Source organism: Varanus komodoensis, unplaced genomic scaffold, assembly GCF_004798865.1.
Source record: "Varanus komodoensis strain SLA01 unplaced genomic scaffold, ASM479886v1 scaffold3, whole genome shotgun sequence".
Lineage (NCBI taxonomy): Eukaryota > Metazoa > Chordata > Lepidosauria > Squamata > Varanidae > Varanus > Varanus komodoensis.
This window is the reverse complement of record NW_025335761.1, coordinates 3,875,210-4,019,388: the sequence shown is the minus strand read 5'-3', so window position 1 is coordinate 4,019,388 and position 144,179 is coordinate 3,875,210. Positions and strand designations below refer to the sequence as shown.

At 39.7% G+C, this 144,179-nt stretch overlaps 2 protein-coding genes across 2 annotated transcripts in view; one reads left to right on the top strand and one right to left on the bottom strand.

The window, feature by feature from the left end:
* SLC1A2 (solute carrier family 1 member 2) overlaps positions 1–40,498 on the top strand; it is a 99,925-nt gene extending 59,427 nt beyond the window's left edge. Inside the window, exons 2-11 of the mRNA XM_044436940.1 lie at positions 8,065–8,204; positions 11,885–12,037; positions 13,690–13,940; positions 23,025–23,187; positions 24,373–24,499; positions 27,708–27,941; positions 32,531–32,725; positions 33,852–33,986; positions 36,908–37,139; positions 40,368–40,498. Of these exons, the coding sequence (XP_044292875.1) occupies positions 8,065–8,204; positions 11,885–12,037; positions 13,690–13,940; positions 23,025–23,187; positions 24,373–24,499; positions 27,708–27,941; positions 32,531–32,725; positions 33,852–33,986; positions 36,908–37,139; positions 40,368–40,442 (1,705 nt within the window). The 3' untranslated portion in view covers positions 40,443–40,498. The remainder of the gene's footprint in view (positions 1–8,064; positions 8,205–11,884; positions 12,038–13,689; positions 13,941–23,024; positions 23,188–24,372; positions 24,500–27,707; positions 27,942–32,530; positions 32,726–33,851; positions 33,987–36,907; positions 37,140–40,367) is intronic.
* A 14,180-nt stretch (positions 40,499–54,678) lies between these two features.
* CD44 (CD44 molecule (Indian blood group)) lies at positions 54,679–141,507 on the bottom strand. The gene is made up of 23 exons (XM_044435671.1): positions 141,271–141,507; positions 99,407–99,572; positions 93,092–93,228; positions 91,809–91,892; positions 88,706–88,873; positions 87,532–87,612; positions 83,649–83,747; positions 83,181–83,309; positions 79,184–79,318; positions 78,491–78,493; positions 76,748–76,921; positions 74,893–75,123; positions 73,901–74,203; positions 72,075–72,254; positions 71,189–71,374; positions 70,282–70,461; positions 68,060–68,245; positions 67,118–67,273; positions 65,729–65,887; positions 62,947–63,117; positions 60,519–60,623; positions 58,889–58,967; positions 54,679–55,610 (listed from the first exon to the last, which is right to left on the bottom strand). The coding sequence occupies exons 1-23, from the start codon at positions 141,335–141,337 to the stop codon at positions 55,394–55,396; spliced, it is 3,396 nt and encodes a 1,131-aa protein (XP_044291606.1). The 5' UTR covers positions 141,338–141,507; the 3' UTR covers positions 54,679–55,393.
* Between the last annotated feature and the right edge of the window lie 2,672 nt (positions 141,508–144,179).

Below are 144,179 nucleotides of genomic sequence, written 5' to 3'. Positions count from 1 at the left end.
CAGATTTACTTGAAAGCCTACAGTGATGATAAATCACTTCTTAGCTGCACTAGAACCCTTGAAACAGGACTGAGCCAAGCTTCAGGAAATCCTGGAGAAGTCCAGGTGTTGCCTTAAGCAACTCTCTGCATTCAGTAGTGTAATGATAAGTTTTGAAGTGCAGGTGCTCCTCCTGACAGTCCCCACAGCTGTGTCCCCAAGAAAAGCCCAATAATTCAAACAGCTATGTCAGTCCTTATCAACAAGCAGACCGGAAACAAGTCTTTTGGCGAGTGGATGGGTCTTGATTTGATGTTCCGGGAGGCCCCTTCTGACTTGCTCTGTTTCTGTGTTTCTAATTGTATGGTCCAATATTCAGGATTTTTTTTTCCTGATATCTAACCAGAATCTGGCTTTCTGTAACTCAAGCCCATTATTCCATGACCTGCACTCTGGGATGATCAAGGAGAGATCCCATTCTTCCTCTTTGTGACACCTTCAAGTATTTGAAAAGTGCCATCATATCTCGTCTAATTCTTCTCTTCTTGAAGCTGCCCTGCTCCATTCTTTCAATCTCTCCACATAGGTCTTTGTTTCCAGTCCCTGGATCAGCCTTGTTGCCCTCCTCTGAACCCCTCCAGCCTTTGATAAACACAGAGGGGGGGAATATGTATACACCGAAGGAGCCTTAGAGAGAGGCGGCACAATACATTTAGTTACCACTATGGGTTGACAGGATAAGCAAGCAAGAAGTAAGTTGTTAAACTATGGAAGTAGCTAGAAAAAATTCTCCTCACTGGATACAAAAGACTGAGTCAATTTTCAGGCTATCCCAGGGGGCTGTGAGGGAGGAGCTTGCAGTTCTAGCAGATGGCATGCACTCATCAAATCAGGTTATTCTGTGATCATACATACTGCTCCAAGAAACAGCTGTCAAAAAGGATAAAGCTGCACATGCAAAGCTTTAGGACCTAAAATAATTTGTCGCAAGATATTCTTAGTATGCTACACTTGATTTCCATAATCCTTTAAACATTGCACAAAAGGGTAGCACATCTTCAAATGATGAAGTGAGTTCCTCCTCTTCGATTTCTCTCTCTCTCTCTCTCTCTCTCTCTGTGTGTGTGTGTGTGTGTGTACATGTGTGCTTTCATACACTCATCCAAATGGCTCCTAATGAGATTACTTCTTGTAGATAACAGGTTGTGCCTAATGAGTCTGGAAGAGAGCTGCTACCATGGAAAAAAAATCACTATGTTAATGTCCTTTCCTTTCTTTTCAGGGAGAGAATTAAATATGTAGGCAGGAAAAAATGTTGAGAAAAGAAGTGTTGAGACATGGAGATACAGGATCAGAACACAATCCCTGAGCTGGAGGCTACCATCCTGTATACACCCTTACCAAAGAATAAACACCACTAAATTTAAGGAGACTTACTTCAGATTAAATTTGTATAGAATTGCATTGTTAGAATGCTCCACTGAAAGCCCAGGTTGGGCAAAATGGTTGAATCCAAGACACTGAGGCAAAAGCTTCTGTGTGCTCACTTGGCCAGTGCACATTCATCATAACCTAGAACTGGGGCAAACACAGGGTTAATTCTGTCTGAAAGAGATTTCCTCATCTCCACAAGTCCTCTAATACAGGTTCACTGGAGACCTCTCAGCCTTCCTCGGTTCATTTTGCTCTAGACCAGCCTTCCCCAACCTGGTGGCCTTCAGAGGCTTTTGGACTGCAAATCCCAGAATTCCCATCCAGCAGGGCCATTGACTGTGAATTCTGGATATTGTAGTTTAAATATGTCTGGAAGATACAAGGTTGGGGAAGGCTGCTCTAGATGTTCAGAAGCCCTCATATGAGGAAACAAGAAGACAGTGCCAGGCTGATAGACTGGTCCATAAGTCCTCTTGCTCTTTGTTGTTGTTATGTACCATCAAGACATCTTTGTTTTATGGTGTCCCTATGGATGAAAGCTCTCCAAAATGCACTATCCATTACATTCCTGGTTAGCTGTTATAAGTTCAAGGCTGTGGCTTCCTTTATGGAGTCAGGTCATCCCTTATTTTGTCTTCCCTTTCTTCTTCTGCCTTCGACTTTCCCTAGCATGATTGCCTTCTCCAGTGAATCTTGTCTTCTCATGAGGTGTCCAAAGTATGACAGACTCAATTTTCCTCTGGCTTGGGTTGATTTAGGACCACTAGTTTGTCTTTCTGTCAGTCCAGGGTATTTGCAAAGTGCTCTTTCAGCACCATTTCTCAAACACATCAGTTTTCTTCCTGTCAGCTTTCTTCACTGTCCTGATCTTTTCTGTGCCTCAAGTGGCTATGCTTTCTGTTATTTTCTTTGCCTTGTTTTCCCCCTTCCCAAGTCTGCAATCTGCCATTTCCATGTTTAGGCTTGGCATACTTTACTTGACTACAGAACAAACTATTATTAATGTGTTGTTGTTGTTGTTGTTACCATTGCTACATTTATAATCCACATTTTTTCCTCTTGAGAGGAATCCAAAGGGACTTACATGTTCCTCCTCTGCATTTATCCACACAAGAACCCTGTGAAGTAGATTAGGCTGAAAGTCAGTGACTGGCCCAAAGTCACAGTGGGTATCATGGCTGAGCAAAAGGTAGAACCTGAATCCCCTGAGCCTCAGTCCAGCATGCTGTACACCATGTACAGAGACAAAACAATGTATCCCATTATTATCCTCAAGTGCCATTTACAGTTTTGCCTTAATTTTTTCTTCATGGTAATAGGCATATGGTGGAGGCTGGGCCCTCTGCAATTCTCTTTCCCCTTTGTTTTGGCTTTGCCCTGCACACTTCTAAAAAAAATGAGCCTAGGCCAGAAGACCTCTATAATGCATGCTAAGAAAATTGTATGTAACACTCATGGTGTATCAGAAAGATGCATCCTGAGAATGCTCGTGTGTATCATATTATGGTAACTGTTACGGACAATGCTTGGAGGCAATCATTGCACTGTTATGAGCAAGCCAGAGCTTGGAATCTTGTCCCAGCATGGTTTAGACTTCCCCCTTTTGCCTGATGTTCTGCTCAAATTCATTCTGTTTGTTTATCTGGAACAGGAAGTCTTTTTTCCATTGAAATGGCAAAAATACTGCAAAAATGCAACGTTGTATTCTTGAAATGATTGCACGGATGCTCAAAACTGTCAGCAAGAATCAGTACAATTATGCTTCAGAGTAACCCAGCTTGGAAATTATATCAGCACAAATATGTTCAGATTCACATCAGCCATAAAATATTATTCCACCAGCCAGAGACCAGTGGTGTTGTAAGTGACTTAAGAGCTGAATTTGGATCACAGCCTATAACAATGTGTTTCTCTGATACACATAACAAGAAGTAATGTATATTATAGGGATTCAATTCAATAAAGGGCTTTAGTAATGGCAAAGAGGGTTTTAGAAAAATCCTTTAAAGCAGAACAAGGCTTCTCATCTGTTGTTTTGTTTATTTCAGTGAGCCTGGGCATTTTTTAAAATCTTTGAAACAGACATATGGCTTAAAGTGGGCCAGCATGCATAATCCCTGGTCTGATAATTAACCGACACTTAGCCACAGCAGTGACAGTCTAGATTTCCCTTGGTTCACAAATATTCAGGAAAGGAGGATTTTGTTTTTCCTCCTTGCACCCTGATGAATATGAAACAGAGCAATAAATTATTACATTATTTTTTTTCTATTTATAAGTTGCCCTAAAGCTGAAAGTGGGATCTGTAACTTTACCTCCTGTAACACTTGTTATAAGGTGCGAGCTGTGGTCCATCAATGCAGCCCCATTCTAGATTAAAATGTAAACTCTTAGTTTGATCCTGAATAAACATGTGGTAGCTGCAACCAAGAGTGCTTTGCACGGCTCCATTGTTGTGCTAGTTGTGGACCATTCTGACTGCAACAACATATGTTTCCTTATTAACTCATTTATATTTTTATGCCACCCTTCAATACATGCAATTCTAGGGCAGAGACTAGTATAAATACAAAACCTATTTTCTATCTCTTTGTCACCAATTTAGCATAGTGCACTTGTACAGCACCAGCCAATGCCAGGAACTGATGTAGACACTAACAGTGTCTTCAAACAGCCTGGTAGTTCAAGGGCCTTTTATCTCTCCATAGACTCTTTGCCAATAATGCTACCTTAGAATAAAAATTCTGTTTTACCTAATACCCATGTTTGTGTGTGTGCTTGTGCACAGCCGTATAAAGTTCACTCATTTGACCTATACATACTTCACCAGACATATATCATCTGCAATATGGAAACTTTCTTTGAAACTTTCTGAGAAAGGAATAGATCAAACAAATCAGCCAGTAATTATATTGGCTTCAGTGAAGTTAATAGAGAGCAGTTGGATGGGGTTCTGAGTGAGCAATGAAGAATCTCCGGGCAACATCTATAAGAAACACAGACAAAAATGTAAAGAACAGTGGAAACCTATATAATGTTCATGTAATGAAAAGCAGATGTGCTAGAAGAACCTTGAGCAGTCACTTCTTCATAAATCACAAAGATTACGAGATACTACCAAGAATGCACCAAGGCTGGCTAATCCTGTAAGGAACATTTTTCTGCATTTCACATAAGTGGAACTCTCAACACCATCAAAAACCATTATTAGCGAGGTGCCCAGAGGGTTCTACTCATGTTCAAGCAAGCCTGAATTGAAGACCTTGGCAGTCTAACATGTCTGTTACCACTACTCACTTTAAATAATGGGCAGACAACTTGTGGCCTCAAGATATCTTGGACTACAACTCCTATCAGCCATAGGCAGCATAGTCAATGGTATGGAGCTGCGGGAGTTGTAATTCAAAATATTCCAAGATCCAAGAGTTGCACACCTCTGCTTCAACCTACATGCAGTCAGGCAAAACCTGAACAGGGAAATAGACAGCCGTTGATCGAGTGTCACATGGGGCACTGGCACCATTTGGCATCCACGAGATAAGACTTGCTAGAAAACGGGTCATAACAAAGAACATTCTTTCATTTAAAAGGGTTTCTGGAATGTAGTGACCCTGAGAAACTTTCCCAAACAATCTTCATTTTAATTATGTTCTATTGCCCAATAGCTGAAGCTGTCTGTCTTTAATTATGAGCACTTCAGTGCTGTTAGCCTATTCTATTTTTTGAAAATTACTGTGTGTGTTCACTCAGAAAAGGTCTTTTTAGTCCTTAGGGCCATATCACTGCAGCTGAAATGCCCAGAAAAACAGCTACTGTCTTTCTGTTTGAGATACTCTGCAGATCACAGCCTTAATAAAGATTCTTCATAGGAGATTGGAAATCAAATAGCTGAAGCTGGAATGCAGTTTCAAATGAGACAAGGACATTGAGATTGAGGTTCTCAAAGTGGAAAAATGCTTTTTTTTTTTTTTTAAAGTAGGCTTTCTTACTTAAAGAGTTGTGTGTGTGTGTATGTTGGAGGGAAGCAGTGCAGAGGTCTGCTAATTATGCAACAGTACATACACCATGCAGATGGTGCTGATAAAAATATTTCAAATGTAAGTTCCCTATTTGCATTGCACATTATTGGAGAGCAGCAGCTGTTACTGCTTACATCTGGGTAATGTTAAGGCTCTACTGTGATTTGACTTGCTAATTCCATCATGATAAACTTTTTAAGCAAAGGGGCTGGACCCTCCCTGATGAAGTATCTTGAGTGTCTGCCAGTCCTGTTGCTGCTGTCGGAATTTAGGGAAAACCATTGTGTGAAGCAACCATCATTTCAAGGCAGAAGTGCCTCCACAGCTTCTTCCTGTTCAGATCATGGTGATGCTTAGGCATAGATAGCACATAGCACTCGCTCACAAGCTGCTAGGGTGAGAAGCCCAGCACCATGCATGGTTCTGAAACTATATTCCTTGTTCTGTGTTCAGGGCTAGCACCAGGTTTGGTGGGGCCCTAGGCAACACGCTCCATGAGCTCTTCAGTGCCGATGAAGCTCTTCGCTGGCATGGTGGTTCTGTCCTGGGTATTGCAACACCACTGTGGAACTCCCCACCAGTTGTGGGTCTTTTTTCTTCTTCATTTATTTAGCATTAAATTCTATATGTCACCTTTTCTGCTAAAAGCCACCAAGGCAGTGTGTGAAAGTTTAAAATGACAAAAGCTTGCAACAATAAAAATGGGAAGATTAAAGTGTGAAATGCACATTTTGAAAGGCTAAATCAAAAAGATGTATCTTTGCATTCGTTCAAAGAGCCAAATGTGTGAAGGCTCTTCACACTGATGGTTCTTCAGAACTCTCATTGCTTAGTTTGGTAGAAACAGGGGAAAGCCCTTTCGCATGTACTGACCAACCAGCCTTCTGGGGTTAATGGTGCCTTTGGAAGGACCTTATAAGCACTCGTGCAGTTCCATTAGCAGAATGGTTGGCCAATCCCACTGGTCTCCAGGTGCACTGGCAAAGTCTAGTAAGCCACCTCTCAGCAGTGGTAGCAGAATAGTTAGCAAAGACAACTCCTTCCTCTGCAAAAAAAATCATAAGTAAACTATGGAACTCTGTTTTACAACAGAGAGCACTGAAAGAGGATTGGACAAATTCATTAAGGAGATCAATGGCTGCTGATCCTGATTTGCTGCCTCTGGATCAGATGCAGTACGCTAATGTATACCAGTTGCTGGGGATGTTGGCCAGGAGACGCTGCTGCTCGCCTGTCCTGCTGGTGGGTTTCCCACAGAAGACAACCGCATGAAAAGAATGCTGGACCAGATGGACCCTTGGTTTGCTCCAACATGGTTTCTTCGTATGCACCTACCTTAAAGACCTTGAATGGGCCCTTGCATGGCAGCTGACTAAGTCTGCCCTACCAGGGAGCAGTGCTGCTCTTTTCCTTCACCTGAGGCAGGCAGGCAGGCAGGCGTTAGCAGCAGCAACAAAACCACCAAACAGGAAAAGGAAGCAGGCAAGGGAACCACCATTCCACTAACTTGAATAGAGATGGGCGAAAGGGCCCCCTGTCAAAAAGCAGCTGGGGTGGGGAGAAGAGAACAAGCAGAATCCAGGGAGGAGGCAAGAAAAGTGGGTAGTGAAAATGCTCTCCGCGTCTTGTGACTGGCCATAGCACTCCTGCCATGGAAATTTGCAGTGGTGCCTGGGATGGTTTTTCCAAAGGCTGGATGTGTTTGCAGGCCCCAAAGCTGACCTGCTGCTGAACTACAGGATGAAAGTATGCAATTGAGGCATGCTCAGCAATAATCCTGAGCTGTAAATAACCCGTGAAACTAATGCTAATACCGTCATGTGAAGTGGCATGTTTGGGCTTGCAACCTCAAAGAGGCTCATTAAAAAGTTTTCAGTCTCATTAGAGTGCCTACTTTGGCCTCATTAATGAAGTTAATGTTTTGAGATAGCAGCTGTGATGAGGCAGATGGCACTCACATTTTAAAAGGGAAAGAAAAACAGCTGCATACCTGAGAGAGTCAAGGGAGTGGTTAAGGTGTTACTGCTAATGGGGCTGGCTTCGCATCAGTTGTGCAGGAAACGCTCCGCTTCACAGCACTGGCTAAATGGAACCCATTAAGAAAGTGGGGAAACTGGCAGAGAAGCATGGCCATGCATTGAGCTTGGCAATTTTCTGATTCCTTTTGGCTTTCTGGACAGCGGCTATCTTTTTCTCTTTCTTATCTGTGTCCATGTCCCCTAATGCATTCCTTCCCGAATTACACAGATCAGATCTGTGTATTCCCCCCTCGCTTTTTCCAACTCATTTCAATTAGGGTAGATGTAATCATATGGATTACATATGATTACATCAACCAAATTTTGCCTTTTTTAATTTCAGTCTTGTCAGGGGACTCATAAAACAGAGAACCAAGCTGCTTTATGCACCATTTTTATTACTATTGCTACTATTACTGTTTTCATTCCTTCTAGGAAGGAATCCTGCCCATCATTTCATATTTTGTCCGTAATATGAAGATCTCTGGTTTTTCACTGTTGTGGTAAATCAAATGGTAAATGGTAAATCAATTGCTTCCTTGTTTTTGTGATAAAACAAGTGTGTCTTACGCTGTCCCCCTTTACACTGCCTTTCTTCTCTTTTCTTTTGTTAGTGCTAACAACATGCCAAAACAGGTGGAAGTACGGATGCACGAAAGCCACCTCAATCCAGTGGAGCCCCGACCGAAGCACCTATTTGTGCGGATTTGCCTTTCGCTCAGAAAAAATCTGCTTCTCTCACTTACTGTATTTGGTAAGTAAAATTGGCAAATGGTCTATTGGCTCAGTTCTTGGATGTGACCCTATCACAGCTGGTACATGTGCTCCTACATCTGAGATCGCCAATGATCTTTGCTCTTGCAGTTCTATCACGTTTCCCTGCCCAGTCGGCTCAGCCTTTTCTTCCTTGCTGCCTAACACACTTGCAACTGCTTCTCAAAACACCATCCATCTTACTCACTTGAAATCCTCCTCGTCCTCTTCTGGGAAACCTCCAGAGCATAGTCTGGAGGCGAAGTGTGTGTATCTGAGACAGTCACACATTGCTTCCTCTGCTTCCTTCTGCCTTCATTCCCCTTTCCTTCCCCTGTCCGGAGAGGCACCCAGCACTGAGCAAGGGCCCTGGGCAAGGTATTGCTACAGCCAGCCTCTCACAACCAGTGTGACAGCAGCAGCTCCGGCTTCTCCATGTCCTGCCATGTGGTGGCACTACCTAAGGAAAGCACCAAGTCAGCAGCTGGCCAGTGCTGCAGATCTGTGTGCATGCTACTCTAAAATATCATTTTTGATTGATTGATTTTTCAGCACAATAGCTGAAAATCTCTGGGCTGCTTACAACAACACATAAAATACGATATAGAATACAAGCAACACTAAATATACAAAAAAATGTTACCATACAGAAATTACTGACTTTGATGAGCACTGCACTGAACCGATCAGGCACTGCCTTTAGAGGTATGTGGCCAATGAAAGCACCAGAATGGAGCAAGAAAACTGTCTCCTGCTCTTGACTGGTTGTCACCACAGCACCTCCCTTTAGGGGCACAGCCATTGGAGGATCGGAGCAGTGGAAATCACACACTTGCTGCTACAGTGCTGCCTGCTGCCTGTCTGGGGGCCATTTGGGGCCCTTGCTGGATTATGGGGCCTGAGACCCGGCCTGATGCTGCAGGTCAAAAGGCACCTCCCCAACATGGTGTCCTCCAGATATGTTCAACTACTATTCCCATCACTCTCAACTTGCATTCCATGGTCTGGACTTTCCTATATGCTCAGACATTTGACAGCATCGGATGGGTTGTTTTAGGGTTTTATTTTTATCAGGTCTGGGTAGCTTGACTGTCAGTTGGTTTTAACTGATTTTAAATTCTTTAAAATGTTTGGTTGTTTTATATTGTGATTTATTAAATTGCAGCTTGCCCAAAGAACTGCAGTTTTTGGGCATTAAAGAAATATAACAAATGAATGCTGCTTGGTATCCACATATTTCATCATTAGCTCTTGGCTAAACTTGAAGTAGTTCATTTCACCAGCTCTGAAGAAATAAGATAAAATCCTGAGTCTCTTGTCAGGAAAAAAGGGAAAAGGGAGTAAGAGGCACACAGCCATAGTCTTTCCTTACTAGCTACTGATCCTTTTTAGCTCTCTGCCTCGCAGCGGATGGGGGACGATGCCAGTGATACAGTGATCTAGTTTTCTCAGTTGCCTTCTGGGGATAGCAGTTTCCAAATATGGAGCAATTTGACATTTGAGTGTGGTTGACTGGCTTCCTGCCCAGGCTTACTTGGTTTTGTGTGTGTGTGTGTTTTATGTTACAGTACTGAGAGCCTAGGAGCCAAATGCATGGCCTTCACAGAGCCTGTCTTTATTCACTTGAACGTGAATGGGCAGCTGCACTCTTAGCCAAAGAAGCTATGCGGATTTTCTTATCTCAGTATATTCCTGTCCCAAAATATTTTGAAACTGTGCATTGATTTTGACATGGGCTTCTGGATCAGTTTGATAAATCTGGCTTGACTGAGAGGCTTTCCCAGGAGGACCTTATGGCAATTATTTTCGGTTCCATGAACACAGCACTCACTCTATCAATCTATTGGCGCTACCTCCGTCTCCAATATCCTGGCAACAGGACCAGCTCAGTATCTAAAGTCATCATGGGCAAAGATTCAACCTACATCTGCATTTCACTTTTCTTTCTCCCAGTGAGTGTGGGGTCATTCCACATCTGACTCCAGACACGGATTTGCACACATGGTTGACAGGAGCCAGTTCTAACTCTCCAAGGTGTGTCTCCTGCCTCTTAAACATGTTTCACAATATGAATTTGTTTCTTTCATACTCTACATGTCTTGGCTGTACGGCTGATATTATGTAGATAAACAAGGCAGATTGAATCATAGTCATTTTACTTATTAAATAGTTAGGCTCGGAGAAACCAATTGTTCATGCTGCGATTGACTCTCCTTGGCAAGGAATGCTTATTTTATTGATTTAACATCTCCACCTCAAACTTAATCCTCTACATGCAAAGTGCTTACAAAATACAACAATAAATGCAAGCAATTCCTTAATACCAATGCTTAATAAAACAAGTTATAACACTCAACAATAGGGCACACTGGGAGCAGAACGTCATCAAAAGAGACTCTGAAATGCTTCTTCAAATGGAAAAAAGGCTGTACACTTATCAAATAATCACTGGTGGATCTCGTTTACAAGTTTGGTTCACAAGCCCAAAGCCATTGCTCAAAGTGCTTAACCAAGTGAGTTTCTTCCTTTTTTTCATTCACACTAAGCTCCCCACACCTGGCAGCTCTCAAGGCAGCTATACTTACAGCAGAATCAGTTCTGAGCTTGGTTCAGTGTCCTTACTTTCTGTTAGCTAGCCTTTCTTTACTCTTTAGCAGGTCTTCCATCCCACACATGGCCTCTGTCCGCTGCCTCTTCTTCCCCAACTCCAGCATCCTATTTCTTTTGGTTTCCTTCAGTCCTCTCAGCTGTCACCCATCTAGAGTGCCAATTACACATGGTTGAAGAAGAAACATATTGCACACACACAAATATATATATATACACATTTAGAGATTATTTAAGTGGCAATACAATACATCTCAGCATAGACTGACCAGGCTGCCAATATGTCCGCTACCCAGGTGGATGTGCAAATTCAAACACTCTGCTCTCCCTACTTATGGGATTTTAATCCTGGACCTAAGAGCTCTTCAAATAGAGGACATCTTGAATTAGAGGACTGTCCTCTGATAGTGTTTCAAGTGGAGGACTGTCACACATAGAGTAGGACACATGGCCACCTCAATACCCCCAGTACCCAGTCTTTTGTGATGGAAGAGCAGAGGGAGCAAATTGGCATGGACAATGTTGTTTGGAGGAGCCCACATACTTCCAGTGCCATACAACCTACACAGCATCAGCCTCCCTCATTGACAGGAGAGTGGCTGCTCGGGTAGTGCTGCCTGGGGGACTTCTTTCAACCAAAAGTGCGTGCATGCATGCTAGCCTTCCTCCACAGGAAAGGTTGGTGAGTGCATGGCTGAGTGCTGCTGCCTGAGGTTGCTCAAAGCATTTCTGGATCAGTGTAACCAAATCCTTTTGCAATGCTTTCAAGGAAAGTTGCCACTGCTGCATGGAGGCATCCCAAAGGCTCTCTGCAGCAGCATGCAACCTTTCTTGCCCAGCTTTCTGACAGGGCTAAGGAGTTTCCCAGCTTGGCCCTACAAAGTTGGTGGCTCATGAAGCTCACCAGAAGCTGGCATCACACCTGGCATGGCGCATAAATTTGTCCGTGTTGACTGATGTCATGGCTTAGGTTATGACTAGATGAATGATAGATGAATGATGAAGGCTCTCTTACTCAGATTCCTTTCCTTTTGTGCAATTCATCTTATTTTAGCTGTTGTTGTTGTTATTCAGGTGTCATTATGGGTGCATTATGTGGGGCTCTCCTTCGCATGGCAACACCTATTAATCCTGATGTCATCATGTTGATAGCCTTCCCAGGAGATATCCTGATGCGAATGCTCAAAATGTTGATTCTTCCTTTAATTATTTCAAGCTTAATCACAGGTGAGATATGTCAAACAATTAGAAAGTTAATCTTTGGTGAGAGATTAACTCCTATAGTAATGTGGGCAGCTCTTCAGATTTAACAAGAGTGTTTTTGGGTTGGTCTGTTTGTTTCTATTGTATGTAGCAGAAATTATGCTTGTTCACCTGTTCTATATGCTGAGCTTTTTTTTAAAAAAGAGTCAGTGTTTTAGATATTGCTCTTTTTCTTTGGTCCCCTTTGTCAATGAAGCTGAAACTCTAGTGAATCTAGGCATAATAGAAATCAGTCTTTCAGATGCCTCTCAAAGACCCCTAGGCTTTTTGTTTGCAAGGAAATAATTTATACATAACTTCTTGAATTACACCGTGAATGACCCTTGTGGTACAAAGGTCAGATATCATAAAACTGCCTCCATACCACTGAGGTTATGGAAAGCATAAAGATAGCCACAGGTTCATTAGTAATTTGAAAAATTGCTATTTTTCTTTGTTGCATTTGAATGCAGTAGGATCATGAATATGTTAGATCCAAATAAAAGTACACAAAGATGCTGATTCCTTCCTCCCCGGACTGTCCTCCATCAGGTCCCTCCAAGGTTGATGAATCTTGCTAAATAGGATGAAATATGATTGGGAGCTCAGTCAGAGGCAACATTTGCAAGTGGGAGCACTGATTTCTGGAGCTGCCTCCACATGATGTTGGCTGTCTCCCCATCTCCTCAGCATTGAGCTGAATGCCCAACAGAACCTTTTGTGGAGAACTCTGTGATGAAAGAGCTCTGTGATGGGAAGCTCTGTTATCCAACCCAATAAGCTGAACCACTTAGATCTTCAATTTTCTCCACCTGGCTTGGAATTAATACAGTTGATTTGTGAACATGGGTATGTTTGGGCTCAACTGGTCTTGTCAATGCCTAATGACCACAGACCATATTCATGCATCCATGAACCATATTCCTCTCCCATTGGGCTTGAAAGACAGTGGTTATCTGGACCATCAGTTCATACAACTTTTGTTAATTTCCACCATAGTTTCTCCAATATGGTGTTATGCATTGCCTGCCCTTCTACTGAATGGTCTTATATGTCTGATCAACTGCAAAATTGCAAATTGGTACCATGCTTTAACATTTGAAAAAAATATTGCACTAAACAGTATTCAAAGTTTGTCTGAATTACAAAGTTAATGCTATTATTCTATGTACTATTTTATTTGAGAGTAATTCCCACTTAATGCAGTGAGACAACTGACTCAAGACTGTGCTAGCTCCATGGAAAGAACAATTACTCTTAATTTAGTGTATATAAATTGAACTATTTTATAGATAGAGAAATTCTTAGGATGTCTCAACATGGCATTAAAAGTCTGAGAGATTAAGGGGACCTCACACAGGAACACGTATGTCCCTAAAATACCTCCCTTTCCCTCCCCTCCCCCTATAATATTTTCTAAGGGATACTCAAGGTCATATACAGAAAAAATGAAATTGAAATCATTATCAAATTAATTCTAAGAAATTCTGTATTAATATTTAAAATACCATACATGCAGCAACAAAGGAGAATTGTATTTTTAAATATTAAGCACAATAACCATTCCTGGAGGAATCTGCAGGGTCATTATACTGAGAAAGCCAATCTGTATTAATTTCAGTGCAATTTTTACACAGGTCTGTCTGGCTTGGATGCTAAGGCTAGTGGTCGACTCGGTACAAGAGCCATGGTCTACTATATGTCCACAACGATCATTGCTGCAATATTGGGAGTTATTCTGGTCTTAGCCATTCATCCAGGGAATCCAAAGCTCAAGAAACAGCTGGGGGAAGGAAAGAAGAATGATGAAGTTTCCAGTCTTGATGCTTTCTTGGATCTTATCCGAAACTTGTTCCCTGAAAACCTTGTCCAAGCATGCTTTCAGCAGGTGAATCACAGCTCTTTGTCTTGCACTAATACCTGTGTATGAAAACCTTGGATGGTATGCAACTGTGTAATTTTGCTAGTGCAAATGACATTGTGCTAGCAAAACCAGGTTCTGAACTGTGCAGAAGGTGAGACTCCAACTAAAGTTCTATTTGTGGAAGCACAGTTGTACAAGGAGCTGCCAACTGCCTGTCCCACTGCTTGTGCAAATGATATGCACAAACTTTTTCACAAAAGAAAGATTTGGTGGAGCTCTGCCATGCTTCTGTGAGGTTTCTCATTTGGTCAAATATCCTTGTCATCTTTGCCTTCATGACTGGTAAAATAACATCCCATTTCCTCAGCGCTTTTGCCCGTCTCCTTGAAATTTTGTTTGTTTGCCCAGATCCTTGAAATAAACCTTTCAGGGCTTTTTGTACAGCTCTATTAGTTATGATTAAAGTACAGGATACAAACAAAATACACAGTTGCATTTATATTATTTGCACAGCTGTTAAACAAATGGTTCTCTTCAATGAACATGCAAATATTGGCACCAAAACTGAAGCTCATGAGGAAAGAAAATCTATCCATAAGCTATGCATATTTAAATAAAAAAGCCTACAACTCCCATCTTTCTCTATGTTGGCTGGGGCATCCTAGCAGTTGTAGGCCTTTTTCTGTCTACACAAACATAGGATTACACCTTAGAGTGCTTAACTTTAACTGGATCGTGCACTATTTTTTATTCCACAGGAACATATATTTTTCTCATCTATTCTTGCTATTCAGAGCTTGGGATCCATTCTAATTATTTTGTTCCAATATAGTTGTAAAACCTAAAATGTTAGGTTCTATTTTTCCTTCAGTACAGTGCTTGAAAGGCATGTGGAAAATGTAACGGTGTTCACTGCTGTACCGAGCAAATCAACTGGATGCCTAAAAGGAAGTGCCAAAACTAGTCAAAGCAATTGGCAGCAGATGAGTGGCCAGATCCACCTAGCTGGGACCAAGGCATGTCATTGGGTGAGAAATGGGGCGGGAAGAACAGTGTTCTGCTGTTGCCCATTCTGTCCTTAGGCAGTGGATAAACACTGAAGGCTGTAGCCTATTTCATCAGGAGTATATATTAGTGCGACTTTTCAAAGGATGTATGGATTTCTTCATATTGTTCATGCTATCTGCTCTCCTCTTCAGGGGAAGCATGCGAGCAGTTTCTACCCCCTGAAGCCAAGTTATTTGGCAGTTGTACTTGGCCTACTTTTTCAAAATGAACAACTGCACAAGATCTATTGCCAAACCTTAAATATTCTAGAATGGCACTACTTAAAGCACTCAAAACTGTATGCTATCTGAGGTCATCGCTCCAGGCTGTACCGCATGAGTGGGGAGTAGAAGGAGGGCAAGACCACATAGTTATTCTGTAAACCACCACAGAACTAAGCTAGCTGTATTTTTCTTCACTCACCTTGTAGCTATAAACGTCCCTCATACTTGATCCTAACCACGCTTACCAAGAAGTAAGGCTAACAGATTTCATGGAACTTACTTCCAAGTAAGCAGGCCTAGAACCAATAAAATCCAACTGGTTTCAAAAGGGCATGTTTGTTCACAATATCATTAAAAAGAATCACATACGGAAACAGCATGTTTCCTAAATAAGAACACTGTGTTAAACTCTGTTAAAATTAAACTTGCCTTTTCCTCGCAGTAAATTGTCTTTTATAAGGAGTGTCAGAATATTTTTTAAATTCTTATCTTTTATATTGTATTTTATCTGGTACACTTGTTATACCTCTGGATTGGTCTGATTGCAGTTGCTATGGAGTTTTTGTTGTTTTTGTTGTTATTCTGTTTGATGTACTATTTTTGTTTGATTCTATACATGATTGATTATTATACATTGTTATTTATTATTTTATTTGTTGTATATTTTAATGTTGTGAACCATCCAGGGAGCCTTCTGGCTGATGGATGGTATAATAAATAAATAAATAATAGGTTGAATGGGAAAGTAAACTACAAATGAGAACATTATCACTCCTTTTGGAATTCTCCAAAATTAGTTATGAAATTAAATTGGTTACAAAATTAAAGGGTTTGTTTGTTCAGAGTAACATCAGAAGAGTCACATGAATAGACAGTATGCTCCGAAAAGCAGAACACGCTGTGTGTGTTAAACATGAAATTGGTCTTTTCTTTCCAGGTCATAGGATGTGGTAATCAGCCCCTTGCAGGCAGAAGGAGGAAAACTGGGATATAGAATTGGACAGGAAAAGCAAGCTGCTAATGTCTATTAGCACTATCACTCCTTTGTATAATCTCCTAGTGGTTATAATGGGAATATGTTCTAGCAAAGAGCTTATTTCAGTCATTTCACCGTTTTCAGGTTCTTCACCATTGATGTTTAACTTACCCCCACATTTGAGCATTTAATCCAGGAGTGCCGCTTATCTAGAGAGGGCAGAGACTCCCCCTCCTGAACTGCAGATAGCTATGATCAGAGTTTATGAGTGAGATGTTTCAGTTTCCTTGTAGAGGTGGGCCTAACCAGATCCAGAACTGCAGAGAGGTAATCTGGAGCAAAACAGTCACACAGTGGAATTACTGATTACAAGGGGATTTTCCTGCCTTAATACACTTCACCCAGGGACTGATAATGCCAGCACAGTCTGCTTGTCCGCCACACACTATCACTATCCCATGTGAAGTTGGAGATTTGGGCTGCACTTGGAAGAGTGAGTGGGACATTGTGCCTCTCTCAGGATGAAAAAAGGCAATATGTGTGAGGCAGTCATCTGTGGCTACGGTCATGCCCACTGGAGAACCATTCTGCACTCCTAGATTAAGCATATCTTTATCGATTTCAGTTTATTTAAGGTATACTCACCTGCTGCAAGCAAGACAGGTAGAGGGACCGGGTCTGCTTCTTCAGTCTGGATCTGAACTGGAAAAAGAAGGCAGTGTCAGAATATATAGCTGAAATGTCAAAGCCAGTGAGCTTCAAAATAATCCAAGTGGCTAATAAGGACCAGACCACCTTTGGTTCTGGGGTAAACACTATTGAACGGGCAGGGTCAGAGAGGGTCGGAGATGTAACTGAATCAGTCCTGTCAGCTGAAGTCAGATCAAGGGAGAAGTGGTGTCCAGCATTCCCACAATCTGGTCCAATTGGAATTAGCTCTATTTGGCCAGAAAGGGAGGAGGAAGATTCAGTTGGATCATGTTTGTGTACTAATATTAATATAATATGAACCAGTATATTGGGGACCCTCAAGTCTGTGGGGCCCTGGCAGAGATGATGTCAAAGGTAGGCACATGCCCACTGATGAGGTGCCCCAGGAGCCTCTTTTTCACCACTGCAGCCTGCACCATTGTTTACCTGCTCCTTGTTCTGGCCAGGTAACAATGGTGGAGAGAAGGAAGATCAGGAAAGGTTGCGGATGACTTGCTCCATGGCTGTTTGCCTGTCAGGCAAACAAGTGGTAAACAAGTGATGAGAAAGAAGAGCAACAACCAGTGATAATGGTGGTGAGAAGGTAGCTTGGGAGTATCTTGCCCAATGGCCTTAAAAACCCTGGATCTCATGCTGGATCCTGGGACAATTTGGTCCTTTTGCCCCCCAGTCCATTCCTCAGCATCCCTGGCCAAACCTGAGATATGGTGGATATGGGCTTTTAAGCACTTTCTGATGGGTTAATATTCCATGCAGAAGCAGACAAAAAGAATCAATACAGGACACCCGTAATTAAGCAGAATGCCAGTGCAATTTAAAAAAAAACCCAAAACACTAAGGAAATATAGTGTGATGTTCTCATGCTTGGTGGAAATTGGCAGCTAAGAAGCACATGGATCTAATGCAATTTGCATAAATTAGTTGATTTGTACAAAACAATACTTCAAAATTGTTTTGCGCAAGGACCACAGGATTTCTGGGTGCCAATTTTATGTGAATTTCCTTATATGGCTGTTTCTTAAAAAGTGCAAATCACGACCTGTCCTAGAGGCAGAAGTCTATGAGCTGGCTCTACACACATAGGAACAAGACAGTGTCAATGCAGGACTGGCAAACCAGAATCCAGAGGGCTGAATCATGAAAATCCATCTGATTTTCTTCCCACTACTGGATTTCTCACAGATCCCTGATACAGATGCAATAGGAATCTGGTTCTAGTGCCACAGAGGGAAGCCCAGGTGCAAAAAAGCTACACACTTAGTAGCTGGAATGTATCTGACCTGGAGAATGGCATGAAATGTCTGAAAAACAGATGAAAAGCTCAGTGCAAATATTACCATGTCTCAGCACACACAGAAAGATTTCTTCAAAAAAGAACTTGAAGAAGGGAGAAGACTTAGGAAGAAGGATAGAAGAATAAATAATGCTAAATGGAGTTAGGGTCTAGCTAGCAAGTCCAGAACATGTTCCATGCAAAGGTCCTCTGTTTTTCTGGAAGAAACTGAGCACAAGAAGAGCTTGAATGTGGTGATTGCAGCTTAGCCAAACCTGAATCAGATTTCTCTGGTGATTATTCTTGTACATTCTGTTTGTCTAGAGGAACAATAGGACTTAAACAATAGGACTGTAGCAAAAACATTGTCAGCTCCAGCTCTTTAGAGTTCTTAAGCAAAAAAACCCTCAGTCCCCCCCTCACTCAGGTAGACTAGAAATGAGAGAAGGTGGACAAATAGATCACATAGCCTACAAATTCTGACTCTGACCAGGCAGCATGGAATGAAGTCTTTCATAGTCTTGCCCCAGATTGCACAATAAAGCCAAAATTGTGACTCTCACAAGATTTCCACTGACATGTGGCAGAGAGAATGGTATTTGCATTTTTTGCAGAGTCTAGAAGATCCAAATCTTTAAAGAAAAGATAAGCAAGTATGTTTTTGTAATACTTGTATGTATTCAAATTATATCCCCAAATATATGCTAAATTTCAAGATACCTAAGATACTTCGTATTTAAGATACTTTATATCTTCAGTCATTTTAGCTTTCATGCAGTGAGGGTAGAGTGGCACGTCCAAGCTACTTTTCACTGTTTGTCTGGTGTGTCCCTGGTACTTGACACCACTGCTCACTTTAGAGGATGACACTCTTCCGTGCAGAGTCTGTGTTTGTAGGATCGCTATGCAGCTCAGAACCCTGATAATGCATGACAGTTCATATGCAGAGCTTAAATTTGTGCAGCAGCCTAGCCTCTGAGAGGTTTACTCTTCAATGTGTGGAAAGTATCAAGACAGGACATGTAAGGGAGATGGCAAGACTAGTCAACTTCTCTCAGCTCTCCTTTCATGTGACTATCATTCTATTAAGATTAGGACAACAGAACAGGAGTAAAAGGGTGCTCAAGAGTTGAACAGTAAGGTTAAACTTGCTGCTGTGTTTAATTCTAATTATACATCCCCTCCTTAATTTAAAAGCAAGGGAAATAATGAAGTCTCTAATGAGCTAGTGGGAATCTAAAACCTTAGTCTGGCCTGAAAGTGCTTGAATCTGAATGATTTAGCAGCTCCAATATAATGACATCTTAATTTGCAAACAAATGAATTGGCACACTTTTCAATGAAACTGAGCTGCTTTCAGAATGTCTTTGCTTGACTTAGTGCTTTGCTCCAGCTCATGTGATTCTAACAGGTACAAAACAATCAGAAATTTACTAGAGGCAGATTCTTGCATAAATATGCATTAATAGAAAATTTATTTTTGCATTGGGATCAAGCAAGTCAAGTATGAATTCTAATACTTAAACATATTCATATTACACTCCTAAATATATGCTAAAATTCAAGATATTTAAAGTATTTCTTAAATGGGAGTGTAATTGTATGAAGGTTAGAATAGTCGAATGGAACTAAAAGGATGCTTGAAATTTGCTGCCTATGCTTTCTGTAAAATGGAGGTGGGGGACTGTGGAGCCCTCCAGATTGGGCTGTGACTCCCATTAGCCTTAGACCATATAGTTAATTAGGAGGGATGAATGAGTTTGCAATCCAACAACATATGGAAGACCATATGTTCCACATCCCTTATCTAAGCAAACACTGGAATATCAGTGTGCAAAATGGGTAGGAAAAGTGTGGTCTATAGAACTGAATAGAAATAGAAATGTCGGTAGATGACCAAGTGTGCAAGTTATTGTGGTCTTTTATGGGTGTTCCTTACTAATCAGTATCTCCACATAAACTTCAGTGCAAAGCATTCTCCCATTCTTCCATACAATGCACTACATAGCACTGTAAAGTAGCTGTGTCAATGGTCAAACTAATCATCACATTAAATACCTCTTTGCACATCATGAGCTTCAAGTTCATTGTTTGTTTAGAAAGCCCTGGGAGAGAAGTTCAATCATTACGGGGATCGCAGCAGCTGGGAAAAGTTTCTGTTTACATGCTTACAAACATCCATGTTTAATTCAAGTCACAACTAAAGTCAGCTCCTGTGTGGCTTTGGTTATCAAACTCAAATGACTGACAAAGATGCAGTATACTGACATAAATGACTGAAATTTTAAGATATTTGGCATAACTGACTGAGTAATTCTGACTCTTAAGGCTGAGGCCATATTCAAAGCAATTTATGGTGGCCCCAAAGTGATGGGAAACCTTGCCTTGTGTTGACTTCTGGACATTCCAGTGAATTTCGGATTAGTTGTGACTGCAGTGGCACATGTGCTGTGTTGGTTCCTGGCAGTATAGCAAAAGTGAAGTTCAACTTGGGGTAGATATACAGAACTGTCTTGGTATATACTAAAATGTCCAGAAGTCAACATGATCTAGGTTTTTCCCACAGCCACCATGTATAAACTTGATTATGAGAACAAACCCTGCCAAACCTCCATAGTTTTTCTTTTTGTCAGGAAAAGCTTCCTCAACAAATCCACAGTTATATTCAACTCTCTGAAGTTCTCAGGGTCTTCATAATGTTTAAAAGATGACAAAATTCTCAAGATAATAATCAGTTTCAGAGAAAAATATGTAAGAAAGTTGGCTTCAGAACTTCTGGTTGGGATTTCAGTCATTGAATGATTGCTTTTGCTTGTGCATTTTAAAGTCATACATTTTACAGAGTGATGAACTTGTGGCCTTCCAGCTGTTCTACTGCAATTCCAGAATTCCTGATTAGGGCTGATGGAAATTATAATCCAGCAACAGGTAGAGGTCCCAGGTGTCCTGTCCATTTTATGGGAACAACACTGAATGTTAACTCAGATATATTAGATAGTATAACTTGCATTGCTTTTTCCATAATTCACAATCAAGTAATAGAAACATGGAAACATAGAAACTGAGTGGGTCAGAAGGGGTCTCCCAGGCCATCTAGTCTGACCCCCGGTACCAGCTGGCTCCACTCATGACATGCCTACCATGTGCATGTCTATCCCATCCTTGAATACCCTCACCGATGGGGCTTCAACCATCCTTAAGACTGCAAGCTCAGCAGAAAGGACAAATAAGTATACCCAATAACTAATTTTGGAATGAGCTCACACTTTCATTTTGATCAAGCTGATTTTGGTGAGAGCCATTACATCCTGGAATAGATACTTTAGAAAGTATCCACTGCAGACTTTAATTAGTTTGCATTTTTACTGCATATCAACTGTACATTGACTTAAAGCACATTTTAGGACTAGTGTTTAAAAAATTCCCTAGATATAGACATACTGCTTTGGTTCTGTTATTGGCTAGAATTTCCATGCCATTATTGCAATTTATTACAATCTGAATATTTATTGGTTTTGAACAGGAAGATTAGACAAACTTGGAAAAGTATCATTGGCAAACTTTATTTTTGAATCTGATCACATGCAGAAGGTCTTCTACCAAGTAAAAAAACTGCATTTACTGATTGATGAAGAAAGCTATTGGTTGGGGATATGCCATGCTTTGCTGTGACAATAATTAAGAACAGCTTTTTCAACATATTACACACACTTCTTTGTTAAGTAAGGGTGTTCTAGTTATGACTGTTCATCAGTTGCCTAATTTCTACCTATGCAGGTAGTTCGTAAAACTGAAGGACATGCTTTTTTAGGAAAGAGTGGAGAACACACAGAAGAAGAGCGCCCTGACTTAGGGAATAAGTTTGATGCTGAAGCAGGCGGAGCTTTCCTCTTTTTATGAGTGACAAAGGATATGAGTTTTATATATTATATATCTCAAAGGATATGAGTGACAAAGGATATGAGTCTTTTACAAAGGCTATTAGTTTATTTCCATTGATAGGAATAGCCTAGCTTCAGTGGCCCCTGGTACTTTCCCATTTGGAATGATCCAGGACATTCATTTGCTAAACAATATTTCTGAAACAGTGCTGGGCATTATGACTATATTATTCCAGTGGTATTTCATCTTCCCTGACTCCCAGTCGATTTCTGGGCCCAAATCAAGGCACTCTTTTTGACATTTAAAGCCTTTCTTGGTTTGGGAAATCAGTGCTTGAATAGTTTCCTCTTCCCATATGTACCTTCTTGTACTCTGAATGAATGATCTGAGTTTCTTCTTAGGTACAGCAAGTGGCTAGGAGGAAAAGAACACCTCCCCCGCAGCCCAGTTAATTAATGTGTTTTCAGCACAAAGCAACTAACTTTTCATTTTCTGAGGCTTCTTAGATTATAGTAGTTCCTGTATTGACCTCATTCAAATGATTGCTGCATGTTATTGCAATCTGCTTTCCCCCCACTTGGTAGTCACTCAAAGTAGTTTTTGTTGTGAGGTGATCTATAAATATCAAGCCTAAGCACATAAATAGTCGTGGAGGCGATTGTTCCTGCATTTTGATTTGCCTCCACCAAATTTGGGAAGAACTGTTTGTTCCTTCTTGATGTCTCCTCAGGTGTGATTTTTAGCAGGGATTGCTTCACTTCTGATGTTAGTGTTTGATGAGTGCCCCATCTTGACACAAAGTACGTAGCTATGTACATACGTGCTAGTTCATATGATCTCTCCTGTAGAGAAAATAGTTCATTCTGCTTTGTGAGAACAAATACCCAGAATACATTTAGAAAAATGGACCAAGAGTTAGCATTTCACCTCATTAATATCCCGTTGCATCTACAAATTTCCCATTGCATTTGCATTCTGTCTTTTTATGCTTGCAGATTCAAACAGTCACCAAGAAAGTACTTGTACCTCAAGAGATTGAAGAACCTGTCAATGTTACAGACTCCATCTTTGCCATGATGAATGAAACAGATGTGACTCCAGAACCCCAAATTATCATTAAGAAGGGCCTTGAGTTTAAAGATGGAATGAATGTCCTGGGTATTATTTTTATTTTATTCTATGTATTTAGGAGACACCTGTCAAATAAATCCCTAGGTATCATACAAACATTGGCACTATCCATCAGTGAAAACTGATGTCAGTTATGGACTCTTCCATTTTTGCTTGCTCCTTTGTTTTTTGCAAGAGTAGGGATGGGCCAAGGCAAAGTGAAGCAGAATGGAACCCTTAAAATAAAAGAGAAGACAAAACTTCCCCTGGACTCCTTCCTGTTTTCCTGAACTAAAGCTACAATCCTATGCTCAAATATCCAAGAATAACCCCCATTGCACTCACTGAAACTCAAGAGGCATATATAGGATTATTCACTTAACTTCAACCTGTCATGAGTATTGGTCATAAAAAAACCCCCCTCCAGTATGGGAATATTTTAAAGACATTTTCAGATTTAAAAGAAAAGGTAGCGTGTAAAATATATACAGTGAGACAAAAATCCACAAATTCTTCTTGTAGACATGAAACACTGTATATAGTGTCCTATTTATCTGTAAATGAATATGACTTAGTTGTCAGATGTGCGCTGCTGTCCAGGATATAGAAAAATTTAAATGGAAACTTGAGTTTAATCATTTATTTAAATTGACCTTGTTCTTGATAATTTAAATTGCCTCAGTATAAATCAGTCTGCCCTGACCTGTCTCCATTTATGATATTTTATATGATATATGATTTTATCTATATTACGTTTTCAAGAGATACACAACACTTGTATGTGTTGGAATTTACCTAGGGTTACCTTCAGAGAAGATGATAGCAAGGGAATGGGTAGGATTCAAAGCAATAGTCATACAAGAGAACTTCACCACCTCCTAAGCACCACTGTGTCCCTATGGAAGCCTCTCTTAGTGGTCAGAAGAAAATCAGTATATGACAGGTGAGCAGTGGAGATTGCCGTGCAAAGGGCAAATCAGAGGAAGTCTTGTTTGTGCGATCTACGTCAGCCTGATTTGTCCCAATTCCTTCTTGCAACTCAGCCCTTCTGCCAACATCCCAGAACTTTCTTAAGGAGGCATAGGAATGCAGTGGGGTAGAATTTCACTTGGGTGAGCATGGCATTAGATGCAGGCCAATGCCATTTCCATCACTGAGCTGATTTCATAAGGCCACAGGAATATTAAATATTAAAGTCTCCATACGTTTAATATTCTAACATTCTTCCAACAGGTCTCATTGGGTTCTTCATTGCTTTTGGTATTGCCATGGGCAAGATGGGAGAACAAGCCAAGATGATGGTGGATTTCTTCAATATCTTAAATGAGATTGTAATGAAGTTAGTAACCATGATCATGTGGTAAGTTTAAGTCATCATCTACTTAGATACAGTAAACCCTAACTTATCCTGAGTTAAACTGTAAAGTCTTAGGGGGGAAATGGAAAAATTCAGGGTAGCTATCTTTTCCAATAATCTGTGAAGTAGAAAAAAAAAAATCCACCCCGTTATTTTATCTTCCATTCCCTCCCCATTTTTTGTATTCCTCACTTCAGGCTTTCATGTCTCTAATCCCTGCCATTATTGTGTATCATACAGTTTCTTCAATATTTCTTTATATTGCTTTGAAACTATTATAACTATAGCATGCATTTGTTTTCTATATGCACATTTTGTACTTACTCCAAAGAGCTCAGAGTGCCATATGTCCGGATTATCCCATTTTATCTCACAACAACTAGGCAGACAGGGAGCAAGGCTGGGGCTGGCCCAGGGTCACCCAGAGGACTGAATGAGTCCTGCCAGCCCAGTTTCACAAGGTATCTACTACAGCACCACACTCCCCGGATCATTCAGAAAACATGCTGCTCCAGTCTTTCTGTGTATGTAACTTACTGTTTGATGCTCTCAGATATTTGCAACAGAGCACATTTACACTGGCTCCAAAAGAACTAGATCTTTGCATAGTGGCTGTCTTTGCACATTGCTGGGATTCATCCCAGGTCTCTAATTCTGGTGTTTCAGCAACCAATGGCATAGTTAGATGGTTCTTGTCCATGGTTCCTATATAAACAGCCTTATACCAAGACATGCCAATGATCCTCCAGCTCAGTGCTTTCCAAAGTTTCAGGCAGGATTCATTCCTAGTCCCATCGGAGAAGCCAAAAATCCATCCTGGCACCTTCTGCTAGCAATTTGTATGGCTTCCCACAGTCAATCTGACCTGTGTACAGAGCAACACCTGTAAACCATGGGAATAAGGTCTCCCCCGCCCTCGATTTATATCCTGCCTTTTTCCTACAAAGGGCTCAAGGCAGCTTACATCATTCTCCATCTTATCCCCACAACAACAACCCTGTGAGGTAGGTTGGGCTGAGAGTCTGTGCATGGCCCAAAGTCACCCAGTTGCTCCATGGCTGAGTGGGGACTTGAACTCGGATCACATGAGTCCCCGTCCCATGCTCTTAACCAATATGCCACACTGGCTCTCTTTTTGTTCATATCCAAGGTTCTTTTTGTTCATATCCAAAGGTTCATTCTGACCAGTTATTTATGACTAATCTCCAAGGAAAAGGGAACCATTCCCTCTAGCAGCTTCAGAGGTTAATGAAACTCTTACAAGCCCCACAAGTACATAAAAAGGACCTGGGCATCTGGTGTTGATGCTTTGTAACCCTTTTTGTTAGAATGAACTCCAGTGAATATTTCAGGAAGGAGACTGAATGGCACCTGCAGAAGCTATGTAAAACAGTGAATGTGAGAAGCTCCTAGAGGCCTGATTGATTGCCACTACAGAATGATTCTTAGATGGTTCATGCAAAGGTCAGATGAAAAGCAGGCATTCTTTCTCTGCTTCAGTTTTCTTTCAGAAATCAATATGCACGTAAAATGAAGGGTGGGAGGATTTTACACAGGAAAATGAGGTCAATGTTAAAAACAGGGCATTAATGGAAGCTTCCCCACTGTCCCTGGCTCCATTAGTTGCTACTGGATGCTTTTAGCACTTGGTCCTCAGTAGAAGCAGGGCAACTGGATTGCCCTCTGGAAGGCAGTCAAGGCACTTTCACTGTGAAGCTTAGGATGCCATTCTGAACTGCATGAGAGGATGGTTCATAGGAAACAAACAAAAATCTTCCTCCTCAAATATTGTTGGCATGTGTTTGCCGCTGAGGTTCAATTCACATCTTTATAATGGCTGAGGAATGGCACAGGAAATGACAATGTAAGTAACTTACAGACATCCAGGAAGCTGGTCCATACGGTGTGGGAGCGATCACCATACAGATAGGAATTATAGTGAAGAGACAAGACTAAGTCCCAGAGCTCTTTGTCAGTCCCTGCAAATGATCAGCGCTCTGATAACAGTGTACCGCTTCTATCTTGCAGCCAGGGACTTGGAAATACTGATGTGTGAGGGTCTGCAACGGGGGTACTGAGCTGAATGCATTGTTCAGTTTTCTTTTGCTGGCATAACTGCTATCCTGAGGGAAGCTGAATTATTTGTGTCTTGGAGACCCTGGACAGAATGAAGGGATTATCTCCCTATCCAAGAAATGGCCAGTGCTATCATAGTGGTTTTCCAATCAGATTCTGAGCCTGTTAGCAGATAGAGATGGTATTCAAGGTCATTAGATTATCATGGCAAAAATGGCATAGGCTTCTGAACAGCCACACAATGGTGATTTCTGATGAATCAGGATAAGCACCTGGCAACTTGGCAGGTGAGGCTCTGTGAACCTGAATATGTTCTCTCCTTTTTCTTTCTTTCCTTCTTTCTTTCAAGTAGCCTAATTTTCAATATGCTGCTGCCACTGCCAAAGAAAGTAACGCAGGAGCCCTAGGAAGGAAAAAATTATAGGCTTAATAATTTTTGTGAAGATATTTGCAAAGCTTAATAATGTGTCAAGAATTCTACCCTGTTTTGCCAATTAATCCTTATAAACATTACATGTGGTTAACTACTGCAAAGCACGTTAAGAGAGATATTCTGTCTTTTTTCTGGAGAGTCAAGCGATTTCCATGAATCAGAATCTGAATTGTAGGGTCACTGCCATTTGTGTCTAGAATCACTTTTTCATAAACAGTGGCAAAATCCCAGGAAAAATACTTATAGCAGCCAGAGGCAAGGAGGAAAACAATGCCTGTCAGGTTCAATAAGATTATTGGAGTGGAAGGATACAACTGGCAGAATCAGGAAGTAGAAAGTATGAATGTGGGCAAAGTTCCATTTTATTTCTGTTTATATTGTAAAAAAAAGTTACATAGGCTTCATATGTTTTAAACAAAAACATATAAACATTGAGATGATAGGAAAGTGGGCTGTGTAAGGACAAGGCAACACCTTGAAAATTAAATAATTTTTAATCATGAAAACAGGCTTGGCTAACTTTTTAGTGAATTGATATACATCTACCATCTTCCTTACATCTCTTCTGGAATTTAGGGGTAAAGGTTAAGGCCATTGACTCTCTGCATGGTGCTATTTTTGAGCCAGAAACAAACACTCTCCTGTATTTGTTGTTGCAGTTGTTGTTGCTGCTGCTGCTGCTAATGTTGTGTATTCTTCTAGGTATTCACCCCTGGGCATAGCCTGTCTCATCTGTGGAAAAATCATTGCCATCAAGGACTTGGAAGTGGTTGCTAGGCAACTAGGGATGTACATGGTAACTGTGATCGTGGGCCTTCTCATCCATGGTGGGATCTTCTTGCCTTTGTTGTACTTTGTCATAACAAGGAAAAATCCCTTCTCATTCTTTGCTGGCATATTTCAAGCATGGATTACTGCTTTAGGCACTGCTTCAAGGTATTTGATATAAAATGCAAATATTGACTCAAGATTTGCCAAATGCCATTTCTTGGCATCATATTCCCCCACCCCAATTGTTGCTGCTGAAGGAGGGCTTTGTTTTTCTTTTAAGTAAAATGATGTATGTATGTAGGAGGATGAAACTTTGGCCACTTTGTATTTAAAAGTAAAATCACACTTCCAAAAGTTCTTAGCTGATCATCTCCTGAAGGGAAGATTCACTTTTTAAGGTTGAATAGTTCAGCTCAGCATTACAATTTACAAAGATAACAATGCATTGTCAATACTGTGGACTGGATCTAGAGAAATGCCAGTGGATGATGATGGGTATTTTGCCACAAAGTCTCTCTATTTAGCTGAAGCCATCTGCTGAGTGAGCGGGCTGTGGCATGGCATACCAAGGGTGGCCTTCTGTGAGTAGGAGCTCCTCTGTTCAAGGAGCTTGAGGAACTTCTGAAGAGTCACTAAAAATTTGAAGACCAAAACAAAACAAAACAGCCCGTCCCCCCCCAAAAAAACCCCTGGAAAAAGGGAGACTTTTTTTTTTCATTGTTCCACAAGGATTTTAGGACAACATTTTATTTTATCTGATTTCTGCCCAGTTCTTTTTTTTTTTTTTTTTTTTTTTTTTGTCTTCAGATCTCTATTGGTCACCTGACTAAATCTGGTGTAGCTAGTTTCTGTGTAGCTCCTTCAATATTTCTGGTTTTCCTCAGACCAAGAAGTCTAAGGAGTCTTTCCCATCTAGCAATGCTTGCTGCTTTGACTACAGACAAATTCTTCTGAATCCTTCCAATATGGGAGTGAGCAGAACCTGTCTTCCTTCTCAGGTGTTAAACAGAGAGCTTCAGCTATTGAGTGGTACACAAATTAAAATAATAGTAGTAATAATCCCTGCTGTTGTCAGCTGCTCCTTTCCGAAGTATCTCTATCAAACGTTTTCTCATTCAGTTTGCATGAAAACCAGAAGTAGTCAGGAGCATGCCTTTTACTAAGGCCCAGACTTGGAGTACAGAAGCTGACACTTTACAAGGGCAACTATATTACCATGGGTGGGAGGGGCAGGAATAAGGAAATACCATAGATCAAGTTTAAAGATATTAATGGAAACTTTTCTCTTTTTATACTTCCCTAGAGTCAATATATATATTTCTCTATAGTTTTTATTAGTATAGTTTTTATTAGTATAAGTGCACATAACTCTGATTCAGATTGGAGGCTGCTGTACTCCAGGAGAAGAAAATTTAAACTTCCCCCATCATTTTCTCACAAATCCCACACCTTTTTTTAAAAAAAGAAGGGAACATCTCTGTTGCTGTCAAGTGAGATTTTGTAGAGAAAAAGGCCAGAAAAATAAAGTGAATTGGTGCATTTCTGTTGACAGATGCTTTGGTTCATTGTGATTAAAAATAATGATAGGATAATACCAAAGTCAACAAGTTTTGTAGGACTCTTTATCAGGCTGGAGGTAGTTTTCAACAGAAAAGAGCAACAAGTGTGTAGTGGGAAGACAGGATCTATCTTTTGGTGCATGCCAAAAGCCTTAGTATGTTCCATGGCATAATTACAGAAATGAAGAATTAAAGGAAGAATTGAAATAGGAACATCTGTTTCATGACTCAAGTGATTGTATGTAAGGAATAGGAACATAGGTTGTGTATGGAAACATGCCTGTGTTACACTAGGCTCATGAAAATGAGGCGTTGGTCCCGTCTTTTACCCTTCATTAAATCCTTAACAATGTTCATTCATCACAGTATTAAAATTACAGCTCCTGTTCCTACAGTTTGATATCTATCTCTGCCTATTTTCTGCTCTGGCTTGCATGATTAAGGGTGGTTACAATACATACAGACCACAATGCATCTGATGACAGTATTTCATCCAGGCAGTGAAAGAACTGGGGATAGCTCTGTCCCGCTTCACTGCTTGAAAACAAAACAAAACTGCCAACAAAACCTGATACTGACATATTTCCAAGGCCCTCCCTAAACCTCACAATTTCATTCTGTTATACACACACACACACACACTCTCACACACATATATTGGTCAAACATAACCAGCAGTGTAAAGAGAAAATACAGGTAACAAAGTGCCAAGAAGAAATATCTTTCCATTTTATTAGAGAACCAGTTTCTGGGTTTATACATTTACTACTTTAGATATTAGGTGAACTCTTTATACATTACTTCTCATGTTTCACTTCAACTTTTAAAAATATCTGGGTAGCAGGATAAAACCTGGCTATCAAGGGTAGGTGGTGGTACTCACCCTTGTAAAAGGATCAACATAATCTATGGATATGATTTATTCACATTTGATTACTTTTAATTTTGATTTATTTCTGTTGGAGATGTTAACCTGTATTGCTTCTCTAGAATCAAGCAGACTTAAAAACACTTAATGACAGTTTTATATAAAAAGGGTACCTTTAAGACATATTTGCATATATCCTTAATTCTGTAGTACATGCTTAAAGGAAAAGACTTTATTAGAGATCAGCAAGCTGAATCAAAGCAATCAGCCTCCAGAATACATCAGGAATAATTCAGGAACATCTCAAGACAAAATAAGAAGACAACGTAGAACAGGAAGACAAGAGGTAGAACCTTAGTTAAGTGGTTAAGAACATGGAATGGCACCACCTAGAGACCGGAGTTATTGCTTATCTATTCATTACAACCCCTCTCTATAAATTAAGCAAACAACCATATTTCAGGATATTATGTAATATTAGAAACAAAAGTATTTTTGAGCTTCTTTATTCAAGTGATGACTTTTATCACTTATGCCCAAAACTGGGTAATCAATATTTATTTATTTATTTAGAAAATTTCTATGCCGCCCCATTCGCCGAAGCCTCGAGGCAGCTCACAAATATATCAATTAAAATATTAAACAATAAAAATATAAAACAAGTTAACAATATAAAATAAGTCACCCTGGCCAAAGAATAAAATAAATAAATAGTATTAACAGTTAAAATGACGTTTGAATAAAAAGGTCTTTGCCTGGCGCCGAAAAACAAATAATTCTCTGCTGTGGATCTGTTGCCATTTTCTAGTGGCCTCGTTTCAGAGTCCTTATAATATTCTTCTTCATAACTGGACCTTTGAAACTTTATGGGTGCCTTCTATAAGATTCCCTCCATCTCTTCTTCCGCAGTATCCTCTTGGGAGTATTACTGACCTTTAGTAATTGGCTTCTGCAGCAAATTCCTCTTTTCTTTCAGTTGTAGTACTTGTATAAGTGGCCATATCATATTAGCGATCTGTGAGTTCAAAGAGCAGCACAGGTATCCAACATAAATATACTCCACAGGAACTTTACAAGATCAGAGACAGAAAAGACAAAGACAGAACAAGACAAGACACAGAACCATAGCTAAACACAAAGGATATGGAATGGCAACACTTGGCTGGATATGCTGCTTCTGTAATCACTACAATAAACATTGTGATTTCAGCTCTAGAAATGTGGTACTCTATAGACTTGTTCTGTAGCTCTCAAGGAAAATCTCCTGACAGTCATTACTGAAAAATGCAGACAAAGTTATGGCTGGTTTTGGACAGAATGATAACCCCCACCCAAAGTTTGTGTATGGGTTGAGTGTGGATTGTCATTTAGCCATAGGTTGCTATTGAACCATGGATCATCAAGCCATGTTAACCATGAGCAATCCATTAAAAGAACCCATGGCTTGCTGTTGGGTGATGAACTGAGTGGTGTTTGCCATGGTTTTTGCCTGAGTTGTGTCCAGACAACATGATGAAGCTTATTTCAGAACCAGGCTATGGTTCAACAACAACTGACATTTAACCCTGATTGTGGACTTTCATGTTTTTTAACCTAGTCTTCAACTGAATGGGACGTTGACATTCTTCTTCAAGAAAAACAGCAATAGTAGCTTCTTCTGTGTCTTAATGTACACAACATACCTGTTTGTGTCTCCAGAGTTCTATGAAGGTTGTTAAAGAATTTCTGTACCTTCTACTATAGAAATACCTCACATAGATCTATACCAGAAATGACAGTAAAAACATTATTTGAAATAATGGCAAAACAACTGGTGGTTTTCATCAAAACTGTAGTCTGATTGCCCTTCAACTCGCGTAATTAGAACTCTTGTAGCCATGCAGAGGGTAGAAGTAAGGATCTTATGGATGTTTATTCTCTTATTCTAAGGATCATGGTCATGTGGTGAGGGAGAAATGGAAGAATTAAATATCCCTGTACACTACTGTCAAAATAAAAATTGCACACTGTGTCTAAATTTTTTTTAACAGATGAGGTTTCTATTTATGCATTCATCATCATGTTTAGTTTGCCTCTTATTCTGTATATACTTACAGGGACGTGGATAGGAGTTGTCCAAACAGAACAATGTGTATATCTAGGTTTCTAAGCATCCACCATTTCAAAGCAAAGGATGGACAAAATCAACTGTGATCTGGGAGATACCTGTACAATGACTGTGTAAAGTAGCGGTTTGTCATACAGTGTCAAGAAAGCTATCTGATTGTGCCACAAAGTCAAAATTTATAACATCTGTGATCTCTCTTTATTTTTTCTTTACTCTGCAGTGCTGGTACGTTACCTGTTACCTTTCGCTGCCTTGAAGAAAACTTGGGCATTGATAAGCGTGTTACAAGATTTGTCTTGCCTGTTGGAGCCACTATTAATATGGATGGAACTGCCCTTTATGAAGCAGTGGCTGCTATCTTCATAGCTCAGATGAATGGAATTTCATTGGATGGTGGGCAGATAGTCACTGTCAGGTGGGTCTCTTGTCCTGCCTTGGAGGTGGTCCAAAACTGGATATTCTAGAGCATGAGTGTTCCCAAGCAGGCTGTGTATGGAATCACTTGTAAACCTTCATTGCACAGCTTGACATCTCCATTATGACAAGGAGTGAAAGTCTGGGTTAACCGAACTTTCTCAGCTCCATGTTGCAATGTCCTATTTGTGTGTAAATGGTTATCCAAGTTACACATGGAAATAAGTGTAAGGAAGTGATTCTTGTACTGGAATTTGCAACATGTGCCCTTTATTCTTATCCACAATCCAGTTTTATAGATCATATTAATATGCTGAATGGGGGATGCTCATCACTCTTGATAGTAAACACAGGAAAACAAAGATCCGTTTCAGTTTGCATGGATTAATGAATTGCATTTCATTTTAAACCCAAAATCTTAAATTAGAGTGTCTGTGGAGAGGGTGGAGTAAGTGTTTTAGCAATTTTTAACTCAAAAGAAAATGGTGTTAATATAAGCTTACTGAACATACTTTACACTTATCCAGAAGGATCTATAATATGAACTGGTTCTATAATACATAGAAGCTATGCTGAATAAGTGGAGAAAACTCTATAATATTTCAAGCAGGTCACAGCCAGAGCATAGATCTGTACAATTTTAGTATTTCTTTAGGTATGAGAAAATTCTAATTTAATTGTAATATATATTCTAATAAAAATTCTATATTTATTTATTTATTTATAAAATTTGTATGCCGTCCAATTACTAACGTCTCTGGTCGGCTAACAGCATAAATAAATTGACGACCCACTCTGCCTGCAATTAATAAGATACAATAATACAATTCAATATTAAAACTTATTAAAATATTGATTAAATAAAAAGGTCTTAACCTAGCGCCGAAAAACATAATGATGGCGCCAGGCGGACCTCTCTGGGGAACGCATTTCATAGAGGGGGCGCCACTGCAGAGAAGGCCCTCCTCCGGGTACTCTGTCTCCTAATATCTTTCACAGAGGGTTCCTGGAGGAGGGCTTCTGTTGCCAATCTCAGGGGGCGGGAGGGCAAATAGGGAAAAAGGCATACATATACAGCATATAAAGCATTTAAATGCATATAAAGCAGATGTGTTTTAATTGTACAGCCTGACAGCTACCCTTGCCAGTGTTGGAGCTGCAAGTATTCCCAGTGCAGGACTGGTGACCATGCTTCTTATCCTCACCGCAGTAGGTCTTCCCACGCAAGACATCAGCTTACTTGTTGCTGTAGACTGGCTCCTGTAAGTAATATCAAAGAAATCTTTCTCATAGTCATGATCGAACAATATACTTAGTACTGGATTAACCACCCAGTCGGGTGGCACTCCCTCATTAGAAGCAGTATACACTAGCAACTGAATTTCAGGAAAGTCTACCTTTGCCCAGGCTGTACATGGCTGCCAGGATTGCATTGCCTGTGTTGCTTGCTATGGTTATGGTCATATATGTGCATGCAAAAGCCCATGTGAAGACATCCATTAGATTCCTAGGTGTGTTCAGGGTTTTCCCCGTGAAGCAGAATTCAGTGCACATCTGCACATGTAGAAGAGCACATGTCATGCTTTCCTCTCTAGTTTGTTGCCAATTCCGCTTTAGCTATATTTCATTCATTCATTCATTCAGTACAAAAGCCACCTATTAGCATCAAGCTCTCTGAAGTCCTGTATAATGACAGGACTTCCTATAGCCACCTATGATAACATTCAGTGGTTCTGAAGTTAGGACTGTTTTGGTTTGTTTATGTATTTCTGTGATTTATACCAAGCAACAAATCCCTAGGGTACATCATGTATTGAGAGAATAAAATACAGGGCAAATAAAAAAATACATCCAGCAGAACAAAATCACTTTAAAAACAACTGTGGTACACTCTGGAAAGCCTGCTGAAATAAAAGGTCTTCACTCAGCATCACAAAGTCCCCAAAGGTGATACTAGGCAAGCATCTCTGAGGAAAGAGATTCCCTCTGCATGATGCTACAACAGAAAAAGCCCTCTCTTCAGTCCTCACCTACCTGGAGAAGGTGAGAGGATTCAGAATTTCTTAGATGTTTCAGAGAGCTTTTAAGGCCCCCGCCAACTCTACCTCTATTCTATTCCATTCCATTCTGATCCATTCCATTCTGTGTGTGTTTGACTGTTTGTTGTTTCAAGAAAAAGCCTTCTTTAAGCATGTCACTTGACAGCAAAGTCCTGCTTCCTGGATGGACAGATTCCAGAGTTGTAGCTCTCTGGAAAAGGCAAGCCAATGGCTGGGCAGGCAGCTCTAAGGATTATATCTCTTAAGTGATCAGATCTTAATGTGAGGTTAAGTAATGTTGTGGTAAAACTGTCCCCCGAAGCAATTCCTGTGGAGAATTACATGGATGACATTGGCTTCTGTAGAAAAGGTCAGCTAGAGAAAGAGAATCTCAAGGCAACAGAAAAAGATGAAAGCTCAAACCTAACCTTAGAAGACCTGGTGAGATGCAGCAGAGAAACCAAAATTTTGCCATGAAAACCTATGAATGCCTTCTTGAAGGACCTAAGAAGGGTTTTAAGCTAATTCACACAACCTTTCTTTTTAATATTTTTATTATTTTATTGCATATATAGCCCACCTTTTTTCCTCTTGAAAGGATCCTAAGGCAGCTTATACAGTTCTCTGCTCTGTCATTATCCTCACAACCTACTCTTTGACTTGTGTTGGGCTAAGAGTCTGTGACTGGGCCAAAGTCATCCAGTGAGCATTCAGGTCTAGAGTCCTGGAATCTGGCTGTCCTGCATCTCAGTTGAACACTACACCATGCTGGCATTTCTTGAGGTTCATCAAAATTAGCTATGATCTATTATTTAAAGAGAACAATAACCTACATAGCCTATTTAAGGTACCATATTTTTCTTTTTGCTTGTAAGGGCCATTTCATAATGAATCCTACATGGAAATCCTCTGAAGTAAGAACTGTTAGAAGTAGTAATTCATCTATGGTCAATGGCTATTGCTAAACTTGTTATAATTCAAGCAGTCTAAATTCTAATATTTCTCACATTTCTGGGTCAATTGAGTCTGACCCTTGAATATAAGAATGCCTTCACCATGCATCCAGAATGAACACTCACTGCTACTCATGTGAAGAATGTGAGGAAACCACCAAATAAAAGTGGTTTCTACAGATAAAAACACATGACAAATGCACACAACCAGCTACCATCTGCTAATTAAAATGAACGGATGAAGACAACCTGGTTGGAATTACTGCTATACCCATTCCCCAGTGGGTGATCATATGACTTGCGTCAGTCACATTATACTAAAATTACTGGGGGAGGGGGAGAAAAAAAACCTTAGAGAAATATCTTTTACTAGGCAACTGAGAAACATCCAACCATATGATACAGAGGCCATAAATCTAAGATTAAAAAAAGAGAGTGATTCATAAGCATGGTTTATAATGGGCCAAATATCTCCTGTTTGAATACACAGCATAGATTTTGATTCAAACTGGCTGTTGACTGAGGTAGTCCATCTCTGTAAGTGTATAAAGCAGAGTAGCTTCATTTCATCTTATGTTTTCTGTTGACAAAGACTTAAGACTTTCACAAGGAACTCTTTTTAAGAAATTTCAATACTCTTCTCTTCTCCAAACTGAACAGAAAGTGAAAGTTTAAAGAACAGCACTATTTGTCCACAGCTGGAATTAATCCAGTATCATTAGCAGTAGCCAAGAACTGTAACTTTCAAAAGGGGAAATTGACAAGCTTAGCAAATGTCACAGAAAGGTCTCCAACAGAGAGATGCTATGGCCTGAGAAACAAGGAAATGAAAAGATCAGTCTTGTGTGAATTCAGCTTCTGGAACATTTTCTAAAATGGAGAACTACTCTTGCAAATTTAGCAGAATGTTTATTTTTTCCCCCCACTTTGATAGTGTTGATGACCCCGAATAATCTAGGGAGACATTGCAGTTTTAGAACTCAGACTGTGTAATTTACACAGGTAATTACATTGCCTAATTATATCCTTAATTACATAAATTACCCAATTACACAAACAATACAAATAGAAAGCTCTGTGCTAGTAAGTTCTATTTTAATTTCCCATTGATCCTCTTCTCCGATCATGGAGCCATACATTGTCATATTTCAGGCATCCATCCTTCTTTCATCTATCACCCTCTCTTTACAGAGACCGAATGAGAACATCTGTCAATGTTGTGGGAGACTCCTTTGGTGCTGGCATTGTATATCACCTCTCCAAGGCAGAGTTGGACAACATTGACGCCCATCATAAAGGACACGAAGATATTGAAATGACCAAGACTCAGTCCATTTATGATGACCTGAAAAACCACAGAGAAAACAACTCAAACCAGTGTGTTTATACAGCTCACAACTCTGTCATAATAGATGAGTGCAAGGTACCTTTTACATTTATGGATATAGAGACTTGCATCTAGCCAGTCACACTTCATCTCCCTTTGTTTTTTAACCCGCATGTAATTTTTTAATTTATTGATCACTAATAACAAGTTCTCAGCACCTATGGGCAGACTTGAAGTATGTTAATGAGTTGAAAGGTGTGGGTTCATATTTTATCTGTTCTGCATTTTAGCAATATTGTCTAAACTACAAATGCATGCAATGTTTACAAATAACATTGTGTTCCACAGTGTATTATGGAAGGCAGCATGATTAAGTAGCTGCATGCCATCATATTCCATTTTCCAGTTTCCCATGGTCAAAAAAGAATGTAAATCAGAACCACAGCCATGCAGGAGAGCAGGTTTTGTGGCAATGAAGGTATTTATAATTGCCTTCCAGCTGCCACCACTCTCAGTGTCAACCAGAAGCTGTTTTTGCTTCCAAATTTGCTCAGTTAGCTATGAGAGTCAAGACAGATATTTATGCAATAGTCAAAATATATCATTAGTTTTTGTGAAACATTAAGTGCAGCTCACACTGGAAGTCCCTTGTACAACTGCCCCTGGCATTGGCATGAGCAGGAGCTGGACAAAATCTATCAATTACAATGAGATGGTACAGGAGTAGTATTTCCAAGTAATACAGTTAGAATTCAGCTGTAGGACACTGAGTAAAAAAACGGGCCAATCCTATTTATATGCCATTAGAGGGGGCAAAAGTGCACAAGGAGGGAAATATCTGCTTGGGTATGCCCCACACCCAGCTATGGGCTCAAGTAAAGTATAAGTCCAATATTTTTTTCAGAGTAATGCTTTCCATGAGACACTGTACAGACACATGTGTTGTATTTCCTCAGTTTTTGGGAACTTTTGCACCTACCAGCATGTCTATGCTTTGTTTTCATTGTCATTTGGGGTCACTATACTATGCCAGTGTTGTGGTTTCCATCTACTCTAATATGTACATAATTTAGATGAAGAAAAATCAGTAACCATAAATGTCTTGACCAGGAGAAAAATGAGCTTCGGAGAGTTCCACGGGCTGAAAGGAAAACTATGCGGGATACTTTTGGTCTCAAGTTTGCTTGCTCAGTAATGACTGTGCTCAGATACCATGACTGAGATTGTGCACTGTATCCTCCACTTGCCTGCTTTGAGAAGTCCAGGCATTTTTTTTCCATTTTTTGATTATCCACAACTTGTCGTATCATCTGACATACTATTTTTAATTTAAACTGTAGTTTGTTTGCAACAAGCCAACTTAAAATCATGGGTTAGCAAAGCAGCTTGAGATTAATCAGAGTTTGGATGAATCACTGAGCTGTGGTCAATCAAAAGGAGAACACTTTTGATCTTTTCTTCATGATTATGCTGGAGGAAAGGAGAGGAGACAAGAAAAGAGGGTAGACTTGGGAATAGTGCACAAATCTGTGGATTGCCTAGGCTTCTTCACATAACAATAGACCACAGTTTATCTTGATGTCTGAAATCTGGGTCTAGCTAGAAATTGAACCAAGTAAATGCTTCCTTAGGCAGATCTACAGCTGCAACCTCAAGAGCTGTTTCTAAAAGATTGACAGTCTTGGTGTTGCATAATGAATCAGCTGGATGGTAGTCAAATTCTCTTACCAGCGGAGAGAACAGGAGAGAACAACTAACTCAAAAATCAAATAGTTAAACCTGTGACTGAAAACAATGAAAGATTTTATTCATGTGCCAGTTTCAACCTTTACTGGGATACTATAACTAGGATCTCAATTTAAACAAGCATTTCTTTGAGGCAGACATATATCAAACTTTTTTCACATAGCATGGTTAGATCATGAAGCTGTTGGAGAATTCCCTGATTCAAAATAATACCCTCAAACCAAATCACCTGTAAGTGTCAATGATTTGAATGGAAGAGTTAAACACATACTTAAAGCTTTACCACTGAAGTAATGCAAGCAAGTACATTTGACCAAATCATTGCCATCGAATTTAAAAAATAGGAAGCCGTACTGAATGTAAATGTAAAAGTTCACTGCAGGGGAGACAATTGCTACAACTCTGGTCAGTATTTTGTGATTGTTTCTTTGCTTGAGTTACTAATTAAATTACATGTAATCCCTACATTTTTATATTCTAAATGGCTGCCTAAGGTAATAGCTGTGCACAACTAATGTATGTTTCCAAGCAAGCTATGTTGACCATTGTTGCATGGATTTTTTTCTATATTTTTTATCATATTTTACATCTTTTATGAGCTAACCTACCATTTCAGCTCCAAATATGTGATCTATTCTTTGTAATGCATGTCTTTCCCTTTTACTTATCTAAGAAAAAGGCTGACTTTGTTTCCTACATGGATGCATTCCGTCATGTTTTCATGTCACAATGCTTCCATGCATCAAGTTTGTCCATCTTGTGGGATATCAATCCTGGCTTTAAGTTTTCATGTGATGCTCAGGACAGTAACGTGAAAGGTAAGCTAGGCAATAATGGGATTCCATTTAGAATTAGATGAGAGTTCCCTTACTATGTAAAGGTCCAGTTCATTTCTGTCCAGTCAAACAAGTACGTTAGCCATTTTGGCTCATCCAGCTATGCATAAAATATCTCTACTGGAAAAGGATTGTGAATTGCTGGATGTCTTTGTCTTTTAAATGACTGCTGAGATGTTGCTTACTAGCCAGTATTTCCCATGGAATGAAAGACCATATTTGGTCTCCCATGATAGTTATCAATTTTACATTGAAGTTTGAGCCATTAACCAAGATTCTGATATGTCTTTTGCAATTTTTTAGGTGAAGTGCAATTGTTTGACTTGATTGTAACTGCACCTTTATCGTACAGAAACAGACTCAGTAGTGAAATATATTTCCCAACTTCTTTTTTCTGAAGAATCAATTCTGCCATTTATTATTTGGCTTCTCCTGCAGTATGTGTGCATATGCATGTGTGTGTGTTTGCATCTATATCTTTATAGGCACATGGCCTATAGGTCTAATATCTATTCTCTTCACGTTCTGCTTTGTGGACAGTGTACAATTATAATTTTGAGTGCTTCCTACAGACTGAAAAAAATATGAAAGGGCAGAATTGATTCATTTCAAATAGAAATGTGTGTCGCACATGGATTTAATATACACTTTGTAAATATTCCAAACTGTTATTTAAACTCCTGACTTTTATTGTAAAAGTGCCTTCATCTTTAAGTTAGGTGTTAATGATAATTACTTACAGGTAACTTTGGCAACCAATGGCAAATCTGCAGACTTCAATGCTGTTGAAGAAGAACCTTGGAAACATGACAAATAAGGGAGAAGCAATCCAGGTCCATCTTTAATAAAGCCCGGAAGTTGTCTTCTGGTAAAACCCAATATCAAGATTGAAGATTTTCCATAGTATTCATTTAGCCTAAAAACTATCTGCTGTCTTAATGCTGTTAAATGAAGCTTAGAAATGGTCTCAGTAGTGTTCCATTATTGTATTGGCCAAATAATTCATAACCATCTCTCATGCCTGTGTTACCATTTGAATGGATGTAGCTGGAAGATATCCTATTGGTTTAAGAGACGTATTTTGCTGGGCTTTCTCTTTTCATTCAAGACGTAGAGAATGTAGGTGCTGCTAAAGGGAAAGACCAGAAAGCCACAATATAGTTGGCTTGCTCCAGGGACTCAGGTTGAGTGAAAACCATGCAGTATTTGCATTGCCTCTTCTCCTGCTGAACGTGTCAATCAGCACCTTGGTGCATATTGAATACACATAGCACTGTAGACTGTAATATATTATCACTGAAAATGTTTCACATGCTCTTAGTTAATGCTTAGCATATGGCACTCTCGGTTCCCTGTACTTCAAGCCATCTTGAAAAGTATGGTCCTACATCCCAATTCTGAAAGGATTGACTTGAAACCCACAGCCCAGATCTGCACATGCACATGTGCACTCACACACAGGGAATTTCATTTTCATCACAGCAAGTTTCATTTCCACTCTAGCTTTGCAAACCATGAACTCTTTTTAAACTTGAAAGCATGGGAAAAGTGACCTGTTTACGATGGTGTGTGAATTCTGCATTTGCTTAACCTTCTGGGCAGCACTGCGTTGTTGGTTTGAATGAATTGTGCCCATGGCTCTGTCCCTTTGATGTCAATGGAATGTACTTCAATAGGTGAATCTGAGATTATGGAGCCACACAGGTATATTGCAACGTTCAGAGCTAATAGCTCTTCCCAGGAAGTATGCTGTTTATACAAGTGAAGGTCCTAATCTGCTAGACCAATTCAAAATGTTGATGGAAACAGAAACTGGGTATGCATTTGTCTGAATCCAGCCCCACGAAGTCACCATAGAAATGCATTTCATTGATAGTATTAGTGATATTCCAAGGTACAATCCTCAACTTTCAACATATTTGGAAAGGATTAAATGCTATTCTTTAGGGATGAGATGTCTGTCTGCAAGTATCTATTTGGCATTCCCTTGTCTAAAAAGAAATGGTTATGTTTAGCAAGATCAATATGGTTGAACTTTTAGGGACTATTTATTTACTAGTTAAAGGCACAGTTTGTTGAAATAACAGAAATCTGCAGATTGGTGCAAGAAAGATTTAATTTTTTCCAGAATTATACAAGGTATTTATCCTGCATCAAGCAGGTATAAAGTTATCTTGCAAGGCCTCAATCAAGGCATATTTTCCCCTTTTATTTCCTCAGAGTCTATGCAGATAATATGATGGACCAGGAGATTTGGTAGTCACTCTGATATCCTCATCCAGCTTTCCCATTTCCTTGAGCTCCAAAGGCTGTATTTTTAAACTCAGCAGGAGGATTGGGATGGATGCTCAATATCTCACTCCCAGACACCTCTGGCAGACCATTTCATCATAATGGCAGATTTCCTCTCTCCACTATTTTCACCCCATGGAGAAACAACTCCATCACTGGGCATCCTGCCTCTGGGGTTTCTTCCTGATATTAAAGGCTTATATTTCTGGACCTGAGAACTCTCTGTGACTTCTCAGAGTTCAACAAGTTGACCCTTTCCTGCTGCCACCAATGTGGTTAGAATAGTTTCAAATTGCTTAGTAGCTTGGGCATGAAATGGGTACTAAGGCAAGAGACAAGCTGAACAATTCAACACGTAATTTATTACACATGTTCTGTACATAAGAGATTACTAATATTTACTTTTATGTTTTCAAAAGGCTGCTTAATGTCTTTAGGGCTCAAGTGGCATTGTTGCTGTTACCAACCTTTACGGACTTCTTTACCTTAGGCCAAATTCCCTAAATTTCTCCCCTTATAACCAGATCCAGCTTCAGGCTACCAACTTTTCTGGCAACCAGGTTCCTCTTGTTGTATTACTGGATGTTGGCCAGTGCACCAGGGTTTTAGCATCTGCATGTATAACTTTTTTTCTGGCAAGACCTTAGGGCAGCCTTTTGATTTGGGATGTATGGCCATTATAAAGTCCATTTGGTATCTGCTTTGACAGGCTTTCATTCCATTATCTGCTCATTGGCAGAACTAGATTTTGTGTTCATATGTATTTTTGTAAATTTGTGGTGCAAATTAACATGCCCTAAAACGCATACATTCCCAAGAATGCATATCCTTATAGGAGAAATGCACAGTTTTGGTCAGTGTTTTGCATATTTTTCTATGACTAAATTTGCACAAAATTACATAAAATGAAAAAAATGGTCCACATTTCTGTGGGAATCTGTGCAATTTTGGGAAAGCTGGCCCACTGTGTAATCTGTGAGTCAGAGTTTTAGAAATTCATACTCAAAATCTGCATCCATTGCAGGTTTATCTGCCATCCCAGCTCTTGCCATACCACATTCATCTGCTCCCTTCACCTGATCTTCTCCAGACACCTAAGGTTATCACACAGAGAAAGAACAGCAATTCCATTTCCTCAGGTTCCTCTCAGTCCTTCTCAAACACCCCATGTCAGTCAGCAGACCCCCACTGTCCACACACTAACCCTGACTCATCATTTCCTAACCATTTTATTTCCACCTAGCAAGAATCTCCAACCATTCAGAATTATCTCACCTGATTCAGACTCCATCTAACATGTTGATAGCAAAATGGTTATCCCTCCCAGCCCATGCTTTAAAATGTTGCTGAGCCTTTGTCAAGCACAAAACCTCAGATGCATTATTGCCTCTGTGTACCTTTGGTAAACAAGTGTACACAGAACTGTTGCATGTTTGCTTAATACTTCTCACGGATTGTCAACATATTATGTCAGTATTGAATTATCCATATTTCCTTTGCATCTGCTCACATTAACGTACAATGCATGAGATATAATGGTGAAGACCGATATGTGCACCACTTCCTTTCCCCATTATTTCATGACTAGATATCATTGAAGGTGCAATCCTATGCATTCTTAGACAGAAAAAAGTCCTAATCTCCAAAGTGACTGGTTGAAGCATGCTAGGATTTGTAGGACTTTTTTTTTTCCTGTCTAACCGCACATAGTATTGTATCCCAGAATGAACAACAAGAGTCTTGTGCACTGTAGATGCTAACAAGTTTATTTTGACATAAGCTTTCATGGACTGTGCTCAATAATCTCAATTCAACATTTGCCTTTAAGGTGCCACAAGACTTTTTGTTGCTTTTTTTCCAACAAGACTACCCTTCTGGAAATAAAATGAACAATTAGAACAAGGAACAGTGCTATGCTATGCTTACCAGGTCACATTTCTATGCTGATGAATTCAGAAACACAAAAATGCTCTGGTTTGTTTTAAGTAATTTGTCAAAGTGGGAAGGAAGTGCTCGAACCGAAATAAGGAGAAATCTCATGTATTAAGCACAGTGTTAGAGTCTTTGAATTAATACAGACAGAAAGGAGGCCCTTTGGGGAACAGTTTTGTGTGTTTCGTAACTCAGGGAATTTCGGCCTTATGATATTCCTTTTCCTAAAATATAAAAACAGGGAAAGGAGAAAAACAAATATGCTGGAGGCATGCACATGTTTGCTAGATAAATCCTGCTACTATTTAATTCTGTCGTGCAAGCTGGCCAAGTATTCAAAAATACTTCCATTTCACTGTGAAAATGGGACAGTCCTTAGCTACCATCTCATAGCTTGTTTATCTATGAAAATTTTGGTTGCTGAACTACAATAATTAAATACCATTACAATGACCATTACAAAGCAGTGACAGCGCATACTAATGTACCTTTCCCAGTTGATTGGATAGTGCTTTTCACATGCAAATACTACTCTATATTATAATTATGAATTGCATACTATATTTTTCCCTAGTAGCCTGAAACATCTCATCTCCCCATTTATCTGTTATTGTGGCACAGCATATAGCAAGGAGTACACAAAACCAGCAGTAATTTTTTTCTGCAATCTAATTTTCCATGTACAATTATTTACTTCCTGCCTGTGCTGCCCAGACATGTGACAGCTATCTCGAGACACAGTAACAGCAAACAATTTGGAGCTTCATTTGTTGGACATTATATTGAAGTCCATGAATTTGTAAGCACCAGTTCGAGCTTTTTCCAGCTAGATGATGTGCTTGTTCGAGTGCTTTTCTAAATTATGTACTTTAGCTTTGCTGCAAGCGTGCCTGCCATGCCAAGAATGAGTTGCTAGATTGAATGTTCGGTTATCATTCAACACATTTCAACAAACTGAAATAGGTTTCTATACCTATTTCTACGATGGTGTAAATTCATGACCTGCAACAGTAGGGGGTTGGACCCAATGGCCTTCATGGCCCCTTCCAACTCCACTATTCTGTGATACATACTCTTTGCCTGCAGTGGTGAGGATCCTGGGATGGCATGCCAGGGAAGACTGGATGTGTGGGTTCTCTCAAGGGGTAGAGAAAGGGAGGGAGAACTGCTTCATAAACCACCTCGGCAAGGCTCCGAGGTAATGGCTGTGCAGGTCCACAGCAATTCAGAGAGGATAAAAAAGAGGCATGCTGGAATATGCTGGATCCCAACCACAAACATGGTTCCCAAATGAGGGAAATTACAGTAGCTGAACAGCTTGCGTAGGTCATGCCCCTCCCATTGTTATCAATGGGAAGCAAACTGATAAAGGGAGGTGATAATCCCACAATGAAAATAACAGGAAAATAGTGCTCTTGACACATCTACTATCTTATTATCAGAGTCTCATTTTCCCACCCCATTGGCTTGCTCTGTTGCCAACCCATTTCGTCCCAGCTTGGTCTTTACTTTTATAACGGTGTCCCACATGCTAATATGTTAATTGCAATGCAACAAAGCAAAAAAAAAAAAAGTAGATTTTATGTATGAGCCCTTATGTATGCAGGATTCCTGTTCTTTTAAGTAGAGACCAATAAGAGGAGCCCAATTAATTCAAAGCCGATCCATTGCCCAGACAGGGAGTATGTTTGGAATTGTTCCCTTTAAATCAGTGAAACCCACAAGTTACATCTTTAAGATCAGGGTTTAGAATAACCATATATTATTCAATGCAGTTAAATGTTGATTCAAGCAGCTTTATTTCATGCTGTGAATCTTGGACGTTACTGTGTTTTGTATATAACTTAGGAAACTTCACAGGATCTTTTGTATTTTTAAATTGTTTTCTAAGCTTTGAAAGCTTATTTGCAAACTTGATTACAAGTTGATTTTACTCCCAATCAGTGTTGTAGATTCCAACATTCCATTTTTAACTTGTTCCAGACTTCTTCAAACTTCCTTACAAGTACCGCAACAAAAACCTGCCTTCCTTCTTTACTAGCGTGAACTGTAATTTATGGACTGCATGAGATGTATTTCTATTTCTAAATATATCTTCAGAACTGATGTGGCCATTTATTCATACTCTGTGTATTAGTACCTTTTTTCCAGCAGCCATGAAAAACAGTGTAGTCTGAAGTTTAGTATTTCATATCTGTAATTTACAGACATACAGATATTTTCTTATAATATTTACAGACATACAGATATTTTCTTATACAGCCATACAAGACAGAGAGAAAGCTACAATCCTTACAGAAAATCCATATTAAAGGAAAAGAGGAAGATTTTCTTATAGCGTATAATAGAGGAATAAAAATTGTCTATGTTCTGTCTAATTAACAGTCTTTAAATTTATTTATTTATAATCGCTAAGCAAAGCACAAATAGGAATAAAATGTCTTTAAATGCTGCAGTTCATTGTGGAACACTATGTTGATAAAGCAATCTTAAGACTGATCAGGTGAACAAATGACTGATCGATTATTTTTGATACTTACAGTGCAATCCTATCCATGTTTGCTCAGATGTAAGTTCCATTCAACAGTGCTTACTCTCTAGTAAGTGTGTGTTAGGAATGCAGCCTTAACTTGTTTTTTTTTTTTACCAGAAGAATCAAGAAGAGTCTCTACCCCTCCAAATACAAAAACTTTGATTCAGATTAGTTTATTCACCTATACATTTTATTCTCTAATTTACTTATGATTGCCATTGCTTTCACTGGTATTAACTTCAAAGTCTGTGTACTTTAGAATTGCAACTTTTGAAGACAGTATTGATCTAGCTGTAGTCAGGAGCAATCAAGCATACCAAGTGATATCTCAGAATTTGCATCAAGCAGAGCATCCCGATAGCATAATAGAACTGGCTCAGAATAACATGTGAGTGGTAACGAACATCTGCAGTTGCTAATGTGCACAGACCTTTCTTGCTGGATAGAGGTGGAAGTTTCCTGAGGCCATACTTGCAGTTCCTTTTCAGTTCACTTCAAACTGAATTTTGGTTGGTCATTAAATTCTAGAAAGACTAGAGTAATGCTAATAAAGTCACTTAATAAATAATTCCCAAAGAAACACATGCAACAGCTAGTGAGAAAGCTGTCATATCTCCTTCCAATAAGACATGTCCAGAAAAGTTGATTGAGGGATGTGTCAAGCTAGTGAATAACTTCTAATGTATATAAGCAATTATTTATTAAATAATTGCACCCTTTCTAGTTTTTGCTGCATCCCCTTCTTATTGTCAAGAAATAAACGGCAAACAATTGAATTTTGAAAGTTAAATGAATGAAGATTATACAATTTCAGACAGTGTAAGGAACTGCATAATTTGGTCTCACATCTTTGCCTTTGTACAAAAGGACCAAACTATAAACTGATGGGACCATGTCAATTAACTAGCACACATAGAAATACCTCCTAATTTTTAAAACATTTATAAGAAAACAAGCAGTATATTTTTCACCAGGATGAGTGGTATGCGTTTTTATTGGATGAATTTTATTAGCAGTTAATTACAAAATAACTTTAGTCTTAGAGTCTTGCTATTACCCAAGCACATTGAATGAGCAAATAATGATTTAAAATACAATATAACCCTGTGGTGTACCAATTGCATAGCACACAATAGAGGATATGTACTGAAATCAAGAAATAATCTATGAAACAGGTATATTTAACTTGTGAAATCTGTTGTATATGCCTTGTATTAGGTGAGTGGACTGTATAGTAGATATAGGAAGTGTGTTCATATAGTCTTTCTTTATAATCCTCTTATATTTTAAAGCAGGGTTTTCAAATATTGTCATAATTAGAGCTGAACATGGTATAGCAGTAAGAAGAAATACTAATAATAGCTGTCAAAGCATGATGCTCTTATAAATCCCAGTTTTGATGCGTTGTTTTCTGCATGAAGAACAGTGCCTCTCCGCACTTTGTCTTGATAATGTAGCTTGATGTAATTTCAGTGAAATTGTGTATACAGTATTAATAGTTGCTATCTGATTTTAGTTTAATTTAATGTCAACTGAGTTGGGGTAGAAGACATATAATGTGTTTGAAAATACATTTTGTTGGGGTGGCTGGGCTTGGCTGTTCTGTTGGTATTTCCACTCCCAGACATTTAACTACACTATCTTCATAAAATAACGTTTTTATATGTTGATAATATAAACAACATGTTGATGCATGTCATTTTGAATAATTGTCAGACTCTCATTCTGCAGCCAAGTCAATGTAAATATGTTAGTCTTTGTTTTTATATATCTAACCAGCAGCATGTGTGTGAGTGTGAGTGTGTGTGTGTATGCGTAAATCCCTGGCACTTAGTGAATGTGACTGGCTGTCTGAACTTGCTGCACTGTGAATGCACTATTGCTGCTACATTAATGAATTAATGTAGGCACACTATTATTATGGGTTTATAATATTAATGCATCTTCTTCTGTATTCTTGATATGTATGGAATTAGTAAGTCGCTGCATTAGTTAGCACATTGGTCATAAGTAAAAACCAACCTTGCTGTACTCTTTGCTTCGGATGCTGTGTTTCTCTACTGCAATTGCAATTTGGGTTCTTATTTTCCTACTTGGACACAATGACCCAAGTCATTTTCCTGCTTATAAAGCAAAAGGCAATCCCTTTTTGCATGCCAGATGCAAAAGCTGTCTGAATGAGCAGCTGAGTGTTTCTTCAACAGTGGCAAGGGAGAATAGCATCCTCCATGATAGCAGGGTCTCTCAGAGGGCACACTGGAGACCATGTGGCTCACTGTTCTCTCTTCTAAAACCTTGCTGCCGCCTTCCAGATTCTGCTGTCTGATTCCCTCACTCCATCTCATAGAAGGGCCAGCCCTGGAAATGCAATCCACAGTCATTTCAAGATTCCTCTGATGTTCATTTACTCTCACCTGCTCACTGACAGCAGTAACAAATTCATGTTAGTTGTAGAAAAAGATGAACCATTGAGTTTTTCATGTGTACTTTATACCTGCTGTTTAATTTTTTCAATTTTTCATGCACAGCTATTAATATTTCATAAATATTGTGAATATGAATGTCTTTGATAATATATACAAGAAGCTCTCTTTTAGGTTACTAGCTGAAAAAAGAACTAAAGTAATAGTGTTCATCTGATTCTGGAGACAGCAGAAAAGAACAAAAATGTTCTAAAATTAGATTTTGCATGAACTAACTTGGCTAAGCATATGAGATTACTTCATTTTATACTAGATATTAAACCCTGTCTAGTGATGGGTCTAATACAGTGTAATTTAGTCCCCTGCAGGTTCCACTCTGGTGTCCTTTCACAAAATCCATGGATACATTATTCCAGAGTGAAACTACTTAACTTCTGTCTCAAAGAGATAGGCTGCAACTATTTCTTATTCAGATTTGGCTTTTCTATTGTGAATTGCCTGTAGCCGCTGCCAAAATGCTAGAAAACCTCAAGTGCATGGATCTCCCAGAATTAATAAAGAAACATGAGAGGCACATGATTCCGATATCTGCCCCTTTCCATATCCAGCTAAAGGAAATTGCTACCCCATGTCTTTGGGATCCTGAGGCTGTATTGTTGTATGGTCACCCTTCAACATTTGGCTAATCTAAGGATTGTGATTTCTGCCAAGATGAATCCATTAAAAGTATGTTGAAAAAAATCCATAAAACTGTGTCTTTGATGTTGATGGAAAATGTTCATCCAGGAGCTGAAATGATGCTTTGTACAGTACCTGTACCACACATTTTGTGCAATGACTAATGAATGCAGATACTAAAACTTTCTATTAACTCTCGCTACTTTTTGTGTATGGTAAAAACAGTCTTCTTTACTGAGCTTATTTTTCATAGTTCTAATACTCTTTCTCAATACCTTTAGTAACTATTTGCTTTTAATACTTTCTTACTGTGTGAACCGATTTCTGTAACTTATGTATAAAACAAAACTGGACATTCTTTATATACTGGAAATAATAAGCAAAGACAATATTTCACTAAGTGTTGTACTTTCTATTTATATATCATCAATAAATGTGGATTCATAATTTTCATGGTTACAATTACTGTATACATCTATTACAAGTACACTCTGAGGAGCATATATGAAGTAAATGTGCAAAGAAGTTTATTGTTCGATAATATTGTGGCATTTCTGACTTCACATATGTAACCTTTATACATATCTGGTTACCTACAAGATCTCAGCTAGTTTACTGTGTAATGATACATAATTAACTAAACCAACAATGACTGTTGTTCCATGTGCATGAAATTTGTAAATATTTCATTTTTTCATATCCATTCTAACTTGTAATAAACTTGTGCAATCTGTCCTTTTATGACTCTGAAACCATGCAACTACTCTACAAAGGTGTTGTTTGAAACTTCTTGGCCAAGCTACATGTTTTTTTCTTCAATTTGGAAAATGTGCTTCCAATTGTGTCAATGTGGCTAGCTTTCTGGGCTGATCCTGGGCTGATAGCATCAGAATCTTTGTCATTAGAACACCTGAAAAAATGGCAGCTGAAAGCATTGCACTTTTGCTGTTAGGTATCAGTTGATACCCTATTTAGCAGAAGCCTTGCAGAGTGGAGGCAGATGGTGGCGCACAAAAGTCCTGGTGAAGTTCTCTGGACCATTTCTAAATGAAGCACTGTTTCTTCAGGTGGTTTTTTTCATACTTGCAGATGATAAAGAAGGTTGCTGGGAGGTAAAGAACGCCCTTGCACACTGCTGCCTTATTGGGTCCATGTTTTAATTTTACATTTTGAGCCCAGTCAGCAAATACTCCAGAATAAAAATTGCTTTGCATTTGCAGTAATAATTAAAAGCTCATTTACAAATTTCAGAAAGTGTGTGCAGCGGTGTCCTGTGCAAGGAGTAGAATATACCCACAGGACAGCAGTCATTCTGGACAGGTTAGTCAGAAAATTCCTTCTCTGACAGTGATGTGAAGATGTTTGCTGACACCACAGTGTCATTGATTCCATATACTGGAAAACAGCAGCAGTGGGTCACCTGCTTGGGTAAAAATATACACAAGAGAGTAGCTGTTTTCCAACATGAAGGAGTCAAGAAGAAATTGTCCTGCGGTGAAAAAAGAAATGGCATCTCTGAGTGAAAGCATAAAAAGGACAGTTTGCAGTGGAAGTGGTGGATGAAACCTGCAATCCAATTTGAGTTTACCGTCTGCAAAGGAGAAAATTACATTTTTGAGCTGCTATAGATGGTATGGGTGGAGCAGAATACATGGCATCTATTTATAGTGTGGCTCAAATGGAAAAATGTGGCAGCTGACAATGATCTAAGTGTTTCCTAGACTCAGCCAGTAAGGGACAAGAGTGTGAAACCCTATGAAACTATAATGTTTATGCTCACACTCCAAATATAACCATCTCTGAGGAATTAAGAATATTAAGTGGCTTTACACATCAGGTCATGTTCCTGAGCTGTGGAATGACCCAAGTGCTATAAGCAACTTTTCATGCATGGAGGAGTTAGTCTAGGAAAGCACTTGCTTTTCAAAAAACTTTACGAGACTACATGACCCTTAAGATGTGTATGGCATAAAAGACAAAGGCCACTTCTTCACTTTTAAAGCACTGTTCCTGAATGACCTGCTGAAAATCTGATATATTTGTGACTTAGCAATGATTCTTTTAAGATTAGTGAAAGTATAGCTTCATTCTTTTACTGTTCAATAGAAATTAGAAAGCAAATGGCAAAAGTAAGAGTTCTCTTTTGGGTTTCTATTACCTTTTTTGGGTAAACTATTCATTTTTTCATTTAAATTGGTTTAATAATCTTCATCATGTCAAATGGGAATCCGTGGTAACAAATTACAGTCTTTACACATCATAGTTCTCAGGATTCTTCTGAGAAAGCATAGCTGTTAAGCTGGAAAAGTGCTGATGTAAGTTGGTAGTGTAGGCAGGTAATTATTTTTGTTTCAATATAGGAATATATCTATCCCTACTTATTGGCAAGACCTGCAACAAGTCTTTCTTAACCTAAGGCTACCTGGACTTATTCACACATGCAATTTTAATTCACTTACCATCCATGCTGACTTTATTCATCCATGATAAAATGACAAGGCAGGAATGGCAGTACCTAATGGCCATGCTAAACTTGGATACCCGTTTAGTTTGTTATCCCGATACTCAAGTTTGCATTACTCAGAATCTGGGAATCAATTCGCACAACACAGTTTGTTTACAATTTAAGTGCATATACATATCCTGTTAATGCAAACTAATCAGGTGAAGAACCCATCATCTGCTGAGGGTCAAACCATAAATAACATTCAATGCCTGTAAATTCTTCTCTTTCCCATTCACTTACATACACACTCCATTTATAGTTTTTTGTAAGGAGCTAGGTCCTAATCTAGCTCTAGTCACATGCAATAGCCAGTGGATTGCATGACTATCCATATTCTTTTAAGCACCAAAGCCACATTCTGTGTAGCACAGTGAAATAGATGTGGATGTGTATCCTGAGATGCAGAGCTGAATGCACCCAAGTCTGCCTGCATGAGCTGGGTTGGTGTCCTTGCTGGGTTGGCATAATAAGATGTACGATACAAGATGTCAATAGTATGTATTTTGGAGTTCTTGCTAATAATGTTGGTCAAAAAATTTTAGTTGTATACTAAATAATATAAGCTCATAAGCAAATTGGACATACAAAAGAACAAGGAAATCTGACAATCTACTTGTAACTACTTCAGATCATTCAATATCCAAATATTCACCTTCACATTCTCCAGGAATTTGGATGTTTCTTTTCTTTCTTTTTTCTCTTTTTAGTTCTTTCTTTAGAATTATATTTCACATAGCATTAGTTTTATGTATATTAATAGGTCACTTATAGAATACAGAGCCAGTATGGAGAGTTGTTTGCTGGATTAAGAATGGCAGCCATTTCTACTGATTATGATTAGTATTGCTTCTACTGCCACTTTCTTGCCCAGGATAAAAAATATGTACACCATTCAAGAAAACTTAGATGAAATGTCCGATAGATGAAACAATCTACCCATTGGAGGGTAATAGTAACTCAATGTTGACTTTACCAACATTTGCCAAATAGTATGGAATTTATTTGTTTGTAAGTATTGTTATCTTAAGATTTAATGAAGGAAGCCCCTCATGCACATTTTCTGGAAAAGAAGATAGGTCACATCCAATATTGTGTGACTATGCCTCCCATATTCTACAGAAGTTCCTTCAACTCATTGGAATCCATTTGGAGTAACAGATTTTTAGAGGTGGCTACAGAAGAGAGGAGACATCCATCTTGTAGCCAGACACTGCTCAGTGTCCTACATATTTCCAGTGTAAAATTGCAACTATAATATGCACAAAATTACAACTAAAATTTTAATATGCATGGAAGTAGATTTTGGCTTTTGCTACTAGGGAATTAAGCAAGCAAAGGGGTGCTGCACATAGAAACATAGAAACAGAGCGAGTCAGAAGGGGTCTCCTGGGCCATCTAGTCTGACCCCCCGGCTCCATCCAGCTCCGCTCATGACATGCCCACCATGTGCACATCCAGCCTATCTTTGAACACCCTCACCGATGGGGCCTCAACGACCTCTCATGGAAGCCCATTCCACACCCTCGGGGTCCTAACTGTCAGGAAGTGCTTTCTGGCATCCAAATTGAACCTTGGCTCCCTGAGCTTTGCTCCATTGGAGCGCAACCTACCTTCCTCTGCAGGCGAGAACAGGTCTCTGCCCATCTCCATGTGACATCCCCTCACATACCTGTATGTCGCCAACAAATCCCCTCTGAGTCTCCTCCAGGCTGAAGAGACCCAGTTCCCTCAGTCTCGCCTCATACCTGCAAACTGTCCACCAACCTTGTGGCCCTCCGCTGCACTGACTCTAACCTGACTATATCCTTTCTGTAATGAGGGGACCAAAACTGAGCACAATACTCCAGTTGCGGGCGCACCAGAGTCGTACAGAGTGGTAGTAATACCTCTCTCAATCTAGAAGCCACACTTCTGGCTATGCAACCAAGGGTGGCGTGCGCCCTCTTGACCACTGCATCACACTGCTGACTCATGTTCAGCCTGCAGTCAACCAGTACCCCGAGGTCCCTTTCACAAGTGCTGCTCTCCAGCCACTTGCCCCTTAACTTGTACTTATGACACCTGTTCCTATGCCCCAAGTGCAAGGCCTTGCACTTATCCACATTGAACGCCATCCTGTTGTCTCCTGCCCACTTCCATAGTCTGTCCAGATCCTTTTGGATCTGGAGTACCTGCTCCTCAGTTGTGGCCACTGCTCCAGTTTTAGTATCGTCTGCAAATTTGATCAGCAGACTGTACACCCCTTCTTCCATGTCATTTATGAAAAGATTAAACAGGATTGGCCCCAGGACAGAGCCCTGGGGGACTCCACTTGTCACTGACCACCATCCCGATGATTCCCCACTAATGGTTACCCACATAAGTGGTTCCTGAGGATCTCTGAATTCAGCTGAATCTCTTGCTCTTGACATTAGACTATGAGGAATCACACAATTCCAAACAGGAAGTAGCTGCTTGAAGTGAGAATGAAATGTGGACACGTGGAGTTGGGAAGGCCTTGGTTTCAGGCCCCCATACTGGAAAGGGGTACACTCAGGATCCCATGAGCAGTGCTATCCCTCTCTATGAATGGCAGGATCCCTGAACAGGAATCCCTGAACTAAGTTAACACTATACAAAATAGTCCAACTAGAAACCATGCAGTGAAAGCAGATAAATCAGAAACACAAAAAGATAACATCACAGATTATTTAGATTATAGAGAATAAAATTTATTTGCTATAAAATCAGTTTTATTCTTCCTTGTTTTTCCACCCTATTAAAAAAAAGTTTGCTGAACATCTGCTGAATGTTTGGATAAATCGGTCTTTCTGCATGTAATCACTGTAGCACACAATTCCAGAACATCAAGAAATGACAGTCCTTAGGGGCTAAGAGAATAGAAATTCTGCCCTGAAGTTTGCTGTCTGATTAATGTCAACTGTCTAGGTAGCCTGCCCTTCTGAAGCTTTCCTGACATGCTTGGTACTTTAAGAAGCAATCTTATGCATGTTCAGAGACAGAAAAAGGTCTACACTCCCACCATGTCCCAGCCATACATAGGATTGAGCTCTTAATGTCTTAGTGGCTATAGGTTCTGATGACTCCACTAAGAGGGAAAGTTGTGCAAGTGGGGGAAATAAGTCATAGCTGGTATTCCACCTTACCAGATAATACACTGGATTTGGGAGACACGTGATACTGCTAACATGGTACTCACCAACTTGAACTGGGCAAAATTATGCAATGTCAGACAAAGTAAAATGACAGTTTATCTTGTACCTGACCATTAAAACAGAGAAAGAAGAAAATGTATGCTTAATTCAAAGACTTCAGTAGCTCATTGCATTTGTGAATTCTAGTCCCAGTTCCATGCGGGGGTTTTTTTCTCTGAACTCTGATCCAACTGGACTGGCATAGATGTCTTACATGCCACTCTTTAAGGCCACATCTTGTTGGTTCTGTGTCTCATCAATTGCCAGGAATTCATCATGTGGCCCTGTGTGGTCCCCTTGCTTCTCGTTGTGTACCAAGTGAACCATTTCATGAGATTTACTGGCTTCTCCGTTCAATCCACCCATGTTTTTCTCCTCTATGCCTCCTTTGCCATTGTTGATCACAAGCTTCTTCTTCTGCCCGCACCTAATGGAAGAGGATGGCATGGGAAATCAAAGTGCACAATAGCTGTTTGAAAAACAATGAACTAAATCCCAAGGCTTTTGTCTGGGACAGCAAACTTTTTTCAAAATGTGAACTGATTATTTGTTAGTGGGTAAATGTATTTGTTGAGCCTAAATTTTTATTTAGCACAAAAAGAAATCATAGTATTCTGATGTGTTAGCTTAATTGGGAATGAAAAAGAAAAGACTGAAGTAGTCTTTCCTTTTAATGACTGCCTTCCAATCATGTAATTTGGAACCCGCCTAGGGTGCCATGTGGCTAATAGGGCAGGCAGGAAATCAAATAAATAAATAAATTTAATGAAGGAACGGGAAGTAACACTCATTCCTACTGCGGAGTCAGCACCTCTGTGCACGGAACACATATATGGCTCATATGTATTGTTGCGAGATTTCTGTTACTGCAACTAATCACAACTTCCATAAATGCCCTTCAAGTGTGAAATATGTGCAACATGAGACTTATTTCTTGCTGGTTTTTAGAAAACAATATTTCTCTAGAGATATTTTCTTAGCAGATGCATATTTTGCAGTTTTGTTTTTAAAAATATTTGGAATGGAATGTATTTGAGATTGATCCTAAAAGCTACACTGAGCTTCTGGACATGCAGTTCAATGTTAAATCCCAGCAAGAAATATGAAAAGATGAAACAAGCAATTATAAAATCAAGCAATATATCACACTGTGTTGCTCATGTTCATACCCTGTGATCTGATGAAATCAAGGTAGAGAGACTACAGCTACTGAACCACACTGTAATAAATTGGAGCTCATATAGAGGATTAGGAATTCTCCAGTTGCTATCACTGGTGAAGGCATTACCTAAAACACTTCTTGGATCGCACCTTGTTTAAAGGAGTTTGGTACACGCTAAATGAGTTTATTTGTCCATTTCTCTCTGTCTCTTTGCCTCTATTTCTAAACCACCCTATAGCCAATGCTCTTAAGTAGCAATATGTTAGTAATCCAGATGGGTTCCCTCAGCTGGTATCCCTGGGCTCTGGGCCACATTCTCTCTGCCCTAAGTTCACCACACACTGAACACATCTGCATGGGCAGGCAGGAGGAATAAAATTGCAGTGAGTCTGTGAGGCCAGCATGCCCACATTCTGCCTGCTGGCCCCTGTGCAAGCAGAGTTCTGCTTCTGCACATAGGACTTGCAAGCTTTGTGTATCCATATCCTGTGCAGGAAAGGGTCTGCTAGCACTTCCAGTCATTCCCTGACATTCTCAGATTGGCTAGCTTCCTGGCCAGAGCTAAGAGCAAGAAAGACGCCCGATGCAGTGCAAGGGAGCCACATTCCAACTGGATTTTCACATCACTTGTCTCAAGTATGCACTGAAATACCATGTCCCTGTGTCAGATTTCCCGTAAACACATCGAGATAGAGACTTCTCTTATACCTTGCAAAGCACTGTGTGCACTAATGACACTACCTAAATTATGACTGTTGTTATTAATCATCACCACCACCACCACCACCACCACCACCATCAGGATGGAAAAACAGGTGCAAACACAAGTCACAAATATTAGGGATGCATTTGATTTTTAACTGAAATAATTTTAATAGCTTCAGAGGATGTTGCAATCAATACTAAGTGCATTTGTATTTTCAGATCATACAAAATGCCTCCCTGTAAGAAGCAATCAAAACATCTATCCCATTTGCCCCAGCAGTTATAAACAGTCTCAAAATAGCCATCAGCCTAGATCATCAAAGGAGGTGGGGAGGAAGGGATGAACAAACCTTCCCAACTTTCTTTGATGTCAAGCAATTTTAGCATGTATTCTCCTTAATGAATTACAAAAAATACATTTTCTGTAAGGTACAGAACCCTATTTGCTTGCATGAGCTATGAAATCTCACTGAGTCATTGTTCACAGAAGGTGTACTAAATAATCTATCTACTTGGCCTCTAATACTTGAATTAATGGTCCTAGAAGCCAGGGAAGACAATGTGATTCAAAGGTCTCCCCCTGACTTCCTGCATTAATATCAAATCGTGGTATTTCTGTTAGCTTCTAAAAGCCATCATAAAAGGCAGGGAACTGGAGATGAAAAAGGAAACAGAGGGTTTGGCTTACAGTGCAATCCTATAAACACATATCTTGGAGTGGACCCCACTGAACCCAGCAAAGCTTGTCCTGAGTGGACATGTGTAAGATTTTAATTTGAATGGTAAAACATGAACTGCTCAGGCACACTAAAACCCCAGGAAATATTTCTGTCTATATCTGTCTCTGCTAGACTTTAAAGCATGGTTATTAATTTTTAGTATGGAGCATTTAAATGCCTGACATTCTAAAAAAAGCTATGTTTTCAATTAGGAAGCAGTAGTTTCTAATTTATTGTTGGCCATGTTTGAGGAGATGCTATATACATTTGATCATGGTTGGAAGAAGTTTGTCTATTACTTTAGAGGCAAAGGAAGACTATTAGAAAAGAAGCTGGCAGATTCTATTTTGGAAATCAATACCATCGCTATAGTAATAACAGATATTAGCATAAATTAGTGAACTGTAACATGCACAATCAAATTTATGGATCAAGTTACAGAAAGACTAAACCAGAAAGAAATATTTTGAATCTTAACTGTTAAGACAAGCAAATATTCTGAAGTGGGAGATAAAGTTACATTATCTAAATGCATCCATGCAATTTGGATAGGATAGGGGCCAAGGTGGTCACTTGTAACCCATATTTAGCAAATGCAACCTTTCAGGAAAGTCCTATCAACAATTTCAAGGTATAGCTGCCTTGTCTTGACTGAAATTGGGAAGTATTACATGACCATCTGGAATGGGAGGGAGACAATGCTGAACTTATCTACTGCATGGTAATTTTCATGTGGGGTGAATTTGTCATTATGTACCCCACAATAATTTTTCACTGAGGTTACTGGAGCGCCTCTTGCCTAAACAAAATGCAAGGCTTTGTGGCAGAAAGGATGAATGCACAGCCACTTTAAAGATGGACAGGTAGAGGTAATTTCTGACAGAATTTTGGGTTTGGAGATACAGTTATAAAGGCAGAGTGTCTTTAGCTGAATGACAGTATTTAAGAGCAGACCTGTTTCATTTCTTATTTAACTTACAGGGTGCTTTTCAATAAGGTTCCCATGAAGGAACAAGGTACATGTTCTTCTAAAGAAGTCAGATATGAAACTGTGCCAGCCATAAGACAAATAGAAAGTTCTGGCATCACCAAATGGAGTTTACAAATTGTGCTGCTTACCTCCTTCGACTGTTAACAGCGATGCAAACACCAAGTATCAATGACAGAGCCAAGAGGGAAGCTACTACAATAAGCCAGTCTGTGGGTAGAGAAAAGACATGGAAACATTCACTTGTCATCTGACTAGACAGCGGCCAGAGTATCTTTAGCAATCCCTCCCTACTTCCTTGTTTTCTTTACCATTTGTAATAACATTCTCATCCCTTATGAACCTCCTGTCTATACTGGCTGTTATATGAATGAAACCATGCCCAACTGTGTGGCTAAATTACTGCACAGAGATCCACTGCAGATACTGTTAACTCCTTGAATCTGCCAAAATGCCCCTGGAAGCTATCCACGTCAGCAAACAGCACTGATCATGCGACAGCAAATTCCATGGCTCATCCGTTATGTGAAATGCTTCCTTTAATCAGTCCCCACAAACACAGAAATGAGTGTGCTCCTTTAAATCAGGAGTGAGTAGCTACAGAGGCCTGGAGAACTGCATTGTACCCTTCGCAGTCTTCAGGGGCCATATCCCTCCTCCATCATAGCCACAACCAGTTGTAACTTAAAGGGCTGCATGGCTGTATTCCCAGAAACGGTGATGGCAAGCAAGGCTAGTTGGAAGATTGCCCCTTGTTTCTATGCTAGGGTTTTCCAAGTTTAAGGTAATGAATCAGGCATCCCCAACATGGCACATTCTAGATGTGCTGGACTATAACCAGTGCTTTTCCTGTCATAGAATGCACCAGAACGGAGTTCTGGCACCTTTTTTCAACAGATTTTCCAAGTTTTAAAAGTAACTTTTGAAAATTTGATGTTTGGGCCACATGGATTTGAATCGTCCTGTTGAGCATAGCAGGTCGGCGGCAAAATCATTGAAACGGTGCATGCGGGCTGCTTGTGTGTTGAATCCGGTGCATGCGTACTTCGTCCGCACAGGTTGTGATGGCACTGCTCGGCTTGTGGTGCTGCTCGGCTTGTGATTGGTCATGTGGTCGCGCGCTGAGTGCTTACTGAGGGCGGCGACCGTTACGTCTTGTTACACAACTGATGTGTGTGGCTGTGTGTACAGTGCTTGACTACGTGCGAAAGGTAAATAATTTCATGAGTTCCAGCACCTTTCTTCTTACAAAAAAAGCCCTGACTATAACCCCCACCATATTGATGCTGGCAGGGGATAATAGATGCTGCAGTCCAACGTATCTGGACGACAACATATTTGGAAAGGCTGCCCTAAGTGCAACTACGTGGAAGTGGGCATCACTGAAAATATGGACCGTGTGTCCAATTCAGTGTCAAAGCATTGCTCACATTTTTGTTGCTGTTTCCTTCTGAACTGAACTTGTATATATTTGAACACACACACTTGCCTTGCATTTAGTCCACTGGTCTGTCTAGTACAGTCTTTGCGTCTCTGCCTGGCAAGAGGTGTCAAGATGTGAGCTCTCTCTCAGCTCTGCAGCCTAAGAGCCATGGATTTTAATTCCCATTGCATAAATGAAATGAACAAATGAATGACTGTTTACTGTAGCACATACAGAGCATGTGCTCAGCCACCCATCTGAATGGTGAAATTGAGATGTGTGGCACAGCCCAAAACGGCTTCCTGATAGATACAGATAACAGAAGTACAGTAACTGACCTGGTATGTGAGCCCTGCGTGGTTGGCTTTTTGGTGGCTCTCCTGGAACAGGTGAGTCATTGTCTGACACAGCCCCTCTGTTCCCGTTTTTATGAGAGTCAGGACCTAGATGAAAGACATATATTACTCACAGATATAATGTTATAGCTGTGGTATATGAATCCAAAGCTTATGAGCTGGCATTTTCACAGATAAATACTATCATAATGTCAAGAGAAACACAGGAAGTGGGCCATTCAAATTTCATAACATGACCACAGTTTTCTATCACCTTGAAAGAGATTGGAAAAAGATTTGCAACAGCATTTGAGTCCCGCAGAAATCACAGCACCAGCCTGATGAGCCATATGTGTTTATGGAGGTGAATCACATGTTGGGTTTGGAGTCTACCACAGTAAGAAAGCTGCTTTTGTCAACCATTTTAAAAAGTTCATCTCTTTTCCTTTGCAACATTTTGGGGAGCCATAATAATGACAGCAAATGGGGCATTCATAGATTGAAGTGCAGTACTTATTCTGTGATGTTTCCACTTGAAGTCCTTTTTGAGATTTGAATTTGAATATGTAGTTGAAGCCTAGCAGAATACAAATGGCCAAGGAAGGCAGACTCAAATCCAAAACACACCTTTGTAGTGTTATTCACCCATGCAATTCAGGTCCAGCTTGCATGAGTTAACACTAATGTGCAGTATTGGTGATTAATATGAGCAGTCTAAAATCTAAGAAGATACATTTCATATTAAGAGTAGGTACATTAATTTCAGATGTCAGAGCTGCATGGATTGGTCTCTGAAGGATTCCAGCATGTGAGTGTCTAAATATCACACTGGGGATGTCTTTTGGGTAGCCCCTGGCCAGCAAATCAAAATGGACCAGCACAGACCACCCCAAATAAATCACCCATTCATGATTACAAAGTTGAGACAGAAGGAAAGAATTTGCATCACCAAATATCATCTACAGCAGATCCATTAGACAAGCCTTACATTATATTTGCACACACAGTGCCACTCTGAAACTGGACAAAACTTAATATGAACCCTAACCCCTCATCTGAACCCTGAAAGGAATGACTTTTGCCTGGTACCTGTATTGCTATCATTTAAAAAAGCAGATGAATGCCTTTTAAAAAATTCCCAGGCATTTTGAGGTGAAGGTGTGATTATTTTATCACTGTTAGTGTTTCAACAGTGATTATCCTTTCAATTTTCTTTGTTTTAATTTTCTGAGCTGTCCTTAAAATACTTACATTGAAGGGTAGCATAGACCATGTGTGTGAGTTTTTGAGTGTGTGTGTTTGTGTAAACAGAGAAAACTTTGAGTCAGAGAAAGATGGTGTTTGCAGCAAGGGGTGTTCTTCTGGAGGCTGGAAATACAACTTCCAGAATTCTGCATAAAAACTCACATTCTGAGCTATATTTCTGCAAGGAAAAAGATTCTGCATCCATTCCGAGGTGCAGCTAGTTACCAGTTAGTTAACTTCTATATCATCCAATAGCCAAAGCTCTCCTATTTCTTCAGGGAAATAGGTCTTACTTCTTCCAGAAGGAAAAAGATGCTTCACTGGGAATTGGCATTCCCCATCATCGTGTGGGCTGCCTCCTCTTCACTTGGGCATTGGGCTAAACAGTGATAACTGGAGTAGTTCTGTAGTGTTTAAGCTAATACAGGAAAACAACCCATCCAGAGATTCCAGATGTTCAGTTTTGATCCCTTTTTTGGGCAAATGTGAGAATGATCAAAGTACACATCCATCCATCTCCACATAGCTCAGGTTAGCATCATGGTGTGTACTGAAATATGCATTTGGTTTGTATTTCTATCTGCATTTGTCACTTATGGCTTGGGAACTCATCTGATGTCCTGAGGCACTCATTGTCATCTTAGTCATTTGATACAAATTAAAGATGATTTTGAAAGCAGCAATAGGGAACTCTTTTCTCCTAAATTTCTAGTTTATGTGGTTAGCCTATTTAATTAGCTAGCTCTGTGTTTGGAGTTTTTTTGTGTAAAGTTTCCCTATAACTTTTTGGCCCAAATTAGAGTCCCATAATACACATTTACATGTGATACATTTACCTATTCCCACACAGGTGAAAAGGTGTTATCTGTCAGTCTGTCTGTAGAGATATTTATCGGACGATTTATTAATTAATCCCTCATTTGAAAGAAGCCCCCAAAGGAAAGAAAGCCAGAAAAAAATTATCCATGTCCCCATGAATGTTGAGTGATTGTTCAAAACTAAAAATCTACTTTCTGGTGCAAAAGCATTCACCAAATATACTCTAGTCATGCAAGTCTGTCAGAAGCTACATAAGATAAGCATATTGTATTCAGAGCAAGATTTCCATTAAGTTTGTACACCAGATTTCCCCACATTTGATGCATTGAAAAGGAAAGATTCAGTTGAAGTTCCTGGAATTTTTAACTCTTACTAGCAATAGTAGGAGATGGAGGTCTGTCAGAACCACTGTCCATTTCAGGAAAAACTCCTGGTATGATATAATCCTGAGTATTGTTTACAAGACGTTCATCTTCATTGCTCCATCCATGCAACTGTGGATCTTCTGTTGATTTGGCTCCATCTCTGGAGACCACAGCTGTTGTAACAATGGTTGAACCAATTGTGAGCTCATAATTTACAGAATCAAAAATGTTTTCTGCCAAATTCCTACTGCCCCAAAAGTTTCAAAAGAGGAAAATGAAGATGGCACATATTGGTTGAAGAAGAAAGACAGAAAAAATAGTTTCCAATTCTGATTGGTTACTGAAACCACACTGTGCTGTTGTTGAAAGTCAGTTTATTACAAATCTCAAGTAATAAACAGAGAAGCAAGTGAGGAATCAGTAACAAGAAATACCCTGTATTTTAGATATAAGCAGCAATGGGAGGAAGAGTTGTTTTCCATCTTACATTTTTAAATGATGCCACTGTAACCCTGCATACATAGAATTATATAAAAGAAAATTCAGGCATCCCAGCCTCTAACAATCTAATTATTTCAACATTGCAGTTTAGGAGGTGGCATTAGGTTTAAAGGCATTAAACTGTTATTGTGGGGCTTGTATTATTATCACTATCGCTATTGTGACTATTATTATTGCCTTAAGAAATAAACAAACACTGTCCCAGTTACATTTGGATTTTATCTTCACAGAGATAAATATTTTATCTCAGGGCAATAACTTCTATCAGCAGTGCAGAGAGTCCAAACCACATGCCAGGAACAACAAAACAGCATGAATACTAATTGCTCTTACCACCAATATGACAGATGCTCTAATTGCTTAGGCGCTATCATACCTTGCGCAAAAAGTACTAGCAACTGCTGCAGTGAAGTAAGCAAATTGGTAAGAAGGATGACAAAAGGACTGTCACCTCACTACATTATCACGTCTGCTTTTGTTCAGAAGCTTACAGCTTAATATTAATCTTGGAAGTAATGAAGGTAGTTCTGAAAGAAATTACTAGGCTCTAAGAAGTATGGCATGCAAAATACTAAAATACAATGAACATATTTTGTGAAGTATCGTTAGCCTGCATGCTATGAAACTTGTGAAAGCAGAATCATTAGCTGGGAAAGGGAGGAGTATGTGATTCAAACAAAAAATACATACAATACCAAACAAGGGGGGAAATGACTCCAGAAACACAATACGAGAGCACAAAAAACCTGCTCTGGGAGACTTATCGGCTAATGTGGCAGGATAAAAATCCAATAAATAAATAAATGGGGAAAAAGCCCTAGAATTTTCCCGGCCAGTAAAGCATAGGGAGTGCTATGAATAGTAGGGTTTCTTCTGTCCAAACATACACATGATTTCACCCTATTTTTTTAAACTATCTGTATAAATTATACACAATTTTCAAAATAATAGGCATAATAGGTCCTGGCATTAATTGAAAAATAGCTAATTCACTCACAACTTGATAAGTTATGTTCTAAGGATGCAGAATCCCTAGCAAATAACATCTGGGGAGCCAGAGGTCATCAAAAAGGCTGTTGCCAATTGCAGCAGCCCAAAACACCCCAAAAACACCCCAAAAGTAATGGGCCAGAGGAAGGCCCCAAAAGTAGTTGGCCAGAGGAAGGCCACATAGTAAAAACACCACAGTAATACTGTTCCAGAAGGGAGGGGGGATAAGAACAAAATGAACTTAGTGTAACCCACAGCTAACACGCCAGCCTGACCTCGAATACAGTAATCAAAGGGACAGTGGAAACTGGTTCTAGCCGCCATGAAAGTTGCAAATGTGCAGGGAGTAAGAACATGGCAAGGCTGCTTGAATTTTGAGCAGATAAGAAATAGACATGGGAAATGTCCAGTCCTTGACAGAAGAAAATACTCTTTGAAACTAACAGCAGTGGGGGTGTGACTACATTGATGGATTGATACAGTAGAAGTGTATTAGGTAACCTAATTGGTTACCTAGGGTATAAAATGCATGTACCAGGGTGCAACTTTCGAGACACTGTTTTGGGCTTACTGTCCCCCTTTGTCTCCCTTTATTCTATAGTGCACTGGAATAAAGTTGGTTTTGGCTCCAAGTCTCGTCTCAGGCTCCTTTTGGCTTGAGTCTGGGGTCCACCTGGGTTTGCCCTAGCTGTTGAGCGATAACAAGGCTATGGCTATTGCAACAAGCATACATGTTCTGGTATGCACATATTCCCTGGCCACATGCTCTTTCTTCCATACAACCATGGGCAAACACCCTCAATTTCATAAGTAATATAGAAACATTCACAGGATTATTTATTTATTTCATTTATTACACTTCTACTCCACCAAGAGCCAACATTTTCCACCAATATCCCTATAAAGATATTATAGGAATTTTGACACGAGAATTTAGATCCTAAATTTAAAATTACGAAGTAGTTGTTGTTAGTTTTCTGATTGGTTGTTTTCTGATTATGTTTTCTTATTGCACAGTCACTAACTATTGACTTCAGCTCAATATTTCCATCAATAAGCTTAATCTGTGTAGCTCTGTATGTTATGATCTCCTTAGATTTCCTCATAAAAAGAGGTTGTAAGAGTCGAAATCAGTTTCAGATCCTCAGCCTCTCCAGTGCAAAGAATGACATACATCACACTCTTGGGATGCATGAGATTTTTTACACACTATATATACAGATGGAAACAGAAGATTGTCTCACCTAATACAGACAAGGGTAAGAAAGATCCCACCACCATTCTACTGGATACCTGTATGATCGGTTTTATTTTTTTTATTTATTCCTCTTCGAGGAACAATTCCAGGAAATGAGATATCCGCTGTAGATTTTGTTGTGTATTGGTCTTCACTACCCCAGTGACTCACAGGTTCTGGGGTGGAATCTTCTTTGGTCCCATCATAGACCACATCTATGGCAATGGTAAATTAAGAATGTGACATTTGAAGAAACTATTATTTGTATTTCATTATGAGCCATCAATCTCTTATTCTTCTAGCCAAGTATGACCAATATACAAACAACAGATTAAAATGCACGCCAGTCACCTTTGCTACAAGTTGCTACAAGTTGAATATAGGACAAAGCGGGTCGGTCTGACATTGGCAGTGAGCCCCAACCCACCAATTCGCTGCTGTCTTCTCCTTAATGTTCTTCTCGGACACTTTCCCAGATTACTAGATGATACCGACAACAGATTTGATAATGGGGATTCTAGAGACTTGACCATGATATTTGTATTATTCACACTATTGACGGGTGAGCAAACAATTCAGAAGCTATGAACAAGTCACTACCAGGTGTGATTAAACATCTATCAATGGCTGATGACTATTTTCTTTGACTTTCCATTCTCTAAACAGTGCCCACATTTGGCTGCAAGTATTGTCCTGATCTTAACTTGCTCCAATTGCATTGTACAGTAGTCCCCCGCAATTCACGGGGGTTACATTCCTAAAGCATAGTGAATTGTGAAAAACCACAAATTTGTTGCCGGCGATAGACGCCAGCTGCCAAGGTGGTGCAGGCGGGAGGTGCGGGCCGGGCCGGGCTGGGCGCACGCACGTGGCGAGGCAGGGGAGGGTGCACACAGAGATCGTTTTCTCCAAGCAAGTCCAAACTCAGAGGAAACAATCTCCTTGTGAGTAAGCCACTGCATGGTGAGGTGCTGGCTTATTTGCAAGGAGATCGGCTTGGAGTCGCTTGGAGAAAAATTCCGTGAAAGACTGAAGCCGTGAACGCAGAACCGCGACTTCATGGGGGTATACTGTAGTTCAGATGGTTACCAAATGACCATTGTAGCAAATACCACTATATGAACTTGGACAATTGGCAGATGCACACAGTCATCATAATGAACAGAATATTAGGAGTATCAAGAAGACAAATCAGATTCAGAACCACTTCTTTATGTCTATATATGATTACAGTGTAATAGCCAACTGAAGTCACACCCTATCTGTCATCTTAACAAGATAAATCATCAGAATAGGGCAGGTCAGGCATGTGAATCATTGACAGAACTTGATACTAAACAGCAGAGCTAAACATTAGTCAATGTGCGATAACGAAATACATGCTATATTCAAAAATCTGTAGTACACTTCACCAATTATAATAAGATGATTATCCAGTGAAATACCTGTATGTAAAAGATCGTGTTCATTTTCATTACCTCCCATGAGTACACCATCTCTAGAAGTATTACTGAGATATTTTTCTTCTGTGTCCCAGCCTGGCTGATGAATAGGAGGTAATGGCTGTTGAGTTGAGTCTTCATGATCATTGTGAATGACAACTGTTTGATGAATCAATGATGTACTTAGGTTTGGATATTTAAAATATAAATTGTTGCCCTGCCAAGGCCAACCTCCACCCTTTGACTCATTGCCCAGTATTTTCAACTTCTTCCATTAATATGTCCAGTGCAAGAACTTTTCTTTTTAATACAGTTTGTGTAGAAGATATACTTGGTATATGGACATTCTTATCTAGTTAGTTAGTTATTTCCTATAGCGCCCAATAGTCAGAGCTCTCTGGCTGGTTTACAACTTTACGTAAAAATGCAATATAAAACTACAAAAACATTTAAAAAAAGTTTCCATACAAAATTTAAAACCAAAATACAATGCACACAAAATTACAATAGCCTATATAAATTGATCAAACTGTTTAAGAAACTAATCTGTTTAAGGCACTAACAAAGCCCTCACGCAACTAATCAAATGATCTGCAACAGAGGACATTCTTAACCTGGTGCTGAAAAGATACTAAAGTTGGCAACCGGAAGGCCTCAGTGGAGGGGGTCACTACATAACTGGAGTGTCACTACTGACAATGCCCTTGTCCTTGTTGCCACCTACCAAGACTCCCTTGGAGGTGGCAATCAGAGGCAGGTCCCAGAACTTGAATGTAGAATCTTAGCAGAATGTGGTTGGGAGAGACTTCCCATCAGATATTGTGGCTCCAAGCCATGTGGTCCCATTCACCAAATAAAACTAAGAACCTAGTGGTGATCAATGATGTACCTAATCTAAGCGATTCCCAAACCCCACATAATTTAGACTATATTTTCCACTACTACCTGTATCAATGGTTTTCTCTTCATAGTTCTGTTTAGTTGGAGGAACAATTCCTAGTGATTCTTCATCTTTTGTGCCATTTGTGAGAACTTTGTCTTCTTTACCCCATTCATGATGCACTTCATGCATAATTGAATCATGAGTAGCATCTTCATCTTTGGATATGGCATTATCTTTGGATCCCATAACTGTTATAATGGTGATTGGATAAATTTTAAATGTACTGTACAGTCACTTCCCATATAATTTACTTAGATTAAAATTTGAAATTTATTAATATTCTTAGTGGAAAACCACTGTGAAAATTTAGTAGCAATCAGCAGGAATTTAGTACTGAGTTAAAGAAAAAGCTACAAATAATCAGAAGAAAAAAACAATATAATTAATATGGTATCTAGCAACAGAAAAGGTGGAGTGTCTACCTCACAGTTCTTGTGTAGAACTTTATGATATGTTTCATATGTATTCAACATTTCTTTTGGAGAAATAATTTTAGGTATCAACAAGTTTTACCATAAATGGATCATGGGCAGAGTTTTCGTGGCTGATATAGCAACTAAAGACCTATGGTGTTGCAACAATGGTGAACTAAGGTTTAAATGGTACATTTGCATGGCCAAATCTCATCATTTACAAACCACTGGACAATGCCTTTCATATTTTGGTAAGTCTAGATACACAGTGAGATTTGTGTATTATTATGTCATTAACTGTACTTGAACAGCAACAAAAAGAATATTTTAATCTTTTATTTCTCACCAGTATCTATATGTGAGGTTTCCTTTTCATGGTTATTTTCAGATGTGGGTATAATTCCAGCTACTGAATCATTCGTTGATGCATTTGCAGAATGCTTATGCTCATCATTCCAACCAGGATGTGTCTCCTGGGTCAACGGATCTTGAGGAGAATCTTCATAGTTGTTGCCATTGAAGACCACAGCTGTTACAATATGGTGGATCATTTTTTATAATCACATTTGTTAAAATGAAATACTTTTAGTATAATATTTTGTACTAACAGTTATTTTATCCAGACTGTACTGGGTGCATTTTTAGGGAATGAAAATGAGCTTTGAGTAGCAGTTCCCCATACTGCATAATTATGGGACAATTCCAGTTTTGGAGCATAAATATCTAAATTCCCTTGACTGTACTTTTAGAAAAGTTACAGATGCCATCATGATTTTATTGCAGATTAATAGGACTCAAGCTGGTTCTTCAAAAGGAATGCCATTTGGAGAAACAGCGCATGGATATACAACCATGTTAGAATCCTACTTTCAGGAAGTACCTGTAGGAGACATTTCTTTTTCTTGTGTTCTTTCTCCTGGAGGAATAATTCTAGGTGGAATATCATCCCTAGTTCCATTCACAGCAGGGTGGTCGTCTTCACTGTCCCATCCAGGGTGCATGCCATCCACTACTGATACTTGCGTGGGCTCTTCATGCTTGCCATTATCACTGGAGGTAACAGCTGTTGCAATGATGGTTTGAATATTTTAAAATAGTAGATCTACATGATCCTTTTCCTCAATTTTGAAAAAAACTAAGTATTATGTATTGTTGAAATATAAATCTATCCTACCAGGACTTTACATATAATCCCATTTAATTTAGTGGTATGTTGTCTATGATTTACAGTTGAAGACTGAATAATCTTTCATCTTACATCAGAATGGAAATTATTTGAATTCTTTCAGCTGATGTCTAATGAGATGTTTTAGCTCCATAATTGCTTCACTTTTTAAGAATTATTCCAGTCAGGGAATTATTTCCATATAAAAATAAGGAACTATTGCAAACCACTGTGGTTGAAAACCAGTAAACAAATGTTGTAAATATTTGTTTTCATTGCACACACATCTCATAAACATGCGAATCGCAGGTAGTCTTCATGGCTGGTGCCTATTCCAATGATGGTCTGATCTCTTTTAAATGCCATGTTTGCATGTGTACTTCCCACTTTATTTACTTAGTATTCATCCAAAAGACATTGCTTCCTGTGGCTTAGCAAAAGCCCATTGATTAACCTAACTCATCTGGAAAGAAGGCAGAAAATAAAAAGACAAAGTGTACTATCCAATATAAGTCAGTCAGAAAAAATTATACAACTCCCAACCTTCTCCAGCCATTAAGGCTGGCAGGGTAATGCTGAGAGCTGTAAGATTTTTTTTTTAAATGTCTAAACATCCATAGAATCTAATATTTTCCCCAGCTGATACCTGTATCTGAAGGTTCTTTTTCATGCTCACTTTCAGCTGGATGAAAACTTCCAGGTAGTAAATGAACTTCAGATGTGTTTGTGAGATATTTTTCTTCACCATCCCATTCAGAATGTTCCTCGTGCAATACTGTGTCATGAGTAGAATCTTCAGAGTGATTAAAACCCCCAGAAACGACTTCTGTTACAGAGATGACCGTGTCATTTTTAACTTATTTTTTTCATAGTTTTACTAATGTTTACTTAGTGCTATTTTATGTCTCCATATGATGGAAAATGGAGGTCACTAATACTCAAACCATTAATTCTTGTGAAGACAGAATTATGTTCTATCTGAAGTGTATTCTATCTCTATATACACTCTACAGGAAAATCAAATTAATCTAGGCAAAATAATGATACATAAAAAGATTCTCTTTTCCTTATTGGTATCTGATTGTGACATTTCCTTTTCCTTTCTTTTTAGTTAGAGGGTAGATTCCAAGCAGCAAATTAATTCTAGATGACTTTGCAGGTTATTTGCTGTCATTGTTCAACCCAGCATGTCTTCCATTCATCATTGGACACGAACAGAATTATCATAGTATGTCAAGTCCATGGCTATTAGATGATGGTTGGATCAATTAACATGCTTTGCCTTCCATTTTACTGCACTGCATATAAACTCCCATTTCTGTCTGCTTGGTGCAGCTAATATAGACCATCTGTCTAGGAAAGCATATGCTACCATAAATTAGGCAGAGGGTAACAGAGGATTTAGTTTGCCACATGCTAAAATAGCTACACCTCTGGTATAGTAATAAATTATCATTCTGACTAGCTTTAGGCATATTTCATCTAAACCCAGTACAATTAACCATTGCTCTCAGATCAATCAATTGATCTCTGGTAATAGAATGTCCTGATACCTGTTTTAGATGTTTCCAAATCTTTTTTATGCTTGCTTTCACTTGGAGAAACAATGCCAGGGAGAACACCATCTCTAGATGTGTTTGCAAGATCTCTCTCTTCACTGCTCCCAGAGGGATGAAGCCCATGGATCAATATATCATGAGAAGGATCTTCATGTTCAGTGCCACCAGCAGCATCCACAACTGTTACAATGATGGAACCACATCCCTTATTACTTAGTGTCAACTATGTTGGTTGGGATGCAGCAGTATTTAAGGTTACAATCCCAATTCAGTGGAGTTAGGATTACACCCGTTTAAGAGAATAATAAATTCTCTTAACTGAGAAACACTGAGAGCCAGTGAGGTGTAGTGGGACTGGGACTCAGACGATCCGGGTTCGAGTCCCCGCTCAGCCATGGAGCCAACTGGGTGACTTTGGGCCAGTCACAGACTATCAGCCCAACCTACCTCACAGGGTTGTTGTTGTGGAGATAAGATGGAGGAGGAGATGCAAGCTGCCTTGAGCCCTTTGTAGGAAAAAGGCAGGATATAAATTGAAAAATAAATAAAATAAATAGAACAAGCTCTGTAACCATAACAAGAGCCAGTGAGGTGTAGTGGGCCTGGGGACTCAGACGATCTGGGTTCTAGTCCCCGCTCAGCCATGGAGCAACTGGGTGACTTTGGGCCAGTCACAGACTATCAGCCCAACCTACCTCACAGGGTTGTTGTTGTGGGGATAAGATGGAGGAGGAGATGTAAGCTGCCTTGAGCCCTTTGTAGGAAAAAGGCAGGATATAAATTGGAAAATAAATAAATAAATAAATAAAAATTGATTCAGGGTGAAGAGGAGTAAACTATTTTTGCTTTTTTTTTGGGGGGGGGGGGGGGGGGGAGATACCTGTATAAATGGATTCATTGTTTTGCTCATATTCTCTCTGAGGAACAATTCCAGGTAGCATCGGCTTGCCAGATGTGTTTGTGGGATATGTTTCTTCACTGTCCCATTCAGAAGACACACCATCTGGTAGTGGGTTTTGAGTAGTTTCTTCATGTTTTATCTCATCATTAGTCTCCATATCTGTTTTGATGATTAAGTATTTTGACAATTTGTATATGTAGAACTACTGCTTGAAATATTCTTTGGGCTTCTCTCTACATATAGTATGCAGTTCTATAATTTGTCAAGGATAGCACTCAACAAAATGAGCAAAAAGAATGCAATTTAGACTTCTTTATGAATGTCACTAAATCAAGCATTTCAATCTTTACTTTATGTATAAGCATTTTAAATAAAAGTGCTTATATAATCAGTACTTTTAATCCTGTTCATGTTAACCAAATTGTTTTGATTCATAAAGTAAAGAAGTTAAGTAATAATCCAGTTAAAATTCTTTAAAACAGCGAAAACATGAAATTGAGAAATGTAGTATCCTAGTTACTTTTTTGTGGCATATGTTAAACAAGTCAATTGTAGGTTTGGAAGTCCTAGTAATGACTATATATCACAGCTATTCAATTTGATTATATTTTCTGCCTTTACTTCTAACTTCTATGAGATAAAAGAAGGAAACTAGGGATAAGCAGGTGAAAATGAAAAGTGAAAAAATCTATGCACCAATAATGATAGTTCCATAATAAAGATAAAATGACATTTCTGTGCACAATTTCCTTAATGAGGCTCCAGCTGCTACCTCCAGGGGAAATGTGTCAGAAAATCTCATTAGTGTTAGAAGCAATGTATTTGAAGTATGTTGTTCACTATCAGTGCTTCCCAAATGCAGTAGAGATGCATGTGGTTGTAATATAACTCATGGAGAAAGCAAATAAAAGAAATATGCTCCTAGCACTTGTAGCCTAAACTATGATCCCAAGACTAATATTACTTTTAACAAAATAAAACTGAATACATTTGATCCAGTGTGAAACCTACATTTTAGATGAACCAAATGTGAGTTTTCCAAACAATTTTAGTATACCAAAATGTAATGGCCACCTCAGTAAGGAAAAAACTGAAAAACTGCCAAAAGAGAGATTTCCTAGTTATCAAACAAAAGGAAAATTTACAGAAAAGTTAAATTACAAACAATATTTATAGATAGATATTTCCAGTGCAACCAGTTCTATCTAAACTGCAAAAGATGTTTAGCAGCAGACTGGAATTATCAAGATCTAGGAATGTGCTCTTACAAGATTGGATAGTGAAAAGTAAAACAAGAACATTTTACTAATGTGTAAGAGAATGAAAGTGGTTTAAGGCTATGACTTTCTTTATGGATTCAGTCCCTCTCATGTTTTGTCTTCCTTTGGTTCTTCAGCCTTTGAGTTTTCCTACTCCTTTATTAACTGAAGGCTTTCTCATAATATTCTATGAAATCAAACTGATCTTAAATGTCCTAAACTCTGCATACTAGGATCTAGATTTTTGAAGGGTGTTAATAGTATCAGACTAATCTGTGACTGCAGGAGATCCATGAATGTACTGCAAACATCAGCATCAGCATGTATATAAATAGTTGTTCAGGACCATGGCACCCGATGTAATTTCCCTTTCCCCAGTAACAACTTACTCTTTTCAGAAGTGCCATTCATTCTGATAGGAAAAGCATATGAGGCCATAAGACAAGCTAGTTCAGATTTACTAGTTATCAAATAGAACTAAGAAGAATTGTCTTCTATATTGAAAACATAAGACTACATAAAGTCATTAGTTCTACTGGCAAGTACCTGTCTGAGAAGACTCATTTTCATGTTCATTCTTACTTGGAGGGGTAAGTATTTCTAGGACATCATGTATTGTCCTGTTTGTTGTAGGGCTTTTTTTGCTCCTCTCTTCAGAGATACCTGATAGCTGATCTTGATGTGATTCTTCATGTTCGGTACTTTCATTGAAGGGTTTAACTGTTGTGGTGATGATAAATAAAGCAGGAATAAATACCTTCCCACTTTTCATGTGTTTAGTAAATAATAGCTCAGATATATGTGGGTGTTTTGGTAAGATCCTACACATTAAGATTTTTGCTTCAGCTTAGGACCAGGGCTCCATGCATGCTCCTCTTTAAATACAACTTGCCACCTCTACAAAAGTGAATGCAGAAGCATATTCTTTATGCACCTAAAAATTCTCACTAATGATCTGGATCAGTGTAGTTCAAAAGCTTTCTGGCAACATTTTAATCAGTAAAAAAATGTGTAAATGGGTCAAATTACTAACTCATGAATCAATAAGACCAAAGCACTTGAATGGGTATCAGTTTAGTCTCTTTACATAATCAGATAGTTCCATGGATTTCAGGAAATTTTCATCAATTCAGTTCCAAGTTCTTCAATTTAACCAGGTTGTAAGCTGGAGCAACAGTCTCAATCAAAATGACCCAAACTGCTGTACTGCCCAAACAGAGAAAAAACACTAGAGAACTTTGGAATGACCAGATAGTAAAGGAAGCTGGATTCATACCTCTGTGTGCTCACACACATATGAAACTTCCTTATATATGTGCCATTATATTATTTTATGATTAGAATTGCTATGTTTAGAGATAAAAAACAAACTTTCAACATTAATTTAGCATATTTACCTTTGGCATGCAGAAGGATATCTGAAAGAAACTCACAGCACCCCAAGAGCTACAATATCTATTTTTAAGTAAAGTTAATCACTCATTGTCCAGGAAATGGGATCAGGAAATGAAAGCAGATATTTCAGACAGAAAATTAACTTGAATCATAATGTGATAATTCATTATTTAGATGGATACCTGTATGATGAAAAGTTTCTTCTTGCAGAGTTCCCTCTGTTTCAATTGAGGGAACATGTTCTGGATGCAATACATCAGAAGGGCTTTTTGTTGTAGGTTCCAGGGCTTCAGTTTCCAATCCAGGGTGAGTCCCATTAGGGAAATGTTGATCTGAGTCTTCCTGCTTGAAGAAATCATCACTGGAGGACACAGCTGTTATGATGATGTTTTGAATCAGTTCCAAAATTATGCTTGCTGAACAACCATCCAGATTGTTTTCTTTGTCTTGTTAATATATAAACACACCTACACGGCATGTATTTTCATTTACGTAGATTAGCAGGAGAAGGATGAAGCTAGATCAAAGTGCGGGAAGTGCTGCTGAGTTCACAGACACCCATTGCCATCACCTCAATTTTCAGCTGTTGATTGTTCAGAGAGTGCCCCAAAGACCAGTAGCAATAGCAGAGGAGAATATAATAGTGGCAGAAAAGAAGTGATAACTGCTTACACCTTTACAGACCTATCAAAGACATTTGATAGATCCCCAAATTTTGCATTGTCTGGATTCACAGGAGCAACTTAAGTCCATGCACCATCTCTTTTTTGTCTTCTTTTGTCTTCTACTTTCATTTGGAAATTTACATCTTGGAATGTTTGTGGACTTTGCGGCATGCTTCTGACAGATAATGTAGCCTTGTGCTTCAAGTTGAAGAACACGTTTTAGTTGGGAGTTTGTGCCAGGATAAGTGTTAGCGATTTCTTTTTGTTCTAAAGGTGCTGCTGTTTGAATCCAAGGAAATTGCCAGAAATATGTTGAGGTACCACCACCACACCACCTGATTTCTCCTTCAAAGTAAAATCTTTTCACAGCGTTCAGCAGAAAACAGAATGTGCTGAGTCTAAGAGAACATGCTTTATATCAACAATTCAAGATGAAACACCAAGACTGCAAAAAGCCCTGTGCAGTAAGAAAGCAAGGGAGTTCCCATCTGCAACAAAAGACACCAGGGTGTTCTACCATAAAGAAACCAACATTGCAAAGCAAAGTGTATGGATGTGCAATTTATTCATCACAAATGTTCTAATGCTGATAACACGATGCCTTTGGGTTTAAAAGATCTGTATGCCTCTATATTTGTAAGCTAGTTTTAAAGTCTGTTGTGCCTTTAAAACAAGGGAAAGCATGATAAAATGAGCTCAAGTTAGCTTTCTGCTTCTAAATATGGGGCTGTTCTAGATTAATTTTGTGACATCTACAAGCAATGCCTTCTTAAAAACACAGAATGGTCACTTGGTTGGCTCTGGGCAGTCATTAGCTCTTTTCTGTTTTTCCAGACAGACTTTCACTGATTGGGCAGCTGATCTGTGTCTACTTCAGCACTGCAAACTGGCCCAGTATAGCACTTGCTGTGTGGGGCAAGGAGGCTGACTTTGTTACACTGAAAAGCAATTTTAAAATACTTTTTAAAGATATGGTTGGGCATGGATGACACACCAGTCTGGAATTTCTGCAAATTTCAGGGGACAACTGAGTCTGAAATAAATGCAAGATGGCACTTGTGACTCACCCTAGCTTAGCCAAACCTAAATAATACTTGGGATTTTGGTTTCATGGTTTTGGTAGATGAAGCAGAACACATCTCGGGTGTGGGGAGGGAGTGCCTTTAAATGTGTAGGCTGGAAAGTCATCCCAGTATATTCTGTACATGTAGTACTAGTAAAAATGGAACAGTGCTGCCTGTTATTAATTACATTCTAGGTGTAGCTATTGTACAAACAAATGGTATTTCATGCTAAAGAAATTACTTTAAAGCTCATGCTCAATTACTCATACCAGTAGTTGTTGAATAATGTTCCTTATCACCTGGAGGAACAGTTCCAGGTGGCACATCCTCCCTTGTGCCAATTGTTGAATATGTGACTTCATTGTCCCTTCCAGAGGGTAGACCATGTACCAATGAATCGTGGGTTGAGTCTTCGTGTTTGACATCTCTGCTGGAGACCACAGCTGTTGTGACAATGGTTGAATGGATATTGGTTGGAATATCTGGCACAGTACAATGAACCAGCATTACTCTAAATCTATTAAATTGGTAGATATTGCAAACTGGAGCAAAGTTGGCTAAAACAGATGGATATTGTAAGGAACGGTTCACACTTCCATATTCTTTAGTGTCATGGAAGAGCTTGTGTGAAAGAATCTGCAGAGATTCATCACCAGAAGCATCACCCACAGATAAATGGCATCTGTGACTGTGAAAATGCCCAAAGATAAGAGAAACGTAATATATACTTGTAGCCCAGTCCCTAACCCTAACACATCAAATGCTTTTCCACCTTTAGCCAAGGGCTATCTCTTCTTCCTCTTTTTATTAGTTTTGTTCCAGTGCTGTGAACAGCTACATGGTGCACAGAACTGAAACAGATGGTAAATGTTTGTGTCAGGATTCTGTTAAAGGATAAATTTAAATGTTGGGTCTTTTTCTACTATACAGTAGAATGTATCTGAAAAGTTGTGTTGGAAACATTTAGGAGTTCTCTGAAAATAGATACACTTTGGAAGAGAAATATATCTTAGACTAATCGTTTGATTTTACTCTTTAGAGAAGAACTATAAAAATGTTATAACGTATGTGTGATAATTATCCCCTGCCCGCAGAACACTGTATCAGGTACAGCAGAATTAATTAGCAGAAACAGTGACAAATGAGTACAAGCACCTTGACTAGTACCACTCAATTGCATTTTCACTGTTAGGAGATAGAATTGTTAAGGACATATAAAATAATTTAAGAAACAGAAATATAATGTCTGTAGGTTCAACTGTTATTGAACCAGAAGAATAGTCTTCAACACCACCACAAAAACATACCACATACCACTGAAGAGATAGCAAAATATGCTTCTGAACTGAAAATATGTAGGAAAAATGCATATGCAACATGTTTAATTGAAAAAGATCAGACATAGAAACATAGAAAAACATAGAAACAAAGCAAGTCAGAAGGGGGCTCCTGGACCATTTAGTCTGACTCCCAGCATTAGCTGGCTCCATTCATGTAAACCCCGACATGTGGTTGTCCAGTCTTTCCTTAAACACCCTCGCTGATGGGGCCTCCCTTGGAAGCCTCCCTTGGAAGCCCCTTCCATATTCTAGGGGTCCTAACCATCATTAAGTGCTTCCTGACATCCAACCTGAAGCCTGGTTCCTTGAGCTTTGCCCCATTGGAACATGCAGGGAAGAACAGGTCACAACCCTCCTCTGCATGACATCCCCTCATATACTTGTAAGTTGCTAAAAGATCCCCTCGGAGTCTCCTCTTCTCCAGGCTGAAAATACCCAGTTCCCTCAATCTCTCCTGATATGTCATCCCTCCCAACTCAGCTGCCATTCTTGTGACTCTGTGCTGAACTAATTCTAACGTAGCTATGTCTCTCCTATAATGTGGAGCCCAGAATTGGATGCAGAACTCCAGTTGTGGGTGCGCCAGTGTTGTGCAGAGCAGTATCAACACCTCCCTAGATCTGGAAGCCACCCTTCTGGCTATACATCCAACAGTGGCATTTGCCTTCTTACCTGCTGCATCACACTCCTGGCTCACATTCGGCCTGCTATCAACAAGTAAGCCTGCTGTCAACAAGACACTAGTGATTAAATAAGAGCCCTGTGCAGATAGGAACTGTAGCTTTCTAAATACATCTAAAGTCATTGGCACATTTAGTGCCACATGCACACAACCGAAATAAAAGCAATAAAATATGAACAGTCAAATATCCATTCCATACTAAAGAATGGAAGTACAGAAATGATGTTTACTACATGAAGTGAACTTTCATAATGCACAAGTGGAAAATGCCTATAATGCAAAGAGGATAAGCTATGTCACACCTTGGTCCCCATTCATTTAAATAAAGCTCAAAAATAAAGTGCAAAACAAGATTCTATGAGAGAATCCATGAGTTTTCCATTTCTAGCATAAGCCAAGAAAATTGTAGCAGTATTCAGTACAGAAGCAATTTACAGCTCCCAATTGAGTATGTACAGAGAAATACTGACATAGGAAAACAATTCAGAGCATTCCTTGTAACATTACAACAATCACAACTGGATAATTCTGGATAAGACTTTGTGTTACTGAATGTCAATTGCCCTCTATAGGCTATCATTTATTATTTTGACCATTTCTCAGATGTGTACAAGCTTTTACTGAGACACATTCTATTAACTTCAATATAACATAGTCCACACATTACTGGAATTAGTTCTTACTCGTATTGGATGGCTGAGGTTCCATGTCACCACTGTTGTTCCACTCAAGACCTGTTTCAGGAATTATGTTCCCAGACCCTTGTTCGTCATCATCCTCATCATCATCCTCATCATCATTTTCTTCAGAACTCTCATCTAGTGATTTATTGATGTAAACCTATGGTGAGCTTTTGATCTCTTTATTCAACTCCTATCACCAAAATAAATACTATCAACAGTTTTTTTTCTTGCTTTTCTCATTTCTTTACTATTCTCAAAGCTGAGTTCAAGATGAAGAATAAGACACATAAATTTCATTGGTACAAGAAAATCCAATGGTATGGCTGCAATCCAAAAAATATAACTGGGCTTGAAATCTTTGGGAAAATCTGGATTGTGCCCTGTAGCTGTGAGAGGAAAACCAAGAATGTAGTTGGGCTAGACAGAAGTACAGCTATTGTATACTAATGTTTGTTAGGATTCACTTGGGTCCCTAAAGCACAACAAAGCCACAGAAGAGATTCTTAGTGACACTAGCATTAGAGTTTCAGTCCAGCTGGAAAATGTGAGTTGGAACTTTTTGTGAAAAGGATCTGAATACGAATTGACCCAACGAGAAGCAGTGCAGAAATGCTGTATACACCAAGTCATTTGAGATAGATGTCTAACAACTAAAGGCAGCAGAATATAATCTTCAATGTGCCTAACTCACATTTTCTAGGTTAAGAAGACCTGCTGAGGGTGTTGCACATGAAGACTGCAAAGAATGGAGCCAGCAGTAAGAATAACTACAGGTATCAAAAAGTCAGCTGGTTCACAAAGTATCCCATTACTAGGATGCTTTAAGGAATTATTGAACTAAGAAACATCAAGAACACCTGCATGTAACAATGGAGAACACAAGTATCGTGCAGATGGATATGGAAGAGCTTGCAGAGATGTCTTGAATGAGTTGGATTTTATTGGGTTAGGTTGGGTTGGGTTTTATTGTATAGAACAGGCCTTATCCCAAGATTGCTAGATAGGCTTGCCAGTGTGATCAGTGTGCTATTTTTCATGCCACTATGGAGTTTATATCCTAGAAATTTTTAGACTATTACTATCACTTAGTCTCCTTCCCCACAAGACCTTTTAGGATGCTACACTTCCTTATGCTCACACTGGGCAACCAAACAGAGTAGTTCCAATGATGCTAGGTGTACAGTTTCTTAGGAGGGCTGTCAGCTGTTCAGACAATAGCTGAATGAGTTGTGATATTTTATTTGTTAAGCCAACATTTCCCAACTAAGCTACCGTCCATCAGCACCCTTCTGAGTAAACACCATGAGTGCCAACAATAAGAAGAAAGGAGAAAGAGGTTTCGCATCTATGAACTTAGTGTTTAAGTCAAGAAAGCAGTGTCTGTTTGAAATTTCTGGCATTAACTCTCCACAGCAATTCCAGTAGTATTAATTTGGCACAGCTTATTTATACAATAGAGAAAAGTTAGTTCAGGGACATGGGAAGAAAGAACAGGACATTTATATTAATAATACAATGCCAAAATCAATATTCAGCAATAATAAAACAAAATAAATAGGAAGTGGGGAAAGTTTACTTAGATTTTTATCCTCTTGATTTTTACTAGGTTCCCTGCAAACCATTCTGGTGAATACCTAGACAGAGAATATATGAATGATGCATCAATGTCAAATTGTCTCTTCTTAATTTATGTACATTGCAGTTGTACTTATGTGAAAATATCTTTTAAGGTGCAGCACACAGAGTAACAGATGCAAGAACTATTCATGCTTGGCAAGCTCTTTTATGTATTTTGCACTCACGTATTCACATCTGGGTAAAAAGGGGGGTCATTACAAGCACCCCTATATTCCTAAAGATGTAGTAGCTTGTCAAGTGGGTTTTCAAATGCATTTGGTGCATTCTACGATATTCTTCATGTCAAGAGAAAAGTTAGAATACCTGGCAACATATTTGTATGTTTTAGCAACGGTGGACAGAATGAGCAGAATCCTATACTGGGCCTGTGCTAGCAAAATGGAAAGAATAGTATCTCTTTTCTTTATTAGTATCTGGATGCTACTTTGACTTCACTTGTAACTTCTCCCAAAGCTTTCACTGGTCTGAGAGCTTCTCTCATGCTGTTGTGTTCTGTACTGCCATCTTGAAGTCTCACATCTGTTTTGACAAAGCTTGCTGCAAATATTTAAGCCTGTCATACTGTTCCACCTCCATTACACTTTGACTTGTATTTCTTAATTGCTAGTTTATGCAAAAAAGAGGGTGGGAATGAGTCTTCTTGTTATTGATAACAGTGAAAGCTTGCTCTTTTAAAACATATTATTAACAAGATTTTTGTTTGACTTAAAGATTGGTTCTATATAAAGTGATTGTGTCTGAGAGACACAATAAGGCAAAGCCATCAGGTTAGAACTCCTGCTGACAGAACTTTGCCTGAAACAAAATTGGGTTCATAAAGGCATTTAGCCCACTTATTTCCCTTTCCCCCCTTCTTTCTCTCATTTCCCACAGCCAGTTAACTACTGTAACAAAATCTATTTGGTTAACTGCTAATTTTTATTCCTGATTGCACCTTTGATTTGTTTTAGTAAGGATGTCAAGCTGGTACTGTCTAGAATCCTTAAATAGGGAGAAGTAAATAAGAGGCTTTGTGCTTTTGTTAGAGACTGAAAAAAGATCACTATAATCAATGTTTCCTGGTTTAAGGGAACTCCAATGTCTAAGGCCATCGTCATGTGCAACTTTTCCCCTACAGTTTTACAGCTGTTGTAATCCTGCCTACTTGCTGAAAAAGTTTGGTCAAAACTTGAAAACATAAGTTTATTTATCTATGATATGAGAGAAGTTGGTCCACATAAAAGCTATCCCTGAGGCTGAGAAAATTCTATTTCTATTTCTTGTTTTACAACTGACTTTGTTTTGAAGGAAATTAAAGAAAGGATAGTCTAAGAAATCATCTACTGATGTCCCAGTGGATGTCCAGCAGATAGACTGTGAAAAAATATTGGAAAAATATCAGGCTAAGGAAACACTGTGGAATAAAAGGGGTAGAATAGTGAAGAAATTCTAAATAATGTCTTTCTGAGTCTATAATGCCTGAGAATTACAGTGGTTAATGTTTGACAAGGTAATGATTTCATGTCAACAAGCTTTTGCAACAGCGCTCAGAAAATCTGGAGATTTAATTGAAGGCTGAAAAAGCAGCAGCAGTACAGAACTAGAAGAGATAAAGTGATGACTAAAAATGTAATTACTTAAAACAGTTACAAAGTAAATGCAAGAAAGCACGTGGCAAGACTAGAGAAATATTTCTTCTCCAATCACATGGGAAAGTTATAACAAATATCTGAGAAAACTAGCTTGTACGGCAAAGACTTTGTTTCAATCATGAAAGTTCTTCCTTTCACGTGTTACTTCTATGCAGCTGATCCACATCCATGTTGAAACACATGGCGATAAAAATTTAGTTGGTCTAAGGCTCCTCACAATTGCATTTTAAATGGGAAAGATGCATATGTGAACATAAGCATGTATCCCTTTTCCCATAAGCAAGTAGAGCAAAGCTATGGGTACAAGGTCTTGCTCAGTGGCATTTGCTACCAAGCAGATATCTCAATGTATCTGCTCCGCTGTAAAAGCCTAGCACTGCCCATGCACTGGAACTATGAGCTGAGACAGTTAGCGTGTGTGCAGGCAATGTGCTGGTTAGCTTTTCTGCATGCCAGTAGAAGTATTTAAATTATACTTTCATTGGTATGCCAAAAGCCAGCCCCTACAATGCCCTGCATGCTATTGGCAGCCATGAGCCTGCCTTAGCTCATGGTAACAGTGTACAAACACAACACTAACCAGCTGAAATACTTGCTCAAATGTTTCAAATTCCGCAAGCAGAATGCATGAAGACTGCTAGAAATATCTCATCAAGGGTCCCTGTCTCTTGTCCAGATATATTAAACAACATAAAAAGGCACTGACTAAAACATATGTAAGGCATTACCGTTCCTGGAGGTTGTGTTGCGCACACCTTTATGTTCTTCAGATGGCCACCATAAAGGTAAATCTTCTGGAGTTTGCTGACCTTGTGTAGAGTTTTCATGATGCTTTTCTTTACTTGACATTTCTGCAGCTGTAAAGATGGCAGAATAACTAACACATTGCTTATATTACTTGTCTTCCATCACCGGAACCTCATCTTAGTGAAAACTACATTCTGCGTTCTTGAGTGGCATTTTGGTTGCTGTTTGAATTGCCCTAGTAAAATATTCCTGTGTTTGGGAACAGAAGCATACCAGCACAGAAAAAAAGAGAACACCACACGAAACAGCAGGAATGTTGTGAGCACAAAATAAACACATGAAGTCTGAATGTACTTGTGGGATCTACGTGAGTAATAAGCAAGCTGTCACATCCAGGAAAAAACTGTGAGCCATTTCTGCAGCATCACAGTAAAATGAATTATGCTTACTGATACTAGTAGAAAGATGAGCCTTGTTATCGTTCTTATCCTCTTCTGATGTTCTGTGTTTTTCTGCTGAATTTTCTTCTTTCTCATATGAGTCTAATTCTGTCATGATTAAGTAAAAAATGTAAATATTTACATTTTATCTATAATACATATGAACATTTATCCATAACTGGATAAATGAAAGCAGGAATCTAGTGCTCTTGGGAGGAAACTCCACTGTTTTCTTTGTAATTGCATTTTCACTCTTCTATCGTACTAGGATGATGGGTCAGGGAGTTAGTTCTGGAGCATTTCCCACAGCTATTTGCTTCTGTTCCAGTGCTGGGTCTTGGTCTTTTCATTGCGGCAATGCAGAGACAGAGAAGAGCTTTATCATTTTCTCATCCATTCATTTACATCATTATAAAATGTGGAGATGTAAATCTGATGGAGAGCATTTTCAATGATAAGTGGAAGCAGCAGAAATCCAACCAGAAGAAGCTTTGAGAAGAGGAAGAGATCAATGAGAAGAAGAACTCATTGACCAGAGAAGCAGAATGGCAACTTTCCATTTCAGCACAATGGGAAAAAATGAAAATGAAGATGGCTAAGAAATTCATATTGGAAATTCTATCCTGTGGGCATTTCCCCAAAAAAAGACGGTTTCTTTCTTTCTTTCTTCTTTGTTCTAAGAACAGTGATTCTTAGTTTTCAGTTCTGCATTCTGAAAGCATTTACAAGGAATGAAACTGATACTGCACACAGATGGAAACATTAGCCAGTTCTTGGACTGTCCACAGTACAGTAATATCCAGCATTATCAGACAACCAATCATAAACTTTGAGTTCCAGAATGTGTAGATTTAAAATGACCCTGGAGGTCATCTATTCCAGCCCCTGTAAAGTTCTATAAAGCAGAATGCCACTCTGGTATTCCTCACAGATTTGCTTAAATAAAATGTTTAAGGTTGACTTCAGACCCATTCATTCCCCGAGAAGCAACACCAGCAAGCATAGCAGAATAACAATTAAATCTTCCCAAATTTCAGATGTCAAAATCTTAGCAAAATCTGCTGCGAACAGAATGGTATGGAAAAGTTTGGCATTGATATATATTCTAAGTAAGCATAATACAGAAGGTATCCAGCACTTGGTTAAAATCAAGGTAATTGGCAGAAGGCCGTTTGCCAAAAGGGAAGTTGCAAGCAAGAAAAAATCCATCACATCACCAAAGTATCAAGTACAGAAATAGACAAAGCATCAGGAGTGTGACAATACCATGAAGCAGCTCAGAGGAGGACAATGTCCCTAATTGCACCATTGCACCTCGCACAGATCAGCAGGATCAGAACCTTGATCTAGGTATAGAGCAAAGGGTGGAGAAAAGACCATCTTTCCCCAGTTCCAACATTCAGAACCATTTGAAATCTGAATGGGTTCTCTTGGCGGATGTTGTCCTACTGACAATACACAATAGAGACAGTCATAAAAGCATAACCATATTTAAACATTTTAGAACCAATTTGACATTAAGAGTAACTCTTATTCCCCACTGACACTTTTGATGAATTGGTTTGTTGTCTGTATTTAAAGAATAGACCCAGGTTAAAAATTAGATTAGAGTAAGCAGCTTTACTATCAGCTTGCCTTTTCATAAACTTACGTAGATTGACACTATCCAACTTGGGAACTTTCCATCTTTTCTCAGAAAGCTGCTTAAATGTTTAATCCTTACACCACCCCCCCTTGCCCGCCCCAACTTGAAACAGGAAGGTTGGATCAAAGGGTTGAATCCAGCCATGGCTTTCTGCTGACAGATGCAATTCTGTCAACACAATGCGAAATGGGAGGGGTGCTCCCATTTGCTGCAGCCACCCATGCACCCAAAAAGCTATTTTGCAGGGCTAGGAAGACTGGTAGTTGTTGCTAGCACAACACTGATTTTAAGCCGCAGTTAGAATGCACATATATTCTCAACTTTATTTGCCCAGAGCAAACCCCGTAAATCTCTTGTTGCAGGTAAGTGTCCCAAACAGACGGTAGGTTTGAAACTATTCTTACGAAAGAAACAGCTTTGGTATAAATGTCATACGTTTTCCACAGACAGCCAATTGTATGTGACAGGCAAGTATGATTCACATTTCTACTGTTGTTTGTGCTTCCAGACTGGAAAATGCAGTGTCTAACAGTGATCAACTTCTGCTTTTGTCTCTTAAATATTTACTCTCTCAGATTCCTAACATCAGACTTCCCTTATGTTGTGATCCCACTGCAACAACTTTTAGCAGAGGCTTTTGCCCTTTTACACATTGCCACATAAAGGAAAGTTACCACCAACAGGTATTCTGCTGCCAAGTGCATGTTTTCTTTAACCTTAGAAGGTTCATGAAGGAGGCAGAGAGAGCATATTTTAATTTAATAAGCAGGGTATAACTGAATCAGCTACTGTATTAGCTTACAGAACAATAAAGACATTGATACAACACAGGAAGTATGTGTCACCATCAATGGGACTACAGAAACTATGCAGAATCCTATATAGAGTCTTAGGGAAAAGGCCCACAATTCTCCGCATGTCCCAGTCAGCCTTGCTGCCTGGGCTCTGTAGTTCTCTTCTGCATAGGGTTGCACCTTAAGAGGCGCAAAAGTAACTCGAAGGAGGCTTATCGAGAAAGCCGGAATGCCAACCACATCCAAACTAAGCAGAAAAATCACCCATTTGCCCAGTCCTGGCAAATGTTTACATATAAAGATGAGTACGTAAGTAATGGAGGAAATGGTCTGTTAGTTACAGTTTACATGAAGAATTGTTATTTGGAGGAATTTAATTGAGTCTGGTTCTGAACATTCATGTATTTCAAAAGATACAAAAACCATTCTGGGCAAAGAAACCCACATTGAAAGGAAATTTTACAGCTCTCATCAGGAGCTTCCTAGGTCATGTCACAGGCAGTCTCAAACCAAGGTCTCTCTTTTTCTTTTGGTGTATGTATGTGACAGAAATTATAATTACCTGGTGAAATCAGACATCCTCTAATTCATATGAATAGCCATACAACCACCTTTCATATGAATTAGAGGATGTCTGGTTTCCTTTATGTTTTTGTACACAGCCTTTTTCTTGGTTTTCCTGCTCTGTCCATTAGAGAAGAAAGGATCCTAGGGAAGTATTCTGCCACCGTTTCAAGGCAACATTAGACTGAAACTATAGTATATGTTCTTGATCGCTGGCTTTAATTGATATTCCTGATATTCAGGAATACACAGAAATTAAATCTGTATGCAGCAAAAGGAAAATTCTCTTTCACAAATGGAAAGAAGGCTCTACAAAACACAATAAACAAAAATGGTTCTTTCCAGATGATTATGCAGAAGGGCATGCTGATGCCTGGACATGTGACAGAATAGCACATTGGAGAGAGGAATATAACATTTGAATTAATCATGCCCTTGAGTACAGACTGGGTGAACGTTTTCACTCTGCTTATGATTGCTTCACAGAGTGAGAAGCAAGCAGATGCACAGCCAGCCAACTCCATAAAATGCCATGAATAATAAGTCTGTTCATTCTTCCCTTGATACTCGTCACTCTTTTGGGGAGGATAAACAGATCATGTCTATCTGACAATCAGACCCATGTTCCACCTCACATGCATGGGAAAACTTAGGTCATGAGCTCACTCCTGCACCAACCACACAACAAGGAGATGGTAGGAACTGATTCTTCTCATATTTCTACCAGACACTCAACATTATGTCCTTAATAATCATTCCAGAAACACATAATTTGGAAGATATTTGAGCATTGGATATTTGATTCATAACCACAGGAATGGCATCTTGTAAGCTGCTAAGAAAGAGCTTCAGTGGTCTGGAAACAGCTAATATAAATTGTTGTGCTTACTCGTAGTTTCAGGATGTTTGTCTTCAGGATGCTTGTCGTCAGGATCATAGTCATCAATATGGTATTTTCGGGTAACATCATCTATATAATACCAATAACATTAATAAGGATGAGGAGGGGGAGGAGTTGTAATCTTTTCATTTAATGACCCAGCCCTCATACAGTTTTCATTATTAAATCTTATAAAATATTGATCTCTCTTAAATTTTGAAGCAATTCCTGCTTCCTCATTCCCACTGCTCATCTTTCTCTAAAGTTTCAGAAGGAATGCGATGGGAATCTTGCTTGGCAAGTACATTAAAGGGCCTAGATGAGTGTCCTGATGCACAAGCCAGCTCCCTTCTCCTCCTCTGGTGCTGCTGCAAGTGGATCAGAAACTTTCATCTCAGCCCTGAACTATCCACAACTTAGTGCTATGTCAGAACCAAGACAAGCTTTGCTTAGATTGCTAAGCAGAATAGTCTGGAAGACTCAGCAGCCTCACCAGCTTGGCCTTTCACCAAAAGTATTTTAAACAATCATGTTTCCTGTTTCTAGAATTTTTGGACTGGGAAACAAGTTATGATTTTGGACATCTTGGGGAAAAAAAACCCTGTATAAGAAAAAAAAAAGAAAAAAAAAGAAAATGGAATAGGAAGGAAAGGGAAGTGTGAAGATATTTTCTACACTTTCTTATGGACTTATTTTTATGAGAAGAGTGCATCACCATAATTCTGATACTGATATTTATTTTGGTGGGTGAATTTGTTCTTTGGAAAAATAAGCTTATTTTTCACTGCATATGTATGATATAAAATGGTATGATATAGGGCAAATCCTCTGCTGGATCAAACAGGTTCAGTCAGTGGCAGGAAACAAACAGGGTACAACCTCATGTTTGTCTATACACAAGGTCATCAATCTCCTTAAAGTTATTAGGTAGGAACTCTGGGAAACGCCTTTTCCTGACACCATGGGACATTGTTGCCATTGGCAAACTGTAATTGGTTAAAACAGCTAACATGGAGACCCTCTGCATTTTTTGGTACAGCAGAGGAACAAAGGGCCCTTTCTGGATGCTTTCAGTACTGGCTTAAATGGACCATTGATGGAATTTAACATGAGACTGTTATCCTGACTGATACCTGCCACTTTTTCACATGATTACCCAAGGTGGTTCTGTTTCCAGTCCTACCTGGAGGATAAGGATACTGGGAGATACCATGTCTGATGATAGTGGGATCTGTTGTTATTCTGTCATTTGCAGAACCACTGCCTACACTGCTGTCGTCGTCAGTCACTGGAGGCTGCTCTGTGACTCTCTTTCCGTCCAGGAAGCGCGAGCCATCAGTGTTGAAAATTTCTGTTGGAAAGAGGAAGAAAGGTTTGACCATAGAAACAGCTATTTATTAAGGGTAGCTTAACCAGGGCCATTGTGCATATAGAAACGTAGCGGTCAGTTTGAACCATGTCTGTGAACAAGCAGTGGTGAATCTCAGACTCAAGCACTCCTGATGAGTCTTCAAACATGGCCGATGCTTCTAGTTGTCTACTAAACATGTTGTAGTAGACAACCAGAAGCATCCTTTTGCTGGAGCTTATAGTTATGTCCAAAAACGAAAAACTGGCTAGTTTAAACTATCATTCACTTAAACAACCTACTAATTATGAGTTGACCATGACTTCTTGCAGTATGCTCCAGTTTACACTAACCACAGTTTGCCCTTCTTTAACTGCTTCCAGTCAACAGAAAAGGGAAGGGAGGTTGCAAGCCAAAGGCTTGTTCACATAACCCTAATATTTGATAAAACATAATATCTGAACTGGACCAGTACTGCCTTTCCACACTAAAATCTATCTTGAATGAATTAGATCCAGATAATTAGTGCTATCCAAGACTGTTTAAAGCTAGCTCTTCTAGGATTTTGCCCAGACAAGGAACATTTGCCACTTCCCTAAGGCTATTAAGATCTTACAGGTCTACAGTGGACTTATTCAAGACCGGTCTTGCTGCTACCTCTTTCAGTTAGTTAGGAACCACTTCCTCTTGCAGAGAGACATTAATCACTTCTCTGGCCCAGCTGGCTGTTCCCACCCTGCTGATTTTTATAAGTCAAGAGATGCAAAGGTTCACCTGTCTACAGAGCTTGTCAGTGTCTGCAAGCTATCGAAACTGGAACTCATTCAAAAACTGGACAAGACTATGCCTGGATACCGAACTCTAACCACCTACTACTGCATCACTGGACTCAAATGCAAGTAGTTGCAAGAAATTTTATTCTTGAAATGCCTATCAAATGCCTTACAGTAGGCCTCAGGCAGCTCAGTAGTGTCCTCAGAAACCATACCCACTATCCATACTCAGATATCTAGCAGTAAAATGCTCCTGACAATATGTCAGAATGTTACACATGGCTTGTGTACAAGGTGGCAGCATGCACACTGTAGTAATTTATCACTTAGCAAATGGCCATAGGTCACTCTGGAGTCGCAGGAATTTTTCTGTTCTATAAATTGTGGAAGGTAGTTGGCATGGGCTACTCAGATAAACAAGGACAGTATCCAACTAAGTCATTCTGTTAGTACAAATGGTATTCTGCTAGTTGAAACTAGGGTTTTCAACTAGGCACAAAAGGAGAATCGACTAAAGTGCTATTTGTGCAAGTGTGCTTGAGCAAACAGTTGTGTATTACCCTTGCCCAAACCATTACGAATGGGTTCAAATGCATAGTTCTTGTGCAATCTATTGTGCAACTGTTTACACAAGCAATTGCACAGGCATAATGGACAACCTCTTGTGCGACAGAAACATTCAGTGGATTACACTTAATACTTTGCAAGTCTGGCAAATGACACCATTGAATCATTGCAGAGAATTGTCCAATACAAAGCACAGGGTAGAAGGTAAACGTTTGAGGGCAAATTAATTAAACCAGTCTTTCCCAGCCCTGAGCCCTTCAAATATTTTGGATCGCATCACACCCAGTCAACATGGTCAATGGTCAGAAAGTTGCAGTTCAAAATATCAGGAGGCAGCGGATTGGGGAAGTCTGAATTGCAGCCCTAAACTATGTAAAGCTTTCTAACAAAGAGAGATATTGCATGTTCCTCTATTTTCAATCTTCTGTTTGTGGTGCACTGGTCATTCTTGATCTTTTGCAATGCTTTTTGATAGACAATTTTTACAGCTGCTCAGATGCATGAAAATATGGGCAGCACAGTTCAACGCAGCTGTTATAACTCCCCAAACTTTTAGGATTATTTGCATCCTATGCAGAGCAGAAAGAACATTGAGACAGAGGTTACTTGCATGCTTCTGCCACCCCATAAACACTTAGATGACTATCTTAGCCTTTTGTCTCAGAGCTCATGGAGAAAAGGCTGCAACACTCAGATAATTTGTATGCCTCTGGCACCACTCTCTTCCATTCCTCACTCCAAAAAGCCCCTCGCCAAGGTTGCTCTTCCAACCACAGAAACAGTCCAGTGTGGTTCTTTCCACACTGGCTGAGAGGGCAGAGAAAGGAAGCTCTGAATATGGACACCCCGCCCCCCCAGCCAAGCTAGGGGCAAGTTTCCAAGATCACAGCTGGGATTCTAAAAAAAAATCTTATGGTCATCTAAACTTTGTATAGCAGCTATAGTATTGTGCCCTTAGTGTTCTTGATATTGCAGTCAATATGCACCTACTTCTAAACCAACCACCAAAGCCCATTTCATTATCGACAATGTAATGAGTACATGAATGTGCATTTTATAAACTTTGTTCAGTACAGGGACTTACTCAACACTATTAATATGTTTCAGCATTGCTTGAGCTATCAGTTTAAAAAGGGACTAGAGAAAGAAACAAGAAAGCAAAGGCGCAAATACACCTATGATTCTGCTTTCTGAAGTACTGCATAATGAATGAGAAAGAACCCATGCATCAAGGCACACATTATGTTCTTCAAAAGCATTAAGACAAGAATAGCTGATAGGGGAGAAGCCTGCAAACAGAAACACCCCCAGCAATATTTTGTTGTGGGGCCTCACTTACAGAATTTAATAATAATATGAATTATTTCAGAATGGCTTTAGAAAGTCTAATCCTAGTACATAAGCAGAGATTGATGGTTTGAAACTTAGGTAGATATTATACTGTCACGAAGTAGATTAGATTTCTCTTCTAAAATGTATACATAATTTTATATAAATTCTCTGGACACCTTTTCTTCCAACAGAGTAAAAATTTGCAAGTCTGATGTACAATCTATAAAATACACCCCCACATAGCATATATGGAATTAATTTTTTACCTATTGTTTCCATTCCATGGCTTCCATTATTCGGCCAAACCGAGTATAACTTTACCACTGGGTCACAATTCATATCACTTTGTTCTGCAGGGAGAAAAACAACAGAATATTCTCTTTTTATTTTTTGTAAAACTCAGCAAAGGAAGCAGGAAGTGAAAAAAAACCCCTGGCTTTGCACCAAGGTGCAAATGAGAACTCAGCCATCACAAATACAACGCTAAGTCCCTGCATTCATTCATACTGAATATGGGCTTTTGTTTAAAAACATGTGCGTGCATGTGCGTGTGCGAGCACACACACACGCACAAACACACACAGAGCACACCAACCTTGAAAACTGTGATAACAGCTGCAAGATTAAAATTTGCATGAGGCTAACATCTGCATTGGTACTGAAAATACCATCTACTTCCTGACAATCATAAAAGTTCAAGGAAATTGTGGTTAGAATGATTACTAGTTTTCAGAACAGCATTATATGGCAAAAGTATTTTATTGGGCTTTGACTGAACTTCAGCTACATGTAAGATTCCTAGGACACAACAGCCCTGCATGGACCACAATTCAGAACCCTTTGGGATCCCGTTCTAGTTGCTGACTTCTGGACATTTATTTGCACTAAGTCAAACTAGACAAGATTAACAGATTCATTCATTTAGGCTTGCCACAATCACATAGAAAACACAGGATGGGGATCCAATTTTTTGAATACAAAAAGCACATGGTTGATTGGAGTGAACGCTCTCTGCTCTTACTACTTAGCTATCTAAACCCATTTTCCCTAAGGGTCTTTCTTCTACCCAAATGTACTGGGGATATCAGAAGTTCAGCTGAGAAGAGAATCACTGGAGTGTAAATAAGACTGACTGTGAGGAGGTCAGCCATCTGCTGTGGATAGGGGCTTGCACTGCCCACATGCATTTCTCCTATATCTGTATTTTATTTTATTTTCTTCAAAAATAAGAGACCTGTGAAGTTCCCGTAAAACCACAGTAGATGGGTAGTTGGTTATGTTCAAGTTGGTAGGTAACAAGATGTTCAGTCATACAATAATATTTCTTAGAACATGCTGAGATTCTCTAATCTCTTGTTTCTTCTCTTTCACAGAGAAATGTGAAAATGTGCCACAGAACCATTGCAACAAACACAATTAGGTTGAATTTTTTTTTTTTTAGGTTGAAATTTTTTATTTAAATAAAAACATACAACAAACACAATTAGGCATCGCATGCATAACTCTAACATACATTCAAGGGGAAGTATGTGAAGAAACCAAGACATACCTGATGCATTGAAGCAGAAGGTATCATATCGGTCAGATATATTTGACATAAGTATGTAAATCCCAGTGGTATTTGCTGCACAGAGATGGTAAGGGGTATGTCGAGGAAGTACAACTTTATCTTCTATATAACCATATCTAGAGAGAAAAATAGCACAGTTGTATTAGTGCACAGGAGATAGGTATCTATTGGTAAAGCTTTGGATGATTTGCAGTACATCAGCAAGGATTTTTCTGATCCTCACTTTATTCTTTTCAGTACCAGGCTAAAACCTTTTTATTTTCCCTATATGTTATGATCTGATTGTTTTAATTGGGGTTTTATTGTTGGTTGGAAATCGTATTAGGATGCTGCATTCTATTTTATTTTATATTGTCTTATTGTTAAACCGTCCCGAAACCACAGTAAGAGATGGTCTGGAAAAGTTTGAAATAAATAATAAGAATGATAAAATGACTCTCCCTGGCAATATGCTAATCATTTCAATGAACTGAAGAAATGATAACCCGGAATAGGAAATTTGTGTAGACAAACTGTTCAGAATAAATACTTGGTCTCAGGATGGTTTGATTGTCCGTGTATGTCTTTTGTGACTGGTTCCAATTACTGGTCCTCAGCATTCCAACAGAAAGAAAACTGCACAGTTCCTGCAGTCCTAAAATCTGGCCAATCTATACATACATACATACATACATACATGTATATATAGCTGATATACCCAGAAGTGCACCTTAACAGGGTATCCATGAAGGAATCTCATTCCCCACATTGTAGATCAATGCTCATAACACAGTAAAACTACAATGTCTATCCGTATTATAGTTCTACTGATTATTAAAGGTTTACTGTATCTGTACTATATATGATTTACAGACTTAATACCATGTGGGATGGACAGTGGGATGAAAGATTTGTATGTGTGCTCCATTGGCCATCCTGAATTCAAATAATCTATAGGCATACTATACAATATACATTAGATAGCTAAGACAACAGGCTCCTTGAGGAAGTAATAAATATAAAAGCAAGAGTGAGTTCTATGGATAAAAAAACTGGGATGTTGATTTTACTAAATGAAAATATTCATAGTCTGGTAATACAGGAGTTGCATTGTATGTATCTGGTATTCTAGATATCTCTGTTTAAAAGTTTTGCAGCAAGCAAGGCTGAGGAAGGCCTCCAACTGAAAATCAAGATAGTCACTGGGGTAAACTTAATTAGCATTCTGCTAGGTAGGTCAACAGCCTGATTCATTATAAAGAGCTTCATATATTCTTTGGATGTAACTAACAGTGAGCTGGGTATTGCTATGTAGGAACTGTGCTAAGGTGCTTTAGGAAAGGGATGCATTTCCCGCCACTCCAATTTCCTGATCCACTGCCTTAGAGCATGCAACACTATTTGCTCTGTTAGCATTGTGCTTTGAATTCCAGAGACTGGCCAGAGGGTTATTCAAGATTATTTTGTCCCATGAAGTACAAAACGCTATACTAGGCAGTTTTATGTAGTCTTATTCCAGCTCTGCAAATTCCATCACAAATCACATTTTACCAATGTATCAGCATTAACAATCCAAGAATGCTATTGCAAATAAGGACATAGTTTGAAGGATAACCAAGGATCAAGTTCTAGTGTACTTGCAGGGATAATGAATGACACTCCACCCTCTAAACATGGCAAAGCTTTAATAAAATGCTGATCTGTAGCAATAATTTATCATGGGATGCTATGTAGCTAAAATATTTAATGTCCCCTTGGCATTCTGTATCGAACACATACATATGTGTTCTGTATCGAACACATACATATTTCAACATACATATATAGAACCTTATCAATTAGACTGGGGTTACAATGATCCAGACCCAGAAAACCATTGTTCATCTACATGAATCATGCCCATCTGATTCCCATCGCATCATGACTTTACAGGATGAAATATTACTCATGGGTGGAACATAATTCAGCTAACACATCAATATTTCCTATTGATTCTATACAGTTTTTTTGGCTATACAAAAACTAGTATTCCTTCTTTATACATCACCCCCTCCCCCCCAAAAAAACAAAAAACCTTATACGTATACCCAGGTGACTCTCATCCAGATTCAGATCATACTCCAGTTGTACACTGCATATATCGTTTAGACTACAATTGTGGGGATACTGAACTCAGAGGAACTGATTTCCAAGTGAACATGTATTGAATCAGTTATTTTAGCTGTTTTTAGGTAGAAAGCAAACAAGCATGGCTTTCAAAACTGGTCTTAAAACACAGGAAAATTCCTAGAGTGAAAGACAACCATTCAAATAAGCTGGCCCAAGACCATTTAAGATTGATTTATCAAAACCAGAACTCTGAAGTGGACCTGGAACTGCAATGGCAACCATTACATATTCGTATAATATGATCAAGCAGCAAGCACCCTAAAAGCCACATTATGTATCAGCTGAAAGTTCCAAGGCATTCATCTTCAATGGCAACCCCACGTATAGTACACTGAGGCAAGTCAGGATTTCTCTACATGCAAAGTAAGAAAGTGCCTCTGCCTGACTTTTGGGGATCCCTTCCCCTGTCTTTCATGCCATACCCTATCACACTGAATATGGTCCTCCAAATCTCTGTGGAGTATTTTCAGAGGGGCTTGGAGGGCTGCCACTAAAATGCACTTCCAACAGCCTAGATGAAAGTGACTAAATCAGGATCCAGCCTGATCATTTCCCCCTTTCTGTGATTATGCTATCAATGGGCATTCCATAATTTAGATGCCACCTATCCCAAAAAGTAATATTGATGCAAGTCTGGCCATAGAAGAAAACAATGCTATAAGAGTTCCACTCTAATGAACATGAAAGAGGTATTTTGTGCTTGTGGTGAGTTCTGTATGTTAATAGCTGCCAGGATTCTCATAGATACAGTTTGATGTGCAACAAAATGGTGAAAAAGAAGATACTGGATTGGTCTACATGAGGCACTTCATTGTGCTGTTAAACTATTGTATCTTCTTTCAGTTTCTTCAAAAAGATCTCCTCCCTTTCTGCTTTACTGATGTGCCATCTCCAGGAAAGCCATTGTGGAATTATATACAGGAAGATAGAGTACTGATTCCCCAGTTTTAATTTAATAGTTCTATTTTCCCTATTCTAAAACAAACAACAACAACACAACAGGAAAGTGCTCCAAAAAAAGCAGAAGTGAAACTGCAGCATCATGACATTGCTAAAGAGCCTATAAGCAACCATGAGTAAGAAACCATGAAAGCACAATAAAAGCCTCATGTAGAAAAGCCCTTGGACTATCATGGTGATGAATAAAATAATAAGTTATACATTGCTATTGGAGGGGGAAATTAACAGCATCCAGCCAGACTTTCCTCTACCAGTTTGGTACAGTTTCTGTTTTTGGAATAGACCTTGGCCAAGTGATCCAGCAACTTCAGTCATACTATATGTGTGTTAAATGAAGTGTTGCAATTAGTTTGAATGATTAGGCTGGGAAAAACAAGTTTTAAATGGTATTTTTTCTTCAGTGTGACATGGATCATCAGAAATTCAATAATGCTCGCAAACACTCATACAGAAACAATCCTACAGCTCATTGATTATGTTAACTTCCTTAGACACAGACTCCCCTTTCACCAACAAGCACCTACACAATTAACAATTCCTTCCACACAATGCAGCTGCTAAAGCAATATTCAACCTGCCCTTTGGTACAAAAGTCAACGTAGGTGGGCACAAAGACTGACAAATATTTATTGAACGTATCTGCAGTGCTGCTGCTGAGAGATAGTACAGCAAAGTGACTGGTAAACAGTATGAGCTGTGAATTTTCTGATTCAAGTCTGGCTTCAGCTGTGTACTCATCAGGTACCCTTAAGGGCAAGCCACTATTCCTTCCCAGCCTCTGCACCTGAACAATGGCAAGAATTATACTATTATAATTCCAGGCTTGTTCTAAGGTCTACTGAAATAATGCTCGTGAGGAAGTGCTAGACATGCACATGGTGGGCATGTCATGAGCGGAGTCTGCTGGAGCCAGGGGTCAGAGTAGATGGCCCGGGAGGCCCCTTCTGACTCACTCTGTTTCTATGTTTCTATGCATTGAACACATGGTTCCTTAACTGGTGGACTATGAGTGATCCACAACAGGGTCGCACTCACTATAAGAGGGTTCACACCAGTAGGTAATATAATAAGCCCTGCTGGATTTATTTATTTTATTTATTTATTTAGAGAACTTCTATGCCACCCCATTTGCCGAAGCCTCGGGGCAGCTCACAATCATAAATAAATAAACACAATATAAAACAGTATGATTTAAGTTGCCCTGGCCAAAGAATAAAATAAATAAATAGTATTAACAATTAAAATAACGTTTGAATAAAAAGGTCTTCGCCTTGCACCAAAAAACAAATAACTACGGCGCCAGGCAGACCTCTTTGGGGAGCGCATTCCATAGATTGGGCGCCACTGCAGAGAAAGCCCTCCTCCGAGTACTTACCCTCCTAATATCTTGGATCAGACCAAAGGTCCATCTAGTCCAGCACTCTGTACACACAGTGGCAAACCTGCTTCTCACAGAATTGCTCAAGCAGGATGGATGTGAAACCTCTTCCCATACAAGTTCCTCAGCAACTGGTATATGGTGGCATGCCATCTCTGGTAAAGGAGGTAGCACAGAGCCAGCAAAGCTAGTGGCCACTGATAGCTTCCTCCCTCATGAATCTGTCCAATGCCTTTTGAAGGCATCCTGATTGGTGACCATCACCACCTCCAATAGCAGTAAATTCCCTAATTTAACTACATTTTGTGTGGAACTACATTCTGCAAAGGTGTATTTTTTTTCTTTTTAATGAGCAGAATAAATAAAAAGGAAAAAAAGAAAAAGGCAAACAGTGGAAAGTAAAAACAGAAACAAGAAAGAGAAATAGGAAACACACAATAACCTATGACACAGTGAGAGCCAGTGTGGTGCAGAGGTTAAGAGAGCGGGACTGGGACTCAGGCAACCTGGGTTCTAGTCTCTGCTTGGCCATGGAGCCAACTGGGTGACTTTGGGCCAGTCACAGGCTCTCAGCATGAAGAGGAGAATGATATAAGCCGCTTTGAATTTGCAAGAAGAAAGCAAGATCTAAATCTAATATAAACAAACAAACACCTGTATGGTCTTATAGTGCAGCCTGGGTTTAATTTTAAGTTGACTCCAGAGTCTGAAAGGTTTGAAAAAGACTACTGGCCTACACTATTATATTGATGCTTGTTATAACTAAACAAGAAACAGTAACCAAAAGGAAGATACCAAACAATGTTAAGTAGGTAGACATGCTGTGCACCAGGGTGAGGGGAAAGGTTGAAAGGGCCACTGTGCCTAAAGCATGGAGGGAAACTTTCGGTCCATGCATTGGTTGAGGAGTGACAACTCAGGAAGCAGCTGAAAGAAATGTCCACCGCTCTATGAAGGTACACTGGCCTTTACCCTGTGGGCTTTGCATTTCATTTTTATTTCTTCATTAAATTTATATTTATATGGGTGGCATTACACCTGTCATGGACAGGACCACATTCCCCCCAAAGGTTTGTAGTCTGTGGGTGCTCCTGGACACTGAATTATCACTGGAATTTCAGGTGCATTTGGTGGCCCAGAACACCTTTTATCAGCTTAGGCTGATTTACCAACTTTGACCCTGACTTGTAAGGTAGAAGCTAGCAACAGTAATTCATGCTCTGGTAACCTCTTGTTTAGATTACTGTAATGCTCTCCACGTCGACCTGTCTTGGAAGACAGTCTGGAAATTTCAACTGATACAGAATAGGGAGGCAAGACTGCTGATGAGGACGGCTGACACGAACATACAACAAAAGCCCTTGGCCAACTTCACTGGCTAGCAATTGAAATCCAGGCCCAAGTCAAAGTGCAAAGTTAATACTGTCTTCTCTATACTCCTTTTGGTGCCAGGCAGAGACCTTTTTATTTACCCAATATTTACCCAATAGCTGACATGAGTTTAACTATTTTATAATGGTATTTATTGATTTTAATGCTACTTTGCCTTTGCATTTCATGAAAGTAATTGAGCTTACTATTTGGTTTCATGGTGGGGTTTCTCTGTTTTGATGGTTCTATTTATTGTTGTACTTTATATGATTCATTTAACATCTTGTTATTGTTTATATTTTGAGTATTATATGATTCTATCTTGACACCCACCCAGAGATCCAATTTGCCAATGAGTGGAATATAAATAAATAAATAAATAAATAAATAAATAAAATATACCACTTTTCCAACAAAATGGCACTCAGTTTTCCTACCTGCAAGTTTCAAGCCCAATATTGTAGGCCCTCTGCATCTGCTCCCACGTTGGGATGGTGCTGTTGAGGGCTCTGCAGAGTTCAACCGCCTCGTCTCTTGTGAGGCTGTAGCGGCGATTCTTTTCCACATGGAAAACGCCTCCATATCTGCAACTTATATTCAAACCTGTTCATTTGTTCAAGAAAAACAAAGGCAAAATTAGATAATGAAAGTAGTATAAGAACATTATTTAAAAGCATCGCAGATGTTTAGCTTCTACTAGTTCAGATGTTTCTAAATATGAAATTGCACACAGAAATGTAACTTTGTATCTGCTGCATGCTAGGCCACATGACCCCAAATAGCCTTGGGAATTAGAAGCTCTCCATTTATGTTGTTAAGGAAGTTTCCCAAGCTTTGTAATGGCTGGGGTATACTGGAAGTAGTTTGCTCTTGCGGCATGTCTTCTTTATAACATCACTGCTAACCTTAGCATAAGCCCTCTCTCAGCACTGGCTTTGGTTCAAAATACATTTCTCCCCCCAGGGAAAAGAAGACTGATAAACAGAGCAAGTAGCTGGAGGAGATGAAATTCAGCACATCTGTATCTTTTCTAAGGCCTGGAAAAAAATGTCATTTTGATCAGCAAAGTGAGTGTGATTGGGTTTACGTGTTTAGGAGAGATAGAAGGCACACCCCAAAGAGCATTAGTATCACTGGCAAAAGATACTTCTTCTGCAAGCAGAACCCAAGTCATGTTTGGATTCCAAGATAGGAATAGGTGATGTTCTTGCCCAACATGGTCAAGTTTATTTTTTCTCTTCCAAGGCAACCCTGGCCTTAACCAGACTGCAGAAGAATAGGAATGAGTAAATCGCTATTTGTGCTTCGTCAAGGGCAGGGCTGTTGTCACAAGTCTTAAAGACTTTTCCATGTGCCAAATTTGCAGATATCCACAATGTTTGTTGATCATTCCTTAAAATGGAAACCTGTAAAACATTTCCCTTTAGGCTGGAAGTAGGAGAAGGAGGTTACAGTTCATCCCCTAGAAAGACTAGCCTGAGCCTAGTCTGACGTAGCCTTGTACTCTCCATTCCTTTGCTAGACGTGAGGGAAACACAAACAGGAGCAGTTAAAACAAAACAAAAACTGGGTTTCTTGCTGTTTATTGCAACTAATATGGATGTCTGAATTTTATAGCTTCATTACAGTATTAGATGTTTGTGTTTTAAATTTTGGATGTATATTTTCTTTGTTGACTTGGGTGGACTAGGTCAAGAAAGGTGACCTTATTTAAAGTCACTGGGGTGCAATCCTATGCATGTTTGGAGTGAAAAAATAATAATTCTACAAATCCTAACAGTTCTGAGCTGGCTTAAGACTGTTTCTGTCTAAAACAGATATAGCAAAGGCTGATGAAATTTCAAAAACACAGTGGAATTTGGGAATGGTGGAAAAAGGAATACAGCAGTGTTCTTTCCTCAACCCACCTCTTCTCCGATACCCTTGCCATATTCATTCCAGACTTTTTGTTTTGTCTCTTCTACAATACTCCTGTCTCCCCATGTGAAACATACTTCTGCTTACTCAAGTTTTTGCTACAGAAGAAGAGTGTATAATAGAGTTTAATGACTGCATCACCCTCCATTGAAACTTCCCTGCCGTGTGACTTATATAGTAAGATCTTCATTGTTAATATTGCAAACCTTTCCCTGCTGATGGCTTGGTTTCAAACAATGCTCTTGCATCAGGAAATATATCCGAACAGGAATTACACAGAGAGGAAAGTGGTGCCAGGATTGGCCCAAAGCACCATGTAGAATACTCCTTTTCCCTGATAAGGGAGATGGATTATGAGGCTGTTACAGTGGTGCCATGAGATACTAAAGAGTAGGAAGGAAAGTACTTGCTGACTAGATAAAACTGGCCATGGGTCAATACCCACAGCTTGAGCAGGTGAACGCATTTACATCATGAAGTAGTATTATTTACTCATTCCACAGAGCAAGCTGCTGGTAAAGATACAGGAGCAGGGCTGATTCAAAAAAAATAACAAGTTGGCAATCCCCTGGAAGCCCTATCAGTTGTGAGTTTTGGCTAGACTACGCTAGAGTGGTGCATATTGGAAGATAGCCACCTCCTCTCTCCAAAAATAGGTTTCAGTACTCTGTTTCTTTTTCACATGCTGAGCTGTACTGAGTTCATAGTATGACTAAATCATCTGAAATAGACTGATATATAAAGGTTAGTTAGTGGGCTGTTGTTTTTACTTGTTAGCCTGTAGGTCACTGAAGGCAGGGCTCTGTTTTTATTCTGCATTTTAAAATGTACTGAGTGTTGGAAAGAGGTTGTTGTTGTTTTAGACACATAGAATAAATATAGCTGTTGCTGATGAAAATATTTCTCTTTGAAACACTGCAAGCTACTGCAAGCAACTTTGGCTAGTTAAAAAAAAGAAACATGATTTATGAATATATATGTTGTACAACTATGGCACATATATCTGAAGATAACCTGACTTCACTCATTTCCGAATGTTCATGCAATCACAAAGATATGAGCTATCACAAGGTGGTCACCTCAGGTGAGCAGAAATATCATGCAGACAAGTAAGATGTTGGTAGAGGAGGGACAGATTGCTCTATTCATTTTCCACTCGCTCCTTCAGTCTTCAAAGATAAGAAATGACTCTCCATTCACTACCAGTGTGGGAATTCAACAGTGCTGCAGAAGAAGGATAGGTTGCTATTCTCCTCATCTGCCAGTCTGCTTAGTACAGGGGGATTTTGTTTTTGTTTTAATGAGTTTTAGGAATTTTATGGTCCCACTTCCAACTAGTAGCCTAATATTTTATTCCATTTTTTAAACAAAGACTGTGCCATCACCACAGCTTCAAGTTGCTGACCTTATGCCTTCAATCAGATTGGCACAGTTTTTTTCAGGCTAGTCTCCAAAAACTCTCCTTAATATTTTTGGGGTTTTGTGTCCTAGTCCAATTTTAAAAAAAGAAAAGAGAAGAAATGTGTGGCAGGATAGTCACAAGACAAGCCTGCTGTTGTCTCTTCAGTCCTAGAATAAAATAATTTCTTTCACCACATTGGCTGCTTTACCACAAACACTAAATCAATAGTAACATTTGCAAATATTTCATTACAAACTTATTTGAATGCATTGTTTCCAAAATAAGAGACAGATCACCATACAAAAGCAACAATCATTACCACTGTAGTTCATCCCCACTCTGTGAGCCTTTTTACCATTTTCCCCACCAACATTCACCTGTAAAAGTAAGGTAGACAGCTTGCATGACCCATCTCCTTGGCAATCATATAGAATATAAGAAGAAAGCAAAAGTGGAACACTCAGGAATAGAAGGAAAGACCTCAGGCTTTACTAATTAAACTAGGATCAACCACACCCTCCTCCTGGGCAGAAACTAATTTATTGTAATTCATAAATAACTGGATGAACTTGAAGCATGAAAAATGCACCGAGCTAGGAACAATGCAAGAAATATAGTTGTTCCACATATACCAGGCATAAACATGGTTAACAAAAAACCACAGTGCCTTCTCTAAAATATTCATAGACATTACTTTCTACACAGCTTTCCCCACCCTGGTGCCCTATAGACCATGTGGACTACTTTTCCTAGTGCTCTTGATCAATGATCATGAGAAATGAACTGTAAAACATCTGGAAGTCCCCAAATTCAGAAAGTCCAGTTCAGATAAGTAATTCTTAAATATGTGCACTGAGATTAGTGATCAGTGATCTTTTTTTTTCTTTGATTCTTTTGCTAAGGTTGAAGCTTTATGCAAACTAGCTAGTCCTATTGAGCTCTGTAGGAATTACTTCATAATTATCCAGCACAGGACTGTGTAGTCACTGGTTATGCCAGGGAACAAGATCCCTCATTACCACCATGCAACCACAGAAGATATGAGTACATCTTAGCCTCACCTGCAGGCAGATAATCTGATGGACAGGCGAGATGAAACAGGATGCCTTGGAGAACTTTTGAGGAATATCAGTGGCTGCTATATACTGATGGCTGGCTACCTGCTGCATCTGCTATCAAAGGCAGCATTCCTTTGTATATCAGATCCAAGAAACGGGTTGACAGGTAGAGGTCCATTCATGTCCTGCTGGTGAGGTTTCCATGGGCACCTAATTAGCCACTCACTGTGTGAACAGAGTGCTGAACTAGATGGACCCATGGTTTGATCCAGCAAAGCTTTTTGCATCTCTTGTAGTTTGTCCAAGAGAAGAACAGATGTTTGAAGCACACATACACACACACACACAGACACCAGCAACTTAAGAACTCTATTTGGAGCCTTGAACGCAATCATTTTCTACCTGAGACTTCACTGGCACTAAATGATTTTTTACGCTGCCCTGTGCAGATACAATGGTACCCATGAGATCTGATGCAGAGTCAGGCACATCTGTCCTGAACAGCAGCCCTGTTCAATTTCTGTTTCTTTTGTTTTTTTTAAACAGGGCAGGAATATCACTTTATTTTTCAGTATGGCAGAGATTCTCAAACTGTGGTTCACAGAAAGGTTCTAGAAAAGTCTAGACCATCTGTACTTCAATCTGCAGTTGTTTTATTTTCTCAAATGACATAGATAGGGCTATTTTTATACTGAGCAGGCTAGCAAAGCCCTAGCAAAGGGACCATGATTTTCATAATATGGCACTGATGCAATCTACTAATTTTCCCATAAACATTTGCTGTCTTCACAGATATTTGCGCATAAAAGCAGACACATCTGTTAGAAATGTTAAATTACACTTATTAAAATATAAGTTATGATATGCTTTGCTTTGAAGAACAAAACAAAGTTTATTTGCTGCTCTGCTGGAGCCCCGTAAGCGATTTTCAAAGGAACATGGGGCAGAGGAATGGAAAACTGCTGCAGCAGGGAATGACTGATTTTTAAAATCTCCCAGTAAGCAACAGTCAGGAATTTACACTCCCCGTTTTCAGATATATTTAAGATTGAGTTGCAAAAACAGCAATAAAGCTCTAGTTCCTTTTTTCAATACCTCTTAATAAGCTGAAGTGCTGCTGTGTGTGAAATGACTCCTCCCTGCCCCATCCAGGTGCCCCTGTTACAGATACATCAATCATGATTGGCTGGCGCCTCCACGGAGCTGGTTCCATCCCATTTACACTGAGATTAGAATTGGGCTTCAGCAATTTTCTCTTCACTCTGCCCTTCATAGCCGGCAGGCTCTGGCATGGCTATGTTATTTTCCTGACACCATGTGATGTTCCGTAGCTGAAAGCCAATATTGTTTAATAATGGCTCCTAAGAGAGGCAAAAATTACACAACATACTGTAATTGTCCTAATCATTAATCTCACCCAGACCATGAGACTTTGGTGATTCAATGTGAAGTCATGAAATGCCCCTGAGCATGTTTCACATTTTAACAAGCATGGAAATGTTTAACCCACAAACACAAGCCCTCTTCTTATCCTAGACTTTCCTGTCTTCTTTCTCTTGCCCTTTGTGTGTAGGCCGCAGGACTGAGAACTGGCAGGAAGAAGGGGAGCTAAACCAAGGCAGGTACCATTTCCCTGCCAACAACAGATGAGAGCCACTGCCATGCTTGCCATTACAGGGTGAGGGGCACTTGGCATGAGCTGTACTAGATCCAGGTCTGATTCTCCATCCCAGAGCAACACTGTTTGCTCTAAAGATAGGAGCATCGTGGCCCTGTTTGCAGCAGCTGGTTGAAATCAGGTAATAGCCCCATTTTTTCACCTAGCAAACACTGCTTTCAGTTATTGCTCTGTCTTTCATGTGGCAACCCCTTTTTTCCCTCTTAATCTGTGTTCATGTTCCTGATGGCTGCTAGAAAGCACTGTGGGTGGAAGGCAGGAAAAGCTGGAGGTGAAATGGAGAATTATAAGCAATTCTATCTCTCCCGTGGGAAATTCCCCATTCTTTCCACTGCAGCAGCTTGGAAAGACCCATTCCTGGCAGGATCTGCTTAGGCTTTGCTTCCATCTAACCCTCTTCAGTGCCAGGCAGTATTAGGACAATACAGACTTGAAAGGAGAAAGACACAAACCTATGCATGCTTGGACAGAAAAATGTTGGCTGGGGCATGCTCAGAACTGAATGGGGTACAGACAATACCAAGAGTCATACCTTCCATGTAGAAATAGCAAATTTCACCCTGCAGTTCTAGTCTGTTCTGGGTACAAATGCCATGAAACTACATCTATGTAGCTCTTCAGTGCACATATGCATGTATGTGTGTGGAAAGAAATACCTTCCAGTGGGATCCTGCCACAAAATATGGCAGTCTGCTTCTGTTTAGGGCTCTAACCATTACACCTTAATTGTCCTCCAAACTCAGTTTTCCTTTCCCTTCCAATAATCATTCAGAACTCATATTCAGTTCATATGGAGCTATTTTAGGTGACTTCCCCCAACCCCGCTTGGTATCTCTTTAGGGTTTGGGGTACATATTCTCTTTTCCCAGTCCCTGCTACATTAAAATTTATCAATGCCCATTGATATCTTTGGATTGTTCTGTTCTGTCTGAGAGGACATTTAAAAATAGCTTCTCAGTACTACCCACGAAGTGACCTATCTACAATGAGCCCGTTTTCTCCATTTTATATATGTCTATATATTTACACAGGGACTGCAGGTGGCGCAGTGGTTTAAACCGCTGTGCTGCTGAGCTGGTTGATCGAAAGGACGCCGGTTCGAATCTGCACAACGGGGTGAGTTCCCGTTGCTCTGTCCCATCTCCCGCCAACCTTGCAGTTCAAAAGCATGCAAATGCAAGTAGATAAAAAGGTACCACTTCAGTGGGCAGGTAACAGCGTTCCGTGCACTTCGGTGTTTAGTCATGCCGGCCACATGACCATGGAGAGACTGTCTGCAGACAAACGCTGGCTCCCTCGGCTAGAAAACGGAGATGAGCACCGCCCCCTAGGCATGACTGGACTTAATGTCAAGGGAAAACCTTTACCTTTACCTTTTATATATATCTTTATACACATCCATGTCTCTGGCCTGTTTCACATGATCATATCAAACCACAGCGGTTCAAATGAGTCACAGTGGTTTGGGGACACTGATGGATGCCCTTTCTGAAACACAAAGCCCTCATTCATAGCTTGCTGTGCTGTGCAAACCTGGTGAAGGTGGATTGATGGCATGGTTAACAAACCACAACCTGTGGGCTGCTTTACGATGGCGGGTGCTTTTATAGCCACATCAACAACACATCTTCACCAGCTTTGCCAGCACAGCCTGCTGCAAGGTGGGAAGATACCTGGAATAGGCACCTGCAAACCACAACCATGGCTCAGCTTGTTTGTGTGAGCCAGTTCTTTGTCCTCCAATTCTTGCCACCTAACCTGACTGTCAGCACTTTTCCTTTCGCCCACCCAAAATTCTGACATACCATGGGGCTTTTCTAGGTGATTTTGTCCTGTCAGGGTTGCCTCTACAAACCTCAGGGTTATTCTGAGTCTGCTGGTATCGCCTTTCTATGTGACAGCAGAGAACATGTAGCCTTCTAGATGTTTTGACCTACATTCATCATCCCTAGCTAGCATAGTCAAAGGTGGGGGGGTTAGTGGAATTGTAGTCAAAAACATACAGAGGGTCCACAAGTTGCCCATTCCTGCTCTTACATTTAGAAAGTGCAGATTTGGCTAGATAATTGCAAGCATGGGAAGATCCAAACCAGTATGAGCATGTAAGACACACTGTTCAGGACACATGACAGAGGAGTTTACCCTGTTTCCGCACAAAGAGGAGTCTTCTGATCTGGAAACAGTCATGTCTCTTCCAAAATTGGAGACTTATAAAATAACTAAGTAGCCTTTTTCACTCTTGCTAACAAAATTGTGGAAAGCTAATCATTCACAGCAGTCTGGCTGCATCTGTGACTTCAGTGTATGCAAGCATTCCTGCTGGAGTTGCTTCTCAATGAGGAAGGCTGAATGTTAATAATAATGGGGATTATTTTTTCCTTGGTATTTTCATTTCTTCTTAACTACCATACCAGCAGGTTTCATACTTAGACAGAGTACTATATGATCATTTAAAAACTCTTTGTGTCATGTAATTAGAAGACTCTAAGGCACATCAAAGCGACTATAGCAGAAAAAAAGTTTGCAGAAATATTGTTTTGCTTCATGGAAAAATGCAGAGAGAACCACTGCTTAAGTATGCACAACATTGTGTTGCCATGGGGACCAGGAAATGCTCATCTACTTTGGGATTTTTCTTTCTGGTTAGTGTGGTTTAGAGCAGCATGACTTGAGAGGCTGGCAGGATATAAGCAACAGAGTCTGCAAACTCAGATTATTTTTGGGTTTTGATGGTGCAGAGTATCACCTTTGACAGAAAATCAAATTGAAGACGTGGGACTGTATGATTTGTCCTGGAATCTGAACACTGAAAAGGATCATTTAGGGTCTCATAAAGCTTCTGTTACTCTATATAGCCAAGGACAAGCCGAGTTCTCTTTAAGTTCTAAGATATCTCATTTTCGTTTGCACAATCTACAATACCTTTCATTCAGTGATGGGGTTCACACAACACAATAGGCCATCATGGGTGACCAGCCTTAACTGGGTTGTCACATTGTGCAAACCTGGACTGACTCCTGTATGTGGCTTGTTTGGAAGCAACAAGCTACCCTAACAAGCAATACGTTGGTTATAGGGGTTTTCATGTTGTCCAAATCCAGGACACTGACTCCATCATGGGCACTAGAAAACAGCTAGTGAATTTCTTGGCCTGAGCAGCAACCTGCCCTGGACACATTGCCAAACTTGCCTTGTGCCAGTCATTCCAGAAATATCCAACCTGCACTTATGGGCAGCTGGCAGGGGCTTGCTGTCCTCCCAAGTCAAGTGGGTTTTGGCTGACTATAGTTTCCCCGCCCCCCTTTTCTTTCTCTTCTTTTCTTTTTAGGATTGCCAAGTTTGGCTTAACAGCCAGTTTTTGTGATCCTCATTTTGACAGCCATTGACAGTCCCTTCAATGTGCCCAAGTGATGTCCTATTCGGGCTGACCATGTTTGCCAATCTTATTGGGCAGAAGGGCTGAAACCTGTAATGTTTGCACATCTTTTTAAAATATCCTTTTTGTTCATTCACTGGTACACAACTGCACACATAAAGAAGTCTAAAAATAGGCGGCTTCACCACAGAAATGTCCAGAGGGACACCTACTAGTAAGGTACAGTAGATACCAACCCTGGGCATTGACACCCCAATGTTCTAAATACCTTGTAGAAATATCTTTTAGCTTTGCAAATCCAGAAGTGCACAGGTGTGCACTGCAAAAGACCAAGATTGGTTGTTTTTTATTTGTTTATGTTAGTAATGTGTACAAATATTACTAACATGAGAGAATCCCAAAAATACTTTTATAAAGTATGGTAGCCATGAACAGCCTCTCTAAGGTGGTTCTTGGGTACTTTGAAAGGGCTATCAATTACTGTCAAAGTACAGGTTGTGAAAGCCAGCAGATAAGCTGGACTCTATGATTCTGGAACAAGAAAGGACAGAAAGTGATGTAATTCAAAAATGGCTTGCTACCATACTGGGGAGGGCTAGGCAGGTTGAACCTGCTGTGTTGTCCTTTGGGGGATATCAATGGAAGTATGTAGAGAAAAAGAATGAAGGGAAGGGACAAATGGACCACAGGAAACCCAGTCTTCTGTTAGGTGTACAACAACCAACCCACTTGTCTTACTGCCAGGCTAGATTATCATATCACATGAACTCACCCACATGAGTATACCTGTCATGGGTTGTCATGATGTGTGAACACAGACTGTGCAGTGTGGCTTAATTTCAGACAAAAAGCCACCATGACGAGCCATGACTGGTCCAAGAGATTGTTTGACCCCCAATGGAAGGTCATGTTGACCAATCCTGTCATGGATTGCAGGGTTGGCTACTGAGCCGCTTGACAAAAATAGCAAAATCCCCTGCCACATTTTGCAATCTTACCTTTGCCACTGCCAGTGACAGTCCCTTCACTGATGCCAAAGTAGCATTTTGGAGTAATCACCCTGTTTACATTTTTATTTTTGTTCACCACCATTTGAGCTTGCATTTTCTTTCCCAAAAGATTGCACAGCAGTGTTCATGACTGTAATGATTTAAAGTATGATGAGCGTATTCCTTAAATGTCAATAAATTTTAGAAGAAAATGGGTAAAAGAGGGGGCTAAGTGAGTGGGGTGATTGGTTGGTGACTGAAACTGTACGGCAGAGCTTGGAAACATGGAAGGAAAGAAAAAAAGAGGGGGGAAGATACACAGTCTATTGGCAGTGAACAAGTCAGTTGTGGTCAGTCAGCAGGCTACAGAACATGAAAAAGCAGCCTTCTCATTAGAATCCCAGACAGTGCTATCAAAAGCACTTAAGAAGAAAAGAAAGCAGAATACTCAGAGGACATATTAGCAACTAGGAAGAGTCAAAACCTAATATTGTCAAGTATTATAAGGGTATTATAAGTATTATAGGGGTGTGAGGATAGAAGCTGACAGAAACCTGAGTTCAGAAAGGAAAGATTAAATGGAGATAAATAGAACAAAGTGTGGTCCATGTACATTCAGAAGAATTTTTGAAATTAAAAAAAAAAATGACCACCCTTGTTCGTATGTGAAGCTCCTTAAAAAATAAAAGCCAAACATGGTAGCAAATGGGAAGGGGTAGTGATCAGAGTGAATAGCAGGAGACACAACAGTTCTGACAGCAAGGGCACGGGGATACTCGCTGGAGGACCAAGAGGAAGACAGGGGCATCTGCCATGCACAGCATGGGTTGCTCCGCAAACAAGCTACGCTGCTTCACTTCCCAGGGTGGCTTAGTGTATCATATAAACACACCCAATGGTGTGATTCCACAAGCACAAAAGATGTTACACTGATGGACACCATGTTCATAAATATCTGGAAGGGGAGAATTCAATTCAACTTTTGTGTGACCATAGCTCACTCAAACACTTGCACAACATGAAAAGCAGTTGAGCCCGGCTGGCACAACAGCTTCTTCCCCTAATGGAACAAAGGATGTTGACCACAGCTACACTGGAATAAGCACCAATAGGCTGTTCCCTATTTTGGAGAATATGGATGGCTTGCACATTCGAATCTCCCCCCAGTTCTTGTGTGAAATTAAAGCACTCATGAACTTATCTAGATTAGACACCTCTGCCAGCCATTCTTCTCTATTATTATGCATGTTCAATTTCTCCAAGCAGTTTGCAGATTTCAGGGGTACCATTAATTGGTTCTTCAGAAGGATAGACCACTATGGTAGACTGTGTAAGACTGCACTGCTAAGGCATTTTGTAATATCTGAGTTCATTCACATTTGCAGAGATCAGCATAGGTAAAGACTCAACTGCAACAAACAGCAAAATCTTCTGACCACTTTGAGTAGTATTACTGTGACCTTCCCAGATGTTCTCCAGAGAGAGGCAGCCTCGAGAAGATACTTTCCTGCTTCTGATGCTGGGTGAGGCCCAATAATTCTAGCCCAGAGTCTTGCCCTGAAGACACCAGCCAAATGATTCCAGAAAAAGGATTCTCATCACTTATAATATATCCCCGGAACTAATTCAGTGTCAGATGGAGGAAGGATCAGTATAAAGAGCTGCACTTTTACTGTCTTTCAGTCAAGTTTCCAGTCAAGACTGTTTGGTGCCACTAAATGCATGCTCTGCAGTAACCCCAAGGGGTCTGCTGAGGTGCCAGAGTACTTTTAAAAGTATGTAATACACCTACATAGCTATGTTTCTCACACACACTTTGTTCATAGCTATACCTTCACCATGAATTAACTCAGATTAGTTTTAATAATTGTCTTTGTGATTTATTTGGGCTAGACACAAGAAGACCAAGCTCCAGTTTTGGAGCAACCAGATCCAAAGGCTTTTGATTGCTCAGCACATGAAGGCAACATGAAAGCCAAACTTTGCAAAATAAATGATGTATGAAACCTTTCTCAGACCCATCTTTGATTAGTGTTTACATTTTTCTCTAATCTGGTTTCTGTTTGCATGCACATATACCAGATGGTTTAATGTAATCACTGTCGGAAGACAAGGCACTGAGTGTGGCAGAGAAACTGTACTGTGCCTTAAGGCACATCCTTAACTGGGATAGAATTCGGTTGAGCTCAATAGGACCACTTCTGAGTAGACACACACAGTATTTCCCTGCAAGTCTCACAATAATAAACCACTGTGTCAATTGGACTAATCCACTTCACTGAGTGATTTAGGCACACTATGCAGCCCTTGCAAGAATTCCCTTCATACATTCTTAACCAAAAGCTTTATCACTAAAGGAGTTCATAACCAATTTCACCAGCAAAAAGACAAACACTTCCACCTCTGCTCCATCATCTAGAATAAATCGATATAATTTCACTAATTATGTTATGAAGCAGTGATGGCCAACCTGATATTCTTGAGCCTAGTCTCCAGACAGTATCCTAGAGAGCCAAAAGTATCTTCCTCCACACAGGGACTGATGGTAGGTTCTCTGGTACAGAAACTAAATTATTAGTTTCATTCTAACTTCTAGGAGTTATTTATCATACCTAATTGTTCTTCTGAGCCCAGTATTTATTGGAACTCATGGTGGCTTATACAATTTGGCTCCATTCTCAAAACAACAACTCTGTGAAGTAGATTGGACTGAGAGTCCAAGACCGGCCCATAGTAACTCAGTGAGCTCTATAGCTGAGTGGGGAATAGAACGCAGATCGCCTGAGTCGCAGTCCCACTCTTTTAACCATTATACAACACTGGAAACATGTTTCAGCTGCTTATAGTGTCACCTCTATATTCCTATGCAGGAACTAATTTAACACTATGAAAGAAATGAAAATGCAAATTCTGTGTTATCCACATCTTCTCATATATGTTACACCTCAAAAAAGAATCTCAAGAAAACATTTGGAGCATGAAGACAATTGATCTTTACAGTGTAAGCTGGGCTTCACAATTGTTGGTGACTACATTTAGTGAAGGATCATAGAATAAAGATTAAACCAATATGCTAACTAAAGTAGCACAAACACGTTCTTAATGATAAGTCTGTCCCAAAGGACAGTATACTTGAATCACTACAAGTCTTTATTATTGTATATTTTTCTAATAAGAAGAGGTACTTGCTGTTTAAGAAGAAGACATCATCAGGTTTGCTAAATGGGCCATATTAGGACAATTAAAATACATGAAAGTTTTAACAGCATTAACTTTTTTCTTTCTTAGCTAGTACGGACCTGCCTAATAATAACCTACTAAATAACTTGTGTTATCGTGTTTTAAATCATTTGCATAAGCATCATCATTAACACTGGCATATTGCAGTTAAATATGGAGTACTGGGGGGAACAAAATTTGTAGATCAAGCCCAGTTCAAACATTGAAGCAAAAAAGTTTGAGCAGATTCCCTATGACCTAGCAATCCTGCCACAGGATTTACGTTACCTGAAACACATGCACATGAAGTTGACCTGTTTTCTTCTTCAATTATTTATCTGTGTCTCTATTTCCTTATTTGTTTATACTGTTATATCCTTCCCCTTTTCCTTACAGGGAACATAAGGCGGCTTACATAATTCTCCTCTCCATCTTATCCTTACAAAAGCCCTTTGAGGTACCTTAGGCTGAGAGTCAATTACTATCCCACAGTCTCCACTTTATGGCCAAGTGGGAACCTCAAATCCCAGTCCAACACTCAAGCCACTGCACAACGCTAACCACCATATTGACTCAGTTCTTTGTCACTCATTTGCTGTCCATGGAACTAATCTTAGCTTCACTACTGTATTCCAGATCTATAGAACATGCAGCCTGTTTACCAGTAAGGCTAGAAGATAGAGCCATTTTAGAAATGTTCAATCCATCGTCTGATCATAGTCTGTAAGCTTCCAGTCTCTAATGTAAACGCTGAAAGCTGAGAAAAGATGCAACTCCCAAGTTCCTAAGCTGAGTATGAAGGTCTGAAGGGGGTTTCTAACTCATGCTTGCTTAAACACAAGTAGAAGTATCCTCATGAGCAGGAACCCTGGCCAAATCCTGGCCAACCCTGGCCAGTTAGGGAAACTGTGATATATGGGACTGTTAGAGTGAAGATTGCTATACTGTCTTACAGAATTGAAAACTCAAGTCATTGATCCTCTCATTTGGAGGAGTGTGCTGAAGAATGATTTGCTGATAAATTCAAAAGATAAACGTTTTGAAACCAACTTTTCCTGCAGGCCATTCAATTCCAGGAACTGTTCAGGGTGGAGCATGAACTAAAAGACTTTTTGATGTATGCAAAATCATGGTGAAGTAGTTGGCATGGCAGAACAAGGCCAGGAAGATTCAGGTTCAAATCTTCATGTAGCCATGAATTTCTCATCCATTTCTCTCTCATCTTAGCCAATCTAAGGGTTGCTGTGTCAAGAGGGGAATACTGCCTTAGTTCAAATATCACAGGATATTTATTAAGCCATGGTGGCTTGTTACCCACCCTATACATGCACATCCTTTACCATAATTCACCCTTGGCAGTATAAATCTGGCCAGGGAGACTTTTTACCACAGTTAATAAGCTACCCAGAACCCCATGACAGCCTGTAGGCTCCAGGTGGCTTGTTACCCATGGCAACAAGGCATCTCTCTAGGTTCATATAATGTACCAGATTGCATTACCAAGAGTATTTATTCTAATCCCTCCAACCCCAGCATGGGTGACAGGAGATTAAGCTGCTGAGGTTCTTTGCCCAGCTACAGTCATGTGAACCAACTGAACTCTACAAAAGAAACTGCCTTGAACCCCTAGATGGAAATGTAATAAAGGCATTAAAAAATATTTGGACTAGTTTTAAAATTTCTGGACGAAACAGAGTATAACACAGTAGTTCCACCAGGCTGATGCCTCTTTTCTACAAGAATTTTTTGCTTTTCAACAGCAGCATAACTGCCATGAGCATTTATCATCAAATTCCCCAGCTGAATTTCTTCATATCACACATCCGTTAGAGGCAGCAAAAAGAGAACCAAGAAACTAATGTTTACTCAAAGCAAGAATATTAAAATACCTTCTGTGGCATCTGATTTATTCTATCGGTTAAATTCCTAGATGAGTTTGATACCTCACAGAAATCGTTGCCTTTATTTAGCAGGCTCAGCATGCTAAATATAAATAAATTGCTAATAAGCAGACCAGTTCTACAGATGTTCTTCCAAGCTCTCATAATGCATTGCTACAGTGACTTATTTATTAATTTAGTAAAAGCTTTTCTAACCCCTCCACTGCAAGCGTCTCAGGATGGCTTATGGGGAAAGCAACATTGGCATATTCATCCATACTCCATTTGATACTTGTGTTGAGAAGCCTCTGGTAAACTTCTATGGAATCCTGGAATTCTCTGCATCACAGTTTGAAAACTATCAACCTAGGTCAGGGGTTTTCCCTTTTTTTTCTCCTAGGAAACTGTGCCATTGTGAATTTCTCTGCTATAGAGCCCCTGTGCATTGCAAAATATCCTGAGGAATATTCTAGGACAGGATGCACAGTTCACACAATGTTCAGGCATTACTATGAATCTGCATGACCTGATAATGTGCTCTAGAAAACACCACAATAACTGGTAGATGGACAGTTGCAGCAAGGAGGAAGCTGGTAATTTTCTGACAAGCACAATGTGAAAGCCACTTCTTTCCATCATGGTTCATGGGTGTGATACAGCAAATACAAGGCATGTATATTTCTGAGGCTAATCCATTATCGCACAAAAGCAAGTATTGTCATGCTTTTATCCCACCTCTCCTTTGACAACTTCAGAGTGACATACATGGGTCTTCCATTTATTTTCTCAATTACCTTATGAATAGGTTAGGCTGTTTCAAGTTCCCAAAGCAATTTTCCTGGCTAACTAAGGACTAAGAGCTTCCAATCCTAGTTCAACATTTTTAACACTCTATCTTGTTAGCTTACACTGGATATGTGTGATATGGAGGTATTAAATTAATCCCATCATATATAAAGATGAAATGAAAAACATGGAGCCAAGCAAATACAGGCACATTGAGAAAGTACAAGTGAGAACAAGACAATGCTTTCATTTCCTCAAGAGCGGCTGCTTTTCTTTTCTTTCTTTTTTTAAAAATGCTGCTGAGAGGTCCAAATATGCTTTATACATATGACAACTGTTGCTTGGGTAAACACACTGAGATAGTCTATACAGTGTCAAATCGCTGACTAAACTGTCTTCCTGGCTTTTTAAAATTTTATGCCATTTCCAATGGCTTCACCCAAAAATAGAAAAAGTTTTCAGGCCGCATCTGACTATGGTGCAGCTGTGCAGTTGCAGCAAATGCAGTGGAAAAATGAAAAGCTTAGGCAGTGAAGTCATTGTTGCCAATTTAGACAATGATCAGGCATGGCCCCTGGAGAAGTCAGGCCCATCAAAAGCTAGCCAGGCACCAGTGTCCTGACTGGAAAGTCGTTCACAGCAGAAATAGACACATTTTGGTACAAGCCCAATGCTATTATGCAAGAGAGATCATACATTTTAACTTTTTTTGCCAGCCTTCTACAAACTGAAGCCGCTAACATGGAATGAAAGCTGCATGAATACTGAAATTTATATAGGAACAATTGTTCTAGATTTTATCTTTGAAACCAAGCAGACTGTAGGCTATTCAACCAGAAGAATATTCAGGAATAATCATAATAGCCATCATATTCAGTCAAAAAAGACACCACATTACTCACTTGGTTTGGTTGAACAGCTTCCTTTAAATCCAAAATACCCATTGTTCACCTACTCTTGAACAAGCATGTTTGAATAAGAACAACATGAAAAATGTAAGCACTTTTCAATAAGGTAATGCAACTTTCATTCATAGTCACATATAATGTTCAATGTTTCCAACTAATCTTCACAAAGCTGACTGTTTGTTGATTAAACAGTCTTTAATGGAAAGTTCATCAGAGGACAAAAACAGACAGTAGTCAATGCAAAACCAGAAAAGGAAAGGAAAAAAAGCACGCACTGAATGGTAAACCATATGTTGACTGTTAAGTTGCTAAAAGCTTTTGTATCAGAAACAGCAGCAAAGGGGGGAAGCAGAAGGTGCCTTTTAAGCATCTTGAATATCAGCCAGTTAATACAAACACACATGACGTTCACTAGCAACCTTGACAAAAAGAATGTAGCAGATTAGATTTATGCCTGAAAAAGGAAAGAGCTAACCAAGCTCCAGGAGCAAGTGATAGCAGTAGAATCAGATTGAAAAACAAGACTGGATTAAATTTATCATGGAAGATGATCCCTTTCTTGGTACATTGCCCACTTTTACAGCAGTCTTTCCCACAGGACCATGGTACATCTAAGTTTCTCCAACTGCTGAGGGATATGCAAAGAGAAGATTTTCTAAGGCTTAAGTCATGCACCTTGATAATTGAAACTTGAGAATCTTGATAATTTCCCTTAATGGAGGGAAAAGAATGATAACAGAAAGAGAGAGAGAGTGAGAGACCAAGCTAGCATGCTCATTCTTGCTTTCTTGTTCATGTGTTAATTTACATAGAACTTGAATGCTGGAAAGGGCCTGTGGTCTGCCTTCAATCGAGAACTGGTGATCCAATTTCAGACATGGCTTTCAAAGCAGTTTGCTCAAACCACAGTTTGCCTGATTCAGATATCTCAGTAAGCTATTGGTTCATTTCAGGTCAGAGAGGGAAGGCAATGAATCATCCAAGCAAAATGGAAGGATGAGTGCAGGAGCAGAAAGCTTATTATACTGGGCTACAGCTAATGATTTCTGTTTTGATGCTGACTTTAAACCAAGGCTGTCTTGTTGGTTTACAAAAGATTGCTACCTTTAATTAAAGAGTTAATTTCTCTATTGCCTACTATTTGAACATATCTAGGCACCAAGAAAAATTACAAATTCCAATAGAAGGTAATAACCTCTAATACAAAATCTTCCACATTAAAAAAAGTTGCCATCACCTGAGTCTTCCTCAGAGGAAACACCTCAACAAGGGCCTCAGAGCAGATCAGAGCATACAAGTAGATTCACATCTACCAGGTACTCTAGTCCCAAGGCTCTATCAGCAACTTGAATTGGACCCTGAAATGTACAGGCAGTCAGCAGAAGCAGGCCAGAGTTGGTGTTACATAGTCAGAGCTTTGAGTCCTTGTGTCAACCTGGCTGTCGCAAAATTTAATGTGGAGTTTACCAGATCATAGACTACTGAGGCATCTACAGAAAGGGGCATAGCTGGGCCACCAAATGAAGCTTGCAGAAGGCACTCCATTCCACCGAGATTAGTTGTGCTTCTAATAACAAGTATGCCTCCAGCAGAAGCCACAGTCTTCAGGGAGACTGTAACTCCACCCAAAACAGGTTGAAAACCCTCCATTCTATGGACTTAACTCTTTGTACCACTTATTCTACTTTTATAGCACATGGGACTGCTCACAGTCCTTTCTTCCCTGTAGAGATTTGCTAGGAAAATCATTTGGTATGAAGAACCCAATAGCAGATTAATTATTTTTTTTCCATTGACTTTTCTTATAAAAAGCAATCTCAGTGTTAGAAGGACATCTTTTGGCCCTATCTCACCAGTGATCCTGACTTCAGGCCTGCAGACTTCTTCTTTGCTGACTGTGAAATGCAGTGTGAATTTCCAAAATCAGGAGCAAAAGCTGCATCCCTTCCTTGGCACGGAGCGTGTGCATATTACTGCCTCTTCAAGTTTCAGATGCCATATATCCTAAGGCCCCTCCATTGTTTGCCGCATAATGAAAAAGAATTGTTCATCACCATACACTTAAGGTGATGACATAGCTTCTGTATTGAGTTCCATTACTCTTCTGCAAGCACATCCAAATAACTGGAAACTCTGAACAAAGGCTACCCTTGAGAGTCACATTCTGAAAGAGCTCTAGGAAACAATTTGCTTACAGCCCTTATAAACTCAGTTGTACAAACCATTTTAGATAGTCCAGGTGGCAGAGGCCTAGAATCTAGGCTGTGGTAAAAACTTCATGAATCACCCTCACTGGAAACACGAATAGCATAACCAGGTTTATCTAGGAGACACTGCAGTCACAGAGATAGAGGCTAAAATCAACATCATGCTATTTTTTCAGCATATTGGATGTACAAATATAAAATTCCATTCTGGGAAAACACTTGTTTTAGTCAAACTTGAAACAAACTAGCTCGACGCAGACATCCTACAAGTGATGGGGTCGAAATCATGGTGGCAAGATCTTTCCACTGGATGCATTTGACAGTCATGCTTGTTTATAGCGGCATAGCTACAAGGTTGCATCTCCATACAGACACAGTTTAGTTCACTCTAAAAACATGCTGTATAATACCTCAGAAATAGCTGCATAGATATTGAGTAGTAAAAGTCCAGCACATTTCGGATCTTCTGCAGCTGTGATCAGAAGTGTCTGTTAACTGTACACATGGAGCAATCTGCATATGTTGAGCAAATGTACAAGTCTACTGTCTCCTACATTCATCATTTATGCTTTGCAGCCTATTGAAGTTTAACCAGACCTCCAAGATTTGATTTATGTTCATGGCAAAGACTATTTATTTACTATACTTATTATATTTCTATGCTGCCTTTTTTTTGAACCACAAGAAAGTGGCTTGTAAAAAGTGGCACAAGAAGCCAACACTCTAAATTAAATACTCAAGCTACTGGCAAAAATATCTATTAGAGTGCTACAAATAGAAAGTATCCCATTGATTAATTTCCTTAAACTTGAAACCTACACCAACCACAAAGAAGTGCATAAACTTCTATCTAGAAAACAGGAAGAATTATTCTATTTAAACAAATTATTTCACACAAGGGTTGAACCTATCTGGCAAACAGCTGCATCTTCCATCCCAAAAAGCAAAAGAAACTTATGGCACTGTTGAGTCCAACAGCATTTTAAATGCACTCATCGATAAGTCTTTGAATCCAAAATTTTTGCCACATGTAAGTGGTGCTGGGGCGGGGGGGGGGGGGGGAGAGCCTTCTGGCTGTTGGGCAGTATAAAAATGAAATAGATACATAAATAGATAGATTGCTGATGACAGCCTGGATACGTCTGATTCTCTTCTCAGTGAAAAAGAATAAACACTTTTGTACAGGTATACTAATTAGACTACGGACAAGTGAAACATACAACAAAATCCTGCAGTATATCATCACCCACATGCACATAAAACAAGAGCAATTTGGTATAGTCTACAATGGTTCTCCCCTTTTTTCCCAAGTAACTACTGTGATTATTTTTCTCCATACAAAATTGCTGTTCCATTACTGTAAGGACTGCTTCATACTGAGAAATAATCATTCAGTTCTACACATGGAGTCTGCAAGAGTCCATGACATATATTTATTACTATTGCTATTACTAAGATCTGATCTAATCTGAACCTGCCTTTTTGCCAAGGCAGCTAATGCTCATAGGAACTAAGAGAATTAAAATAAAAACTTGCATGGGGCAATAACACGTAGGATGTCTGCTCAGTGAACTTGAAATGTAAAACTTGTTCAGATCTGTGATATGCTAAACACCTAAATGAAATCACCACAGTGAAATGCCACGCATGTATGAGTAAAACAGACCAGCTCACCAAGTGATATGCCTAACAGAACCAGTTGTGCAGCTTATTATTATCTTCTCCCCAAAAACGCCATTCGACTCAGTCTGAGCAAAGACAGGCAGAGTCTTTAAGGACTCCCAACTTACAAGCCAACTCCAACCCTGACGTAATGGTGGCTGCTGCCAAACAGCTTTTCAGTTGCACAAATTTTTAGGATCCTGAGAGGACCCTTAGCTAGTTAAAATAAACAAACCTATAATAGAAGGATTGCAGCTCTGAGTCCTTCTACTCTGAGAACTGTTCCTGTTGTCCTAACACACCCATCTTTCTAAGAGTGGGGTACTTGAGTTACAGTACGGCTAACTTGGAAAAAAGAGTACCCGTGCGAACACGCACGGTGCATATTTATGCCCCACTCCTCTGGCTTTCCGAGGAACAAGAAACGTGCAGAAGAGGCTCAAAACTGTGTTGACGGCATGATATATTTGATCATGCACTTATGGCTGGCTGTAGTCTCTCTTAAGATGCCAAACATGAAACTTTTTATCATAAGGGATAATCTGTCTTACAATGGCAATAAGCCTGGATTATCTGGGGCTGTGAGAATTTGATCTCTTCTGTATAGTCAGTAACAAACTAATAGGATAGTTGTAAGGGCTAATTAGCTAACTACATGTTACATGTTCATTTATGTGCAGAGACCCTGATTCTGTTTCCCACTTTCAACTCCAAAAAAGCCATTTTAATAGTGACTAATTTTGCAATGCGGCAGGTGGAGCAGTGCTAAATCCTTGCCCTGTTCTCTCTTTTTCTCATTAAATTGCTCCTTTCACTAACAAATAAATCTTGAGCATTACAAACACACCAACATTATAAAGCACATATTTTCGCCTTTCTCTCCCTGTTCCTCCAAAAGGAATGTGCATTTCAGCATTGTATTTAATTAGTCCCTGATTCTTTGGGACTTTTGGGGCTGCACTGTACCTTATAATTGCATCAGGAAATACCAGTGTTAAATGGATGATTTCTGCAATGAACAGATTGGTTAACAGATTTAAATCAAATTCTTTAGAATGAATACTATCATAGCACAGTTTATACTAACTAATACAAATTATTAAAACACTAAAACACGCATACAAATATAATGATGTATAGGTCATCTTATGGCCTGCCTGGAGTGGTCCACTCAGCGTGGTGTGGCTGACTCCCTCTTACCCAGATCCAACAGAAAGAAACCTCCCTTTTGCAATCTATTGCATCTCTGCTAAAGTCCAGGCCAATTGGATATTGGCACTGCAGTGCAGATGCCTTGCCTAAGGTCATCTGAAGGTCAAGCATCTCTGAATAGGAATTAATTAATTAATAGTAAGCTACCCATGTGCCTAAACAATGGAGAATCTTCTAGAAACTGTCTCTAGCTAGGAATAAATGATTACTGGATAGTCAGCGAACAAGAAACAAGAGAATCTTCTGGAACCTTTACCTAGGCAAGTGGGGAGGGATCAAAGAAGATATGCTCCACTGGAAAAGGAAATAGAGGGTCTTTCTCAGCACTGATGCTAAGTGCATCTCTCTCAGAAAGTCATAGAGTTTGGTTCCAGGGCCGGCTTTGTCTATGGTGCAAGCACCTGGTTTTAGGTTTCCCAAAAGGCACTGTGGCGAGTACGGCATAGCAGAGAAGCAGTTGGAAAGCTTATGCAGCATTGTGATGACTTGTCATTCGCCACTGAATTGCCCATTTAAACTGCTTATTGGTCTGGTTTCTGACCAACCTTTTTCCTATCTACACTTTTCCCTTAATTCCTAATATATATTTTGCCTTGTTTTCGTCAAAACCAAGGCTGTGCATTTTGGAGGTGAAAGCGAGGAAAGCTTACAAAATGCCATGCCATGTTATTGGTGACACTAATGCTAATTTAACAACAAGGTTGCACACAATGTGTTGAACAAAGCCTGCAACCTAGTTTTGTTTCCCTAGGAACACAAGGGAGCTGCAAAGAAGCCCATCTCAAGAGACCCCAGTGGAACCTTTGGCCAGTCCTTCCGAAGTGACTGAAAGCTAGGTGGCAACAGTTAGTACCCATTTGGACACTGATGCACCAAGCCTTGTGCCCATAGGGCGGATGTCCACAGGCAGTAGGTTGCCATGGATAAAGCAGCTGATAAGAGTTATAAAACTAGATCACCCAAAAGCTAAATGGAATGTATTTAGAGTTTTTCTTTAAAAATGGTGAAGGAGCCATGAGGTATGTCCCTGACAGTTCTGGCTGATAGCCTCAACTGTATAAGAAGCCCAGGCTGATTAATCCAAGTGCAGGTTTTCTTTTAGATGAGGCAGCAGGGGGAAACTCCAGGCAGCAATATCTGACCCATGGAGGCTCTCCATCTGGCCTGTGAAGACTTGAGCTGCCTCCATGTGTCCCTCAGCCATGCCTCTAAACAGTGCTCCCACTGGGGGCTACTGGGGTCTTTGGGAAGAGGAGAAAAGTGGAATTCCTTTCTTATGTCTGATCATAAGTCAGAAATAAAATAAGTTTCCCTGACATGTGCTCCTTATTCCAACTGAGGAGATGAGTCAATTCCTTTCTTATCTCTGATCAAGGATTGGAGATGATAGGAAGATTCTCCTTACACAGTTCACAAGTTCCCCTCCCTATGTTAAGTCCTTTACTGCCCATTTCTTCCTCAGTGGGGGACAGTGTGAGCCAAGCAAAGCTAACCCCTGTCTGAAATGGTGAATGGCAGAGCTTCAGCCAGGAACAATGGTGTTTGATAGTTGTGCGCCACTCACCCCTCCCATAGGGCCAGTGTGCACTGACATGCAGAGCTGTGACTCAGACAGTGTTGTGATGAGTGGTTGTTCTTCCCTGCACAAATGCAGTCCATTTGTGGAGTCCTCCACAGGGAAAATATGTGCCACACAGTTTGAGGAATTCAGCCAGCACTGGGGGGGAAATGGCTGCCAAGTCCCTTCTGACAGAGGCCTGAAACTCCATGCTTCTCAGTATGGGAAAAACACCACCTTGAGAGCCAGGGGTGATGTTGCCAGAGGAGTGTGGATACACCTGCTGACATCCCCTGCCACACAAGGGCAAGGTGCAGCAACACTGGGGGCAAGCAGGACACCTACCTAAAAATATTTTCCCCGCTTTTAAGGCTCACAAGCAGGAGGGGACAACTTGTGCCCCTCTGGATGCTGTGGGACCAGAGGACCCATGGCCTCCTGGTCAGAGACGATGGAAATTGCCGTCTAGCAATCTTTTGAAGGGCCAAACTTTTCTCCTCTTGCTTTAAGGGTTAAAATCAGCACCTTAGACTGGGACTGGAAAGAAATAGGCAGACAAAGTAAGAATCGGTATAATATGAGCGCATTGTGTACAAACATCTCTAAGCACTCCTATGAAGTGTGTGTATAGCTGCAATTCAGGGCCCCGTGCTGCTCTGCCTCTCCTTTCTGCATGGAGACAAGAGGCACATGAGCAAGACACTGTTTTCTTATCATGGGAAAGAGCCGAAAGGGTCTCTGGTGTCCTAACTAGAAATGAAGCATCATGTAAACACAAGAGCCAAGAAAATTTTATTACTTTTGAGATTTGCTAGGACTGACCAATGATTTAACCGAAGATTTTGTTTTTTTCTTGTGGCATCTGGCTACTGCATAAAAACACCGACTAATACGTTGACAGAAATGTAAGGTCATTAATTTATTTAAAGCATTTCTTTCCCAGTCCTCAGCCAAAAAAATAAAGTTAGCTGGAAAAGTGACTGATGGACTGCAGTTAATTTCTGAATGGCATTGATGCAATGAGAGCTGCCTACAATTTCCACTACCAACAACAAGGTCAGGTCCTTGAGTTCATACCGACCAGCTGAATCAAGAGTAAAAGAGCCTTCAGTAATGCAAAATAAAAGCCTGTGTCTTTTCCTAAATAAATAAATAGAGCTGGGACATGCACAAGAGGGCAAACCTGTCAAATCCATGGTTCACCGAAAATGGTGTGGAAGTCCCATGTAGCTCCGGCATGCACAGCAGACTCCTTGGCCAAATTTCATTAGCAGAGATTGGGGCACACAAGAATATGCATTGCAACCATTGTGGGGGCACCGCAATTGCGTCTTAGGATTCTGTGATTCCCTTCCTCTCATCCCCCATAACTGATGACCCTAAGAAGTTACAAAAAGACCAGGCGAATGTGGCTATGGCACAGTATGCTACAAGAACCAACGGTAAGAAAATTAAAGTTATCAAATGAAATGAGGAACTGCCTTTGTATTTATATAGTCCATCTGACTTGAAATATGATGCAAAGGAGCCTGTGGATTAAAATAAAAAGGCTATTATTGTGGGGAAAGCATCTTGTTGAGACATTATGATATCACTTCAAACTTTTCAGATAAATCTCAGGAGAAATCTGAAGAAGACGAAAATGTACCAAGAGAAGGAATCACAGAGTAGTGGAATACAAAAAATATTCAAAAACAGGAGGAAGGAGAGAAAGAAACAACCATGGTAAATGTATTACTGAATTCAAGGGATTTCTAGGATAAGGATTAGGAATAAGATATAATTGAGAAGTGAGGAACATGTCATAAAAAAGGACAATACAAGTCACATTGGTGGTGAAAGGGAGTGGAAGTCAGTGGCTGAATTTGAAATGAGAAAGGTAATGATCTTGTCTGGTCTGTGGAAGTTAGTGTCAAATGCTTTAGAGAAATTAGGGACAACCCTTAGCAACCACAGAAAAGATTTCTTTCAAGCTGGAATAAATTGTTTCAAATATGCATGCACTTCACCAGCTGAAGATGCAGACTTAAGCACATTTAGACAGCTATGCAGGCTGAAGAATGCTGGGAGCTGTAAGGCTTTTTTCTTTCTGGACATTGATAGGGTTGTGTCCTAAGAAAGCATATTATTGTCATACAAGGACTAGCAGAAAATTGTCTCTGTGTGTGCTGGTCGTTTTCCAGATTATACTCATCTTTGTTCTAGTTTGAACTCTGAGACACATGTCAACTTCCGAATATTCTTTTGACAACTATATTTCTATGGGAGGTTTCTAACTGAACTAGATCCAGATGGATTCCACAGAGCTATTAATAAAAAGGAAAATCAGCTAACAACACAGTTGCTTGGCACTTCTAAGGAATCAGTGACTATCACAGAAAACTTTTTGTCATTTTTAAATCCTAACTAAGCAAATTGGGTGAGGGGCATGCAGTAAGCCAAAAAAAAAAGCTTGCCATCAACCCTGGCAAGAACCTAGAATTAAGGCCATTGCTCAACCCCCATTTCAGTTATAAGAAATTCTACATTTTCTTTTTCCACTAGATTAAAATGATGCAAAATGATTTATGAAATAAAATTGAGCAAATGCTTACTCAGCCAATGTGAGAAGCATCTCTCTGACATAAATCAACCATTGCATCATTGGCTAATCCAGTAATCGTAACAGAGGGCTGTCTCCAGCTTTCTCATTAACTTCAAGTTTTGAAAAATCTTCCATGTTCAATAGTTAAAATTGCTATAAATTTTTAGAATCATAGAAAGATTCTGCTCTCTTGCTACTCAGTTTTCATGTATTATATAATAGATGGATATAGCTTGCCCTGGGGTATGTTCTATCCTCCTTTGCTTTCACATTTGCTAAATTGAACCCTTATTATGTTAGCTAATAATACACCCACATATGGTAAAAGATGAAATGCTAACTCCCAGATAACTACATGCTAGAAATAGACACCTACAAGATCTCTCCAAAATTCCTGTTATGCCACAAGGTCCCTTCTGGCTGAAATCTTGCAGAATGCTCAACAACCAACAAATTCAACTATCATAATCAAAGATTACACCTCACTACTGATTGAAGCACCAGCCACATTTCAAAGCTGTGTTATCACCCTTCTCTGACAAATAAAGATACTAAGATCACTGTTGAATATTTATTACCATTTAGATCATAAACTACAGCTTGTCCAGAATGTTGATGTTTGCTCATGAAGTACTTGAAATAAAGGCAGTTTCCACACCAGCTGTTTTCTCCAGAAGCAAGATTCATTTGTTAGCACGATTATTATGGGAAAGTTGGATAAGATCAGAGCATTCCATTGCATTCCAGTATTTCTGGTGTTGTCCTCTTTCCGAAGTCCTGGTTTCTTGGGCAAGAGATAGCAATGGCTGGTGATGTTCTACCATTTCCTGATTGTACTGTCAATAGAGTCCCTCTCCTGATTCCTCTTAATCCTGATCTCTAGCCTTTTAAGTTTAAGTTTTGTTGTTGTTAGTTGCGAAGTTGTGTCCGACCCATCGCGACCCCATGGACAACATTCCTCCAGGCCTTCCTGTCCTCCACCATCCCCCGGAGTCCACTTAAGCTCACGCCAACTGCTTCAGTGACTCCATCCAGCCACCTCATCCTCTGCCATCCCCTTTTTCTTTTGCCATCTTCTATTGTTCCCAGCATTAGGCTCTTCTCCAGGGAGTCCTTCCTTCTCATTAGGTGGCCAAAGTATAGATCCTGCAAATTAGTAATCAGTGGAGCCAGCAACTGACAATGCAAAAGTCCTTTCCCCATTATTTTAAAGACATGAGAATAGGGATGATAAAAACATGGTACAGCAGTCAGAGTTTTGTACTGGGTCTCTGGTGATCTGGGTTCAAGACTCCATTTAGCCATGAAACTCACTGGCTAACCATCTCACAAGGGTTGTTGTGAAAATGAAATGGAGAAGAGGAAATGCATTACAAAATTTACCTTTCTTTCATGGGCAGAGAGAAGATAGATGATAGAAAGATAAGAAACAAGACAGAAATATAAAAATAAAATCTGATTATGTTTTCTCTTTAAAAAAGGGTTTTTCTATTTCTTTGTGTTTGCGTTTGCCAATCTGGACAGATATTTCTGGATTACAGTGGGGAACATAGTGCTGTATTACTGCTTGGATCCCACTTTCAGAGAATTCCATATGAGCAATACATCACCAGTGCTAAAGGGCCTTTTTGTAAAAGCACCCTGTATCTGTGGATACATAGCACACATACAAATTCTCTCCCCAAGAAGGTGAGTATGTTTGGGTTTAAATGCCAAAAGATTTTGTGTGTGTATGAATGGCTCTTGTGTCTAATTTTTTAAAGAAATGTTAGGCATTTTAGTTGGATCCTGAGCCTTCATTTTGCCGGCAGAAGGAACAGGAGGTGCAGAGTGGGGCTTCCACATTCTTTCTTCACCCCTTTAATCCCCCAACCCTTTGGAGTGGATCTGGAGGGCATGTAGGAGGCTGCAGGCAGAAGGAACAGAAGCCCATTCCACAAACAGCATCCTCCCAGCAGAGGCATTAAGGATCTGGGTCCAATCGGATGGCCATGCTTTTATGTTTCTTCATAAGATTTTTCTCTGTTTTAAATTGTAAGCAACTTTACACATCTTCTGGTTGGAAACATGATTTAGAAATATTAAAAATAAAGATGGGCTGTACAGAGTGCAAAATGGCATGAATCTGGCTCAGAAGGTTTCTCAAATGTATATTGCATATTTCATATTCAGGCGTGAATACCTTATTCACAAAGTATAACGTACACAATACACGCATTTTTAGCCATTCCAAAGTGTGTGTGTGTGTGTGTGTGTGTGTGTGTGTGTGTGTGTGTGTATCTAATGGTTACTAAGAAGGAATTAAGTCACTTGGCTCTGGTCAGGTATGTGTGACATTGGAAAGCATTTTGTCTGAGTTTGACATACTTTCAACATAGTTCTGATCCATTGGCCAAAAGTGGGCAGGAGAGGAGGGAGCCTGCTTCCATGAAGTTGCTCAAAATATATGTGCTAATTTGGAGTTCAGAACTGTGTATCTCTAGCACAATTTGCATAAATTAGGCCAAACTGAGGCCAACTTGTTAGATCTCAGTATGCAATATTTAACATGAAATGTGCGGATGCAACTTCCTCTTCCTGCCTATCCACACACTGCATCTTGGTCGCCCTGACCTTTCCGATGGTTAAGTTCTAGTTCATAAAACAGTTTCAGCTCTGCCATTCACGTGCATTTTTGCACATTTATGCAATATTTCCCAATCTGTGGAGCAGTGAAGCAAATTTTGTGCAAATTTCCTTAGTTTTAAAAATGTTGTACATTGTGGCCTATTTTAAAATGGAAGGCCATGTGTGGGCTGAAGCACATCAGGCTGACTTGGCACATGCAGTGTTGATACAGCAGAATCTCCAGAGCTGAGCTGAGAAATTCCACTGGGTTTTCAGCCTCCTATCAGATTCTGCACACATCCCTAGTTCAGTTTAAAAAAAAATACCCACAATGTATGCACATGTACACCCTTCACAACTGATAACAGGTATGTATGTACCTTGCAGCTGAGTCTAGGAATATTCTTACAAAATGCCTTATAAGAAATGCTTTCCAATAGGGGAAAAATACACTGCAAACCCACAATGAGGAGGGACCACATTTATTTTCCAGCATCAAGAAACGTGGCTTGTCTTTGTTGTAGGTCACTAGGGGAAAAAGGTATTATCAAAAGGAAAAATATGATGTATATGCAGGGGCTCTTCACTGGGGGACAGATATCAGATAAACCTGTCTGAGAAGTGAAAGGGCAAATGGAGGATTCATGAGAGATCACGCTCAAGGGCAGATGATATAAAAGGATGTGATTCTCAAATCAGAAGTAGAATGGAAATATATGAAAATAAGAAGGGGAAAAAGGGGGACAAATGTGTTTTAAAGAAGATACCACTGTATGGGGTGAAAATTTGCAAAGCATATAGAGAGGTAAACTTCAAGGGGGTTTTGAAGAGGACAAGAGGTTTTGCAGTCATGTTTAAAGTCTTTCCCAAACTGGAGATCTTCAGATAATTCAGACTAAAACTACCATTATCTCTGACAATTTAACCTGCAGGCTGAGGCAGAAGAGAGTTGTAGGCATGTCATGAGCAGAGCTGGATGGAGCCAAGAGTCAGACTAGATGACCTGGGTGACCCCTTCTTACTCGCTCTGTTTCTATGTAATCCAAAACATTAGGCAAGTACCAAATTAGGAAAGACTGACAGAGATTTAACTTTGCTAACCTCTATATGTAATTCTCATGTGCTGATGTAATTCTCATCATAACTTTTCAATGATTTTTAAATTTCATGTCCACCTAAATTAAATTAAAAGGCAAGTTCCAGCCCCAGGAAACTATAAGGTCACACTGTATCATACAAAACCTCTTTGGAAGGAGGGAATTTAGAACAGAGAAGCAGCAAGGGAGGTAATGCTTAATACTTTCCCTATTGCTTTTCGATTTCTTCAAACCTCAGAGGCAATGAACTGTGTGAGCACAGCCCATAAAGCCATCAGGAGGTGCAGAATGATTACTGTTATTTCCCCACCACACCCAAGTCTTTCACAGCAAGCTTTTTAAACAGGCGATTTTAAGAGATAGGGCTGTCCTAAGGTTATTCAGTGAATAGAAAGTCTGAGTGCAGATTTGAATTTGACTCTGAGGACTGTCACACACTGGTTCACAGCTCCCTTTGTGGATGGACTCCACTGGTGCTCAAGCTACTACAGTTGAATAAGTGGTGGAATATCAATTTTTGTGACTAGCCCACACAAAAAGGCTTCAGGATCAGCTAGACTGGTTTGCAAGATCGACTCTTGGCCTTTGGTCTTCAACTGCTCAGCACCTGCTTCAACATCTTTGGACAGGGACTTCATGGGCATTGAGGTGGAGAATTTCCCTGAAGGCAAAATTTGGCTTCAGTTATTCCCACTTTGCTCCCACCATAGCCAGCTCTAGGTTCCTGAGGGCCTTAGACAACATAATCTCAATAACTCACCTCCTGTATTGAGCCTATATTCCTTCCACCATTAGTGCTGTGTGACATTACTCCTCAGTCTCTTTCTCATTATTGCTACCATTTCTGACTTGATGGGCAGAGAGACAATAAGCAACTAGGCAGTGGCATCTGCTCCTGCTCCTTCCTATTACCACAATTGTCGAGAGAAAGAGGCAAGATGCAATTGGGAGGAAGAAAAGCAACTCTAGAAACTCTGTCATTCATTCATTCAAAGTTTTCTATGATGTCCCGTTACTAAAAGGCTCTGGACAGCTTACAAAGAACATGGGGTGGGTCCTTGTCAAATGCCCAACCATCCCTACCCTTACCATCTGCCTTGGCCGTGACAGTGGAGACAGATTGACAATGGGTAAGGTACAGCTGAGGTGCAGGTTAGAAGGTACTGAGATGGTTCAGAGATGAAGCTGTTAATCAGAATGTAATAGACAAAAGGTCATATATCTAATACTACAGAAAAAGAAGACTGGGTTTCAAGATGAACTAGGTCTGGACAGAAAAGGAAATGAGGTAGTATGACTAACAGGTGCAAGAGCAAAAAGAAAAGTAACAACATTTAGAGGAAACAACCACAAATTTTGCTCAGGATGTTTTCATTTTGGTAGTTTTCAAAGTAACATTTTCCATTTAACTCTTCCAGTTAACTAATTGCTCCATCAAAGGTTACAATTTTAATTGGCAAGGCCATAGAAAACTTCTCCCTCCCCCTGTCCCCCACAAACAAAACAAACCCAACAGTTCCTGTTTCAGCTTCCCCAAGTTTTAGAATGAATTTGCAAAGGGTAGAGTGTTCGTACACTGTGCATCTAATTCTTAGCAAGCCTAGTTTTGGCCTGTAGCAATTAGCAACACAGACTGGGTAACCAGAAGGGCCGGTATGGTCTTCAAAGCAGCATCTGGACAATCTTCTGTGGAATGAGTAGGATGCTGCAACTGCATGGTGGACAATATCTGATGGGGAGCCTCTCCCAACCACGCTCTCCCTGGCCACTACCCTCCCAATCTGGGGTCTGATTGGGTCTGATTCTGAATCAGATCGCCCTTTGGTTTGATTCCTCAAAAATGCGAGACAGGAGTGTCCACGATCGAGCACTGGCATGGACAACTGATTAGCTTGTGACAAAACAGCATGCTGGAAGAGAACCACAAGTTCTTTGGCCAAGACTGTCGGGTTCTCTACGCTGATCTTCTTGGTGTGACTGTTCTTGCATGAATACAGTAATGTTGCTTGTTTGTTGCTGAGGATCCTGACAACTTCCCCCAAGGAAGTGCAGGAGGATTGTTAGAGTGTATCTACTTCTGATGAATATTTTGTCATCTATCCTATCAGCTAAGTCATCCATATCTCCAGAGCTACACTGAAGAACCCGACTGTCGCATTACTGTGGTAATCTTCAGGCTGACCCCATGACATTACTATTGATGTACAACAGCAACAACAACTATCCAATATGATGAAATGCCAGGGTAAATTAGGAAAGAAATGGAGAAGCTTTGCCTTATACCAAAGAGCTATCAAAGTGGGCATTGGGTGAACCTCTCTGGAAGGAAGAATTTCAAAGTGAGGCACTATGGCTGAGAAAGTCCTCTTGCAACCAGGACCCACCTTATTCCAGGTGGCAGTGGAGTTTTGCAGAAAACCCTTGATGGAGATCGCAGTATATATGCATGCTCTTGTAGAAGGCGGTCCCACTTGAAATGCATTTGACAAACTATTCCGTAACTATTTTCATAACCGTTCCTCTAGGAGTGATAAAGATGCAGTGCTTTCTACAGAACACAGCATCTTGAATCGTCTTCAACCAACCGGAAGCACGTCTGTGTCTGGAGAAGTGGAGCCTCATCAACAGGCCTGGGGGCTGTTAGCTCCTCCAAAAGATCTCCCTGCTGAATCATGGCAGCCTTCTGTGCACCATATACAAAGGATAGCCAGGCACTTCCCAGCAGCATAGGAAGATGAGTCATGAGAGATGCAGTTGCAACACTTAGCATGTCTGCCCAGGCATGCTGCTCCCTTTTGCTGAAAGGGCACCCACCCAGTAGCAAACAAATAAACAAACAAACAAACACCAGATTGAAAGGGAAAACCAGCACCAAATGCTCATTCTCCATTGTCTCTACCTGGCACAGCAAGTCCTCATAATCAAAACCATACTCCATCTCTAAATGTCATGAGAGCCAGTGTACTCTAAACCATTTCCCTTCTTGGAGAATTTCTGCATGTACAGGGCATGCAAGAGTGAGCCATTACATTTTCAGACACTTCTCCAAATTAGCTGCCAATTTCAGTATACTCTGGAATGACACCATGCCCAGTAGTGAAGGCTTAACTTGCTTACCACCATCTTTGCATGCATGATTATTCTTTTCTACAAGCTCAAAACAGGGTTGGTGTACTAGCATGTCAAAATATTGCTTGCTAGTTCCAGTTCTTAAAAGGTTTTGCTGTTGCTGTTTCTCTTTTAGTAACTACCTATACTGTTGGCAAATATGTGTTAAGCTTATTTATATAGATGCTACTACTTTTATCCCAGAACCCATGCACACTTACCTTGAACTAAGCTGACATGCATAGGAGTACTACTGAATCAGTGTTTACTTAGATTGGATGCATTTGAAGTATTAAAGTCATTAATTTAAATCATGATCCAGCGAGTGTTTGGCACTTTTAAAATCCAACTTATTTTCCATGGGAAAAAATGAAATGTGGTTTTAATTTTCCTACCAAAATCAGGATTTCCTCAAATAGCTTCTCATTGGCTCAGTAATAGTCAATAGTATTTGTAATTCTCAATTTTAGAAAACAAATATTAAAATGTTGCGCAAAATAAGTTTGCAATGGTTTAATTTGGATCAATGCAGAATTTCCTGCAAAGAACTCCATTGCTCTGCAGATTGGATAATGTAAGCTCTGCAAAGTGCTTTGAACTTAAAGAGCACCAGAAAACCACATTTTCTTTTGCTGTATTTTGAAGAAATGTTCTTTTGTCAATAATTGTCAACACTGACTATGCCCATGAAGGCTGCATTAGAAAAAAAAAAGTTACATAAACAGCTTGTAGTTAAACAGAATTTAAAAATACAAAAATGTCATTTGATAAAGAAAACCCTTTGAGCCACCCGCTTCCCCACTCTCTTTCCTTTCTGTGATCTTTTCATCCTCTTGTTCTACTCCCTTTAATTCTCATCCAAACATCCCTTTCATGCTGTTGGTGGAGTCATCAAAAGCAGAATCAGGGAAATCACAGCCAGCTGCTACTGATGTTACAGCAAATGCAACATTACAAGAGAGTCTTGTTTGTGGCTTGAGGAGATTAGGGAACAGACAAGCCACCAGAAATGGTGGCCTCCTTCTTGCAACTAGCATTTTTTCCTGCAGCCTCAACTGCTTTTATACGCCAGTGAAAGTTTCTCTGAAAAGTGTGGTGCAACCACACTCAAAAGGCCTCGTGGTTTTGACCAAAATCCTACCAGGTGAACCAACATCATTAAAGTTCTTTTGTAACCTGAAAGGGCAAGCTGTCAACTAGGGGCTGCTTCTGTGTTGGAAAAAATGCTACAGCCTGCACACAGGTCATAGTCTGGGGCAGCAGTAGTGTTTCACTGCATGCATGTATCAGGTGTAGACTTGACAATCAGTTGTGGCTTCTACTTTGAAAACAAAATAGGCTTTGTGACATAACGTACATGCGTACATGTTTGCGACTTCTTGGTTGTGTGTGTAATATCTGAAGTAATTCAAGGCTGAAGATTCCATGTTTCATACAATCTGCATTCCTAAGACCCAGTGCTATGCAGTCCACTGCACCTTGGCTTCTGGAGGCAACCTAAGAACACAAATTTTTATGCATGGAGCTCTTAGAATCCCACAGTGTGATGACTGCAAAGAGGGGAGGGGGGGAGACGCAACGTGAGGGAAACGATCATCAATATCTGTTCTGAAGATCCACCAGCTTGCAGTGACCCAGCTGTAAGTCTTTCAGTCATTTTGATGAGGACAAATACACTTTAAAAACAGAGGTGCTGAGGTTTTGAAAAAAACTGTCCATCTAGTTGGATGTTTGCAAGCTGTTCTGGCTAAAATTGCACAGGCCTTGAAGAATTAAGCATACAGTTCTGGTGTGCTTACTGTCAACTCAGTGCTATCTTTAAGGTGGAGGAAGCATCTGTAATCAGCAGTGCCTTTTACCTCTTAGGCTGGTGCGCCAGCTGTGACTCTATCCAAATTAAGCAAAGCTAGCCTCCATTATTCCTTCACTGACTGCATTTTCTACCACAGGGATGCCTTTAAAGATCACTTAGAAAACTCCACCTGGTACAGAATGCATCTGCCAGGAGGCTTCTGGGAACTAGCGGGATCACTCAGCACCAATCCTTCATCACTTGCACTGGTTTCCACCTTGTGCCCAGGCTCGAGGTGAGGTGCTGTTCTGCCTTTAAATTCCTAAGTGGTTTATGACTGGGTTATCTGAAGGTCAAACTACAATTAGGTGGAGGCAAATTGTGGCTCTACAGATATCTTGGTTTATACCTTCCATCAGTCCTGGCAAGTGGTGAAGGAAAATGGAAGTTGTACCCCAAAACATCTGGAAAGTGTCAAGCTGCCCACCTTTGGCCTAAGACAGGAAGCGGAACCTTATGTCCAGTGAGGATCCTAATGCAGCCCTCAGAGTTCCCCAGAAGGCCCTTTCCCTTTTCCATGACCCCAGTGTTGCCCCAGTCTTGCCAAACACAAATCATGTGCTGCTTTCCCAACTTTTGCAGAGTGTGCCCCCTCATGGGGTGGGGGAGTACAGTTTGTAATAGGTTGAGGGATTAAATTAGCCTCTGAATGCCTCAAAGTTGCTATAAAATATATCATAAAGGATTAAATCACATTTTATCTTGGGTTGTCCCACAGAAGGCCAACCATATAGATTAGATATTCTGCACTGTTTCCTCACTGGGCCATGTAAACCATGTGGACTGCTGAAGGACTACTTACTTGAACACTGGACACTGTACCTCATGATACTTATTGTAAACTAAACAGCTCAATAAGGAAAAAATGCTTTTGTCCAAACCAGACACCTGCCTTATCATGCCGCGGTCAAGCTTTTTTTGCACTATCCAAAATGACCAGATCTGTCTGCTTCAACTGTTGCTCTGCATTTCACCAAAGCCAAGGGTTACTTTATTGATTTGTGTGTTAATGCCACAAGCATCTATTTTGGTGGATGAATAGTCAGAAGAACTGGTGTCTTTTGTATTTATAGATCAGAAAAAAACCTTGTTATGTCTCTGTTTTTATTTCAATCCTGCACATCATGTTTTTGGGAAGGAGCTAGGATAACACTGTTGTTGAACTTTCAAAATATCAGAAATGGTTTTGTCATACTTAAACTACCACAAACTCTGCATTTTGTCTAAGCAAGTAGACGAAAGATGGTAGAAAGATGGTGGAACATAGACATTCCATAATTGCCCTTCTGATTAAATGATACCTCCAAGAAGAACAATATTTCATTTCAATTATGTCTATGCACTATTAGTGAAGTCATAAAAATCCTGGTAAAATCCTGTACATAGATGTTCTGCACAGGCTACAGCTTTGAAAATGTTTGCATTCTGGGTGCAGATGATAGAAATTAATCAAAAAAAGGTCGAACACAAAGGAAATAAAAAAGGCCTTAATAAAAGTAAAATTATAAATATTTCCAAGTCTTCTTCTCCTTTGGAACAATGCTTCATATTATTTCTTTCCTGTTTGCCAACTTTTTTGAGATTTCTTATTTTAAAAACCACACACAGAAGGTCAACCCTGACAATGATTGATTTTCAAATAAAGCACTTTATTTCATTGTTTTGCTCTCTTTGCTGAATAGTAACCGTGTTCTCATTAAAACATGAGGTGGATCTTAATGGGGAAAATATCTGAAATATTTCACATTCTGTCTTGATAGATACAATAGATAGATAGATAGAGGTGTAGGCCTTTTAATTACCAATATTGCCGCTTCTTGACATCATGGTGATCCAGAAATGAAAAGGAAACAGTAATGCAACACAAGCTAGGAATCTACAAGTAAACATATTTTCAGTGCTTTGGGAAGGATAATTATGGAATCTATTCTATTTCTTCATTTTACCTTTCTGCTTAAACAGTCAGCAAATGGCACCCACCTTCAAAAGCAACAACAATCTTTGCAGTAGCCCATTACAGGGAGGATTCAAGTGTCCCCAGGCATTAGCAGGAATGATGTTGTACTAAAATTAGCCTACATGTGTGCACCAGAAACCCGCACTTGCTTGGACAATGGAGAAATCAGCACTCCACTGCCCAAAATCAGCATCGCAACCACATTTTAGTGACAAATCAACACTAATTTTCCATTCCCCAACCAGACACTATTGTCATGTCCAAGTGCTGGTTTATGCATCATATTAGCTTCAGGACATGACTGGAACCTTTCTTGTGACTAATGGCTCTCTAGCCATTTGATAGCTATCCTGGGTTACTGGTAGCACAGAGCTCTTTCAGAAATAAATAGGTTGGCCTGAATTGCATTTGGCCCTGATGGTGACTAGACTAGGTTATCTAAAGGAACGCTTGCACCCATATATGACCTCCTGCCCCTTGATGTCAGCAGCAGATGCCCTCTTCCGGGAACCCTCTGTGAATGAGATTAGGAGGGTGAGCACCCGGAGGAGGGCTTTCTCTGCGGTGGCGCCCCATCTATGGAATGCACTCCCCAGACAGGTCTGCCTGGCGCCGTCATTATTTGTTTTTCAGTGCCAGGCTAAGACCTTTTTATTTAAAACTTATTTTAACTGTTAATTATTTATTAACTAGGTTTTTTTTTTTTTTAGCCGAGAATGCACTGGGGGGAGTGTTATTTATTGTATTATTTATTGTATAATTTTAGTATTTATGTGTTGTGAGCCGCCCCGAGGCTTTGTTGTGATGGGGCGGCATAGAAATGTTTTAAATAAATAAATAAATAAATAAATAGACCATTAAACACTCCACATATGTTTCTCAAAAGACTCTCAAGTTTGTATGTTTTTCCTCCTAGCTCCCAGAGTTAATGTTCTGTCTTATGCTCTTGCTAACCACATTATCAGTGTACACACATCCTATGCCGTTCCTTTAAAACTACCCTGTCTTCTTACAATGTTCCCACTGCAATAAGTTACCTACCATTGCAATATTTTTCACCGCCGTTGCCCAACTCTTGTTCCTTTCCATTTGTAATTACTTGGCGTATATATTTAACTACTCCCCATAAATATCAGATCTTCGGTTCTTCTTTAACTCACTCGTCATCAGCTGTACTTCCTGCTTGCCACCCTGTGTTCTTCAGAAGTGTTTGTCAACCTCCACTCGCTATCTGAAGATAGCCCCAAAAACCACCTTTGCAGCTGGAATGACCTCAGAGTTTTTTCTTGGACCGAATGCTTACGGTACTGTCATTCATATTGCCTAGATGATTTCTCTTGAACAGGGATTTTGAGCCTGTTTCCTGTGGATATCTGACTACAATGCTTTGGAGCATCAGGATTTATCATCATCATAAATAACAGATTTCCACTCATCTCCACCCACAGATTGATAGGATTGTACACTGGAAGAGATTAATTAAGCTGATCTCCATTAGCTGAACCAAAAATAGAAGCTGGCCCAAGTGATAACTCCACCAATTTTTCTGGAAAGGAGTGACTATTCACAGAATGCCCTCCCTCTGCCCTCCTTTAACCAACTTCCATATGATATTTATTTATCATATTCATGTGCTACTTCACAACCATAATCTCAGAGTGGCTGACAACAGGAATGAAAGCAAAATAACAATGCACACAATAAAACGGGTCAACAATAACATGAACAAAAAAGACCAAAAAAAGTAACAAAGAAAAAAACCAACTAGCCCTGGAGCAGAGGAAAGGTCCATGAAAAGAAGGGCTTCACCTGGCTCCAGAACATTATCAAGGTAGGTGGCAGGTGAGCCCCTCTGCACATGGGATTTCACAGCTGGGGTGCCACCACTGAGTTTTCCCTAGTTGCCCCCCGCAGAACCTCCTCTAGTGTGCAACTCTCAAGAAAGGCCTCAAAAGTCTTATGGTCCAGGTAAGAACATCTGAAGACAGGAAATCCTTCATGCTTCCAAGGCATGAGGCATTTTAAAACCAAACCATTGAATTGGGTGCAAAAATTGACATGTCAGAATCCAAAAGGAAATGTATACTGTTGATGTGGGATTTTGTTACGTTCCAGATCAAACATATTGCTTAAAAACTCACTACTTTAGACCATTAAGGATACTGCAAAAACAACAGCAAGCAAAAATGAAGGTTTTACTTACGGTCTGAAAAAAGGACATTCTGTATGACATACTGCCTGAAAGCCTTGTTGTACAACAGACCAAAATAAAATAAAATAAAATAAAATAATCCTATTTAAAACAGCAGACAGAACCCTGGTTTGTCCTATAATGAATGTTTCTGAAGGCATCCTATCCTCCCCATATTCAAGTTTACTTCTCTTAGGTAAACCCATTTCTCTGCCCTTTGCTGTTTCTCAGCATTCCAAGTCTCATTTTCACAAGCTCTAGAATATTCAGAGGAATCCAACTAAATTAGCATATTCCTTTCTACAGGTCAATGTACCAAGTTATTGCAGAGGCCAAATCTAGTACACTGTGAGAGGTGCCATGTTTGTTTCCATGCTGCCTCCCTCCAATAATGTTTGATGGAAGGAAATCCAGCGTGCAGGGCCCACCACATGGTTGCCACATAACAGTGCAACAGTGGGGTGAAGCAGTGAATTCACCAGCTCTGCCATGTAATCTGGCTCCTTCAGGCATTTCCAGGAGTGGCGCTGGAGCAGCCACCCGCCAGCAACTCTTACACAACATAAAACTGGCTATCAGAGACTATCTAGATTAAGCACGTTCTACTGTTGAGCATACAAGCTGGACCAGACCTGAACTTACCATTTAACTAAGATACATTATGGACTAGTAGACTTTGGCACTCTGGGTAATTAGAAGATCTGAGTTCAAAACAATACCTGGCTATTTCTTCTTGGCTTGCTTTTTGCAATCTTGTATCTTAGCTATGGCAAAAGGGGACAATACTATCCTACATCACATGGTTGTTCTCTTGTATTGCAAGAAATAGCTGTGCAATCCATGGCATTTGTAGTGAGGGCTAAAGAAGTCTTCTGTCTAAAACCTTGGATAGCCACTGCTCATCAGTACAGACAATACCAAACTAGGTGGTCCAATGATCAGGTTGTATAAGGCAACTTCCCAACTTCATTTCCCACAGAGCTACATAGAGTTTACCCACAAGATCCCAATAAGGTATAGGTTAAACTGAGAGAAAATGACATGCCAAAGTCTATGTAGTAAGCCTCATGACTTTCTTACTCAAGTCTCACCAGCCCATATCAAACATTACCTGCCCTAGAATTCTATATTCCACTACAGCAGGTATCATAAAATCAATAGACATGCTAAAGAATATGAAATTGTATTATACTATATTTAATTAATAATACAATGTATTCTTTGTAGAAACACAGACATGTTTAGAAGCAGTTAGGGTAAAGACATACTTTTTCTTGAAAGCTACAAGTGGTATGAGATGGACTTGGCAAACCATGGATTTTCTACACATGTGCTTCTCGTATCTAACTATTGCTTCCAATCAGATAGCCCTTGCAGAGTTTTGAAACAGTACAAAAGCGTACAACACTGTTTATCAGAGGTGGAAGTAGGATACCTGGGCCCAGGACATACAGAGACCCTTTATTCAAAGTTGCAATTCTCTGAAAAACTATTGTCTGTCTCAGGGAAGGAGGGTGGGGAATAATTTGCAGTTGGAAAGCTAATTGTGACTACAAAGCTTGCCTGGAATGTACTGCATACCAGCTGAAATATACTGTAGCCATAATCTAATACCTTGTTAAGCCTTTAAAAAAAGTTTCCTCTGAGACATACGTGACGCTTGACATTTTTTCCTAACCACACTGAAGACTACATTATGCAGGGGGATTGTATACTTCCATCAGTCTTGCAAGAAAAATGTTATGCCAGACTGATTGCAGGCTGCTTTTATTTATAGATTTTCATATTCATAAAAGGAGTTGCTATGTGAACAAGGGCTAATGAAATAAAGGCTGGTAAGAATTCTAGTGTAAGTGCTGTGTAACTTCTATTCCAAAGAATTAGCTAGTTTCGCATGCAGTGTGGGAATAGCTCCTTCTGTCTGGAAAATGCACACCCAGGTATCTGGAGCCCGGCTAAACAGACAACAATCACTTCCAGTATTTCCGAGTGCAATGCTGGATCTTTTCTGGTGATTCCAAAACGTGTTTGGAGCTGTGCACTCTGACACACCCATTTCCAAATCTGTAGAACTGTAAGCATTATCCAGTTTATTTCTTCATGTTCAAATTAATGTAAAAGTACTGGGGAGGCAATTTCTATGAAACAGTGTTTTGTTAGCCTCCTAGGAGGAATTAAAATAAGGCTGAAAGGATAATAGATTCCCCTCAAAGGCGCTCAAGCCAGTTTAGCAACAATAAGTCTCTGTTAAATTTATTTTGACAAGTACTTCTGGTTCTGTATCACATCCAAATGGAAGAGCATTTTGTCATTGTATGCATGTTATTTTCTTAAACATGTGAACCACTTTCATTTCCAAACAGTGTATTTCATTATTCACAGACGGAACTCAGAAAGCTTCTAGCGGGGTGCGGGGGGGGGGGGGAGAGTTGCCCATTAAGGCCAGTCTGGCTTAAAGTTTCCTTCAAAATTTCACTAGTCTGCTCCAAAAAAGCATTTAAAGCCAGACAGCACTATTCACTTCTGTCCTTTAAATCTTAACTTTTTGTCCCCACTATGAAGAAGAGATGTAGCTATGTCTCGCCTTGCATCTCTTCTGTTTGTGAGTGCTTTTCCCTCAGCAGATGGGAACAGCAAGAATGCAGCTATTATAAGTACGAAGGGTTTTTTCCCCTGAGCAGTCTGCCTCATATAACGACAAGAACACAAAGAAATGCATAGCTGTAGTTTTCACTGCTGAATATCTGCTGAAGCATTGTCATGCTCTCGTCTATACTGCTAACTTTGTCAGTCTCTCTAGCTTCTATAGGCTAGAAAAGCACAGAACAGAATCAAGATACTTCTCAGCATGTACATACACAGAGAGAGCGGGCTGTTAAAAAATCACAGGTTACAGTCCAATGTCACTGCCAACAGAGAAGCAAATAGTAAAATTTCAATGAAATGGATTATTCTAGTAATCCAGGGTATTAGCAAGCCTGGGGAGGTTTTGTTATCTGAAACATATTCAACTAATCAGATTGTATCAGAGATTTCATTCATAAGTCACTTACCTATCTGGGCTGAACAAAGCTGCAACAAGTAAAATCCAAGAGCTGCACACAGCCAGAACTTAGCCATTGTTTCCTCCTCGAGTTAATGTTCAAAAGGCAAGGAGTTCCTCTCCCAGCCTACACAAAGGAGGGGCAGGGGAAAAAAGGAGAAAAAAAGGTCCCAGGTCTGGTTCAGTCTGCACTGAAAGCCAGCGTCTGAAGTTTGCTGCAGTTTTTATTTCAATTCAAAGTAACTGAAGTAGTGACATAACAGGGAGTGGAACTAAATCAGAAGTCACACCCATTCTGAACAAAGTGACTAGGCAAAAAGGGGAGGGAAGAAGGCAGCTAATTATGAGTAAACAGTTATGAGCCTCATGTTGCGAAGGCTTGAAATGTATTCATTACAATGAAGTCAGAAGTCTCACGAAGGCAGCTGAGCCAAAAGTGTGCAGCTTCTCATCTCTGAGGAGGAGGTAGGAACGGCAGTCTGCAGACCAAAAGGCATTCCTATAGTCTAACCAAATGCCTAGAACTATGACATTTTAGACAGGACTTTTAATATCATTTTTCCCCTTGCTACATCCCTGTGGCTCTGTGCATTCTCTTCTCCTGATACAGTCACTTCTATACCCGACATCATGAAACAATTTACATCTCTTTTTAGTTTTGCAGTATTATCTGCTAAGAACTCTCACAAATTCCACTGAAATGGGCAGAGAAGAGAAAGTGCTTCTTTTGTCATTTCTCTTGTGATTCTAGGCTAAACTAAACTAGGCTAAACTACAAAGTGGAAATTTGTACATAAAATCCATGGGGAATCCTGCATGCTTTGGGACACACATCTTTGAAAAACTGTGCCATTATATGCTTCAGATGTTGCACCTGTAGTGCAAAATGGAGAAGCATTTCCTGTCACAGTCAAATCTGCATAAGGACTGAACTTATCCCCAGATTGACGGCTGTTGAGCCAGGCAATATTAGTCAGAATTACAGGACTCCTTCGATTACTATTAGAACAGCAATCAAGTAGGTTTGAAGGAAAGTGGTGTTCATTTTCAAAATCAAATGGAGGCTAGTTCAGGGCCAAGGTATTTTCCGCATGTGCTTAGGATTAGTGCAATAGACATGATATGAGCTATCTGTGAGTAGATCCTCCAAGCTCTTCTCCTGCTGCAGGAGAGCCTGACATATCTACCCTTCATCCATGCTACTTTTCTAATTAAAATGGCCACAAAACAGTTTATGAGTCTCATATGGAACCTATGCAATAGTTCAGATCCTCCAAAAGCTATTTATTCTTATTTGTAAGTGGTGGGCCTTCCTGACTAAGAGTCTCCCACCTCACCTCTATGAAGGGGGCTTCTTCATTCCCAATGACCCATCATGAGCTCTAAGAATGGCTGAGAACAGATTCTGGATACACTCCAATAACAATAAAACAATAGGTTTAATCATGCACACAACTAAAATGGAAGAAAAACAATTAAGAATATAGTAGTTACCTTTTTGAATCGGTCTACCATTTTGAGTGGTCAGTAATGTCATTTTATTTATTTATTTATTTATTTAAAACATTTCTATGCCGCCCCCATCGCAACAAAGCCTCAGGGCGGCTCACAAAAATACACGCGCACACACACACACAAAACATTTAAAACCCCCAGTGCATTCTCGGCTAATTTAAAATCCTAATAAATACAATAATTTAGCAATTGAAATAAGTTTTAAATAAAAAGGTCTTAGCCTGGCGCCCAAAAACAAATAATGATGGCGCCAGGCGGACCTCTACCACTTTTACCTCCACAGTATCCGCAAAAACCATCTGCCGGGGCCATAAGATCATGAGTGGAAGTCCTTCTTTGAAAGTTCTCCTTGAAAGAGGCGAGGAGGGCTGTTAATAGGAGAAGGGCCTTTTCAGGTATAGCACTTTGACTGTGGAACATGTTCTCCAGAAAGGTTTGTCTGGTACCAAAGTTCTATTTTTTCCCGGCACCAGTCCCAAACCTTTTTATTTACCCAGTTTTTCAATTTGTTAGATGGTATATATTTTAATCATCGTATTTTTAACTCAAGTACTGGCTGTTTTGGATTTTTTAAAATGGTTTTGATGTTTTAATTTGTGGAAACCATCTTGAGATATTTTAGTGATATAGGCAGCATAGAAAAACCTCAAATAAATAAATATGAGAATGACTTGCAACAACAAAAAGGTTGGTAGACTAGCTTCATCAGAGGACCTGGGATTCCAGAGATAGCTCTGGGCCAAGGAGTACTTCCAAGCTGCATACCCTGTCCCTTAGAAAGAGTGCAGCCCTATCTAGCATAGGGCAGATATCACTCACATGGACAATTGGTCCACCTACCAGTAACACTTCTGTCTTATCTGGATTAAGCTCCAATTAATACAACACACCAGTCCATCACACCATCCAGACACTGGTTTAGAACAGTCACCACCTCACCTGGATTAGATGAAAACAAGAGATAGATCTGGGTGTCATCTGGGTTGGTGACACCTCAACTCAAACCTCCAGATGACCTCTCCCAGCAGTTTCATTTAGATATTAAACAGCATGGGGGATAGAATGGAACCCAGTGGGACTCCATGGCATAACTGCCATGGACCAGAGCCACAATCTCCCAGTACCACCATCTGGAATCAGCCAGCCAGGTAGAAACAAAGTCTATCCAGAAGGAGACCATGGTTGATGGTATCAAAAGCCACTGAGAGGTCCAAGAGAACTAACAGGGATGCTCTCCCCCTATCACTCTCCTGGCAAAGGTTATCCCACAGGGTAACCAAGGAAGTTTTATCTCAAAACCGGCCTGAAACTGGACTGAAACAGTTCTACATGAAACAGTTTCCTCCAAGAGTGCATAGAGTTGTCCAAAAAAGGGATGTTACCCACTTGTCTGTACTTGGTGAC

What these genes read in the sequence shown, in the direction of transcription:
- CD44 (XM_044435671.1), bottom strand. Translation starts at nt 141,337, where the DNA reads ATGGCTAAGTTCTGGCTGTGTGCAGCTCTTGGATTTTACTTGTTGCAG. An exon ending in CCAGTATCCTTATCCTCCAG is followed by an intron (nt 87,613 to 88,705) that starts GTAGGACTGGAA and finishes GGTATTATATAG; the next exon opens with ATGATGTTACCCGAAAATAC. An exon ending in ACACGATCTTTTACATACAG is followed by an intron (nt 65,888 to 67,117) that starts GTATTTCACTGG and finishes CCATTGCCATAG; the next exon opens with ATGTGGTCTATGATGGGACC.